The sequence below is a fragment of the Mobula birostris genome, chromosome 6 (assembly GCF_030028105.1).
Source record: "Mobula birostris isolate sMobBir1 chromosome 6, sMobBir1.hap1, whole genome shotgun sequence".
Lineage (NCBI taxonomy): Eukaryota > Metazoa > Chordata > Chondrichthyes > Myliobatiformes > Myliobatidae > Mobula > Mobula birostris.
The window spans coordinates 113,662,581-113,806,759 of record NC_092375.1 but is presented as its reverse complement, the minus strand read 5'-3'; the positions used below and the strand labels follow the sequence as shown (position 1 = coordinate 113,806,759).

Below are 144,179 nucleotides of genomic sequence, written 5' to 3'. Positions count from 1 at the left end.
TCCTCCCCGTCCCCCTCCCTCTTTCTGTCTTTCTCGCTCTCTCTCTCTCTCGCGCGCGCGTGTACTCTCCTTCCCCTTCTCTCTAAAAGTGCAGTAACTGCCTCTGTGTGAAGGTACGAATCTGTAATCTGAGCCCCCTGTCTCTGATTTACTCTGCAGAATCCGAAAGACTGGCAGATTCCGGAACAAAAATAACCCGCGGAGTGCGGGGCGAGGGAACGCGTGTGACTGACTTAACAGCTGCAAGGCACGGCTCCCCAGGGCCAGCCAAAGCTTTCGTCAGCTTCCTCCCACCTCTGAGTGGCCTTGGTTGCATCGTGCCAACCCTCCTCCCTCCCACCCTCCCAGAATTTACCACCTCTCTCTCCCTCATCAGCCCTCGCAGCAACAACCAACAGCGTTTCTGAAGACCATTACCACACCTCAGCAATGTTACTAAACAGAATTTGACACCGGGCTACGTAAGGTGACACTGAACTGGTAACCAAAGTTTCAGCCAGAGGGATTTTTGACGGAATGCCTTAAAGAGACAGCAAGACTTGGGGAGGTAATTACAGAGTTCAGAGGCTCAGGTAACTCGAAGTGGGACAATTAAAGTAGGTGACCAAGATCAGAAGAGGGTAGATATATCAGGTCAGCGCGGTGCGGGAGAGACGTGTATCTGAGATGTGACACCTGTCCGCTCTGACGGGAAACAGGACGAGGGCAGTGAGAGGAAGTGGGACAGAGACGAGTCTGAGTCTGAGTCTGCGTGTGTGTGTGTGTGTGTGTGTGAAAGAGAGAGAGAGAGAGAAATGAGGATTATAAAGCCCCAGAAAGGGAGAGTGATGGAAACTGGGGACCAGTTAGGGAAGAGTTGAAGGAGGGCAGTGTGAGTGTCAACATCTCTGAAGATCTACCCTGAGCTCATCACACTGATGCAAGTACGAAGAAGACACACCAGTGACTATACTTCATTAGGAGTTAGAGAAGATTTGCTATGTCACCAAAGACTCTTGCAAGTATCTACAGATGGACCGTGGAGAGCATTCCAGCAGGTTGCATCACTGCCTGAGTTGAGGCAACAATACACAAGATGGCAAGAGGCTGCCGATGATTGTCGACTCAGTCAGCTCCATCACAGGCTCCGGCCTCCCCACTATTGCGGATAGGTGGTCCCTCAAGGATGGTATCCATTATTAAGGTCCCTCATCACCCAAGACATGCCATCCTCTCATTACTGCCCTCGGGGAGGAGGTACAGGAGCCTGAAGACCCACACCCAACAATTCGGAGCAACAGACACAAAATGTTGGAGGAACTCAGCAAACTGGCAGCATCTATGGAGGGGAACAAACAGTCATCGTTTTGGGCCGAGACCCTGACAAAGTGTTTGCTTATACCTCTCCATAGATGTTTTCTGACTTGCTGAGTTCCTCCAACATTTTGTGTCTGTTGCTCAAGATTTCCAGCATCAGTAGAATCCCTTTTGGCAACAATTCAGGAGGAACAGCTTCTTCCCCTCTGCCATCAGATTTCTGAATGGTCCATGAACCCATGAACACTTCCTCACTATTCCCCTTCTGCCCTATTCATTTATTTCTATTGTAACATAAATTAATGTTTAGGTCTTCCACTGTAGTGACTATACAAAAGCTTTTGACACTGTCAGACAGCAAAATTTTCTGGAAATGCTTCAAGATCTCGACATAGATAGGAAATATATATGTTTCTTAAGAAACTTATACTGGGACCAAACAGCATCCATCAGAATAGAAGAGGTGAGTGAGTATGTGAATATCATGAGAGGAGTCAGGCAAGGTTGTGTCTTTTTGCCAGACTTATTCAACCTGTATAGTGAAAATATCTTGAGAAGTATCAAAGACATCAAAGGATTCGCAATTGGAGGCCATAATATAAATAACATCAGATATACTGATGACATCGTACTAATAGCTGACTCAGAAACAAAACTTCTAGAACTACTCACTATCGTGGCAGCAGAAAGTAATCACAGAGGCCTCTCAATCAACATCAAGAAGACAGAAAGCATGGTCATCTCCAGAAAGACAAACATCCTACAATGCGTGATCAAGATCAGAAATACAAACATCAAACAAGTCAACAAATTCAAATATCTTGGCAGCCTAATAACAGGTAATGGCAGGTACGACACACATATCAAATACAGAATAGTAATGGTGAAAAAAGCTTTCCAAAAAATGAAGACCATATTAACAGATAGAAAGATGAGCACATACACTAGAAACAGAATACTGCAGTGCTACATTGATTCTATCCTGACTTACGGAAGTGAATGCTGAACCATTTCCCCAGCAATGGAAAAGAGACTAGAAGCAGCTGAATTATAGTTCTACAGGAGAAGGTTAAAAATATCATGGACCACACACACATCAAATGAAGAAGTTCTCAGAAGAGCCCAAGCAGTTCGATCACTCATACCAACAATAAGAGAAAGACCACTCAGATTCCTAGGACACATCATGCGGAAAGATGAACTAGAAAAACTCATACTCTCTGGAAAGATTGAGGGGAACAAACCTAGAGGAAGACCTCGGCTTATGTACATCAAAAGCCTAGCCAGGTGGCTACACATCGAGGAAGTGGAAATCATCCAAAGAACGAGGGATAGATCTATATGGAAAACCATGGTCATCAACGTCCGTATCGGATATGGTACCTAGACAGACAGACTGTACTGCTGCCACAAAACTAATTTCATGACGTGTCAATGGTAATAAACCTCATTCTGGTTTCTATGGCTGCAGTGGAAAGAGTCAGGGATCAGGGAGGACGAGTTGTTGTGCTTATTCCTGTGTACGATGAGGTAACATCATGAAGGTTGGTACCCACCCTGCTAGTGGACTGTGTATCCCACTCCCATCAGGGTGGAGGCTACACAGCATCAACAGCAGGACCACCAGACTCAAAAACAGTTACCTTCCCCAAGAAGTGAGGCTGATCAACACCTCCACCCTGTAACCCACCCTTCCACACCCCCAACCACCACTACCTTATCATTTCCTGTCAGGGTCACCTTACGTACAGTGCTTCACTTTATGGATCAATTTATCTTATGTATTTATTTTTAATGTGTTTTTTATTATTATTGTGTTCTTTATCTTATTGTGTTTTATGTGTTGCAACAGATCTGAAGTAACAGTTATTTCGTTCCCCTTTATACTTGTGTACAGGAAATGACATTAAACAATCTTGAATCTTGTACAGATGTTACAGATTAGCACCGTAGGCACATAGGTTCAAAGTACACACAGAACGTACACTCAGTCGCCACTCCCGTGCCTAACAAAATGGCCACTGAGTGTGTGTCGTGGCCTTTGACGTTCATGGTGCTGTAGCCCATCCGCTTTAAGGTTCAATGTGTTGTGTGCTCAGAGATGCACTTCTGCATACTGCTTTTCGAGCGTGTGGTTTAATTGTCTTCCTGTCAGCTTGAACCAGTCTGGCCATTCTCCTCTAACCTCTCCCATTAACAGTGGAAAAGAGTTAAACAGTCAACAGTCCTAATGAAGGGTCTTGGCCTGAAACGTCGTCTATTTAACTCTTTTCCGTAGGTACTGCCTGGCCCACTGAGTTCCTCCAGCATTTTGTGTGTGTTGCTCAGGTTTCCAGCATCTGCAGATTTTCTCTTGTTTGTGACTCTCTCATTAACAAGGCGTTTTTGCCCTCAGAACTGTTGCTAACTGGATGTCCTTTTTTTTTTTTGGTTTTTGCACCATCCCCTGTGAATTCTAGAGACTGTTGTGTATGAAAATCCCAGGAGATCCCAGACTCTGAGATACCCAAACCACCCCATCTGGCACATGTACAGTGAAAAGTCACATAGATCCCACTTCTTCCCCAGTCTGGTGTTTGGCCTGAACAACTTGAACCTCTTGACCATGTTGGCATGAGTTGCTGCCACGATTGACTGATTAGATGTTTGTATTAATGAGATGTACTTAATAAAGTGGCCACTGAGTGTAGTAACTGATGAGGGGTTCAGGCAGGGTTAAAACACATAGTGTTTTACCCAGGGGAGGGAAGCTAAAACCAAGAAGGCATGGGATTTAAGATCTGAGGTGAGAGATTTAAAAGGGACATTAGGGGCATCTTCTTCACACAAAGCACATTCGGAACAAGCTGCCAGAAACAGTGATTGAGACGGGTGCACTAGCAACATTTAAAGGCCATCTAGATATGTACATGGAGAGGAGAGACTATGGGCTGGATGTGGGCAGATGGGACTAGCTTGCTGGGCAACACAGTCAGCATGGCCTAGATGTGCCAAAGAGCCTGTTTCCGTACTGTATGACTCTGCGATCCAGATTGAAAGGGGTGGACACAGGGAGCAGGGAACATAGCTTTAGGTGGCATAGTGGTTAGCACATTGCTGTGCGGCAGCCGGCTATAAGACTGGTGTTCAATTCCTGCTTCTGTCTGTCAGGAGTTTGTACAGTCTCTCTACGACTGTGCGGCTTTCCTCCGGGTGCTCCGGTTTCCTCTCACGGTCCAAAAGATGTACCGGTCAGGGTTAGTAAGTTGCAGACACGCGATATGTTTTTTTGTAGTCATCTGTTAGTCTCGTGAGACCATGGTTTTGCGCCTTGGAAGGTTTCCAGGGCGCAGGCCTGGGCAAGGTTTATGGAAGACCAGCAGCTGCCCAAGCTGCAAGTCTCCCCTCTCCACGACACCGATGTTGTCCAAGGGAAGGGCATTAGGACCCATAGAGCTTGGCATCGGTGTCATCGCAAAGCAATGTGTGGTTAAGTGCCTTGCTCAAGGACACAACACGCTGCCTCTGCCAAGGCTCGAACTAGCAACCTTCAGATCACTAGATGAACACCTTAACCACTTGGCCACGCGCCAACACATAACAATGCGCGATGTTATGCTGGCGTCAAAAGCATGGCGACACTTGCGGGCATCCCCCAGCACATCCTCGAATTCTGTTGGCCTTTGACACAAACAACGCATTTCACTGTATGTTTCAATGTATGTACACGTCACATAAAGCTAATCTAATCTTCAGATTCCAAGCCATCTGGTATTGATATTAATATTGGAATTGGTTTATTATTGTCACGTGTAGTGAGATACAGTGAAAAACTTACCTTGCATACTGTCCATACAGATCAGATTATTACACAGTGCATTGAGGTAGAGCGAGGTAAAACAATAAGAGTCCATCTAATCGTTCAAGAGATCCGTTCAGTGACTTGGTCCACACTTCATATGGCCTCAGCAAAGCAGCCAACATAATCAAAGACCCTTCCCACCCCAGGCATTCTCTCTTCTCCCCCCTCCCACCAGACAGAAGATATAAAAGCTTGAAGGCACGTACCACTGGGGTCATGTCTCTAACCTGCTGTTTCCAGACTAACAGCTATCCACAGGCTAGGCGAGCTGAAGGGTTTGTTCCCGATAGAGCAATAGGTACAGCTACTTCCCCGCAGCGCCAGAGACCTCTGCCGCTGTCTGGGGAGAGTTTGCACGTTCTCCCATTGGTTTCCTCTGGGTTCCTGATTAATCTGCTGTGGACCTCCTCTGGATGTGTGGGGGATTGTGGAGGGAGCTGGTAGGAAAGTGAGGAGAAGAGGTTACAGGGAAAAAAGGAGTTCCCTATGAACCAGCATTGCCTCATCAGCAAAATATCCTCCTTGATGGTTGCGCAGAAATATTAAACTTAGATACAGTATGCATGTGTATGACCCTGCCCACAGGGTTAAAATATTTTACAGTATCTGATAGTATTCTGTTGAAACTGATAACATTTTGTGCTGTGGAGCACATGACTGTGGTTAAGTTACTGGGTTCAAATCTCACTCCATCAGCAGTGCGGGGGGAGAGGAATCGGATGGTTCCTTGTCAGAATCACTGGACTTCCTCACCCTGGGTGAGAAAATGTTGCTGTTGTCGTCGTCATCGTCCTTAGCACATTGGCACCAGAATGTGTGTCCACATTTGCAGGCTATCTCCAGCACATCATTAGCTTGTGTTGGTTGATAAAGCAAACACTGTACATTTTGATGTACATGTTAAATAAATCTGAATCTACCAGCCTTAAGGCTGATTTATACTTGTGCGTACCAGCTTACGCTGTAGCCTACGCAAGTGGGCTACTCTGTTGTGAACGTTTATACCTGTGCGTTGGTGTGTCTGCGTCGCTCTTCAATTCGGGCACGTACACGCATGTGCACATCACATATTCACACGTCATGCATGCACACACACCTGCCCGTGCAAGGCATCATGGTCATTGTAGTCTTTCTCGGGGTAAACAAGTTTAAAGCAAGCGTCTTTTCTTGTAAAAGCGAAATGTGTCCTCCATAATTTTGGAGGACTGTAAAGCTTTATGGAAAGCATTGCAGCCAGAGTTCCTTCCCTGCCCTTCAGTCGTCCAATGGGAAGCTATTGTAGCGGAGGAGGAAGTGCGATGCTACCAAGTGGACCAATCATAGCTGTTGGGGTCTGCATTGCCGCGACGCGTAGTTACATTTTGGGAGAGGTGCACGTCAGGCTACGGTGTAGGGATCCACATAGGCACTGTGTAGCGTTCGCTTCTACGCCGTACCTATGGCATCGATTTGACATACAAGTATAAATCAGCCTTTACCCTCATCACGGGAAAAGCCCTCCCCACACTGTGCACATCTACATGGAGCACTGTCGTAGGAAAGCAGCATCCACCATCAGGGACCCCCACCACCCAGATCATTCCCCCTTCTCACTGCTGCCATCAGCAAGAAGGTACAGGAGCCTCAGGCAACACGCACAAAATGCTGGAGGAACTCGGCAGGCCAGGCAGCATCTGCGGAAAAAAGTACAGTTGACGTTTCAGGTAGATACACTTCAGCAGCACTGGAAAAAAAAAGATGAGGAGTGGATTTAAAAGGTGAGGGAGGGAGAGAAACACAAGGTGATAGGTGAAACTGGGAGGGAGAGGGATGAAGTAAGGAGCTGGGAAGTCGATTGGTGAAAGAGATACAGGGTTGGAGAAGGGGGAGTCTAATAGGAGAGAACAGAAGGCCATGGAAAAAAAGAAAAGGGGGGAGGAGCACCAGAGGGAGGCGATGGGCAGGCAAGGAGATAAGGTGAGAGAGGGAAAGGGGGATGGGGAATGGTGAAGGAAAGGGAGGGGGGCTGTTTCTTTAGCCAAAGGATGGTGAATTTGTGGAATTTGTTGCCACACGCAGCCCTGGAGGTCAGGTCATTGGGCGTATTTAAAGCAGAGATTGATAGGTTCTTGATTGGACATGGCATCAAAGGTTATGGGGAGAAGGCCGGAAACTGGGGTTGAGGAGATAGTAAAAAGGATCAGCCATGATCGTATGGCAGAGCAGACTTGATGGGCCAGGTGGCCTAATTCTGCTCCTAAGACTTATGGTCTTATTACAGGAAGTTCCAGAAATCAATGTTCATGCCATCAGGTTGGAGGATACCCAGATGGAATACAAGGTGTTGTTCCTCGAACCTGAGTGTGGCCTCATTGCGAAAGTAGAGGAGGCCATGGATTGACATATCGGAATGGGAATGGGTAGTGGAATTAAAATGGTTGGCCAGCTTGTTCCTGCTTTCCACAAGGACCACTCTCTCGCAGATTTATAAGGCATTGGTCAGACCACATTTGGAGTGTTGTGCACAGTTTTGGTCTGCATATCTAAGAAAGGATGTGTTGGCATTAGAGAGGGTCAAGAGGAGGTCTCCAAGAATGATCCTGGGAATGAAAAATTTAATGTATGAAGAGTGTTTGATGGCTCTGGGCCTGTACGCCATGAAATTTAGTAGAATAGGGCAGGTGGGGGGGATCTCATTGTAATCTATCAAATATTGAAAGGCCTAGATAAAGTGGATGTGGAGAAGATGTTTCCAGTAGTGGGAGAACAGAAGGTGCAGCCTCAGAATAGAAGAATATCCCTTTCAAATAGAGAGGAGGAGAGCAGGAGGTACCGCGTGGATTACTTCACTCACCACAACACTGAACTGATTCCACAACCTACAAAGACTCTACAACTCATGCTCTTGATATTTTTTTGCAGAATTTGTTTTCTTTTGCACATTGGTTGCTTGTCAGTCTTTGTTATGTGTAGTATTTCATAAAAACTGTGGTATTTCTTTATTTTCCTGTAAATGCCTGCAAGAAAATGAATCTCAAGGTAGTATAATATACGTACTTTTATAATAAATTTACTTTGACTTTCCTGTAGCCAGAACATGGTGAACCTGTGGAATTCATTGCCACAGAAGGCTGTGGAGGCCAGGTCATTGGGTATATTTAAAGGAGAGGTTGATAGGTTCTTGATTAGTAAGGGTGTCAAAAGTTATGGGGAGAAGACAGAAGAATGGGGTTGAGAGTGAAAAATAGTTCAGCCATAATTGAATACCCACGAAGACTCAATGGGCTGAATGGCCAAATTCTGTTCCACATCTTATGTATGGTCTTATTTCCCAGTCTGCTCATCCCATCTGTCCAGGGAATAGTGGAGTTGCTCAATACTTCATGGGGACACCCTCCCTGCCATCGGTAGTATCTACAGGAGGCACTGCCTCAAATAGACAACATCCATCGGTCAAGATCCTCACCATCCAGGCCATGCCATCTTCTCACAGATACCATCGCCTCACCATCCAGTCCATGCCATCTTCTCACAGATACCATCGCCTCACCATCCAGGCCATGCCATCTTCTCACAGATACCATCGCCTCACCATTCAATCCATGCCATCTTCTCACAGATACCATCGCCTCACCATCCAGGCCATGCCATCTTCTCACAGATACCATCGGGCAGGAGGTACAGAAGCCTGAAGTCCCACACCACCAGATTCAGAAACAGCTACTTCCCTTCAACCATTCGGTTTTTGAACCAACTTGCATAACCCTAACGCTACCTCACCAACGAAACACTATGGAACACCTTGAATACTGCAATGGACTTGTCTTTTATTGTGTTTTCTTTACTGATGTCCTGTCTTTACAGTCCTTTTCTTCAAGCTTCAAGATTGTTCAATGTCATTTCCAGTGCTCAAGTGTAAAGGAGAATGAAAAAAAAATACACAATAAGATAAAGAACACAATAGTGAAAAAACACGATAAATGTAAATACATAAGATAGACTATGTACATGCATTGACTGTATGTCCATAAAGTGACACTAAACACAGGAGTGTCTGTACATAGGGTGACTGACAGGAAATAATAAAGTAGTGCTGACAGGAAATGGTAAAATAGTGGTGAAGGGTGTGGAGGGGTAGGTTTCTTCAGACTCTTCAGATAGCAGAGACCTTGGTAAGCTTTCCTGATTGTGTAGAATATGGTCTGGGACCCGAGAGTTTGCAGCTACTTGCAGTTTACTCTACCGTGCCTCTGATGTAAAGAGATTGGGAGTAGTACTAGTTCTCCTGAAGTCGATAACCATCTCCTTTGTCTTGTTGACGTTGATGAAGGGGTTATTTCCCTGGCACCAGGCCTCGAGCTCTTCCACATCCTCTCTGCAGGCTGTTTCATCGTTGTTGACGGTGGGCCCCACCACTGTTACGTTATCGGTGAACAGTTCCAAACACCTGGGAGTGTACCTCCCGCACAAACTCTCATGGTCCCAGAACACATTCAACACAATCAGGAAAGTTTACCGACACCTCTACTTTCTGAGGAGGCTGAAAATAGATGGACTATTCACATCATTCTACAGAAGTGCAGTGGACAGCATGCTAACAAGTTGCATCACTGCTTAGTACAGAAATTGCACTGCGGCAGACAGGAAGACTGTACGACGGGGTAGTCAAAGCTGCCCGACACATCACCAGCACCAGCCTACCTGCCATCAAGAACATATATTTAGAAAGATGCTGGAAAAGGGCCAGTTACATCATGAAGGATGCCACCCACCCTGCTCCTGGACTGTTTGTCTCACTCTCCTCAGGGAGGAGGTTACGTAGCATCCATGCCAGGACCTCAAGACTCAAAAACAGTTATTCTCCCCAAGCAATTCCACCCTCCACACCCTCTAACCCACACCTCCACACCCTCTAACCCACACCTCCACACCCTCTAACCCACACCCCCACACCCACTAACCCACACCTCCATACCCACTAACCCACACCTCCACACCCCCGACCACCACTACTTTATCATTTTCTGTCAGTCACCCTATTTACCGACACACCTGTACCAGGTCTCACTTTATGGAGACACAGACTCCTACATATTTCTGAATAGACAATGAACCAGTGAACACTACTTCACTACTGCAGAGGACCGAAAGAAGCTGCAGAGGATTGTAGATTTAGTTGGCTCCATCTTGGGTACTAGGCTACAAAGTACCCAGGACACCTTCAAGGAGCGGTGTCTCAGAAAGGCAGCGTCCATTATTAAGGACCTCCAGCACCCAGGGCATGCCCTTTTCTCACTGTTACCATCAGGTGGGAGATACAGAAGCCTGAAGGCACACACTCAGCGATTCAGGAACAGTCCTAAATGGACATTGAACCCTTGCACACTACCTCACTTTTTTAATAAATATTATTTCTATTTTTGCATGATTTTTAATCTATTCAATATACATATACTGTAATTGACTTACTTATTATTATTATTTTATTTATTATATATATACACCTACGAGGGGTGATTGATAAGTTCGTGGCCTAAGGTAGAAGGGGCCAATTTTAGAAAACCTAGCACATTTATTTTTCAACATAGTCCCCTCCTACATTTACACATTTGTTCTGTCTGAACAGGATGGAAGACAAGATCTTCACCGCATCTCGGAATATGTGACAATAATAAACCAATTCCAATTCCATTTGCAACGAAGGCCAGTCTGCCAAAGTCCTTCTTCACCACTCTCTCGACCTGTGATACAACATTCAGTGAACTAGGTCCCACTGTTCCAGCTTTTACTCCCTTCCTTTCCAGTCCAGATGAAGATGCCATCCTGAAGTGTCAACTGCTTATTCTCCTTCATAGATGCTACCTATGTAGTTTGGGAGCACTGCAGCATAGGAATAGGGCCTTTGACTCATCTAGTCCATGTTAATCTGTTAGTCTGTCTACTCCCATCAACCCACAACTGGACTACAGCCCACCATACCCCACCCATCCATGTACTTATCCAAACTTCCCTTAAATGTTGCAATCCGCCACTTCTGCTGGTAGCTCGTTCCACACTCTCACCAACCGCTGGTTAAAGAAGTTTCCCCCTCAGATTTCCCTATTTCACCTTTCACCCTTAACCCATGACCTTTAATTCTAGTTTCACTCAACCACAATGGAAAAAGCCTGTTTGCATTTATCCTATCATTATTTTGTATAACTCTATCAAATCTCCCCTCATTCTCCTGCACTCCAGGGAGTAAAGCCCTAACCTATTCGACCTTTCCCTATAACTCAGAACCTTAAGTTCTGGTAACACCCTTGTAAATTTTTGCTGTAGTCTTTCAATTTTATTGATATCTTTTATGCAGGAACATAGGTGACCAGAACTGCACACAATACTCCAAATTTGGTCTCACTTCAACATGACATCCCAACACCTGCACTCAATATTTTGATTTCTGAAGGCCAAAGTTCCAGAATCTATGTTTACGACCCTCTCTATCTGTGACACCACTTTCAAGGAATTGTGAATCTGTTTTCCCAGATTTTTCTGTTCTACCATACTGCTCAGTATCCTACCATTCACTATGTAAGACCTACACTGGTTTGTCCTTTCAAAGTACAACACTTCACACTTGTCTGCATTAAATTCCATCTGCCATTTTTCAGCCCATTTTTCCAGCTGGTCCAGATCCTGCTGCAAGCTTTAATAGTCTTCCTCGCTGTCCACCACACCCCCAATCTCGGTGTCATCTACAAATGTGCTGATCCAGTTTACCATATTATCATCCAGATCAATGATATAGATGACAAACAACAACGTACCTAACACCAATCCCTGCAGCACCTCATGGGTCAAAGTTCAAAGTTCAAAGTAAATTTTATTATCCAAGTACATATATGTCACCATGTACAACCATAAGATTCACTTTCTTGTGGGAGTACTCAACAAATCTGGAGAATAGTAACTAAAACAGAATCAATGAAAGGCCACCTAACTAGGGCATTCCACAAACTCTGCAAATGCAAGTATAAATAAAGCATCAGGAAACGAGAACGTGAGATGAAGGGCCCTCGAAAGTGAGTCCATTGGTTGTGGGAACATTTCAATGATGGGGCAAGTGAAGTTGAGTGAAGTTATCCCCTTTGGTTCAAGAGCCTGATGGTTGAGAGGTAGTAACTGTTCCTGAACTTGGTGGTGCGAGTTGTAAGGATCCTGTACCTTCTACCTGATGGCAGCAGCGAGAAGAGAGCATGTCCTGGGTAGTGGGGATCCCAGATGATGGATGCTGTTTTCCTATGACAGCATTTCATGCAGATGTGCTCAGTGGTTAGGAGAGTTTTACCTGTGATGGAGTGGGCCGAATCCACCACTTTGTGTAGGATTTTCTATACAAGGATGGAAAATCCTACAGAAAGTCCATACTTCTATAGAAGTTTGTCAAAGTTTTAGATGGCATGCCAAATCTGTGCAAACTCCTCAGGAAGTAGAGGTGCTGCTGTGCTTTCTTCATAATTGCAATTATGTGCTGGGTCCAGGACAAGTCCTCTGAAATAGCAACACCAAGGAATTTAAAGCTGCTAACCCTCTCCAACTCTGATCAACCAGTGAGAACTGGCTTAGGACTTCTGTTTTCCCTCTCCTGAAGTTCCTTGGTCTTGCTGATATTGAGTGAGAAGTTGTTGTTATGACACCACTCAGCCAGATTTTCAATTTCCCTCTTATATACTGATTCATCACCACCTTTGATTCGGCCAACGACAGTGGTGTCATCAGCAAACTTGAATATGGTATTAGACTGTGCTTAGTCTCACGGTCATAAGTGTAAAGTGAGTTGAGCAGGGGCTAATCACATCTTGTCCTTGTAGTGTATCTTGCTGATGGAGATTGTGGAGGAGATGTTCTTGCCAATCCAAACTAACTGGGGTTTGCAAGTGAGGAAATCCAAGATCCAATTGCACAAAGAGGTATTGAAGCCAAGGTCTTGAAGTTTATCGATTAGTTTTGAAGGGATGATGGTATTGAATGCAGATCCTGATGTATGTACCTTTGATATCTAGACGTTCCAGGATTGAGTGAAGGGCCAATGAGATGGCATCTCCTGTGGACCTGTGCTCCAGGAGGCAAATTAGAGTGGATCTAGGTTACCTCTCAGGCAGGAGCTGATATGTTTCATCACCAACCTCTCAAAACACTTCATCACAGTGGATGTAAGTGCTACTGGACGATAGTAATTGAGGCAGGTCACCGTGCTCTTCTAGGGCACCAGAAGAATTGAAGCCTGCTTGAAGCAGGTGGGTACCACACACTGCCAAAGTGAGAGTAACAGGCCTCCAGTCAGAGAGGCAACCATCTACTACCACTAACACGAGAGAACCTGCAGATGCTGGAAATACAAAGCAACACACACAAAATGCTGGAGGAACTCAGCAGCCCAGGCAGCATCTAGAGAAATGAATAAACAGTCAACATTTTGGGTCAAGATCCTTCATCTACTACCACTAACTGACTTGCTGAGTTCTGTCAGCATTTTGTGAGTCCCCTTCTGTTCCATAATACTCTTGTTACCTCTAGCGTGTTTGAATTTTACCTCTTATTCATCAGTTTCAAAGGCTTCCCGAATTTCAATGCCTCCATGAAAATAGTAAAAATGGGTGAGATGATCACTAGGGTCTATCCCCCCCACTTATTTGTGAGATCTACTGGTGGGGGGGCCATTGTAGATGAAGAGCATTGTTAGGTTCCCTACCACCCATCTAACAATCTCTTTGATCCACTACCATCAGGAATGAGGTACAGGGGCATCTGGACTGGGACAGCTTCTTCCCTCAGGCTGTGAGATGAATGAATACCCTTCTCACACTGATGTCTCACCACTAAGACAGTGAGCTGTTTACTGTTTATTGTCTACCTGTGCTGCTCACTACATACACTTTGAATTATATATTATTATTTGCGGTAACATATCCGTCATGTGTGATATACGTTGTGTGTGATATACGTTGTGTGTGATGTATGTCGTGTGTGATATACGTCGTGTGTGATATATGGTGTGTGTGATATACATTTTGTGGATGTGTCATGGTCCAGAGGAATGTTGTTTCATTTGGTTGTACAGTCAAGTGATGAAAGATGAACTTGAACTTCAAGCAGGGTAGTCCATTTTGCCCTTCCTACTCTATTATTCAGTGAAGTGGTGGGGTCATAGCAAGTGTAACAGCTTCCACATAGAGAAGCTTGGATTTTGAGGATCCCCATGGACCTTGGTCCTCAGAAGGGCAGGGTTGGTGTGGCCAGTGGGGGCCATCCTGACCCTCCGGGAGATGTTCAGTGCACGACACTTGGTGCCCTTGTTACCTGGTGTCCCAGGGAGAATAATACTGGCCCTTCAGCCCATCAAGTCTGTTCTGACTATCTTTTACACAAAATCCCTTCCCCATCAACTTAGCCTCTCCACACACACACAGATTTTACTCCTCCACTTAACACACACACACATTTCTGGGATGGTGGTGGTTCCCAGCAAACATGCGAACCCCACACAGACAGCAACTGAGGTCAGGATTGAACCCAAGTTTCCAAAACTGTGAGGCAGTGGCTCTCTACTCAATTGGCCCCTGAGTGAAGTTTGTCAGGTTGCTTGCTGGAATCCCCATGTCTCACCCTCCGCTGGGAATAACCAATCATGGCCCCAGATTCCCTCTCCACTCTGTGTCTGTGCAGGGAGCGACACACACTTACACTCTCACACACACAATCTCTCATAATCACTCACACACACACACACAACCGGTTTTTCACACTACACACGTTCACACACACACACACACACACACACACACACACACACACACACACACACACACACACACACACACACACACACACACCAAACCCACCGGGGAACCTTCAATGGTCGATATTCCTACCTTCCACTTCCAGAACAGCGAGCACGGCCGAGGTGCGAGCTTCCCCGTGCGCGTTGCGAGCGATGCAGGTGTAGACTCCGGCGTCAGTAGACTTGCAGTCCCGGATCGAGAGCGCCCCGTAGTCGTTGGCGTCGGGGGGCAGCGGGGTATTGTTCCTGAACCAGTTCAGTGTCGGCAGGGGGTTGCCGGCCACCGACACCTTCAGCCTGATGTCGCAGCCCGTACCCACTGCCGCGTTCCTCAGTTTCCTGACGAAGACGGGTTGCTGGCCGTACTCTCGCCCGCGGATCTCGGGGACCACTTGGTCCCCGTGGATCTTCGGCCTCTTGGCGGAGATGGCGGGGCCGTAGGGGGCCAGTCTGACCCGCCCCGCGATATGCAGGGCGCTGCGCTTGGTGTCCTCCTTGAGGGCGATTTCGGCTCGGCTGGCGTGCATGCTGGGGGTTAGCCCACGATTAGTACAAGGACGCGTGAGAAACCGGGAAGAGGAGGAATCCTGGAGAAACTCTGTTCATCCTCGCAAGTTCAAAGGCTTGGGAAAACTTTGATCGAATTAAATCCAAAAAAAAATCAATGCAAGAGAGAGGGAAGAACTCAAGTCAACAAGATGTTTGTTGGGGGCTTAAATTTCTCCAAGAAAAGTAACGATCTTAAACTCCTAAACTTTTTTATTGTACTAAGTAAAAGTTTGCAATGAGTAAGAAGTTTTACCATACCTCTAACTTTTCTCCCTTGAAAGAAACTTTTTTCGTCGCGACCCTCCCCAGACTGAAATGTTTCTTTTAGGGGTGGGCGAGTTGAGGCCCCTCCAGCAGTCAGCGGTTGACTTTTCTGTTCAAGGCTGTAGATAGATTCTCGTCCGCTGGAGAGAGACCCTTAGGAGACCACCGGTCAATCTCCCCTCGACAGCTGCAGTCCCTCCTCCCGGCGGAATTTTTGGGAAATGTTTTTACTTTGTTTCGTGGGTTGGGAATTGTGGAGGGTGAAGGAGACCCTGAATCAGAGCCCAGCCCGTGGTGTTTCGGCTTGGACCCAGGGGTAGGTGAATTCCCACTGGTTACATCCCCACCCCCACCCCCCACCAACCTCCTGTCACTCACACTCCGCCAGCTGCTTCTTGTCAGTCACACGGCTCTCCGTCTCACATTGATCCTGACAGACAGACTCCCCCCCCCCACACACACACACACACTCACACTTTCACACATACTCTCACACTCACACTCTCTCACAAACATTTAGCGGTGGGGGAGAGATTGTTGCGTGAGGATTGACCGTGTTATTTATGTCCGGACAGAATGAAGGAAAGAAGTGAGATGGCGCAGGGGGCGGAGAACACGGGTTCGATCCCGACCTCCGGCATTGTCCGTCTGGAGTTTGCACATTCTACCTGTGACCGTACGTCACGGAGCGATCCAACACCGACACAGGCCCCTCGACCCAACTGGTCCATGCCAGCCACGTGCCCACCAAACTGGCCCCAATTTCCTGTGTTCAGCCTGCACTTCTTCAATCCATTTCCCTGCATATACTTATCCAATTGCTTCTTAAAATACGCTATTGTACCTGTCTCAACCACTTCCTCTGTCAGCTTGTTCCGTACACTCGCCACCTTCCGTCTGCCTGATTGTCCATCTGTCTGTCTGCCTGTCTCTTATCTCTCCTTGTTGGTCTCCCTTTCTTTACCTGTTCCTTTGGTCTCCCTCTCCCCCTCCCTCTCCCCCTCTCCCTCTGCCCCGCCCCCCCCCCACCTCCCCACTGTCTCACTGTGTCCAACATTTCGGTCCCAATAAGATTTCCCCCACAAACTAACTCTGCCCTCTGCTGTCCACACTTCAGTACAGCACCCTCGTCCCCTTCAAGTTCATCTAAGACTGGACCATCCATTCGCCTTCCTTAAATTATTTGCGATTCTAGGAATGTAAGATCCACACAGAACAATTTTGCCTCTCAGGACAGGACCATTTCAGTACAGGCTCTTGCAACATGGCAGTACTGAGGAAGATTCACTGTCAGTGACATTGCAACACCTTTCAGGCGAGTCTTTAAACCAGGGATTCACAAACTTTTTTATACCATAGACCAAAACCATTAACCAAAAGGGACCGTGGTCTCCAAGAGGGAACCACTGCTTTAGGAATCAGAGTCAGGTTTATTAACACCAACGTATGTTGTGAAATCTGTTTATTGTGGCAGCAATTCAGAGCAAAGACAAGAAATTAACATGGAACATCGAACAGTAGCATCGCGGTTAGCAGTGCTATACCAGCTTGGAGTTCGGAATTCAATTCCAGCAACATCCGTAAGAAGTTTGTGCTTCTTCCTGTGAGTGCATGGGTTTCCTCCGGGTGCTCCAGTTTCCTCCCAGAGTCCACAGATGGACCAGTTAGTAGGCTCATTGGTCATTGTAAATGTTTCTGTGATTAAGCTAGGCTTGTTCCACGCTGTAACTTAGAAAACAATAAAAAAACTACAGCTACGGAACAGGGCCTTGGGCTCAGGATGTTGTGTCAACTCTAAGGTCAATCTAATAGTGGAAGGGAAGAAGCTGTTCCTGAATGGCTGAGTGTGTGTCTTCAGGCTTCTGTCCCTCCCCTTTGATAGTAAAGAGAAGAAGGCATGCCCCAGATGTTAAGAGTCCTTAGCGATGGATGCCGCCCTCCCGAGGCACTGCTTTTTGAAGATGTCCTTGATGGAACTAGCTGAATCTGCTAATTGCCATCTGAGATTCTACTAACAACAGAGATGCCACTGCTGAATTTACAAACGGTGTCTGAGCTGTGCCTAGCCACATGGTCATGTGTAGAGAGAGAGTAGAACAGTGGGCTAAGCACGCATCCTTGAGGGTGTGCCAGTGCTTATTGTCAGCGAGTGTTGTGTTTGTTATTGAGGGGAGAGTGCAGAGCACACCAGGATGCCAGCATGCAGGATATTGAACTGAACTGTATTGATAACCCTGCTTGTACAGTGTGTGAACTCCTCCCGTGTGGGGTGGCTAACTGAGTGACACAGGAATAATACTATTTAATACCACTACATCTCCTGTCTTAAAAAAACTAAGTATGTACTTCCTGTCTATAGAACTGCACTGAAGTTATAGTCGCTGAAATTGAGTGAATTAGTTCACTTTAATCATGGCACATAATTTATGCTCCTTACATAAATATACAAAAGAATTGTCAACAATATAACTGTCTTTCTCTTTGTTTTTAATGATTGCTCTCTCCATTTTACTCTTTTTTCCACCGAGTCCTTTTGTTTTTTAAAACAGTCTCATTTTGTGATATGTTTTCAACATTAAAAACTCTTTAGAAAACACTGAATCTGATGGAGGTCATGGTGGACAATCTGAACACTCCAGCACACTGAGAGGATTATTCTGCCTCTTTAGTGACTTGCCCTAAGCGATTAGGTGATGGAGTATATCTCTGTGGTGGGACAGATAAACCACCCGATCTGGTGTAGGCTCCTGGAAGTGTTGGAGTGGATGGAGATTCTTGAAGAGGTGTGTCCACCTTAGGTAATTGGTCCTCGTTATAAAGATCAGACCACTCTATTTCTTTCTCTTTATTTTCACTCTATTTTCTTTCATGGACTTTGAAGGCACACGAGCGCACGCCTCTTCTGCCTGATTTCACCTTGTGATGTTCTGATCACAAACGATAGTGGTGCATGCTGCCAGACCATTGTTCCTTTGGTGACACACACAAAATGCTGGAGGAACTCAGCAGCCCAGGCGGTATCTATGGAGAAGACTACAGTCAACGTCCCACCTGCACCTACTCCTTGCAAGTGGAACAAGTGCCACACCTGCCCCTACTCCTCCTCCCTCACTACCATTCAGGGCCACAAACAGTCCTTCTAGGTGAGGCAACACTTCACCTGTGAGTCTGTTGGTGTTATCTACTGTATCTGGTGCTTCTAGTGTGTCCTCCTGTATATTTTTGTCAATATATGTAGATTGAGAGACCACTTCGCCGAGCACCTTTGCTCTACTCACCAGAAAAAGTGACATCTCCCGGTAACCACCCATTTCAAATCTACTTCCCGTTCCCATTCCAACATGCCAGTCCTTAGTCTTCTCTACTGCTTCAATGAGGCCACACTCAGGTTGGAGGAGCAACACTTTATATTCCATCTGGGTAACCTCTAACCTGATGGTATAAATATCGGTTTCTCAAACTCCCAGTTATTGCCCCTCCCTTCACAGTCCCCATTCCTGTTTCCCTCTCTCACCTTATCTCCTTACCTCCCTCTGGTGCTCCTTCCCCTCCTCCTGTTTTCTGTCCTCTCCGATCAGATACCCCTTCCCCAGTAAGTGAGGTTGGAGAAGGGAAGGAAGAATGGGCAGGCTTGCTCTCAGTCTACGGCCCGTTGACAGCTCTGACGGACTGTAGCCATTCACAAGAGGTGTGGAGTGATAAGCTAGCTGTGCTTTGTTAGGGCTCTTTTGCCTTTGGTAGGAGACACTTGGCAGTTGGCACTGCTCTTTCCACTTCTCCATTAGCCTGTGGGTACTGTGTATGGCTTGTCGGGTGTTTGAACTGAGAGTCCAGCAAAGGCTTTGAATTCTGAGCAGCTGAGTTGTGGACCATTGTCTGACACACATGTCTCTGCTACTCCATGGTGAGCCAATACAGCTCCCAGGTGCTGTGTAACTGCTGCTGAGGACGTAGAGGGCAGCTCAATATTCCATGAGTAGATATTTGCCTCTTGTCAGCTCGTAAATGTCTGTGCCTGCAATTTCCCATGGAAAGTCTGGGAATTCTGTGGGACAGAGTGGTTCAGAATGATTTTTGTGCAGTTTATGTGATCTCCCAGCTGTGTGCTCACACCAGGCCAGCAGATGGATTCATTACTCTTAGGTGACATTTTTTTGATGCCTTGATGTCGTTGGTGGATTTGACTGAAGATTTTGGTGTGCATAGGAGCAGGAATGATGAGTCTGGAGCCCTCTAGCAGCAAACTATTAAGAATGGTGAGTGTGTCTCTTTCAAGCCAGTAGGGTCGGCGTTGGTGAGCTCTTTTTGGTACAGTTGGCCATCCATGGTCTCAGAACTGCGAGACCCTGCTGCAGATTTGGTCCTTTTTCAACTCAGAGTGAACTCTGGTTGCACTCTGTCTGAGGACAGTTGGTGGCATAAGAACTTCAACTTCTACTTTACAAATTAACATTTATTTTTGTTCAGGGTGATTCCAGTTTGTTTCAGTTTCTCCAGTGCAGCTTCCATTCCTCTCTTGAGCCTTCGAAGGTGAGAATATCATCCATGTGGCAGAATACTCCTTCCAATCCCTCCATAATTTGGTTCATCATCTGAAAGAGTTCAAGGGCTGATAAAATGCCAAATGGGAGTCTCTTGAAGGCATAGCGTCCATACAGTGTGATAAAGGTTGTGAGCTTCTGTGACCCAGGAGCTAAACAGAGCTGTCAGACCCCTGAGTTTGCATCTAGTTTGGTGAAGAACTTTGCTCCACACCTCAACAGAGGGCAGAATAAACTTCTTCCACCTCACTGCATTATTCACTTTTATTTGGATCAACACAGATTCTCACTTTGCCATCTGAATTGGGAACAGGAACAATGCTCTCACACCAGTCAGGAAGTCCTTTCTCTCTAGTTATGATGTCAAGCGCCTCCATCCTCTCAAGTTCAGCTTTGACTTTGTTCATCAATGGGACTGGAATATACCTCGTCATGGTCAGAGAGGAGGGCGTCACTCCTGGCCTCAGTTGGATAGGGTACTCTTCCTTCAGTACCCCCAGGCCTGTGAACAACTCCGGGAACTTCTCCTGCCACTGAGCATTGTTTAGTGAATCCAACCTTACAATGAGGCTCAGCTTCTCCGTGGTAAGTCATCCCTGTAGTGGTGAGAAGAGATTCTGAACTACATAGACATCCTCTTCTAACTGTTCCTTACTTTTACGGATGGAAGTCGTAAACATTCCTTTCACACTGAGCTGATGTTTCCCTGGCCCAATGAGCACTTTCTTTATTGGGTTTAGTGTATTGTCTGTTTCCTTTGCCAGTTTTGTGAACAGGCGTTCGGGGATGGCTGTGACATTTGTCCCCAGTGTCCATTTTCAATGTCACTGCCTCATTTTGCCACTGAACCTTCGTACACCAGCCTTGTCTATTTGAATCTAGAGCCCCCAGGAAAACCCTCTCTGTGCCTAGATCGTGGTCCTCTTTGACTCCTGAAGAACCGTTTTTGAGTGACACTGGCTTTTATAATGGCCTACTCTATTGCATTGGTGGCACATCACTTCTTTTGCTGGACAGAGCTCTTTGACGTGGAATGGAGTCTTTCTGCATCTCCTGCAGTTGGACATTTTCCCTGCTCCTTATTTCACTTGTCTGTTTTGTTTGAGCTGAGCTCTACTTTCCTCTCTTTCTGTAGTCTTTCTGACTGCACCTTGCTTGTACTTTCTTTCTGTACAGCTTCTAGCTTTACCTCAGTATTGTTTTCGTGCCTGATTTCTGCCTGTTGCTGAAAAACATTCTCACTCTGCCTGACCATAGTAACAGCTTTCTCTAGTGTGAGATTTGCTTGCAATTGAAGTCTCACTGACAATTTAGTGTCTAGTAGCCCGACAATAATCCTGTTTCCATATGCACAGTTGTCTGACAGGGCATACAATACTGTGATGAAGTCATTTACACTTTCATCTGGCTCCTGTTTCCTGGGGTTGAACTTTGCTCTTTCATTTCTGTGAAATATTCTTTGAATTTGTCCTGCACTGTTTCGTACTCCTTTTTCTGAGCATCAGTCAGTCCTAATCCACCCATGATGTCATCTGCTTTGACCCCCATGCAGTGTATCAGTGTGCTTACTTGATGCTCCTCTGAAGCCTGAGTGAGATTCCTTACAACCCTAAATCTCTCAAAGCAGCTGAGCTATCTCTCGAAGTTCTCTAGTTTAGAGAAATTGAATTTCTCAGGGAGCTTTATTAAGTAAGTAGATGTAGGTAGTGCAGGTTATTTGCTCCATGTTCCTCTTTGTTTGTTTGTTTATTTATTATTTTATTTATTTGAATTACAGAAGTCTTCTTTTCTCTCCTTGACTGACTGACTTCTTTGCTGCGTCTGTGTTTCTGTGTACTTCCCCAGACTAGTAGCCCACATATAATTACAATGTATCCACTTTGGGGTGTAGCTTGAAGATATTGCCTAGCAACCCTGTCCTTCTCAGCTTGTGCCTCATGGTGCATACAGTTAGTAGAGTAGGACAAGCAGTTTAGATTGATAAATCTTTGGATATTTTTCATAAATATTTGCCACGAATGATCAACCACTTCTGACACCATATTGTGTTCATTTTTGAGGGGTAGTGCAGTATACCAGGATGCCAGCATGCAGGATGCTCAACAGAACTTTATTAATAACCCTGCTTGTACAGTATGTGAACTCCTCCCATGAGGGAGTGGCATAAGAATAACACTATTAACTACCACTACAATGAGGAGGAGATGTTATTTCCAATCCGCACTGGCTGTGGTCTCCGGGTGAGGAAGGCCCTGTTGCAGAAGGAAGTACAGAGGTCCAGGTTTAGAAGCTGTTTCTGAATCAGTGAGGGTGGGTCATCAAGCTCCCGTACCTCCTTCACAATGGTAGTAATGAGAACAGGACATGTACTGGATGGTGAGGTACAGAGGCAAGTTTTGAAGCTTGTTGATTAGTACTGAGTGGATGATGATGGTAAACATTGAGCTGTAATTGAGGCCCTACCTACTCTCAAAAAATTACCTCAGCCAGCATCTCTGAAATGATTGTAAACACAAGAGACTGCATGTGCTAGAATCTGGAACAAAAAAAACCCCTCACAAATCTGCGAGAGGAACTCAGCAGGTCAATCAGCATCTGTGCAGGCAGCGGGGTGGTCAATGAAGCAGGGTCACGATCCAAAATGTCAACCATCCCTCTGCCCAGATCACTGAGTTCCTCCAGCAGAACAGTACAGGCTCTTTGGTGTGTCATCCTTTTAACCTACTCTAAAATCAATTGAATTCTTCCCTCCTACATAGCCCTCCATTTTTCTACCATCCACGTGCTTATCTAAGAGTTTCTTCAATGACCGTAATGTTTTGTGCTCGGTGAAATGAAATAAGGGTCCAGAAGAAGTTCACGAGGATGATCCCATGGACTAGATGGGCCAAAGGGCCTGTTTTCGAGCTGCAGTACTCTGTGACTCTGGCTTAGACATAAAATTTGATATCAATTATCCTGCAGCAACAGTAGAGTGTAAGACAAAAATATATGTATTTACAAAAATAGATAGTACAAGATAGTGTTGATGGGTTCATGGACCATTCAGAAATGTGATAGCAGAGGAAAAGAAACTGTTGCTAAAATATTGAGAGTGGGTCTGATGGTGGTAATGAGAAGAGGGCATGCCCTGAGGCACCGCCTCTTGCAGATGTCATTGATAGTGGGGTGGGTTGCGCCCATGACAAGGCAGGTTGAGTCTACAATCCTCTGCGGCCTCTTGTGATCCTGTGCATTGGAACTTCCGTGCCAGGCAGTGAAGTCTTTTGAAATCTGCAAGAGTCTTCGGTGACGGGCAAACTCACCCCGCCATCGAGGACATCTTAGTGATAATAAACCTGATTCTGCTTCTTCTCTGCTACCAAATATCTGAACAGTCCATGGACCTTGTACGATCTTACATCGTATAGTCTATCTGCAGAGACTTTCTCTGTGACACTTTACTCTGCACTCTATTATTGGTTTAGCTTGTAGGACTGTAGGAGCAGTTTTTCACCGTACCTTTACAAACGTAAAAATGATAAACTAATCTACCAATTTACCAGGCCCATGAACACTACCTTGTTATTCCTTTTTTGGTACAAATTATTTCTTTTGTAATTTATAGTAATTTTATGTCTTTGCACTGTACTATTGCTGCAAAACAAATTTCACATCATAAATCTGTGATTCTGGTTCTGAAATATAAGATTTGGGTCAATTCTTCTTTCTCAGAATCAGAATCAGGTTTAAGGTCACTGGCATATGTTGTGATTTTGTTGTTTGCAGCAACAAAATCATTTTTCAAACTATAAATTACAATAAGAAATACCTTTAAAAATAATTAAATAAGTGATGTAGAAAGAAAGCAAAAAAAGAGAAAAAAATGAGGTTCATTGTCCATTCATACATCTGACAGTGGAGGGGAAGAAGTTGTTCCTAAAACGTTGTGTGTGTCTTCAGGTGTCTGTACTGTGGCAATGAGAAGAAGGCATGTCCTGGATAATGGGGGTCCTTACTGGTGGGTGCCGCCTTTTTGGGGCATTGCCTTTTGAAGATGTCCTCTGTGCCAGGGAGGCCGGTGCCCATGATGGAGCCAGCTGAGTTCACAACTCTCTGGATCTTTTTCTGATCCCGTACAGTGGCCCCTCCATACCAGATGGCATTGTCACCACTTAGACTGCTCTCCACTGTACATCTGTAGACACTTACGAGAGTCTTTGGTGTCATACCAAGTTTCCTCTCACTCCCAGTGAAATATTGCCGCTGCTCTGCCTTTTTAGTAACTGCACCAGTATGTTGGGCCCAGGACAGATCTCCAGAGATGTTGACACCCAGGAACTTAAAACGGCTCACCCCTTTCTACTACCGACCCCTTGTTGAGGACTCTCAAGCTGAATGAAAAATTGCCTAAGGCTGCCTTCATAGTGAGATCAGTTATTAATTAATTGTGTCCCATTGCATAATGCCAGGTTAGAATATCTTTCTCTCTGGCTCCAGAACGTGGTGTTCTAAGAAATTATTCCAATAACTCTGTGATCTCCTCACCTGAACTTTCAAAGCCAATCTGATGTTTCTAGTCTATATTTAGCTGAAACTACCACAACCCCCCCCAACCCCGGCTATTGTGACGCCTTTCTGTTATTCCCCCACTATCCCTCTCTGTTTTCAATCTACTCAGGATGCAGAGCTGGGCTGAGAAGTGATAGATGGAATCAGTCTGGGGAACTGTGAAATGATTCAATTTGAAGGCAAGGTTAATTTCAGGATTCCTGACAGTGTGGAGGAACAAAAGGATTTTGGGGTCCGGGTCCAAAGGTCCCTCATAATTGCAGGGCAAGTTGATAGGGTTGTTGAGAAGGTGTATGGTGTTGTTGACCTTCACTTGTCAGGGTTTGAGTTCAAGATTTAGGAGGTAATATAAAACCCCAGTTGGACCACACTTGGAGCATTGTGTTCTTTCCTGGTTGTCTCATTACAGGAAGGATGGGGAAGCTTTAGAGAGGGTGCAAAGGAGGTTTACCAGGATGCTGTCTGGATTGGAGAGCATGTCTTATGAAGATAGGTTGAGCAAGCTAGGGCTTTTTCTCTTTGAAACAAACGAGGATAAGAGGCAGCTTGATGGAGGTGTATAATATAAGAGATGTAGACTGACTGGACAGCTGGAGACTTTTTTTTTCCTAGGGTGACAATGGCTAGTACCAGAGGACATCCTTTTAAAGTGATTGGAGGGAAGTTTTGATGGGGGGGGGGGAGATGTCAGAGGTAGAATGAACTGCCAGGGGTGGAGGTAGAGGCTGATTCATTAGGGACATTTAAGAGACTCTTATGTACACATGGATGATAGAAAAATGGTTATTTGAGAGGGAAGAATTAGATCAATCTTCTAGTAGGTTAAAGGTCCCATACTGTGCTGTACCATTCTATATTCTATGTCCATTTCTGGTTGCCCAGATATAGGAAGAATATCATTGAGCTGGAAATACTGCAGAAAGGATTCAAAAGACAATTTCTCTCCTGGATGTGGAATGTAAGATTTTCTTTCCTGTGCTCACAAGAAGGCTGACTTCTTACATGACGCAGAACCACTATATCAACACATCCATCCAGAAAGGCGGTATTCCAGGCTTTTCAGGGTGTCTGGAGCACACCTCAATGATTAACCATTTGATCCGTGAGGCCAAGCAGAAAAAAGGCGACCTAACAGTTGTCTGGTTAGACCTCGCGAACGCCTACGGGTCTATTCCACATGACCTCATCCTAGAAGGACTCGATCACTACTACATCCCAGTGGCTATTCGAGACATGATCACCAGCTGCCTAGGAGGATACAAACTCAGATTTACATCAGCCCATTTCACAACTAGTTGGCAGGACCTACAGAAGGGGATTCCAATGGGGTGCACCATCTCCCCTATCCTAGTTATTATGGGAATGAACCTCCTATTATCAGCAGCAGAAGATGTAACCCACGGCCCGATACTGGAGTCAGGCATTGTTCAGCCGGCTCTGCGAGGGTTCATGGACGACATCACTATAACAACTGTGTCACATGTCCAAGCAAGATGGGTATTGGAAACCCTGGGTAATGAAGCCACTTGGGCGAGGATGTCCTTCAAGGCCAAGAAGTCCAGGTGCATGGTGATCAGAAAGGGCAAAGTTACTGGCAAGTTTAGCCTCCAGGTTCAGGGTGAGGTCATCCCTTCCATTGAAGATAACCCCATAAAATGCTTGGGGAAGTGGTTTAATGTGTCACTGACAGATGGGGCCAATGTCACCAATACTGTGATGCAGACAGACAAATGGCTGAAAAAGATTGACAAATCCGGACTTCCGGGTAAGTTCAAGACCTGGCTGTACCAATACGGCATTCTGCCCAGGCTTCTCTGGCTCTTCACACTTTATGAGTTCCCCATGACTGTCGTAGAGGGCATCGAGAGGAAAACCAACAAGCACCTGTGGAGATGGTTGGGAGTTCCCCCAAGCTTCTCTTCAGCGGGCCTCTACATTCATTCTGGGCAACTGCAGCTTCCCCTGTCATCTGTTGTGGAGGAACTCAAGGTGGCAAAATGCAGAACTTTATTAAGCTTGAGAGATACTAATGACGTCTTGGTAAAGCAAGCAGGTGTTACAACCAGATCTGGGCGCAAGTGGGCAGCCAACGCAGCTGTGGAGGAGGCAGTGTGTTCTCTGAAGCTGCGAGATATCATCAGCAACCCCTGCATCGGGTGGCAAGGCCTCAGCTCAGTTCACTTCCAGAAGTGGGGAAACGCAAGCAGAAGGAACAGGCGAGACATGATACAGGCAGAAGTACGGATCCCTGAGGAAGAGAAGCGGATTTCAAAGGCAGTGGAACAAGAGTCCCAGGGTGCCTGGACAAAATGGGATCTACCCAAGCGCAAGATCTCATGGGCAGAGTTATGGAGACTGGAGCCCTTCCGTATTTCCTTCCTCTTGCGATCCGTGTATGACACCCTTCCTTCACCAGTGCATCTGTACACATGGGGGATGAGAGAGGACCCGAACTGTAAGCTTCGTGGTCAAAAGGGGACACTGGCTCATATACTGCCCGGGTGTAAAACAGCTCTAACTCAAGGACGGTATAGGTGGCGCCATGATAAGGTGCTTCTGGCTCTTGCTGACACACTAGAGCGGGACAGATGCAAGAAGAGGACAGCTGGCACAGATTTGAGGAAGGCCATCACCTTCATCAAAGAGGGAGCCAGGCCTTTCGTAACCCAACCACCAAAGCCCAGTCTGCTGCTAATGGCCAGGTCCTGGGAGATGAGGGTCGATGTGGGAAGGAGGCTACAGTTCCTGGATGTGATGCACACAACCCCACGCCCGGACATTGTACTGTGGTCAACCGAAGACAAGAAAATACTTCTGTTTGAGCTGACTGTGCCATGGGAGGAGGGATGGGAAGAGGCCCACGAGAGAAAGGCCTTGAAGTACCAGCCCTTAGTGCAGGAGTGTAAAGACAAGGGATGGCAGGCATGGTTGTTCCCTGTGGAGATCGGCTGCAGAGGTTTCCCAGCCAAATCAGCATGGCTGTTGTTGTCAGATCTGGGCCTGGACGAAAGCAGCAAAAAACAAGCAGCTCGTAGGATGGGGGAAGAGGCAGAACGAGCTTCTTGTTGGATTTGGAGTAGGTGAGAGGATGGAAGCTGGAAGCCAGGAGCAGATGGGCATTGATTTGGCCACCACTGCCGGCCTACCAACTGGAGAGTGTCGTGGTTAAGAGCCGAAACACTCGGTGAAGGTTGGGAACCACCTGATGACATCTGCTCCTCGCTGAAGGCTACGGTTACCTAAGGTAACTGGAGAATGCACCCTAACAGGTGTATGTAACAAGCAAGTAAGGATGTCACCAGGACTCAAGTTACAAGGAGAGATTGGGTAGGCTGGGACTGAGATATCTGGAGTGCAGAAGACTGAGGTGTGACTTTATAGATCATGAGGAGCATGGTAGGGGAACCCAAAACTAGAGGATGTAGATTAGGTTGTTTGTTCTGGAGCAGCAGAGACTGAGGGAATCTGATAGAGTTTTATAAGATTACAAGGGGCACAGATAGAGTAGACAGCTTTTCCCAAGAATGAAATGTCTCATACCAGAGGGCATGCATTTATTAAGGTGAGATGGGGTAATTTCAAAGGAGATGTGTGCAGGCAAGTTTTTTTTCACACAGAGAATGGAGGGTGCCTGGAGTGAGCTGTCAGATGAGGTGGTGGAGGCAGATGTGATCGGAGTGTTCGGGACGCTCTTGGAGAAGTGCATGAATATGTAGGAAATTAGGAGGATAGGACATCGTGTAGAGAGATCAATTCAGTTTAGTTGGGCAATTGATTACTAATTAACTAGCTTGGCACAACATTGTGGGCTGAAGGAGATGGCCCTGTGCTGTGCTGTTCTGTGTCTATTTACGGTAGGAAGGGAAAGGTTTATGGGGGAACTAAGGGGCAAGTTTTTCACATAGTGGGTGTTTGATATGTGTGATGAGCTGCCAGATGAATTGGTAGAGGAAAGTACAATTATGTTCAGAAGGCATTTGGACAACTCCATTGACAGAATTAAATGGATATGGGCCAAACATGAGCAAATGGGACCAGTTCCAGCTCAGGTCGGTAACTTGGTCAGTATGGACAAGTTGGGCTGAAGGGCCTGTTTCCCTGCTGTATGATTCTAAGGAAAGGAAAGGTATGTCACATCTGGAGTTTCTCCGGTTAGCGGACGATTTCCCTCCACGCCTCTCTGACGTAGTGGGGAACTGTGTACGAGGCAAGTTACAGTAGTGGTTTGCCATTGGCTTCTGAGTTTCCAAAGAGATCACCAGCTCGTAACCCAGCATGGATGGAAAGCGTGCAGGGGAGCCGGCTGGAGCTAGATTTGAACTAGTGACCTTTCGTCCTGACGCTGATGCCACTACGCCACCAGCCGGGTCATATGATTCTAAACTAGGCTTAAGAAAGTAATGTTAAATTTCCTCAGTCACTGTTAACTAGCAACATATTGTTATGCATTAACATTATTTTATTAGGTTGCCATATATCTGGTAAACAATTTAAGATTTATCAATTAACCTATCAGCAATGAAATTACTAGTTACTCCTTTTCTGGTGATCAAAGTCAAAGTAAATTTATTTTCTGCAAGACCCTTAACAGTGCTGATGAGCAGAGGGATCTTGGGGTCCAAGTTCAAAGCTCTCTGAAAGTGACTACACTGGTTGATAGGGTGGTTAAGAAGGCATATGGAATGCTTACCTTTATTAGTCAAGGCACTAAGTTCAAAAGTCAGGAAGTTCTGTTACAGCTTTATTGAACTCTAGTTAAGCTGCATCTGGAGCATTGCATACAGTTCTGGTCACTGCATGAGAGGAAGAATGTTGAAGCATTGGAGAAGGTGTGGAAGTGGTTTATTATGAAGCTGCCTGGATGAGAGGGCACATGCTATTTTGAGAGGTTGGACGACTCTAGAGCAGAGGAGGCTAAGGGGAGATCTGATAGAGATTTATAAGGTTATGCGAGGCAGAGATAGAGTAGAGAGGCAGTATCTTTTTCCTATGGTTGAAATGTCTAACATCACAGGGGATGCATTTTAAGTGAGAGTGGGTAAGTTCAAAGGAGATATGAGGGGAAAGTTTATTACACAGAGAGTGGTGGGTGCCTGGGTTGGTGGTGGAGGCAGATACATTAGGGACTTTTAAGAGACTTTTCAATAGGCACATGAATGTGAGGGAAATTGAGAGGTAGGGACATTGTGTAGGCAGAGGGGATTAATTTAGTTTACTAATTTAATTGGTTCGGCACAACATTGTGGGCTGAAGGGCCAGTCCCTGTACTGTACTCTTCTATGTTCTGTGTTCTATTACAAAATATGTATGCCATATGTTACCATATACTACAGGGAGATTCATTATTTCAGGCATTTACAGGAAAATAGTGAAATGCAATAGAATTTATGAAAAACTAGGGTTTAATTCCTTGAAAATAGCATCACAGGCAGATAGGGTAATCGAGTGTTTGGCTGAAATAAATCGAATTATTGAGTATAAGAGTTGGGATGTTATGTTGAAGTTGTATAGATGTTGGTGAGGCCTAATTTGGAGTATTGTGTGCAGTTTTGGTTGCTTACCTATAGGAAGGCTATCAATAAGATTGAAAGAGTGAGGAGAATATCTGCAAGGATGTTGCCGGTATCTGAGGACCTGAGTTATAGGGAAGGACTGAATAGGTTAGGAAATTATTCCCTGGAGTGTAGGAGAATGAGGGGAGATTTGATAGAGATATACAAAACTATGAGGGGTGTAGATAGGGTAAATGCAAGCAGGCTTTTTCAACAGAAGTGGGGCGAGACTAGAACTAGAGGTCATAGACAAAGGCTAAAATGTTTCGGGGAACTTCTTCATTCAGAGGGTGGTGCGAGTGTGGAATGAGCTGCCAGATAAAGTGATAGATATGGGTTTAATTTCAATATTTAAGAAGGTTCCGATAAGTACACGGATGAGAGGGTTATGGAGGGCTATTGTCTACGTGCAGGTCAAAGGGACGAGGCAGAGTGACAATTTCGCACAGACTAGAGGTTGACAGGTTCTTAATCAGTGAGGGTTTCAAAGTTTACAGGGAGCAGGCAGGACAATGACGTTGAGGGTGAAATTAAATCGTCCATGATTGAAAGGCTTGATGGGCCGAATAACCTAATTCTCCCCATGTATCTTGTTGTTTTATGGTCTAAAATGTGCAATTAAAGTAAGTAATACTGAGAACATGAGTTGTGGAGTCCTTGAAAGTGAGTCTGTAGGTTGTGGAATCAGTTCAATGTTGATGTGAGTGATGTTATCAATGCCGTTTCAGAATGGGGTTACTAGTTTTAATGTGTTAACTAGCAAGGTTCTGGCTAAGTACTCTGCCTTGGCTGGTGTTTAAATGACTGGGTTCATTTTATTTATCTATCTATCTATCTATTTCTTTAGATAGCGCAGAACAGGTACTTTCAGCCCAACAAGTTGCACCAGCCAGCAACCCTAGCCTAATCACGGATAATTAATGCTGACCAATTAACTTACTAACCAGCTACCTTTGGACCGTGTGAGGAAATGGGAGCACCCAGAGGAATCCTGCAGGGTCCATCAGGAGAATGTACAAACTCTTTACAGACAGTGCAGGAACAGAACTTCACACTCCAGACCCCCTCAAGTTGTAATAGCATCATGCTAACTCCTATGCAACCATTTATACTAGCTGGGCTGCCCTGTTGATTAGCCTTGTTTACTGCTCGGGATTCTGCACACTCCCCCTGCTTTCCCCCATCTGTGGCTCAGGCACTGTGCTCACTGGGTTGGAATGCACTGACGGTGGGGCATCAAAAGAAAACAAGCAGAAAATATCAGGGGCCTCCAATGGGAAAACTCTCTGACGGGAACAGATTGGCAACAGCACTGGTCTAGCCGCCTCCGATAGCTCTCCTTCTCTTTCAGCACCCGTCTCCTTCTCTTGTCCTCAGGCTTTTCAACTTATTTTTCTCTCTTCCTCAACTCCTCCTTAACTCTCTCACACCCAGAAACCAGGTCAGCATTCCTCGCAGCTCACATCCCTCCTCTTCCTCTATCCGTTCGTGGAGTGACATTTGCAATTTTCCAGTCCTCCGGAACCATTCCAGAATCCAGTGGTTCTTGAAAGATCATTACTAATGCCTACACAATCTCTTCAGCTACCTCTTTCAAAACCCTGGGGTGTAGCCAACAGTCCCAGATAACCGGCCTACCTTCATAACTTTCAGTTTCCCAATCACCTCTCCTTAGTAATAGCAACTACACTCACTTCCATTTGTACCTCAATACGCTCACATTTCTGGCATTCTGCTAGTGTCTTCCACAGTGAACTGATGCAAAATACTTACTAAGTTTGTCCCCCATTACTACCTCTGCTGCATCATTTTCCAGTGGCCTGATATCTACTCTCGTCTCTCTTTTATTCTTTATATATCTGAAAAAAACCTTTTTTATCTCTTTTGATATTTTTGGCTGGCTTATCTTCATATTTACAAGGAAAAACATAAGCCAAACAAGAGTAACACACACAAATTGCTGGAAGAACTCAGCAGGTCAGGCAGCATCCGTGGAAGGGAACTAACAGTCGATGTTCCTGGCTGAGATCCTTCATCAGGACTGGAAAGGGAGGGGCAGAAGTCAGAACAAGATGATGAGGGATGAAGAGTACAAGCTGGCAGGTGACAGATGAGGCCAGGTGATGGAGAAGATGGTTGGGAGGGGGAGTGGGGATAAAGTCAGAAGCTGGGAAATGATAAGAAGAAGGAATCTCATCAGTTTCTCGAGGGTTTTGTGTGTATTTCTTTTAAACATTGCTATTGCATCCACCTCAGTCACTACTTCTGGCTGGTCATTCCAAATCCGTACCTCTCTGTGTCAAGAGGCTGCTCCCATGTCCCTTTCAGTTTCTTTAGCCAGAGGGTGGAATTCATTGCCACAAACGGCTGTGGATGCCAGGTCATTGGGCATATTTAAAGGGGAAGCTGATAGGTTCTTGATTAGTCAGAGTTTATGGGGAGAAGGCAGAGGAATGGGATTGAAAAGGATAATAAATCAGCCATGATGGAATGGATGGAACAGACTCGATGGGCCAAATGGCCTAATTCTGCTTCTGTCTTATGGTCTTATGCACTGTGTAATGATTTGATCTTTATGAACAGTATGCAAGACAAGCTTTTCACTGTATTTCAGTACATGTGACAACAATAATCCAATTCCACTTTCTCTCTCTGACTCCCTCTCCCTCTGTCCTTTCTGCCTCTCTCCTCCCCTGCACGAAGTCGTTCTCCCACTATTTATTTACCCATTTCCTCTCAACACCAAGAGCATGAAAGGGGCAGTAGAGCACCTACTGTCACCCAGTCCTTACCCAGACCTGCAGCAGTCCAGTGCATCAGCAATTGCTGTGGACTTCAGAAAGGTGAAGTTGGGAGAACCCACACCAGTCCTTGTCGAGGGGTGAGCCGCTTCAAGTTTCTGAGAGCTGACGTCTCGGAGGCGTTGTCCTGGCTCCAGCATACTGATGCAATCACAAGGAAGGCATGCCAGTGGCTATACTTGGTATGTCACCAAAGACTAGCTGATTTTCACAGGCGAAGAAATTTGGAGAGCATTCTGACTGGTTGCATCACTGCCTGGAGTATCAATGCACAGGAGCAGGAAAAGCTGCAATGGGTCGTCAACCGAGCCGGCTCCTTCAAACCACCCAGATCACATTCACGAGGTGGTGCCTCGACAAGGTGGATCCACCGTGAATGACCCTCACTGTCCAGGACATGCCCCCCTCTCATTGCTGTCATCGGGGGGGGGGGGATGAAGAGACACACTCAGTGTGTTGGGAACAGCTTCTTCCCCTCCGCCATCGGATTTTTGAACTGTCTGTGAACCCATGAAGACCAGCTCATGATTCACAGGACACATCAGCAGGGTAACGGGCCCTTCGATCCATCTAGTCTGTACTGGACCATTAATCCGCCTCGTCCCATTGACCTGCATCCGGACTCTAGCCCTGCACACCGCTCCCATCCGTGCGCCTATTCAAACTTCTCTTAAGTGTTGAAATCAACGCTCGTTCCACACTCTCACCACCCTGTGAGTGAAGAACTTACGTCTTCTGTTCCCCTTAAATATTTCACCCTTCACCCTTAAATTTGAACCTCTAGTTCAAGTCTCACCCAACCTCAGTGGAAAAATAGCCTGTTAGCTTTTACCCTATCTATGATTCTGTATGCCTCTATCAAATCTCCCCTCACTCGCCTATGCTCCAGGAAATAAAGTCTGAAGTCCATTCATCTTTCCCCTATAGTTCAGGTCCTCAGGTCCCAGCAACATCCTCGTAAATTTTCTCTGCGCTCTTTCAATCTTATTGATGTCTTTCCTTGGGTATCTGAACAGGTTCTCTGTTGAGACCCATCTATCTGCACCTGGACCAGAGCCCTCCAAATCCCTCCTGTCCATGTACTTATCCAAACTTCTCTTAAATATTGCCTTTGAACCTGCATCCAGCACTTCAGCCAGCAGCTCTTTCCAACACACTCAATCCTCTGAGTGAAGAAGACCCCCGAGTTCTGGTTAAAAACTGCACCTTCGCTCTGAACCTCTGATCTCTAGTTCTCGTGTCACCGAACCTCAGTGGAATTCTACTCCTCAGCCTTTTTTTCTCCAGTCCCGCCAGAAGGGTTTCGGCCCGAAATGTTGACTGTGCTTTTTTCCATAGACGCGGCCTGGCCTGCTGAGTTCTTCCAGCATTTTGTGTGTGTTGTCCAGTGCAGGAAGCCTGCTTGTATTTAACCTTTCCACAGCCCTCAAAAATCTTGTTTTCATTTTGCCTATCTATACCCATACCAGTGGGAACAACTTTCCTCCTTGTATTTTATCTAACCATTTCATAACTTTACATATTTTATCAGATCTTCTCTCATTCTTCTCTGTTCCAGGTGTCTCAATCTCTCTTCATAGGGTAACCTCCTGTAATGAGAATATTTTAATGCACGGGGTGAACTCTGCAATGTGACACCTGTCGGTTCTGATGTGAAACAGGATGAGGGCAGTGATAGGAAGTGAGATGGAGACAGAACAGGAAGGGTGAGAGTGTGAGTGTGTTTGTGTGTGTGTGTGACGGATAGAAATGGTGAGGATTATAAAGCCCCAGAAAGGGAGAGTGATGGAAACTGGGGACCAGTTAGGGAAGAGTTGAAGGAGGGCAGTGTGAGTGTCAACATCTCTGAAGATCTACCCTGAGCTCATCACACTGATGCAAGTACGAAGAAGGCACACCAAGTGGCTAGACTTCGCTTGGAGTTTGAGGAGGTTTAGTTTGTCACCAAAGGCTCTAACACAGGGGTTCCCAACATTCTTCATGCCATGGATTCCTACCACTAACCGAGTAGATTACTACAGGTGTACCGTGGAGGGCATTCTACTGGTTACATCACCGTCTGGTGTGGCGGGGCCACTGCACGGGATCATGAATAAGCTTCAGAGGGTTGTAAGAACAAGAGATTCCCCAGATGGTGGAAATCCAGAATAAGACACACAAAATGCTGGAGTTAGATAGAGCTCTTAAAGATAGCGGAGTGAATGGATATGGGGAGAAGGCAGGAAAAGGGTACTGATTGTGGATGATCAGCCATGATCACAGTGAATGGTGGTGCTGGCTTGAAGGGCTGAATGGCCTACTCCTGCACCTATTGTCTATTGAACTCAGCAGGTCAGGCAGCATCAAGGCAGAGGAAAGTACCATTGACTTTTCAGGCTGAGAGTTTTATCGGGACTAGAAAGGAAGGGGGGGAAGAAGCCTAAGTAAATGGTAGGGGAGAGGGGAATGGTTGTAAACTCAGCCAGCTCCATCATGGGCACTAGCCTCCCCAGCATAAAGGACATCTTCAAAAGGTGGTGGCTCAAGAAGGTTGCATCCATCATTAAGAACACTCACTATCCAGAACAAATATGTAGAATATATATTTGTAATTTATAGTATATTTTATGTCTTGCACTGTGCTACTGCCACAAAACAACACATTTGACAACATATGTCAGTAATAATAAATTTGATGATTATCATGATAATAGACCTGGAGTTCGAGTTTATTGTGTTTATGGGCACATGTATCCAGAGCATTAATGCCATAAAATTAGCTCTTTGCTGCAGCAGTACAGTAGAACAAAGAACACAGCACAGTACAGGCCTTTCAGCCCATGATACAGCACCCTCTGTATAAAGAACTTACCTCTGATATACCCCTCTACTTTCCCCCAAACACCTTAAAATTATGCCCCTCCTATTAGCCATCTCTGAGTTGTGAGAAAGTCTCTGGCTGCCCACTTGATTTATGCCTCTTATTGTCTTATAAATGTCAATCAAGTCACCTCTTATATGCCTCTACAAACTCATTAAAAACTCAACAACGATAGGTTAACATAAAATAGAATTTAAATAATGTCTGTCTTGCACATATGCAAAATAAACAACAATTCTAGTACAAACTGAGGGAGAGAAAAGAAGAAATTCTTCCTGATGAAGGGTTTTGGCCTGAAATGTCAACTGTTCTTTCCATAGATGCTGCCCGAGCTTCTGAGTTCCTCCGGCATTTTGTGTGCTGTTAATATAGGCTGATATGTGTTAGGGTTTTTCAGGGTGGTTCAAGAACTTGATGGCAGTGGGGAAGAAGGCATTGAAGGTGAGGGTCTTCGGACTCTTGTACCTCCTGCCTGGTGGCAGCATTGAGAAGAGGGCGTGGCCCAGATGGTGGGAGGTCCCTGATAATGGACATCACTTTCCTGAGACATCACCTCTTGTAGATGTTCTTGATGGTGGGGGCAGGAAGGGCATGGAATGGTCATAAAGATACATGCATGGAGTGAGAGGAGAGAGTGGGGGGAGAGAGGAGAGAAAGACAGAGAGAGAAAGGTGTGTGTGTGAGAGAGAGAGAGAGAGAGAATGAGAGAAAGGACAGAGGGAGAGGAGGAGAGAAAGACATGCCTCTGACTTCCTGGACACTGAGCTCAGAATTCCCTCCCTAAAGCTCTCCACCTCTCTCCATTACTGTAAGGTCCACCTTAAACCTCCTGCTTCACCAATATTTAATTCCTTATCCCAATATCTTTGGCATCTTCAATGGCCCTCATCTGTTTCTACAGATGCATCACAGCTTTGTGTGGTAACTTCTTCACCCTGCAAAGGGTTGTGGACTCAGCATATCACAGAAAACCAACCTCCCCTCCATTGACTCTGTCTACACTTCCCACTACCTTGGTAAAGCATCCTTAGATCCCATATCACCAGGTTCAGAAACAGTTATTACCCTTCAACCACCAGGCTGCTGAACCAGTGTGGATAACTTCACTCACCTTATCACTGAATTGGCACCTTCAAAGGCTCTACAACTCGCATTCTCAGTGTTATTTATCTGCTTATTTATTTTTATCATTATTATTTGTTTTTGTATTTGCACGGGTTGTCTTATTTTGTACATTGGTTGTGTGTGGCGTTTCATTGATTCTATTGTAGTTCTTTGTTCTATTTGTGAATGCCCACAAAAAATAAATCTCAGGTGACATATATATCCTTGGATAATAAATTTACTTCTGAACATAATCAAAGGCTCCCCATCCCCCTTGGACATTCTCCCCCTCCCATCAGGCAGAAGATACAGAAGTCTGAAAGCATGTACCACCAGACTTTAATGCCACTGTTAATACCCTATTGAATGGACCTCCTTTACAATATGATGATGACTTGGATTTACAATCTACCTCATCGTGACCCTTGTGTCTAATTATCTGCCTGCACTGTAACTGTAGCACTCTGCTCTGTACTCTGCTTTTAGTTTCTCTTGTACTACGTCAATGCACTGTCGTAATGAAATGACATGCAAACAAGGTTTTTCACTGTCCCTCAGTATACATGATAATAATAAATTAATCTCCATTTTGTTTGATAACTCTCTTGTCAAGTGATCGGGAAATGTCCTGTCGTATTTACAAGTCTGTGTAAATTGAGTTGTTGGGTTTCAAATGCCACCAGGATGCTGCCTGGATTAGAGAGCATATTTTATGAGGAAAGATTGAGTGAGCTCAGGCTTTTCTCTTTGGAATGAAGGAAGAAGAGAGGTGACTTGATAGAAGCATATAAGATGATAAGAGTCACAGATCAAGTAGATATGAGGGACTTTTTTCCCAAAGCAGTAATAGCTAATAGAAGGGGCATAATTTTAAGATTATTGGTGGAATGTTTTTTTTTGGGGGGGAGGGATGCCAGAGGTAGTTTTTTTATATGGAGGCTGTTGAGTGCATAGAACACACTGCCAGGGATGGTGGTAAAGGCAGATACATTATAGACAACTGAGAGACTGTTAGGCATATAGATGAAAGAAAATGGGGATCTATGTAAAAGGTAATGGTTAGATTGACCTTAGGAGTAAGTGAAAAAGTCAGCATACCATCACAGGCCAAAGAGTCTGTACAGTGCTGTACGGTTCTATGTTAATGCGTAGGTCTCGGGGTTTCGGCCTGAAACGTTGACTCTTTATTCCTCTCCATAGATGCTGCCTGTCCTCCTCCTGCTGAGTTCCTCCAGCATTTTGTGTGATGCTCTGTTGGTGCTGGCTGGTGGCGCAGCGGCATCAGTGCCGGACTTCAGAGCAAAGGCTCCCGAGTTTGAATCCAGCCAGCTCCCTGGCATGCTTTCTATCCGTGCTGGGTTGAGCGTTGAGCTAGCAACTCGACCTCGTAAAAATAAGAAAGCCTGCTAAAAAAAACACTGTCACGACGACGTCCCGATGTCTGCACTCGGAGTTAAGGGCTTTCTTCTTCTTCTTCTTCTGTTGGTGCTAGAACATGTGGCGACACTTGCAGGCGGCCCCCGGCACGTCCTTGTAGACGTGTTGGTTGTTAGATACAACAACACGTTTCACTGTACGTTTCAATGTACATGTGGTAAGTTCAGATTCCGATATGTAATAAATAAATCTGCATCTGAATCTAAAATCCTGGTCTGAGCTGCTCTGCAATTATTTCTTAAATCTAAATCTTCCCTCCACCATCTTCAAAACAAATGCCTGCAATTCTGTCCTTCCCTTCAATGCTGGCCTGTAGGTAACCACCTCTGTTTCACAATTAATTGGTGTATATTTATTTGTTTGATTGGTGGGGCTTTAAGAGATCATGTGCCAGCCAATCAACATTCCACAAAATGGAAGTTAGGGAGCGTGGCTAAATGTATGGAGAAGCAACATTTAGGAGAAGAGTGGAATGGAAGCACACTCAGTACTAGAGAGGGAACATTGCATCCACAAAATCTTTCTAATCTATTGGTGGGATCGGCAAATGAGGGTTTGCATCACCCTCAGGCCAACATTCCCGCTCCCCATGTTCAACTCTTTACGTGAAATCCCCGCCCCATCTTGATCCCTGACGACTGTAACTCTGGTCTCACCCAATCAGAGACTGTTCCATCCATCAAGTCGTCCCCTACCTTCCCCTCAACTTCAGCCCAATAGTCCCCATCATTCCCAAATCTAATGAAAATAACTTGGCATGAAACGTTCGCTTTCTTTCTCTCTGCACAGAATCAAAATTGGGTTTGTTGTCATATGCACAAATACATTGGAATCAGAGTCAGATTTAATATCACTGACACAAGTCATGAAATTTGTTGTTTTATGGCAGCAGTACAGTGCAGTACATAAAATTACTATGCTACAAAAATCAATAAATAGTGAACATAGAACATTATAGCAGAGCGCAGGCCCTTTGGCCTACGGTGTTGTGAACCTACTGTAAGATCAATATAACCGTTCCCTCCTACATGGCCCTCCATTTTCCATGTGCCTTCCTTAAGCATCCCTAATTTAACTGCCTCTACCACCACCCCCGGCAGCCCGCCCCTCCAGGCTCAACGACAGTTTCTACCTCGCTGTAACAGGCTGTTAAATGTTAGGATAGAACAGACTCAATGGGCCAAATGGCCTGATACTGTTTCTGTGTCGCATGGACTCTTGACATCATAATCTACCTCATTATAATCTTGCACAGCTTTGTCTACCTGCACTGCATTTTCTCTGCAACTATTACACTTCATTCTGCATTGCCATTGTTTTCCCTTGTTCATCAGGGATAGATACAACCCTCCCAAGCGTCGAGGGTATCTTCAAAAGGTGATCTGATGCCTCCAGAAGGCAGCATCTGTCAATAAGGACCCTCACCATCTGGGACATGCCCTCTTCTTGTTACTACCACCAGAGAGGAGGTACAAAAGCCTGAAGCCAGAACTCAACGGTTTAGGAATGACTTCTTCAAGATTGTTTAATATCATTTCCTGTACACAGATGTAAAGGAGAACAAAATAATTGTTACTCCAGATCCAATGCAGCACGGAAAAACTACAATAGGAAAATAACACAATAATAAAAAAACACAATAAATATAAACATGTAAGATATTGTATATACATAGATTGATAAAGTGTCTGTAAAGTGATGCTAGGTCCAAGAGTATCCGTACATAAAGTGACCGACAGGAAATGATAAGGTAGTGGTTGTTGAGGGGGTGGGTTAGTGAGTGGAGGTGTTGATCAGCCTGACTGCTTGGGGAGAGTAACTGTTTTTGAGTCTGGTGGTCCTGGCGTGACTGCCGCGTGGCCTCCTCCCTGATGGCAGTGGGATTAACAATCCATGGGCAGGAGGGGTGAGATCCTTCATGATGTTACAGGCCCCGTCGTATATGTGTCCTTGATGGGGGGCGTATCCAGAGAGCGGTGCCTGTCACAGCTCAGCACTGCCCTCTACCTGGTCGGAAGGCACACCACACGCCAGTCAACATTTCATCCCTCCCAGCTAATCAATGCACACTTAACCATTGGCCACCTTAATTGGATTAACCCGTCTAGAACCAAGCCGTTGGCCCCCCGGTGAATCACCTGGGGACCCTCCAGCCCCCTGACCTATAAAGGGTGCTACATGTGCTTGGCTCAATCTTCTTTTTGCCATCCTCAAGGGACCACCCTGCTTCACTCCAGGCTGAAGACTGCAGAACAGCGCTGGAGACACGTGGCGAGCTGTGCATTGAATAGGGTTTTGGGAGCGTTTATTGTTGTCCCTGTGGCAGAGAGCTGCTCCTGCCCATAGTCAAGGGGGGTAGGTATCGTAGTTACTTTTCCCTTGCTTGTATATGTACCTGTACTCTGTCCCCACACTGTTTTCTCGTGCATTGTACTGCCGACCCGACTGTTCCCACGCTCGTCTATGCTAAGCGCGTTTGTGCGAATATTGTAGCCGCTTGTGTTGTCCCCAAGCTCTTCTCCCCTTGTAAGTAAACTCCTTATTGTTAAAACTGTGTCCAGAATCCTTGCCTTGAGACCCAAAGAATCTGTCTCATTTCCATCACATCAGGGGGGTAGGTTGGTGCCGGTCTTGACTACCCATTGTAGAGCCTTCCGGTGATGCAGCATGTTAGGACGCTCTGTACTGCGCATCTGTAGAAGGATGTGTATTGAGGGATGTTCTTCCCCTCCGCTGAATGGTCCAAGAACACTATCTCACCATTCCTCATTCGCATTATTTATTTATTTCCATTGCCATTTGCACCACAAGTTATAAAAATATTTAGTCCTGCTGCTACGAGTCAATTAGCATGACATTTATCAGTGACAATAAACTTGGTTTTGATTCTGATCTATATGTACAGTGTGCAAGAGGAACTTTTAAACATATCGGTACATGAGAAAATTAATCCAACTTTCAATAAACATAAATTATGCAAGAAAGAACACAATTAGAATTACTTCACCAAAGACCTGCAAATTTTTGCATATGTACAGTGGAGAGTTCCCTTACTAGTGGTGTGGAGACTGCAATGTACGAGATCACAAGAGGTCGCAGAGATTGTGGACTCAACCATCTCCATTATGGGGCACAAACCTCCCCACCATCGAGGGCATCTTCAAAAGTCGGTGCCTGAGGAAGGTAAAATCCACTGTGAAGGACCATCACCATCCAGGACATGCCCACTTATCGTTACTACCATTGGGAGGAGTTACAGGAAACTGAAGTCCCTCACTCAATGTTTTAGGACCAGCTTCTTCCCCTCCGACACCAGATTTCTGAATGGCCCATGAGCACAATCTCCTGTTTCCTCTTTTGCCCTAATTATTTATTTTGTAACTTGTAGTAGTTTTTCTGTCATGCACTGTGATGTTGCCACAAAACAACAAATTTTATGACATATGTCAGTGATAAACCCGATTCTGATTCCGGCGCTGCATCTTTGAGATGTTGAGAACCCTCCAAGCATCTTCTCCATGCCCCAAGAAGTAAAAAGGCCAACATAAACGGGCATGGAAGCTGGTCTTTGATTCAAAGGATGCAGCATCAGAATCAGTCCCTCCACTGACTTTGTCTCCTCTCCCCACTGCCAACATAATCAGGGCCCTGGTCATTGTCTCCGCTCTCCCATCAGGTAGAAGATATGAAATCTCGACAGCGCGTACCGACAGGCTCAAGGACAGCTTCTGACCCCGCTGCTAACAGACCATTTGTACGATAAAAATTAACTCTTGGTCTCTCATTGTGACCCTTGCTCTCTCTCTCTATAACTGGGACACTATATTCTGTACTCTGTTATTGTTTATATTTTCTTCCATACTACCTTGATTAATTATGTATGGAATGATCTTCTAGATGGCACGCAGACACCAGCTCTTCGTTGTATGGAATAGTACACCACACAAGATGGGGGTCGGTGTAGAGTGCTTGCTTTAGGACAGTAGAGTTGTGAACAACATGGCCACACGGCAGGATTGGCTGAGTATGAATTAGGGAATGGCAACACAGGTTGAGGCACTGTCTCACAATCTTCAGGTTCTGTCCTGACCTCCAACGCCGTCCAGTTATGCTATCCATAATTTCATAACTCCAGAATGACCTGTACTAGGTAGTAGGTTAGCTCCCGTAACTTGCCCTTAAAGGAGGGGATTCGGTGGGTGTGGTTGAGCAAGCAGGAGTGTAGGGAAATCAGGAGAGGAAATGGATTGTGCACAGTTCTGGTCACCCCATTACAGGGCGGGTGTGGAGGCTTTGAAAAGAGTGCGGTGGAGGTTCACCAGGATGCTGTCTGGATTAGAGAGTATGAGCTGTAGGGAGAGATTGGACACAGGTGGGTTGTTCGCAGACTGAGAGGAGACCCATAGAAGTTTGTAGAATTATGAGTGGTACAGATAGTGTAGACAGCCAGGGTATATGTCTTGCAGCTTTGGCATCTTCTAATGAGTCTGTCTGTGTTCAGAAGTTTATAAAGGTTCAGGGCACAGCCTCAGAATTCAAAAAATGTGCTTTTAGAACCGAATTTCTTTTGTCAGAGGATGGTGAATCTGTGGAATTCATTACCACAGATGGTTGTGGAGGCCATATCTTTGTATATTTAAAGCGGGGGTTGACAGGTTCTTGATTCGAGATATTTATGGAGTGCTGCATACACAGGGCCCTTAGCATTGTCAAGGATCCCTCCCTGTCATCCGACCAACAATCTCTTTGACCCCCCTACCATCAGACAGGAGGTACAATAACATTAGGACAAGGACTGTTAGGATGTGAAACAGCTTCTTCCCACAGGCCATGAGACTACTGAACTCCCTGTCACTACCCAGGTCTCATCACATATGAAGCACCAGTACCGTTATATCGTTTACTTTTTAGCTTGAGTTGTAAATGTATCTTATGCTAAATGTCAATCTTCTGGAATTATAGTTTATTACTTCTTAATTTATTTGCAGTAATATTACTTTATGTGTTGACTGTGAAGTGTGTGTACCGTGTTGTGCACCTCGTTCTGGAGGAACATTGTTTTGGTTGAATGACAATAAACTTGAACTTGTAGTTGAGTAGTAAGGACATGAACTATTACTGGGAGAAGGCAGAAGAAAGGAGTTGAGAGAGAAAATAAATCAGCCATGGTTGAATGGGGAACAGACTTGATGGGCTGAATGGCCTAATTCTGCTCCTATGTGTTACTCTTCACAGGATAGAAATGTCAAGTCTTAGAGGACACAGGTCGAAGATGAGAGAGCAGAAAATGTAAAGGTGATGTGCAGGGCAAGTGTAGTAGTCGCTGCCTGGAACGGGTAGGCGGGTGAGGTGGTAGAAACAGATATGATAGAGGGATTTAAATAGGCACAAGAAGTGGCGGGGATTGGAGTGATATGGAACACATTCCAAAAGATAGGATTAATTTAACTTGGCATCATGTTTGGCCTGTTCAGGTGCTGTACTATCCTAAGTTCCCCTGGAAGCTGGTTTTGACCTCATGAGCCAAAAGTCCTCATACTTGCATAGTGTTCAGGATAGGTCTGTCCCATCAAGGCAGGGAGAGGATGCTAGGGTGAAGCAACCATGGTTGATGAGGGATGTGGGACATCTAGTCAAGAGCAAGAGAGAGGTTTACTTAAGGTTCAGGAAGCAAGGATTCGACAGGACTCTAGAGAGCCACAAGGCAGCCAGAAAGAAGCTTAACAGTGGAGTCAGCATAGAAGGGGCCACGAGAAGGCCTTGGTGAGTAGGATTATGGAAAACTACAGGGCAATTTATATGCATGTGAAGAACAGGAGGATGACTAGAGTGAGGGAAGGACTGATCAGAGATGAAAGAAGAAACATGTGCCTGGAATCAGAGGAGGTAGGGGAGGTCCTTAACCTTGACGATTGTGAAGACACCATGAAACAGGCTGATATACTAGAAAATGTCAATGTTAAGAAGAAGATGTGCTGAAACTTTTGAAAAATATTAGGATAGTTAAGTCCCCAGGGCTGGGCAAGATACATATACCCTAGGTTACTACAGGAAGCAAGGAAGGAGATTTAGTGATGAACTTTGCATCCTCACTAGCCACAGGAGTATACCAGATGATTGGAGGGTGGTAAATGTTATTCCTTTATTCAGCAACGGGAGTAAGGATAACCCTGGGAATTATATACCAGTGAATCATACTTCAGTGGTGGGCAAATTATTGGAGAAGATTCTTAGAGACAGAATTTATGAGCATTTGAAGAAGCATAATCTGATTAGAGATTGTCAACATGGCTTTGTGAGGTGCAGGTTGTGACTCGCGAGCCTGATTGAATTTTTTGAGTAAGTGACAAAACACTTTGATAAAGACAGAGCAGTGGATGTGGTGTATATGGATTTTAGCAAAGTGTTTGAAAATGTTTCCCATGGTAAGATCATTCAGAAAATCAGGAGGTATATGATCCAAGAAAAGTTGGTTGCTTGGATTTGGAATTGATTTGCCCATAGAAGGCAAAGAATGGTCGTAGAGGGACATATTTTGCTTGGAGGTCAGTGACCAGTGATGTTCCACAGGGATCTGTTTGGGAATCTCTTTGAGATTTTTATAAATAACTTAGATGAAGCGGAAGGGTGCATTAGTAAGTTTTCCGATGACACAAAGGATGGTGGAATTGTGGACAGTGCAGAAGGTTATTGTAGGTCACAACAGAACATTGAAAAGAAGCAGAGCTGGGCGGAGAACTGGCAGATGGAGTTCAATCTGGAAAAGTGTGAAGTGATTCACTTTGGAAAGTCAAATTTGAAGGCAGGATGCAAGGTTAATGGCAGGATTCTTATGGTGTGGAGGAACAGAGGATCTTGGTCCATGTTCAAAGATCCTTCAAAGTTTCCATATAAGTTGATAGGGCAGTTAGGAAAGGGGATGAGAGGTGACCTGTTAGAGGTGTAGATGGAGTGGACAGCCAAAGACTTTATCCCAGGGTGGAAATTACTAATATAAGGAGAGCATAATTTTAAGAAGATTGGAGGAAAGTATAGGGGGGATGTTGGAGGTAACTTTTTTACACCGAGAGGGGTGGATGCATGGAACACCTGCCTGGGGTGGTGGGAGAGGCAGATACATTAGAGACATTTAAGAGACTCATAGACAGGCACATGGATGATAGAAAAGTGGAGGGCTATGTGGGAGGGAGGAGTTAGATTGATCTTAGAGTAGACTAGTTGTGCTCTTTGATCTACTCCATGATCAATCTGTCCCACAAAGCCTTCCGTAGGGGTATGTGTCAAATGCAGTCAACTAGAACTATGTCAGTAAGGCACCTTGGTTAGCATGGATGAGTTAGGCAAAGGGATCATTCGCATGCAGTATAACTATGGCTCGATAACCCCCTGTTTGGAATATTAATTATAAATAGTTGAGGTCTGATCACTGATTCCTGTGGCAACTCATTAATTACTGACAGTCAGAGTTAAAATGATTCCTTTATCCGAAGTGTAGGGGGAATTGAATACAAAATTATGCTTTGTGAGACCACACCTGGATTAGTGTGTACAGCACAGGGCTCTGATGCGCAGCGTTCCAAAAAACTGCAGATGGACGTGGACTCAGTCATCCCCATCACAGGCACAGCCCTCCCTGCCTTCGAGGACACCTTCAAAAGGCGATGATGCCTCAAGAAAGCGGTGTCCATCCTGAAGGATCCAACCCCCCCCCCCCCCCCCCCCCAGGGAGTCAGCAAGACACTGGGAGTCTGGGAGCAAAAGCCGGGCAGTGGAAAGTTCAGGGTGAGGAGAAGTTGCAGGAGACCCTGGAAATGAGGGAGACCACCAAGGTGGTGGGTGGGGGGGGGCACAGTGAATAATTCCAGAAGACAAGGCCCCCCACCACCCAAGACATGTTCTTATCTCATTGGAGAGGAGAAGACTCACACTCAACATCCTAGGAACAGCTTCTTCCCGGCCACCATCAGATCTCCGAACGGTCCATGAACTTATGAACATCACCTCACTATTTTTGCTCTCTTTGCACTTCTTATTTATTTTATTAATATTTCTTGTAATTTATAGAACTTTTTTACATATTGCACTGTACTGCTGCTGCAAAACCACACATTTCATGGCACATGTTGGTGATAGTAAACCGGAATCTGATCCTGGTTATCCTTAGGGTAGCAGTCCCCAGACTGGAGCATACAGTATGGATCTCATTATTGAAGGAAGGATATACGGTAGGTGCATTGCACACAGACCAGAGAAACTTTACAAGACTGAAACCTGGAATGGGTGGGGGGGGGGGGGCACAGTCAAATGAAAAAAGATGGGACAGAAAATCATAGACACACGAGATTCTGCAGATGCTGGAAATCCAGAGCAACACATGAAAATGCTGGAAGAACTCAGCAGGACAGGCAGGGTCTATGGAGGGGAATAAGCAGTCAATGTTTCGGACTGAGACCTTTCATCAGAGCTGGAAAGGAAGGGGGCTGAAGCCAGAATAAGAAGATGGGGTGAGGGGAAGGAGTTCAAGCCGATGGGTGATAGGTGAGTCCAGATGAGGGGGAAGGTGGGCGGGTGATAAGTGAGTCCAGGTGAGGGGGAAGGTGGGCGGGTGATAAGTGAGTCCAGGTGAGGGGGAAGGTGGGTGGGTGATAGGTGAGTCCAGGTGAGGGGGAAGGTGGGCGGGTGAAAAGTGAGTCCAGGTGAGGGGGAAGGTGGGCAGGTGAAAAGTGAGTCCAGGTGAGGGGGAAGGTGGACGGGTGATAGGTGAGTCCAGGTGAGGGGGAAGGTGGGCAGGTGATAGGTGAGTCCAGGTGAGGGGGAAGGTGGGTGGGTGATAGGTGAGTCCAGGTGAGGGGGAAGGTGGGCGGGTGATAGGTGAGTCCAGGTGGGGGGGAAGGTGGGTGGGAAGGTGGGCGGGTGGGAGAGGGGAGATGAAGTGAGAGGCTGGGAGGTGATAGATGGAAGAGATGAAGAGCTGATAGGAGAGGACAGTGGACCATGGGAGAAATGGGAGGAAAGGGGCACTGGAGGGAAGTGATATGTTGATGAGAAGAAGAGGAGTGAGAGGGGAAGGAGCTGAAATTCACAAGATCTTGAGGGGTCTACCATAGATGTAGAGGGGATATTTCGTCGTGTGGGAGAATCTCAGAATCAGATTTATTATCACTGGCAAATGGCTTGAAATTTGTTGTTTTGCATTAGCAGTACGGAACAAACTGTACTTCTCCAGGAATTGTCATCTTGTCATGGTGGAGAGGTTTGTGAGTTCCTGGGATACCGAGGGCAATGCCGCCTGGAGCTTAGCTCCTGTTCCTGGTGGGGTCATTCATGGTGGTAAGATTCCAGAGAAAGAGCGATCTAACCAAGACCTCAACGGTGGAGCTGGCAGAAGATGATGACACATCACAATGGCAGCAAAGGTTGAGGAAGGTCCGTAGCAGTGACGGGCTCCCTGTCGCCTTGCACTCTATGCTTTGGATCCTGACCCCGATCTGCCAAGGACCGTGTGGTGGCTGCCTGTGAATCCACCTCCCCACGTTAAACAAAGTCACGCACAGGCATTCTCCATGAGGTGAATCAGCCCTAACACCCTGTATCCCAGATTGGCCCCCTACAGCCACCCGAGGAACCACCAATAGATACCCCTTTCGAGAACATCATACTCAACTTAGTGCTACGGTGCACACATAAAAAATACAGTAAATTGCAAAATGAATCAATAGTGCAAAAAAAAAAGAAATAATAAATTGGCGTTGAGAGAGCTAGGGCTTTCCTCTTTGAAGCGAAGGAGGATGAGAGGCAACTTGATAGAGGTATACAGAACAACAAGAGGCATATGTAGAATGGACAGCTAGTGACCTTTCCCCAGGGCAGAAATGGTTAATGCCAGGGGGCATAATTGTAAGGTAATTGGAGGAAAGTATAGTGGGGATATCCGAAGGTTAGTTTATTTATATAGAAAGTTGTGGGTACATGGAACGTGCTGCTGGGGGGGGGGGGGGGTAGAGGCAGGTACATTAGGGACATTTAAGAAATTCTTAGATAAACAAATGAAGGGCTATGTAGGAGGGAAGTGTTAGATTGATCTTAGAGCAGGTTAAAGGGTTGGCATAACATCAAGGGCCAAAGGGCCTGTATCGCTCTATGTTATGTTTTTATTTTCCCAGGGGGTTGGAATTCTCTTCCTCAAGGGGCAGTGGAATCCAAGTCTTTCGCTATTTAAGGCAATGCTAGAAAGATTGTAGAAGGGTGGCAGAGGATGGGAGGTTAATGGTTGGCAGGACTAGACAAGATGACATTAGAGACAGAACTGAAGTGATATAATACACAATTAACAGCATGGCCCTGAGAGATATTGATTTACAGAGGGATCTTGTGGTCCACGTTCCCCGAAAGTGGCTGCATGGGTTGGTAGGGTGGTTAAGAAAGCACATGGCAAGCCTGCATTTACTAGTTGAGGCACTGAGTTCAGAAGTAGAAGAAAGATTAGCTTTATTTGTCACATGTACACTGAGACATACAGTGAGATGTGTCACTTTGCGTCAACGACCAACACAGTCCAAGGATGTGCTGGCGGCAGCCTGAAAGTGTTGCCATATTTCCAGCGTCAACATAGCGTGACCTCAAGTTACTACTCCGTGTGTCATTGGAATGCAGGAGGAAACTGAAGCATCTGGAGGGAGAACATAAAAACTCCTTACAGACAGAGGTGGGAATTGAACCCAGTTTCTGTGCTGTAAAGCACTACACTAGCCACTAGACTATTGTATCATGTCTGAGTACTGGTTGCCTATTATAGGAAGGGTGTGGAGGCTTTGGAGAGGATGCAGAAGAGGTTCACCAGGATGCTGCCTGGATTAGAGAGCATGAGCTATAAGGACAGGCTGAACAAACTTGGGTTTCTCTGGAGCAGCAGAGGCTGACGGAAGACCTGATGGAAGTCAATAAGATTATGAGAGGCATAGAGTAAACAAAATGTCTAATGTCTAATGCACTTAAGATATGAGAGGGAAAGTTCAAAGGAGGTATCTGGGGCAAATATTTTACACGGAGACTGGTGGAGGCAAAGTCAACAGAGGTGTTTGAGAGGCACATGAATGTGTAGAGAATGAATGGGTATAGACTATGTGACTAGGACTTGAGGACCTGAGCTCTAGAGAAAGTTGAATTTTATTTGGATTTTATTTCCTGAAGTGTAAGAGAATGAGGGAAGATTTGATAGAAGTATGTACAATTCTGAGGGGTATAGTTAGGGTAAATGCAAGCAAGCTTTTTCGACGGAGGTTGGATGAGACATGAACTAGAGGTCATAGGTTAAAAGTGAAAGGTGAAATGTTAAAGGGGGAACTTCCTCACAGAGGGTGGTGAGAGTGTGGCATGAGCTGCCTGTGGATGTGGTGGGTGATGCAAAGTCGATTTCAATATTTAGAAGTTTGGATAGGTACGTGGATGGGAGTGGTATGGAGGGCTATGGTCCAGGTGCAGATCGATGGGAATGGGCAGACTTTAGCGTGGATTAGATGGGCTGAAGGGCCTGTTTCTGTGCTGTAGTGTTCTATGACTCTATGTGCATGCAGAAGGAATTAGTTTAGTTGCGTGTCATTCAATTAATTATTTGGGGACATTGTGAACCTAAGGAGCTGGGCTTGTGCTGTAGTGTTCAATGACATTGCTAAGTGGGATGGCAGGACAAGGGACATGTACACCAATACTGCAAGCATGTAGAGTGTCCAGCCTTGCGTCACCCTGCTGAAACAGACCATCATGTCAAACATCTCTGATACTGCACATCTCAAGATCCTTAACACTGGTACACATGCTATGTTACATTGCAAATGTGGCCTTAATTGCAAGTCCAAGTCTCACATAGCATTGAAGTAGAGACGTTTACATGGAAGATCACTGAACTACAATTGCAAGTTAGCTTCATTTCTGGAGGACCAGAATATAAAAGCAAGGATGTAATGCTGAGGCTTCTTAAAGCTTTGGTCAGATGCCCTTGGAGTATTGTGAACAGCTTTGAGCTCCTTACCTAAGAAAGGATGTGCTGGCATTGGAGAGGGTCCAGAGGAGGTTCACGAGAATGATCCCAGGAATTTAAGGGTTAATGTACATGGAGCAATTGATGGCTCTGGGCCTGTACTTGGTGGAGTTTCGAAGAATACCGGGAGATCTCATTGAAATCCATCAAATATTGAAAGGCCTAGATGGAGTGGATGTGGAGAGAATGTTTCCGATAGTGGGGGAGCTTAGGACTGCAGGGCTCAGCCTCAGAATAGAAGAATCTCGTTTATTATCACTGACATATGTCATGAAATCTATTGTTTTGTGGCAACTGTTCATTGCAATATATAGTACTGAAAATTATTAAATTAAATTCAATAATAGGAGCAAAAAGAGAGGGGAAAGAAGTGAAGTGCTGTTCATGAGTTTACTGTCCATTCAGAAATCTGATGGTGGATGGGACGAAGCTGTCCCTGAAGCTGTGGGTGTGCCCTCAGGTTCCTGTGCCTCCTCCTTGATGGTAGCAATGAGAAGCGGTCATGTCCTGGGTGATGGGGATCCTTAACAATAGATGCCGTCTTCTTGAGGCATCATCTTTTGAGGGTGACACGGATGCTGCGAGGCCAGTGCCCATGATGGAGACGGATGAGTTCACAACTCTCTGAAGCTTTTTCGATCCTGTGCAGTGGCCCCTCCAGCCCAGATGGTGATTTGATCAGTTCAGATGCTCTCCACAGTACCCCTGTAGAAATTTGCGACTGCCTTTAGTGACATATCAGTAACCCCAGGTAATTTCTCAGGTAGGGACATGTTCGCACAGCTTTGTGGGCCTGTACTGTGCTGTAGGTTTTCTATGTTTCTACTTTCTATATCAGTCCTCAAACTCCTAATGAAATATCGCCATTTCCGTGCCTTCTTTGTAACTGCATCAATATGTTGGGCCCAGGTTAGATCCTCAGAGATGTCAACACTCAGGAAATTGAAACTGCTCACCCTCTCCACTTCTGATCCCTCAATGAGGACTGGTTTGTCTTCTCTCAGCTTCCCTTTCCTGAAGTCCACAATCAATTCCTTGGTCTTACTGTCGCTGAGTGCGTGGTTGTTGTTGTGACATCACTCACCCAGCTGATCTATCTCATCCCTGTATGCTTCCTCATCACCATCCGAAATTCTGCCAATGATCGTTGTGTCATCAGGAAACTTATAGATGCATTTGAGCTGTGCCCATCCACACAGTCGTGAGTGTAGAGAGTAGAGCACATTCTTGAGGTGCATCAGTGTTGATTGTCGGTGAGGAGGAGATGTTGTTTCTGATCTGCACGGGCTATGATCTCCCATTGAGGAAGTCAAGGATCCAGTTGCAGAGAGAGGTACAAGAGGCCAATGTTTTGAAGCGTTTTGATTAGACCTGAGGGTATGACTGTGTTGAATGCTGAGCTACTGTTAATAAACAGTAGCCTGATGTAGGTATTACTATTGGCCAGGGGATCCAAGGTTGAAAGGGGAGCCTGTGAGATTGCATTCGCTGCAAGTTGCCGCAAGTCCAGGGTCCTTGCTTAGCCATTACCAACTTCTCAAAGCACTTCATCACAGCAAATAGGAGTGCCTCTGGATGATGGCTGCAGAGGCAGCTCACCATGGTCTTCTAGGCCACCAGTATGATCGTCAGCCTTTCGAAGCAGGTGAGAACCTCTGACTGCAGCAGTGAGAGATGGAAGATGTCCTTGACCACTCCCACAGGTTGGTTGGCACAGGTTTGCAGAGCCCTACAAAGGTATACCATCAGGGCCTGACGCCCTGCGAGAGTTCACCCTCTTGAAAGGTTTTCTGATGTTGGCCTTCTGAGGCAGAGGTCACAGGGGTCACCGGATGCTGCTGCAGGGATCCCCATAGGTGTAGTTTTATTCTCCCTTTCATAACATGATTGAAGTGTCCCTTTAGAACAGAGATGACAAGGAATTTCTTGGTGGCAAATCTGTGGAATTTAATGCCAACAGATGACTGTGGAGGCCAAGTCATTGGATATATAAGTTCTTGATTAGTGAGAGCATCAAAGATTACAGGGAGAGGGCAGGAGAATGGGGCTGATTGGGATACCATATCAGCCACGATGGAATTGTGCAGCAGGCTCGAAGGGGAATAGCCTAATTCTGTCCCTATGTCTTATGGTCAAGTACTAATTTTCATCTTTATAGTACTTATGTTGGTGTGGAAGGGGTGAGTTATCTGAATTATAACGAATTAAATTAATTAACCCAGTTCTGAAGCAAAGTTTCAAGCCAATATGTTGACAACTCCTTCCTCCCCACAGACGCTGCTCGACCTCTTCGCTAGGTTTGTTCGGTGGGTTGAATTCCCTTGCGCTGCCTTCACGTTGTGTTCCTTTCATAAATCAACAGCGACAGGAAAAAATATGGCGCGACGTTCTCTTTGAAACGGCACGCAGTTATCACGACTCTAAAACAAGAAAAGAATGTTGCCGTTTGCAGTGAGCGCTTTGGAGACGCTCCCTAACCCTGGGGGCTCCGCTGTCGCTGTTTCTAGGCTCCCCGTGCACTCCCCCTCAGCAAAACAACCGGGCTGCCGAACTTTGTTTTCGTTTTATTCTTACTGGGTGTGTGTGTGTTTAAAAAAAACCGAAGCCCGGGGTTCGCGAATTGCGATCGGGTTGCTGAGGAGGAAGGAAGGAAGGAAGGAGGGGGAGAGGAAGGGGGGGATAGGAGTTGAGAAGGGGTACAGGAACCAGGAGGAGGGGTGGGGAAGTAAGGGAGGAAGGAAGGAAGGAAGAACGAACGCCTCCGCTGTTTCGGAGCGCTCGCCAGCCGAGCAGGGAGCTTGGAATCGCGGCCGCATCGTCTCCGGAGAAGGGCCGCCTTGAAACCGACTAGCACGATCCATGTTAGTTTGGTCGCTTCGCTTTGAAACTGACGAGAGGTTTCCATGTTGTGAGCGAGCTCCCGAACCGCGCTTTTCCCCTCTCGTCCCCCCTCCCCTCCTCTCCTCTCCTCCCTGCTCACTCCTGATTTAATCACATATATGTACCTGGAGGAGGGTGGGAGGGGGGATTTTTTTTACCCAAAAGAAAAGATCTAGCTCATGGACAGCCCGTCCATAATCACCCAAGTCAGCAAAGAGGAGGCGAACAGCCCGCTGCGAGAGAAAGGTAACAATTTAGTAACATTCTAACTAACGCGGCAACATTGTTGTGGTTTTAAATGTCGAAACTTTGTAGTAAACTCGACCGCAACATTGTTGCGATTCTTCCCCTTCTCTAGCCGAGTGCTATTTCTGCTCTGGTTTACTGTGTGTGTTTACCCCTCCTCCGCCTGTTTGTTTATGTTCCATTCCTGTTTGAATCTTAGTACATATGATTTCGTGGGTTTTTTTCATATTTCTTAAGATTTCGGCTTTTCGCGAATACGACGGCTCGTTTTAAAAAAGATCAAGTATTTTTTTTAAACACACTGAAGCGGGTGTTAGCTTGTCTTCGGGGGTTTGTACCTCTTTCGCTTTCTCTCTCCACCCCCCTTCCCCGAGCAGCGAGAGAGCGAGAGCGCAGCACCTCTCTAAACAAGTTGTTGTTCTTCTGGGCGGGAGCGTTGCTCAACTCGAAGCGGGCAGGCGGGGAGGGAGGTTTGTCCAAGAGGAATCGTTTGTTTTTAAATGTCAGCGTTTGAAAACCGTCTCTCCTGCCACCCTCGGTGATGTTGCATCAGTTAGTAATTTGGCTGGATGGTTATTTTTCTGGCGTGAAGCGATCGGATGCCATTTTTTTCATGGAACTCCCGCGGTGGGTGTGTCTGTGTGTGTTTTTCAGTTTTGTGTTGGGGGGAGAGAGAGAGAAAGAGAGGCACGCCAGACTGTATTGCGAGCGTCGCCTCCCTTACCCAATCTCTTTTGCCTGATTGTTTCAAAATAGGGAGTCTCCCGAAGGTTTTCGGTTAAATTTAGCAGCATTCCCGTCCCTTATGACTAAAGGGTGTTGTTATTTCGGCTGCGAGGGACGCTGAGCTGCTGGGTGTGGGGTCGGAGAGGGGGCCGGGTGAAAGCTGTCGCCGCATCGTCTGGATCGGACCGCTGACCGAAGTTAACCGCGCTGCGCCACAGGTCCGATCTGGCAAACTTCCTGATCTCGGGATAGGTTCTGACATACGGCCACTTCGATACAGGCCGAGAGCGGGGACGATACGAAGACAGGCGGAGGGGCAGGTAGTTTTGAGGAAGCAGGGAGCCTGCAGAAGGACTTGGATTGGGAGAATGGGCAAAAAAAATGTGGCAGATGGAATACAGTGTGTGGTGTTGCACTTTGAGAGGAGGAATAAAGGCACAGGCTATTTTCTAAATGTGAAGCAAATTCAGAAATCAGAGTTGCAAAGTGACTTGGGAGCCCTAGTGCAGGATTCCCGAAAGGCTAAATTGCAGGTTGAGTCGGTGATAAGAACGGCAAATGCGATATTGGCATTCATTTCTGGAGGACTAGAATATAAAAGCAAGGATGTAATGCTGAGGCTTGAAAAGGCATTGGTCAGACTGCACTTGGAGTGTTGTGAGCAGTTTGGGTCCTTATCTAAGAAAAGAATTAGGCGGGATCTCATTGAAACCTATGGAATATTGGAAGACCGAGATAGTGGATATAGGGATGATGTTTCCTGTACTCAGGGAGTCTAGGGCCAGAGGGTGTAGTCTCTGAATAAAAAGATGTCCACTTACAACAGAGAATAGAGGAATTTATTTAGCCAGAGAATGGTGAGCCACAGATGCTGATACCAGATTATTGAGTATATTTAAAGTGGAGGTTGATAGGTTCTTGATTAGTAAGGGTGTAAAGGTTACAGGGAGAAGGTTGGAGAATGGGGTTGAAAGGGAAAGTGAATCAGCCATGATGGACTGATGGAACTATCTTGATGGGCTGAATGGCCTAATTCTGCTCCTATGGCTTGTGGTTTTTAACTACTGCCTTATGGCCCAGCTCCTCAATTCAAGTGTCAATTCAACTCTCTCCTCCATTCAACTCTACTCATCCTCAATCTGAGTTGGTGGGTTCTGGTCCCATCCTGGAGATTTGAGGATCATAAACTCAGCCAACACACCGTCGTAACGTGCGCGACCATGTTTAGGAAATTCCGCCTGCTTTCCCATCTGAGAGCTGGCACAACATCACTAGTTTCTGTTGGCAATATTCATAGCCGATTAGACCATAAGCATAGGCGCAGGGTTGGGCTGTGCAGCCTATGGAATGTGCTCCACCATTCCATCATGACTGGTTTATTTTCCCTCTCAACCCCACTCTCCTGCCTCCTCCTTGTAACCTTTGATAACCTTGCTAACCAGAACCCATCAACCTCTGACTTGGCTTCCACAGCCATCTGTGGTCATGAATTCCACAGATTTATCACCCTTTGGTTAAAGAAATTCCCCCTCATCTCCGTTCCAAAGGAACATCCTTCTATTCTGAGGCTGTGCTCTCTGGTGCTAGACACCCCTACATCGGAAACGGCCTTTCCACGTCCACTCTAGGCCTTTAATATTGACAGGTTTCAATAAAATCCCCCTCATTCTTCCAATTTAGCTTCTATTTAGAATCAATAAACCAGATGAGTACAGCATGGAACAGGCTATTCAGCCTGTTATTTCCATAACAACCAGTTCAACTTCAAGTTTATTGTCATCTGACTACAGTACGTATATACATCCAAAGGAAACAATATTCCTCCAGTCTACAGTGCACTCACAATACAGGCATCATGCACAGCACATAAAACAAAATATTACCACAAGTAAGTTAATAAAATATAATTCAGAATGGATGTGAAGTGTGCAACATGGGTAGACAGTAATGCAGCTCACTGTCCTAGTGACGAGGCCTTTGTTTTGACTGGGTGTTTGTTAGTCTCACAGCCTGGGGAAGAAGCTGTTACCCAGTCTGGCAGGACTAGTTCTGATGCTCCTGTACCTCCACCCTCCTTCAAAGAGGTTGTGGAGGTACAGGTTCAAAGGGATCCTCCCCTTTCTTACAATCCCAATTCCCATTCCTGGTCTGAAGTCCTCCCAGTCAGGGTGACTTAAAAGTTCATCTGGACATTTCTGAAATGCCATCTGTGTTCTCTGAGGCAGTGTGTTCCAGGTGCTTCCCACTCTCTGGATGGGGGAGAAAAGTTCTCCTCTTCTGAAATCTATGCCCACCAGTCTGATCTACCTCTGGTATCAATAAACTGGGATGTGTCTCAAGATTCAGGGGAGTAGGTTTGAGGTGGAGATGAGGGGGAACTTTTTTTTCTCCCAGATAGGCGGAATCATATTTTGACATGGACTGATTGGCCCGGGGACTTGTTTCTGTGTTGTCATGCACTGTGACCCTATGTGAAACTCGATCTAGGGGACACGGCCTCAAGATTTGGGGGAATAGATTTAGGACAGAGATGAAGGGAGTAGTAAATCTGTGCAATTCTCTGCCCAAGGAAGCAGAGGCTGTCTTATTAAATATATTTAAGACACAGTTGGGTAGACCTTTGCATAGCTGGGGAATTAAGCGTTATGGGGAAAAAACAGTTGGTGAACCTGGGTCTATGGTCAGATCAGCCATGTTCTTACTGAATGACAGAACCATTAAATATTAAAAATGTTAAATATACTTTTAAATATTTAACATTTCACCCAAAAAGTTCTTGTCTCGCTGAACCTCAGTGGGAAAAGCCTCTTGCATTTACCCTACCTATACCCTCATAATTTTGTATAACTCTATCAAATCTCTCCTCATTCCCCTGTGCTCCAGGGAATAAAATCTTACTCTATCTGGCCTTTCCCTATAATGCATGTCTTCAAGTTCCAACAACATCTTTTTAAACTTTCTCTGCACTTTTTCAATCTAATAGATATCTTTCCTGTAAATAGGTATCTGGAACTGCACACAATATTCCAAATTAGTCCTCATCAATGTCTTGTACAACAATCAACATAACATCCCAATTCCTGTAGAGTCATAGAGTTCTACAGCACAGAAACAGACCCTTTGGCCCATCTAGTCTGTCCTAAACTCCTAATATGCTCTCTTCCATTCAATTGTAATCTCTGGATTAAATGTAGATTAGGTGCTTTAGAATTTTGCATATAGTGCAAAAGTTAACAGATGAGGAACAGATACAGATAATAGGAAGTCATCAACAAACTGGGCAGAGAAAGGGCAAATGCAGTTCAATATAGGAATGCAAATGTTCCTGGAGTTTAATAGTCAAAAGTAAATTTATTATCCAAGTACATATATGTCACCATATATATTGAGGTTCATTTTCTTGTAGGCATTTGCTGGAAAGTAAAGAAATACAATAGAATTTATGAAAAGTTGTTTATAAACACTGACAAACTAATGTGTAAAAGAAGACAAACTCTGCAATTAAAAAAAATGTAATAAATAAGTAAATAACTGAATACTGAGTTGTTGGGTCATTGAAGGTGTGTCTATAGCCTGTGGAATCAGTTTAGTGTTGGGGTGAGTGAAGTTATCCATGGAGGTTCAGTAGCCTGATGGTTGAGGGGTAATAACTGTTCCTGAACCTAATGGTGCCACCATATACTACCTTAAGATTCATTTTCTTGCAGGAATTTACAGGAAAATAAATCAATACAATGAAGTTTATGAATAACTGTACATAAGCAAAGCTTAATGTACAAAAGGAGACAACTTGTGCAAACAATAAAAATATGTAAATAAATAATACTGAGAACATGCATTAGAGTCTGTAGGTTGTAGAATCAGTTTGGAGCTGAGGGGAGTGAATTTATCCACGCTGGCTCGGGAGCCTGATGGTTCAAGATTAGTTATTGTCAGTTCATTGGCTATATATAAGAGAGAGTTAGATATGGCCCTTGTGGCTAAAGGGATTGGGGGGTATGGAGGGAAGGCAGGTACAGGGTTCTGAGTTGGATGATCAGCCATGATCATACTGAATGGTGGTGCAGGCTCGAAGGGCCGAATGGCCTACTCCTGCACCTATTTTCTATGTTTCTATGTTTCTTCAGTACGCAAGTGTAGAGGAGAATTAAATAATGGTTACTTTGGATCCGCTGAAGCATATAAGAAACTCAAGCAGCATAAAAACCACAATAAATATAGAGCAATCCTATAAAACAAATGTACAAGTAACTGTTATATAATTAGACTGGTTGTGTGCCCATGAAGTGATAGTAGCTACACCAGGATCTCTACATAACTTGACTCTTAACAGAAAATGATGACATGGTGGTGGTTGAGGAATTGATTCGCCTGCTGGCTGCAGGGGAGTAACTGTTTTTGAGTCTGGTGGTCCTGGCATGGATGCTGCCTAGCCTCCTTCCTGATGGTTGTGGGACAAACTGCCCATTAGCAGGGTGGGTTGGATCCTTCATGATTTTGCTTGTAGGGTAATAACTATTCCTGAACCTGCTGGTAATTAATTGTAAATACTTTGCTGTAACTCCACCATGTGTTTCCTGTTGGTCTTCCATTTTATCCACAACTGGCACTTGTGGCTTTAGTTCTGTGACTCTGGGCATCACCTGAGACGAAGTTCAGGGTTCAAACCCCACTCCAGGGCCTTGAACTCCAAGTCAAAGCGGACCTGCCAGTCATACACAAAAGATTCTGCAGATGCTGGTCATCCAGAATAACACACACAAAATCCTGGAGGAACTCAGCAGGTCAGGCAGCACCAATGGAGGGGAATAATAAGTTGATGTTTCGGGATGAGACCGTATATCAGGATTGGCAAGAAAGGGCCTTGACCCGCAACGTGGACTGTTTATTCCTCTCCGTAGATGCTACCTGACATGCCGAGTCCCTCCAGCACTTTGTGTGTGTTAAACTGGCAGTCAAAATTGAGTTTATTGTTGTATTCACAAGTCCACGTATGCACAGGTACAATGAAAAACTTGCTTGCAGTAGCATCACAGCAAGAGCTTCAGATACACATCATTCACCAGAAAAACACAAATGATATACATTTCAAATAAAGAAAACACAATTAGAACAATAAAATAACATGAACCATTTTAGTGCAAAGTGGTCATTGTGTTGTTATACTGAGGCAGTGATACCGGTTATGCTAGGTTGATTCAAGAACTGACTGGCTGAAGGAATAGTGGCTGTTCTTGAAACTGTCACTGTGAGATTGCTCCACCATCTGAGACACCACCTTTTCCCAGCAATGTTACGTTAAAAAGGCCCTTCCTGCTCTCTGAAAGACATGTTAAGGTTTGTTGGGGGGTGCAGGATGTGGAGGCGTTGGAGAGGGTGCAGAGGAGATTTACCAGGATGCTACCTGGAATGGAGAGCATGTCTAATGAGGAAGTAGGGCTTTTCTCCTTGTAGGAAGGAGGATGAGAGGCAACTTGATAGAGGTGTACGAGATGATGAAGCACAGACTGAATGGACAGCCAGAGACTTTTCCCAGGAATTGGCCAATCCAGGGTTGCATAATTTTAAGGTGATTGGAGGAAAGTACAGGGGAATGTCAGTTAGGTGTTTTTCCACAGGGAGTGCTGGGTATGTGGGTTGCTTGGCCAGGGGTGGTGATAGAGGCAGATAATTTACAGACATTTAAGAGACTTTTTGATAGGTACACAGATGAAAGAAAGATGGAGGGTTATGTGGGAAAGAAGGGTTAGATTGATTAAAAGGTCAGCACAACATTATGGGCCAAAGGGCCTGTACTGTTCCATGTTCAATGAATCCCACAGCTGTTGTTTTACAGGACCGTTCTCCCTGGAGTGAGAGTGCTGGGGATGGTGGGGAATGGTTAGAGCATTCCTGTGGTTGAGTCTTTGCTCAGGACCTCCCACTTGGTGAATCTTCGTTGTCTGGAGAGTAGGAAAATGAGGGGTGACTTCTTAAAAGATTGTAAATTCCTGAGGGGTACAGAGAAAAATAAACTACCTCTGACACCTTCTCCCCATCGCCCCATAGTTTCCTCCTTCAAAATGTTGCCCCTCGGACACATAGAAGTTTATATGTGAGGGGTATGGATAAAGACTTTTCCCCAGGGTCGGGGAGTCAAAAACTAGGGTGTACAGCTACAAGATAAGAGGGGAGAGATTTAAGAGAAAAAGTGAGTACCTGGAATAAGCTGCCAGAGGAAGTGGTCGAGGCGGGGCACAATTACAACACTAAAGGGGCACTTGGATAGGTGCCTGGAGGGGAGGGGCTTGGAGGGTTATGGGCTGATGGGACTAGCAGGGAGGTTGCTACAACCATTATGGACCACTTGGTCTGTTTCTGTGCTGTGTTACTCTACAACACTATCCTGTGAAAGGCACAGTGGTGTGTTGAGATGGTCACCTACCTACAGGGAAGGTATCCATAGGATTGAAAGAGTACAGAGGAAATTTACAAGGACTTGAGGAGCTGAGATAGTGAAAGGTTGAGTAGGTTAGGACTTTTTCCCGCAGTTTAGGAGAGTGAGGAGGGATTTGTTTGAGATATACCAAATTATAAGGGATATAGAATGGATGAATGCAAGCAGGCTCCTTTCACTGAGATTGAGCATGACTAGAACTAGAGGTCATGGGTTAAGGGTGAAAGATGAAATATTTAAGGGGCGCATGAGTGGAAACTTTGTGAGCTGCCAGTGGTAGTGATGGATGCGGGTTCATTTGCAACACTTAATACAGGTTTGGATAGGTTTATGGATGGGAGGGGTATGGAAAGCTATGGTCCAGATATGGGGTGATTGTACTAGCTAGAATAATAGTTTGCCATGGACTAATGCTAAAAAAAAACATTTCTGGAAACTTTCACCAGTTTGACAAAGGGTCTGTAGAAAGAAAAACAGTTAACATTTCTGGTGTGAGATGGAGAAGTTGGAAATCAAATTAGTTTTGAGTTGCAGAGAAGGTGGGATGGATGGATAGGATGAAGGGAATATCTGTGATGGGGTGAGACCAGCTGGCTGAGAGGCTTCTTTGTCATCCCATGGGTTGTGGTGTAATCAAGCACCAGTCAGAGCCCGGAGACTGAGATGTAGCAGGATCTATATTGGCCTTCATTAGTCAAGGGATTGAGCTCAGACCTTGCAGCTCTAGAAAACCCTGATTAGAGGTGTTCGGTTCTGGTCTCCTCATTATAGGAAGGATGTGGAAGCTTTAGGGAGGGTGCAGAGGAGATGTACCAGGATGCTGCCTGGATTGGAGAGCATGTTTGATGAGGAGGATAAGTTGAGTGAGCTAGGGCTCTCTTCTCTTTGGAGTGAAGGAGGATGAGAGTTGACTTGATAGAGATGTACAAGATGATAAGAAGCGTAGTTTGAGTGGACAGCCAGAGACTTTTTCCCAGGGTGGAAATGGCTAATATGAAGGGGCATCATTTTAAGGTGATAGGGGGGAAGTGAGAGGTGGAATACACTGCCGGGGTGATGGTAGAAGTAGATACATTAGGGACACTAAAGAGACTGTTAGCCATATGGATTAAAAAAAATGGAGGGCTATGTGGGAAGGAAGGGTTAGATTGATTTTGGAGTACATTAAAAGGGTTGGCACAGCATTGCAGGTCGAAGAGCCTGTAACTGTGCTGAAATGTTCTATGTAAGGATTAATGTATGAGGAGTGTTTGGCTGTGAGCCTGTATTTAATACGTTTGAGAAGAATTGGGGGGGGGCAGGGGTCTCATTAAAACCTTTTGAATATTTAAAGGCCTAAACAGAATGGATGTGGAGAGGATGTCTCTTATAGTGGGGGAGTCTAGGACCAGAGAACTCAACCTCAGAATAGAAGGATGTTCTTTTAGAACTGAGATGAGGAATTTCTTTAGCCGGAGGAAGGTGAATCTGTGGAATTCATGACCACAGGTGGCTGTAGAGGCCAAGTCGTTGAGAGTATTTAAAGCAGAGCTTGATAGGTTCTTTACTAGTAAGGGTGTCAAAGGTTATGGGGAGAAGACAGGAAAACGAGGTTGAGAGGGATAATAAATTAGTCATGATGGGCTGAACAGCCTAATTATGTTCCTATGTCTTATGGTCTTGTAGTCTCCTCACTTGATGTACGGCAGACCAGCCTTTTGTCACAGAAGAAAGACAGATTGAATTCCCCTGTTAGCTCCCACACCCTGTGACCTCCATCCCTTCTGGACTCTTCCCGACCAGTAACGAACCCCGGTGTTTTACAATGAATCATTGTATGTTGTTTGACTATTACATGGTCTGGTCTGACCCTCTCCTACTCTTTGTACATGCTTTGTTGGCGTGGTATTGTGAGTAATGGCCATTTCCAACCCTGCTGTGCACAGACTGTGTTTGGAACGATGGACGTCTCAATCACACACTGTGTGCTGATCATTGTAACGTTGAGTGTACCATGTGCAAACACCAGCAGGTAGCAGTGTCTTGTGTGTGGTCACACGCCCAGCTGGGTGTGTGATGGGTTGGTGTAGAGGAAGCCTTATTCTGTGTCTGAACCTGGGAGTATCTGATGGGACAGTGTAGAGGGAACTTCACTCTGTGTCTGACCCCGGGAGTGTGTGATGGGCCAGTGTAGAGGAAGCCTCATTCTGTGTCTGAACCTGGGAGTATGTGATGGGACAGTGTAGAGGGAGCTTCACTCTGTGTCTGACCCCGGGAGTGTGTGATGGGACAGTGTAGAGGGAGCTTCACTCTGTGTCTGACCCTGGGAGTGTGTGATGGGACAGTGTAGAGGGAACTTCACCCTGTATCTGACCCTGGGAGTGTGTGATGGGACAGTGTAGAGGGGGCTTCAGATTTAAAGTCAAGGTTATTATCATCTGCAAAAGTACATTAATGTACAGATGCAATGAATAACTTGCCTGCAGCAGCATCACAGACACAGAGCATCGGATAAGCAACATTCAGAACAAACAGTAGGGTCTCAGCCCGAAATGTGTACTCTTTCCATAGATGCTGCCTGGCCTGCTGAGTTCCTCCAGCATTTTGTGTGTGTTGCTTGGATCTCCAGCACCTGCCAATTTTCTTGTTTGTGTATAATGTATGTTTGTATTTTACGAGAAAGAACACAATTAAAACAAAAATACATACAAAGTCCAGTTTAGTGCAAACTAGCCATAATGTTGCCAAGCTATAGTGATTGGGTTGAAGACCCGGATGGTTGCAGGGAGTGTAGCTGCTCTTGAGCGTGGTGTTGTGGGACTTCAGGCTTCTGTACCCCCTGCCCGAGGGTAACTGTGAGAAGATGGCCTGGCCGGGATGATGGAGATATTTGATGACGTAAGTTGCCTCCATGAGGCAGTGCCTCATGTAGGTACCGTCAATGGTGGGGAGAGATGTGCCTGTATTGTATTGGACTGAGTCCACTACTCTGCTCTGTCTTTATCCCTGGGCGTGTGTGGTGGGACAGTGTATTGAGAGCTTCAGAAAAATTCCACTAAATCTGCTTCCACCAGCGCTCTGGGTAGTTTATTTCAAGTGACATCACAATTACATCAGTCTGCAGAATGCACCTTTTTTCCTCTCTTATTTATTAGTCTTTATTGCTGTTTTCCCAATCCTCTATCAATCAAGGATGAGAGGTGACTTGATGGAGGTGTACAAAATGATTGAGTGGACAGCCAAAGACTTTTTCCCAGAGCAGAAATGGCTAATGCGAGGGGCATAATGTTATATGATTAGGGGAAAGTATTGGGGGGACGTCGGAAGTAGGATTGTTTTACACAGAGGGAGGTGGGTGCATGGGAACGCACTGCCAGGGGTGGTGGTAGAGGCAGGTACGTGAGGGACATTAAAGAGACTCTTAGGTAGGCACATGGGTGATAGAAAAACAGAGGGCTATGTGGAAGGGAAGGGTTACTTTGTTATTGGAGTAGGTTTAAGGGTTAGCAGAACATTGTGGGCTGAAAGGCATGTATTCTATGTCTATGCACAACTGCAAAAATTATTGAACATAGCCTGTGAGCAGGAGGCTGGGAATTGTGACCTCCCTGTGTCCCACCCCACCCCTGACCGCAGGATACTGAGTCTAATTACAACAACAATTACCAAAACTTATGAAGTACCTTTGTTGCTAAAATCCCACTGGTATTTCAAAGAATGAAAATCCACTTTGAACAAGATCTTTGAATTAGGACGTGGGTTTTGATTGTCCTTCAGATGAATGGTGTAGATAGATAGGATGAATTCACACAGTCGTTTTCCTAGAGATAGTGAATCAAGATCCAAAGGGCACAGGTTATGGCAAAAGGGGAAAGAATTAACAGAACAGACGTGGAAGTGGAAGAGGCAGTGGCTTCCTGAGGCAGGGAGAAGCTCGGCTGCGCTGCCAACATCTCTCCTTCAGGATGTTGCCTGGATTAGAGGGCACGTGCTATAACGAGAGGCTGGGCAAATTCGAGTTGTTTTCTCTGGAGCAGCGGAAGCTAGAGAGAGATCTGATAGAGGTTTATGAGATCATGAAGGACACAGATAGTTGAAAGGAAGTATGTTTTTCCCAGGGTTAAAAAATATCTCATACCAGAGGGCATGCATTTAAGGTGTGTGTGGGGGGGGTAATTTCAAAGGAGATGTGAGGGGAAGTTTTTTTTACACAGTGGTGGGTGCCTGGGGTGGTGGTAGAGGCAGAAACATCAGAGATTTTAAGAGACTTTTAGGTAGGTACATGAATGTGAGGAAAATGGAAGGATATGGACATTGTGAAGACAGAAGAGATTAGTTGTCCATTTGATTACTAATATAATTGGTTCGGAACTACATTGTGTACATTCCTGTGTTGTACTGTGGTATGTTCTATGTTTTCCTCACACCCCCTCCCCATGACTGCCAGCATCCCTCCCTCAACAACAATCCCCCCACCACCAATCTCCTCTCAACATGATTGCTGTAACCTCCCCTTCAAACTCTCCTCACTGTGCGGTTGTTTCAGATACAGTTTGACCTGTAGCACAGGGTCCCCATGATCCCTCTGTTAATGCCAAGAATCCTTCATGATATCTGCTGTTTATCTTCTCTACATTCTCCTTGTGCCCTTCGCCCTGACTTTGGCTTGCCCTGCTAAGTCTCTCCTGTGAGGGCTGTCCCTCTGATAAGCCCCTGTAGGAACCTCTGCCAGAATCGGCTTTATTATCACTAACATATGTAGTGAAATTTGTTGTTTTGTGGCAGCAGTACAGTGTAAGATGCAAAAGCTTCTATAAATTACCTTAAGACCAATGTTCCCTCTAATACTCCGTGGACCAACCATTGCCCTGAGCAGAAGAGTTTTACATATCCTGCAAACTGTACTGGACTTTAAATGTTTTTTTGGTAATGTGCATACTATGAATATTTAGAATGAAAATTGAAAAATCACATACTTTTGATTTTATTAATGAAGGGTGTACTGAAAGACAAAGAAAACCTTTCACATTTCATAAACTTTTTCTCATCTGTCTTAATTCCAGCTGCACAGCAACAAAGGCTACGTGCACGGGGGCATTTCAGTCACTGCGAGGCCGTGCGCCTACACAGCTTAGGGGAAATAATGTGATAAGTCATATGGGCAGAATTAGGCCATTTGGCCCATCATGTCTTCACCACTCAATCACGGTTGATTTACTTTACCTCTCAACCCCATTCTCCTGCCATCTCGCTGTAAGCTTTGATGCTCTTACTAATCATGAACCTATCAACCTCCGCTTTAAATATAGCCAATGACTTATTATCCACAACTGTCCGTGGCAATAAATTCCACATATTCACTGCCCTCTGACTAAAGAAATTCCTCCTTGTCTCTATTCTGGGGCTGTGCCCTCTGCCCTCAGAAGGCAGTGGAGGCCAATTCTCTGGATTCTTTCAAAAAACAGTTAGATAGAGCTCTTAATGATAGTGGAGTGAAGGGATATGGGGAGAAGGCAAGAACGGGGTACTGATTGTGGATGATCAGCCATGATCACAGTGAATAGTGGTGTTGGCTTGAAGGGCTGAATGGCCTACTCCTGCACCTATTGTCTATTGTCTTGGTCCTAAACTCTCTCACTATTGGAAGCATTCTTTCCATGCCAGCCTGTCTAGGCCTTTCAGTATTCAATGGTTTCCATAAAACCAAATACAATAAGGAATATACACTCAGTTGCCACTTTATTAGATACACCTGTACACCTCGTCAGTGAAAATGTCTCATCAGCCAATCACGTAGCAGCAACTCAATGCATAAAAGCATGCAGACATGGTCAAGAGGTTCATTTGTTGTTCAGACCAAACATCAGAATGGGGAAGAAATGTGATGTACTTTGACCATGGAACAGCTGATCTATCGGGATTTTCTCACACAACAGTCTCTAGTTTATAGAGAATGGTGCGAAAAACAAGAAAAGATCCAGTGAGCGGCAGTTCTGGGGGTGAAAGAGGTCAGAGGAGAATGGCTAGACTGGCTGAAATTGTCAGGAAGGTGACAGTAACTCCAATAACCACATGTTACAACAGTGGTGTGCAGAAAAGCATCTCTGAACACACAACACACGTCAAACCTTGAAGTGGATGGGCTACAGCAGCAGAAAGCAATGAACACACACTCAGTGGCCACTACATTAGGTATTTGATAAAGTGGCCATCGAGCGTACGTTGTGAAATTTGTTGCTTTTCCGCATCAGTGCAATGTAATACTGAAAATTACCTTGCAACAAGAAATATGTATTAATAAATTAGCAGTGTACAAAGAAAGCGAAACAGTGGGGCAGTGTAAGCTATTCTGAAATGTGATGGCAGAGAGGATGATGCTGTTCCTAAAACGTTGAACCAAGTTAAACCAAGCAGTGAATGTAATCTGTGTCATAATGACAAAGAGTGAATCCTCTCCTTGCTTTTTATTGGCTTGATGTTGTCGGGGCTAATGTTGATATTGCTGTGTTGTGAAATTTTGCTAATCCATGTCAGCCAGCTCAGGATGATATCCCTTTAACATCATGGCTGGTTTTCCAGCCAAGTCTATCACTAAACATTTATCACTGGATGGGCCAAAGGCCATGTTCCTCTGCTGTGCTGCTCTGTGACCCTATGAATATGCAGTCATACTGTGTCTGACTCTGTACTGTGTACTAAATACAAAGAGTAACAGGGATCTCATTGAAATCTACTGAATATTGAAAGTCTAGACATGGAGAGGATATTTCCAATGGTGGGAGAGTCTAGGACCAGAGGGCACAGCCTCAGAATAGAATCTCCATCTACTACCACTCTCTGCCTTCTGTGGGGCAGCTAATTCAGAACCCACACAGCTAAGTTTCTATGATTGCCATGCCTCCTGACTTTTTGGAAACACTGTGAGCTGTTTTGGGCCCCTTGTCTAAGAAAAGATGCGTTGGCACTTAGAGAAGGCCCAGAGCAGCTTCACGAGAATCATCCCGAGAATGAAAGGGTTAAGGTATGAGGAGTTTTTGATGAGTCTGAGCCTGCATTTACTGGAGTTTAGAAGAATGAGTACGAATCTCATTGAAACCCCTTGAACATTGAAGGCCCTAGGTAGAGAGGATACAGAGAGGAAACTTCCAATAGCGGGAGAGTCTAGGACCAGAGAGCAAAGCCTCAGAATGCCATGGCGCCCCTTTAGAACAGGTGGTGTAGCAGTTAGCATGACATTATTACAGCTTGGGGCATTGGCGATGGAATTCTGAAGTCATCTGTGACGTATCTGTACGTTCTCCCTGTGACCGCAGGACTATCTGCTTGTTACTCTGGTTTCCTCCCACAGTTGTATGTGTTAGTAGGCTAGCTGGTCACTGTAAATTTTCCTGTGAATGGACAAGGGTTAAATAGGTGGGTTTCTGGGCAGTGTGGCTCATTGGGACAGCAGGGCCTGTTCCACATGATCTCTCTAAATAAATAAACAAACAGATGAGGAACAACCTCTAGCCAGAGGGTGTGAATCTATGTAATTTGATGTGGGGACCAACTCATTGGGTATACTTAAAGCAGAGGTTGCTAAAAGTAGAAAGAGAAAATAAACCCACCATGATTGAATGGTAGAGCAGACTTGATGGGCCAAATGGCCTAATTCTGCTCCTAATGTACAGCAGAGAAGCAGGCCCTTCTGTCCATTGAGCTGTACTAAATATGAATCACTTGTTTTACTCTCCCCACATTCCCATGGACACTCTCAGGTTTTACCCCTTGTCTGCATCCCAGGGGCAATCTACCTCCTAAAGTATACGCCTTTGGAATGTGGGAGGAAACCGGATCAGCTGGGGGAAACCCACTCTGTCACAGACTCCACACCACACCGCCAGAGGTCGGGATCGAACTGGGTTCTCCGGAGCTGTGAGTGGGTGACTACCCGCTGCGCCGCTGAAACTACCCCTACGTTGCCTTGTGGACTCTTGTTTCTTGTCCCACATCCACCTCGCTTTGTTCCACTAACCGCCAAATTTCATGTGACTTTGTCGGGCGGCATGGGAGCGTCGTGCTTTGTACAACGCAACCCAGATTCAGTTCCAGTCTCCGCCTTCAAGGATCCCACATTCCAAAGACGTACAGGTGGGGGTCAGGGATAGTGAGGTGCGGGCTTGCCACTTGGTGTGGGGGCATGACACGGCCACTTGCAAGCCGCCCCCAGCATATTTCTCGGATTGTGATGGCTGTTTATGCAAAGGATGCATTTCACTGTATGTCTTGATGTACGTGTTGTCAAATAAAGCTAATCTATCTTTAACCAACCCTCCCCAGCCCAAAGGTCCCTGAACACTCATTAAATAGATTAGTTAGTGCCAAACTACGGTAAATGACCGATGGGGGAGGCGCCCCACCCGGTGTAATAGCAGGATACACACAGCAGAGGGTCCAAGGTCTGTGCGAGGATTTGTACAGAGTCCATTGAACCTTGAGATAACCAGGGAGACTGTCTCCTCTCCAATCCCATCCCCTACCTCTTCCAAAGTGGGGCAGTAAGCAGGAGGATGCCTAGGTTATTGTGACTTCCTAGGAAGTGCTCTTGTCAAGTAGAATATGGATTCATTTCTTACACAAAGGTGTGTATCTATGTGGAACGAGCTGCCAGAGGAAGTGGTTGAGTACAATAACAACTTTTAAAAGACAGTAGGGCAGGTGAATGGATAGGAAAGACTTTGAGGGGTATGGGCCAAATGCAGGCAAATGGGACCATCTTGGATGGGAAACCCCAGCTGACGTCCCCACCCGCACCTCCACTTCCCCCAGGTGGAGTTGGAAACACAGGTGCGGAGGAGGCTTACCAGGATGCTGCCTGGATTCGAGAGCATGTCTTATGAGGATAGGTTGTGGAAGTTAAGGTTTTTCTCTTTGAAGTGGAGGAGGATGGGAGGCAGCTTGATAGAGGGGTACAAGATGATAAGAGGCATTGGTTGAATGGCTAGCCAGAGACTTTCTCCCAGGATGGAAATCGCTAATACAAGAGGCATACTTTTAAGGTAACTAGAGGGAAGTATAGGGGAGGGGGGAGAAATGTCTGGTGTTTTTATTTTTGCATGGTGGTGGGTGCATGAAACTTGCAGCCAGCATTGGTGGTAGGCACTTGGATGATAGAACTATGTGGATGGGAAGGATTAGATTGATCTTAGAATGGGCTAAAAATTTGGCACAGCATTGTAGGCTGAAGGGCCTGTAGTGTGCTGTAGTGTTCTGTGTACTAAGTGGAGCATGGATTGATTAACAGGGGACTTTTTTTTTTTACTTGGGGACCTTGTTTGGCACTGCGGAAAAGTTGGACTAACACCCCTACTGGATCGAGTTGTGAGCAAGGAAGATCAACATGTTGGCTGTTTTCAGCTCTCCAATAAAATGTCACATCTCACAGGAACAGACACAAAATGGACCCCTCGGGGTGGGCAGGAGGAGCAATGCTCTGTCACCAAATACCTGAGGTCATTACCGCTTCTGTGCCTTGGGACGTTTGTGGGTTTGGTGCACATATTGAGGAATGTCCCGGTGAATCAAGGGGCTTAATTATCTTCCTCTAGCTCACCAGTCCTGCATTTCACCCCAAGGTGTCATGTTTTGCCACCTGCAGTGCATTCTGGCTGAATTGGGGGTTGGCCACCAAGGGACATTACAAGTGTTGACCTCAGTCCAGCCACCTGCAGTTCCACGGTTGGCCAGTGGGGGGTGAGAGTGGCCGAAGCCAATGCATGCTGGGAGCACTCGGTAGGCCGCTTTCCATCGTCCTGGCCCAACGCCAATGGGTGGTGTGCGTGGCGCGGTGTGGCGCAAGCTGAGAGCACTCGGTAGGCTGGTTTCTATCAGCCTGGCCCAACGCCAATGGGTGGTGTGCGTGGCACAGTGTGGTGCATGCTGGGAGCACTCAATGGATGAAGAGGTTCCCTGTGATGCCCATGTGGTTTGGGATGTTTGATCTGCCCCTAACTGTGCTGGCATTGCCCTTGGTTCCAGGCCCCCTGCCTGTCTCCGGCAAGAAGTCACACCGGCACGGCCTCCTACGCGCCCTCTTCTGCTGCATCTCCAAGGCTGAGGACGATGGCGGCCAGACCCTGGGCGGCAGTGATAACAACACTCCTCTGTTGGTCGACGGCAAGAACAACGGCAGTAAGGTAGGACGCACGCTGCTGAATCCCTCCCACAACTCCACCCCCCACCCCGCATCTGGGCAGGGCATGGGAACCACAGGGAAGGGGTTTGAATGTGGAACACACAACCAGACACCACTGTAACAGGCGATTTGGCCCACAATGTCTGTGCTGAAATTAATCCCAAATTAAACTACGTCTCTTCTGCCTGTCCATCTCCATGGAGCAGAATGAGACTACTCAGTCTATCGAGTCTTCTGTATTATTCCATCACGGCTGATTTCTTTTCCCTCTCAACTCGATTCTCCTACTTTCTCCTTGTAACCTTTGATGCCCTTACTATCAGCCTTAGCTTTAAATATACTCAATGACTTGTCCTCCCCAGCCATCTCTGGCAATAAATTCCACAGTTTCACCACCCTTCTCATCTCTGTTCTAAAGGGTTGTCCTCCTACTCTGAGGCTGTGCCCTCTGGTCCTAGACTCACCCATTATAGGAGCCATCTGCTCCATTCCCTGCAAATTCATGTGTCTATTTAACAGCCTCTTAAACACCACAATTGTATCTGTTTCTACCACCAGTCTCTGTGTAAAAATAAACAAACATTTGTCCCACACATGCCCTTTAAGCTTTCCCCTCCCACCTTTTGTACTCTAATACTTGACATTCCTTGAACCTCATTCCCCGGGAGTACAATTCTGAATGTTCCCCCTTTACCCCTCTCAGCTTAACCCCAGGTTCTGTTTTATTTTGTATTTCTACCCTGGAGAAAACACTGTCTACTCTATCTACGCCTTTCATAATTTTATAAGCTTCCGCCAGGTGTCCCCTCAGCCTCTTCTGTTCCAGAGAAAACACCCCTGGCTTAGGCCTTTCCTTGTAGCCCTTGCCCTCTAGTCTAGGCAGCATCCTGGTGAAACACTTCTGCACCCTCTCCAAAGCTCCCACATCCAGTGACGCGGTGATCAGAACTGCGCCCAATAGTTCCAGTGCAGCTTAACTTTATATACACTGTAACGTGGCTTCTTCACTCTTGTACTCGATGTCCTGACCAGTGAAGTCTGAATGCCATATACCTTCTCCACTCTATCTACTTTCAGGGAACTGTTGACTTGGACCCCAAGATCCCTCTGTAAATTAACACCGTTAAGGGTCCTGCCATTAACCGTGTACTTTCCCCTAACATTAGCGCTCCAAAAGTGCAACATCTCACATTTGCCTGGATTAAACTCCATTTGCCACTTCTCTGCCCATACTGCAACTGATCTATATCCCACTGATTTCTTTGTTAGCTCTCTATGCTGTCCATGCTGTTATGCATAGAAAGAGCTCCTGGGGGATTTGGGGCATGGAGATGGGGAGGTGTTGGTGGGGACCTTGCACCTTATTGTCTATCTGCACTGCACCTTCTCTGTAACTGCAACACTGTTATAGTTTTTTTCCTTGTACTACCTCAAAGCACTATGTAATGAATTGATCTGTTCGAAAGGTATGCAATACAAAGCTTCACTGTACCTTAGTACAGGTGACAATAGTAATCCAATTTACCACATTTTAGAGAGACAGAGACAGGGTACACAGCCTGGAAACTGACCCTTTGGCTCAACCTGCCCATGCTGACCAGCCAAGTCATTGGGTGTATTTAAAGCAGAGGTTTAATTGTTCTTGATTAGTCAGGGCATCAAAGGTTATGGGGAGGAGGCAGGGGAATGAAGTTGAGAAGGAAAATAAATCAGCATGAACACATGGCGGAACATACTTGATGGACTGAATAGCCTATGTCTTGTGGTCATGTGGTCTTATGGTCTTAAGACTGCCAAAGCTAGTCTCATTTAAATCTTTCCCCTTTCACCATAAACCTGTGCCCTCTGATTTTAGATTCCCATGTCCTGGGGCAAAGACTGTGACTAACCATTTTATCCATGGCCCCCATGGTTTTATAAACCTCCATGAGGTCACCTCTCGGTCTCCTACACTCCACAGAAAGCAGTCACTATCTAATCTCTCCTTGCGGTTCAAGCTCTCATGTCATGATAATATCCTCGTGAATTTTTTTCTACACCCATTCCAGGTTAACTACTTCCTTCCTATAGCTGGGTAAATGGAACGAGAATGAAACTGAAAGACACAGGAGCAGAATTAGGCTATTTGGCCCATCGAATCTGCTCTGCAATTCCATCATGGCTGATTTATTATCCCTCTCAACTCCATTCCCCTGCCTTCTTCCTGTAACCTTTGACACCTTTAGATTAGATTAGATTAGATTCAACTTTATTGTCATTGTGCTGAGTACAGATAAAAAGCCAATGAAATGCAGTTAGTATCTGACCAGAAATGCAAAGATAGTGTTATTTACAAAATAACTGTGAATAAAAAGTAAGTGCTACAGCACATAAATATAGCAGTACTGAGACAATACAATATGGGTGCAATACTGCTTAGCACTGTGATGTGAGGTTCAGCAGGGTCACAGCCTCAAGGAAGAAGCTCTTCCTGTGCCTGCTGGTGTGGGAGTGGAGGCTCCTGTAGCGCCTACCAGATGGGAGGAGAGTAAAAAGTCCATGGGTTAGGGTGAGATGCATCCTTGATAATGCTTTTCGCCCTGCCCAGGCAGCATTTATGGTAGATGTTTCCAATGGTGGGCAATTGGGTGCCGATAATCCGCTGGGCAGTTTTCACCATACACTGGAGTGCTTTGCAGTCCGATACAGGACAATTGCCATACCACACTGAGATGCAGTTAGTGAGTATGCTCTCAATAGTACAGTGGTAAAAGTCCGTCAGTATCCTGGGACAGAGGTGAGCTTTCTTGATGCTCCGCAGGAAATAAAGGCGCTGTTGCGCTTTTTTGATCAGGATGGAGGAGTTCAGGGACCAGGTGAGATCCTTGGAAAAGTGGACACCAAGGAATTTGAAGCTTGATACATGCTCCACTACAGCTCCGTTGATGTAGATGGGGATGTGAGTGTGGCTCCTAGCATGCCTGAAGTCCACAATGATCTCCTTGGTCTTCCGGGTGTTAAGGGCCAGGTTGTTGTCGGCACACCACGCGGCCAGGTACTGGACTTCGTCCCTGTAGGCCGTCTCGTCATCCCCTCTGATCAGGCCAACCACCGTGGTGTCATCTGCAAACTTGATTATGGAGTTAGAACTGTGTACAGGAACACAGTCATATGTAAAAAGGGAGTACAGAAGAGGGCTCAGCACACAGCCTTGAGGCATGCTGGTGTTCAGGGTGAGAGGTTGTCTAACTTAACTGATCGGGGTCTGTTAGTCAGAAAGTGCAAGGTCCAATTGCAGAGGGATGAGCTGATACCAAGCTGGCGAAGTTTGGTGATCAGCTTGGAGGGGATCACAATAAAGTCTTTAAAATCAAGAACCTATCAACCACTGCCTTCGATATATCCAATAACTTGGTCTCCATGGCCATCTGTGGCAATGAATTTCATAAATTCACCACCCTCTGGCTAAAAAATTCCTCCTCATCTCTGTTGTATTCTGAAGCCCTCTGATCCTAGACTCTCCCATTATAGGAAACATCGTCTCCACGTCCACTCTGTCTAGGCCTTTCAATATTCGATAGGTTTCAGTGAGATCATTCTTCTAAACTCCAGCGAGTACAGGCCTAGAGCCATCAAATGCTCCTCATACATTAACCCTTTCATTCCTGACATTTTTCTTACGAATATCCTCTCGGCCCTCTCCAATGCCAGCACAAATTGTAGTTTATGGAACCAAGTGGGAGAGAAGGGGTTAATAAACAGATGGAAACGTAGACCTGATGGGCTGAAGGGACTGTTCCCGTTGTGTGTGGTGATGATTGATTTGAGGAACAGGGAGGGCAGGGTGAGAAAGATTCAGGATCAGATTTGTAATCACTGACTTGTAGGTTGTGAAGTTTGTTTTGTGGCAGCTGAATATACTAAATAACAGCACAGTACAGGACCTTTGGCCCACAATGTTGTGCCAACCCTTTAACCTACTCCAAGATCAATCTAACCCCTTCCTCCCACATAGCCCTCCATTTTTCTATCATCCATGTATCTATCTAAGAGTTTCTTAAATGTCGCTAATGTATCTGCCTCATCACCCCTGGCAGGGCGTTCCACACACTCACAACTTGCCCTGAACGTTCTCCCTATTCTCCCAGACAGTCACCTTAAAATTATGCCTTCTCATATTTGCCATTTCCACCCTGGAAAAAGGCACTGGCTGTCCGCTCCATACACGCCTCTCATCATGTTTTATTACTTTACACTGCAAAGACATAAAATTAAATTATGAAATAAATAGTGTAAAAATAAAGAATAACGAAGTGGTGTTTATTGGCCCCTCTCCTGAACAAAAATACAAACAGGACACAACAGAACATCAACCTCCCCCCCCCCACCCCAAACACCCTTCCCTCACACAACAAAACAGGAAAGGAACAGGTGATTTAAAAAGAAGATTTTAAAAACCTCAAGTCTGAAAAGATCCGCAGTCCTTAAACGCAGAACCACGATATCTTCTTACGATATCATGGAAGTTCATGGAAGGAGAGGGACACCACATGAGGCAGAGAGGTCTACCCGTCTGCCACAGCGAGCCGCACAGCAATAGGCTGCTCGCAGAATTCCCCAGCAGCGATCAAAATGCAGGCAGTCCGCACTGAGCTCCCGCTCACCTTCGCCTTGATGTCTCTGTCTTCCTCAACACTTTAGTCGTCAACAAAGAGTCCAGCTAATTTTATGTCAACGAAGAGTCCAGCTAACTTTTACAGATGCACCATAGAGAGTGTTCTAACTAGTTGCATCACAGTCTGTTATGGAGGGGCCACTGCACAGGATTGGAAAATGGTTGTAAACTTAGCCAACTCCACCACGGGTACTAGCTGTCCCAGCATTGAGGACGCCTTCAAGTGCTTCAAAAAGGCAACAGCCATCATTAAGGACTCCATGACTCACAATATTCCCTCTTCTCATTGCTACCATCAGAGAGGAGACCCAGGAGCCTGAGAACACCCACTCAGTGTTTTAGGAACGGCTTCTTCCCCTCCACCATCAGATTTCTGAACGGTCCATGAACGTGACCTCACTATTTTTGCTCTCCTGTACAGTATCTATTGATTGTAACTTATAGTTTGTTTTTTCCTATTGCATTGTTCTGCAGCTGCAAAACAGCAAGCTTTATGAGATATGTCTATGGTAATAAGCCTGATTTTGATCCAGACTTCACTTGTGTGTTCCTATGGACCCACATTATGGCTGCATTTCTCATATGGGTGTATTTAATGAAATGGTATAGAATTTCAATGGCAGAGAGGTTACGGGACGGACCGAGTGGGAAGTGTACTGCAGGGGTTTTCCCACTTCCCCACCCCGCAAGCGGTTTTGCTCCTACAGTGCGTTAGACAGCCTTTCCCGAAGAGCATTACCCTGTTGCAGTGGAGGGGCTTGTGAGTTCTTGAGATCCCCAGAGTGATGCTGCTCAGAGCTCGGCTCCTGGTAGGGTCACCCGTGGCCATATGGGCAAGTGGGAGATTCCAGACAGAGAGCGATCTGACCAAGACCTCAGCGGTGGAGCTGACAGAAGATGATGACACATCACAATAACAGCGAATACAGAGGAAGGGTCCCCCATTGCCTTGCGTTTCATGCCACTGGACCCTGACCCCTGACCCCGATCTATATGATGGCTGCCCTTGTGTCTCTCACATTAAACAGAGTCAGGCACAAGTGATCTCCTCTGAGGGAAAATAACCCTCGACTGAAGTGATTGCGTCAATGTCAAGTGGCCAGTAGGTGGCAGCGCTGTTCCATTTGACTCAATGGCCCAGCTCTCTGGTACAAAACAAAATAGCAAGGCAAATGGAATTCAAGGAATGTCAAAGCTGGCAGGGAGTTAACAGGGCCCCAGGAGAGGAAGGGGTGCTGATTGAAAACAGCAATAGCCAAAAAATGTAGTGGGATATAAGTTTTTCAGACACATTCTCTGCCCTTTGTGATTTTTTTTTTTTTTGAAGAGGTTTGAATTCGACCATCTGAAAAAATCTCCTTCATTGGTCTAAGAATCCAGAACTTTCCTAGATTGCAACATACCAAGGGGGTGGAGTAAAAATCTGGCACCCAGCCTGCTTGGAAGGGAGTGACAAAGATTCAGAGGGGCACCGGCAGAGGGGGAAATGCTGAACTGCTTGGAGAAAGATGGAGTAGGTTAAAGATTGTTTTCATTTCCAGTACATAATCGTTACTCTGGATCTGATGTAGCACAAAAAAACACAGTAAGATAAAGAACACAATAAAAAAAGACAATAAATATAAGTACATAAGATAGCTTATAGACATTGTATGTCCATAAAGTGATGCTAGGAGTGTCTCTACACAAGGTGACTGACAGGAAACGATAAAGTAGTGGTGGTTGTGGGTGTGGTAAGATGGGTGAGTGAGTGGAGGTGTTGATCAGCCTTATTGTTTGGGGAAAGTAACTGTTTTTTGAGTTTGGTGGTCCAGGCGTGGATGCTATGTAGTTTCCTTCCTGATGAGACTGGGATATGAGCAAGGTGGGTGGGATCCTTCAAGATGTTTCTGGCCCTTTACACACTTGATGCAGTCAATACAGTTGAAAGTAGTATCAGAAACACAAGAGATTCTGCAGATGCTGGCGATCCAGAGAAACACATACAAAATGGTGGAAGAACTCAGCAGGTCAGGCAGCATCCAGGACGTACCTAATAAAGTGGCCACTGAGCGTTGTGAAATTTGTTGATATTGTGAATGGTGATGAGGGTTGTCTAAGGACACAGCAGGATATAGACGAGATGGAAATTTGGGGAGAACATTGACTGATAGAATTTAATCCCATTAAGTGCAAGATGATGCATTTGGGAGGCAGGACATGTGCAGTAAATAGTAACACACAAAATACTGGAGGAACTCAGCAGGTCAGGGAGCATCTATGGAGGGGAATAGAACAGTCAACTTTTTGGTCTGAGTCTCTTCATCAGGACTGGAAAGGAAGGGGCAAGAAGCTAGAATAAGAAAGTGAGGGGAGGGGAAGGAGTACAAGCTGGCAGGTGAGGGGTGGGACCAGGTGAGGGGGAAGAGGGGGGGTGGGAGAGGGGGGATGAAGTAAGAAGCTGAGAGGTGATAGGTGGAAGAGGTAAAAGAAGAATGAATCTGATAGGATAGGACGCAAACAAGGAACTCTGCAGATGCTGGAAATTTAAGCAACACACATCAAAGTTGCTGGTGAATGCAGCAGGCCAGGCAGCATCTCTAGGGAGAGGTACAGTCGACGTTTCAGGCCGAGACCCTTCATCAGAACTAACTGAAGGAAGAGCTAGTAAGAGATTACTCACTCTTCCTTCAGTTAGTCCTGACGAAGGGTCTCGGTCTGAAACGTCGACTGTACCTCCTCCTAGAGATGCTGCCTGGCCTGATAGGATAGGAGACTGGTCCATGGAAGAAAGGAGGAGGGGAACCAGGGGGAGGTGATTAGGGAGAAGGGAAGGGGTGAGAGGGGAACCAGGATGGGAAATGGATAAAGAGAAAAGGGCGAGGGGGAGAACAAGGAGGCATACAGGAGCAAGATTGATCAGCTGGTTGAGTGGGGCTACAACAAACTTGCGCTCAACGCCAGCTGGACCAAGGAGTTGATTGTGGGCTTTAGGTAGGGAAGTTGAGGGAACCAGTATTCATCGACAGATCAGAAGTGGAAAAGGTGAGCAGTTTCAACTTCCTGGGTGTGAACATCTCTGAAGATCTATCTTGGGCACAACATATTGATACAGTTACAAAAAAGACACAACAGCAGCTGGAGTTTGAGGAGACCTGGTATGTCACCAAAGACACTCGCAAATATCTACAGAGCATTCTGAGTGACTGCATCAGTGTCTGGCACAGACAAACCATTGCGCAGGATCGGAAAAAGCTGCAAAGGCTTATAAACTTGGCCAGCTTCAACATGGACAATAGCCTCCTCAGCAGCGAGGTCTCCTTTAAAAGGTGATACCTCAAGAAGAGGGATCCATCATTAAGGACCCCCATCACCCAAGACATGCCCTCTTCTCATTGCTATCATCAAGGAGGTGGTACAGGAACATGAAGAAACACACTCAACGTTTCAGGAATGGTTTCTTCCCCTTCGATTTCTGAATGGGCAATGAACCCATGTACACTATCTCACTCTATTTGTTCCTTTTTTTTGCTCTTTTTGCACTACTTAATTAAATTTTATATGTGTGTGTGTATATATAAAATTGTGTGTATGTATATGAATTAAATATATTTTTTACCGTAATTTGTAGCTATTATGTATTGCAATGTACTACTGCAAAAGAACACATTTCACAACATATGCCAGTGATATTAAACCTGATTCTGATTGCCGGACGTTGGAGTAATCGATGTTCATGTCATCAGGTTGGAGGCTACACAGACAGAATACGAGGTGTTGCTCCTCCAACATGAGAGTGGTCTCGTGGCAGTGGAAAGGGCATCTTTCTGAATGCAGAGGATATGGAATTGGTTTCGCATTGTCATATGAATCAAAGTACTATGAAAAATTTGTTTTTACGTACCACCCACACAGACAATTTTGTTACATTAGTGCATTGATGTAGAACAGGGTAAAACAATAACAGAGTACAGAACAGAGTAACCGTTACAGAGAACGTGCAGTGCAGGTAAACAATAAGGTATGAGGTAGATTGTAAGGTCAAGAGCTTTTCTTATTGTACTAGGGGACTGTTGGAGATAGAAGGGAAACAGTTTGGTTTAGCTGGAAAAGATACTGCCGTACAGCTCCAGAAACCCAGGTTCAATCCTGTCCTAGGGCAGCTGTGTAAGTTTGTGTGTTCTTCCTCTGACCACGCATGTTTCCTCAGGGTGCTCTCGTTTCCTCCCACTTCCCAACAACATGCGGTTGATGGGTTAATTTGTGCGTAGGTGTCTTGGGGAGTTGCGGGGAGGGTGTGGAGAGTAGATTACAAGGAGAATCGGGCGGGATAGTGTTGTCTTCTGAGCTGATGTAATGGGCAGAAATAGTCTCCTATGTTATAACGATGTTGTCTCTGCTGGGTTCAAATCCGGCCGGCTCCTCACACCCTTTCCATCCGTGCTGGGCTGAGCGTCGAGCTAACAACTCGGCCTCGTATGAAAAACAGGCAAAACTTCTAAAGAAATGACAAAGTTGCTACCCGATGTGCCACAGGGTTCAGAGAGGAACAACAATGTCATAAAGAAACATAGAGGCTGAAGTGGCTTTTGACACACTAAATATTATGGGAGACACTTGTTCTCACAACAAAGGAAGTGAAACCTCATTCTGGGTAAATATAGGGCAGGACTCTGCTATCTGTGAGTGGGAGGGTGGGGTGGGGTGGGGTGAGAAAGCATTCTCTGCAAGAGAAAGGCCAAAGGGTACAGTGGAAAGAAAACTAGAACGGAGAGAGGGGATGGGGTAGAGATGGAGAGAGAAGAGGGGAAGAGATAGAAGGGTGATAGGGGAGGGGGAGAGATGGGAGTTGAGGAAGGGATGTGGGGAGGAGATGTAGCTGGAAATCTGACCTTTTACTTGAGCAAAGTACCAGCAACTCTGCTCACTTTCCTGTTGTGCTTCTACAGTCTTCTGAACGCACTGCCCTCTAATCTCTGCACCAATCCCAATGTTATCATCAAACCCGCAGGCAGAGGGGGTGCTGTTGTAGTGTGGTGGACTGACCTCTACCTGGTGGTAAATCTCAGACACCTCCTATTACTTACCTCTTGAAAAGGGCCTCACTCCGAACCATCGGATGGTGTCTCCTGCACCATCACTAACCTCATCAAATCTGGAGATCTCCCATCCACTGTCACCAAACTCATAGTTCCCTTACCCACTCCCCACACACCCCCTCCCTCTGTTCATTTCTGTCTCCCTCCCAAGATCCACTAACTTGGTGTCCTGTTCAGCCCAATGTCTCTGCCTGCTCCTACCCACTGCATACCTTAACTCCATTCAATCCCCCCTTAGTTCAGTCCCCTCCTACCAACATCTACACACTTCTCATGCTCTTGATCTTTTCAATAGCTTTCAGTTCCTTGGCCCTGACCACCTCATTTTCACCATGGATATCCAGTCCCTGTACACTTCTATCCCCCATCAAGAATGCCTTAAAGCTCTTTGCTTCTTTCTCGACAAAAGATGCAACCATTGCCCTGTACCACCACCACCCTCTGTCTGGCTGAACTCGTCTTCACCATCAACTATTGTTCCTTTGACTACTCCCACTTTCTCCAAACTGGGCTAGCCATGGACACCCCGCAAGGGCCCCAGCTATGTTATCATTGGCTAGGTAGAACAGTCCATGTTCCAAGCCTTTCCCGGTAATGCTCCCCAATTTTTTCTGCACTACATCGATGACTACATTGGTGCTGCTTCATTCACCCATGCTGAGCTCGTTAATTTCATCAACTTTGTCTCCATTTTCCACCCTGCCCTTAGGTTCACTTCGTCCATTTCTGACACCTCCCTCCCCTTTCTCAATCCCTCTGTCTCCATCTCTGGAGGCAAACTGTCCACTGACATCTTTTATGAACCTGATGATTCCCATGGCTATCTTGATTATATCTCTTTCTATCCTGTCCCCTGTGAAAATGCTATTCCAATTTCTCGATTCCTTCTTCTCCGCTGCATCTGTTTCCAGGATGAGGCTTTCCTTTCCGGGTCGTCAGAGATGGCCTCCTCCTTGAAAAACTGCGGTTCCTTTCCTTTCCTTTCCACCATTGATGCTGCTCTCACCCGCATCTCCTCCATTTCTCAGACATCCACACTCACCACATCTTCCTGCCACTTTAATAGAGTTCCTCTTATTCTCACCCACCCTTGAGCCTTGGTATCCACAGTGTTTGCTATCTTCAATGGAATCCTGTCACCAAGCACATCTTTACACCCCCCCCACCCCCCGGCACGTAATTCTCTGCTTTCCTCAGGGGAAGCTCGCTCTGTGATTCCCTTGTCCATTTGTCCCTCCCCACTGACCTCCCTCCTGGCACTTATCCTTGCAAGCAGAACAAGTGCTACACCTATATAACCATATAACAATTACAGCACGGAAACAGGCCAGCTTGGCCCTTCTAGTCCGTGCCGAACTCTTACTCTCACCTAGTCCCACCAACCTGTACTCAGGCCATAACCCTCCATTCCTTTCCTGTCCATATACCTATCCAATTTAACTTTAAATGACATCATCGAACTTGCCTCAACCACTTCTGCTGGAAGCTCGTTCCACACTACCACTCTCTGAGTAAAGAAGTTCCCCCTCACGTTACTTCCTGACCCATATGCAAGTTGATTGAATACTTTATCCCCGTGAGTGCCGATCTCAACTTCCTTTCATGTGTTATTACTTTTCCCGTATCACACACAGAAAAAAAACAAATTTTAACCCCATTAACCTATCCGTCAGCAAGCTGCCTCCTCCTGACTTGTATCCTCTCCACCGATGCACTTTCTTGCCAGATTTCCCACTGATAATAAGGAGAGAGCTAATTATAGCCGGCGCGAAATAGTTTCCCATCACCTTCGTGTTGAATTTCCATCTCCACCTTTGCTTGCCTTAGTTTGATCCTGTACGTCTCCTCCCTCACCTCCATCCAGGGCCCCAAATGGTCCTTCCAGGTGAGGCCACACTTCCCCTTACGAATCTGTTGCGGGTCATCTGGTGCTCCCAATGTGGCCTCTACATTGATGAGACCCGACGTAGACTGGAGGACCGCTTTGTGGGTTACCTTCGCTCCATCCGCAAAAAATGGAATTCCCCGGTGGCCAATCATTTTAATTACAATCCCTGTTCTCATTCTGACATATCGGTCCAGGGCGTCGTCTCCTGCCATGACGAGGCCACTCTCAGGGTGGAGGAGCAACAACTCATATTCTGTCTATGTAGCCTCCAACCTGATGGCATGAACATCAATTTCTCTTTCAGGTATTTTTTTTTTCCTTCTGTTTTTCTTTTCTCCTCCCCTTCATCCTTCTACTCACCACTCTGGACTCTTACCTCTTTCCTCACCTGCCTATCGTCTCTACCTGGTGCCCTCCTCCTTCCCTTTCCCCCATGGTCCACTCTCCTCTCCTATCAGATTCCTCCTCTCCTATCAGATTCCTCCTTCTCCAGTCCTTTACCTGTCCCACCCACCTGGCTTCACCTTTCACCTTCCAGCTTGTCCTCCTTCCCCTTCCCCCACCTTTTTGTTCTGGCATCTCCCCCCTTCCTTTCCAGTCCCGGTGAAGGGTCTCAGCCTGAAACGTGGACTGTTTATTCATTTTCATGGGTGCTGCCAGACCTGCTGAGTTCCTCCAGCATTTTGTGTGTGTTGCTGTGGAGTCCCAGCATCTGCAGGATCTCTTGTGTTTATGCTCTACAACCTCAGAATTGGCTGAAAGGAGTGAAGCTGGCACCAGGAGGGCTAGAAGGGGGGAAATCACCGGGACTTTAGCTAGGAGGGGTGGATTTGAAGACTCTCACTGGGTGTGTGGAGTAGTGGGAGAGGGGTGGAGGTGGGGATGGAGGAGGACAGTGGGAATAAGGAGGGGAAGGTGCAGAGACAGGGACGAGAAGAGAGGAAATGGTACCCAAAGCTTAGGGTTGCTGCTGATCAAGTTGGGGATGATTGGGAGGCTAGAGCAATGAAGCAGATGCAGAAGAGTGCAGCAGGGAAGGGTTAGGTGGTGGGAGGGTTTGGAGAAAATGGTAAATTGGTTTATTATTGTCACATGTACTGGGGTCCAGTGAACAATTTTGCATGCCATCCATGCAGATCATTTCATCGTGTCTGTGCCTTGGGGTAGTACAAGGATAAACAATAACAACGCAGATTAAAGTGTTAATTGTTACAGAGAAAGTGAAGTGCAGGCAGACGATAAGGTGCAAGGTCATAATGAGGTTGAGGGACTGTTAATTAGTCTTATAACAGTGGGGTAGAGACTCTCCGTGAGCCTGGTGCTTCGTGCTTTCAGGTTTTTGTATCTTCTATCCGGAGAGGAGAGAGATTGTGTGGTGGGTGGAATCTTTGATTATGATGGCTGGTTTACTGAGGCAGCAAGAGGTATAGATGGAGTCTGTGGATGGGAGACTGGTTCCTGTGATGTGCTGAGCTGTCGCCAAAACTCTGCAGTTTCTTATGGTCACGGGTAGAGCAGGTGCTGTACCAAGAGGTGATGCATCCAAATCGAATGTGTTGTTGCCTACCTTCTATGGTTTGAATCACTGTTGTGTCTCTGTCTCTCTCTCTCTCTCGTCCTTGAATGTACAGTCTGCGGCGAAACATCTCCTCCCCGAGGTGAAAGTTCAGGACAGTGGGAAGAAGTGCGTGGTGATCGACTTGGATGAAACATTAGTTCACAGCTCGTTCAAGGTATGTGAAAGTGATTCATTTTTGAAAGTCGAACTTGAAAGCAGAGTACAGGGTTAATGGCAGGGTTCTCACCAGTGTGGAGGAACAGAGAGGTCTTGGGGTCCACATCTGTGGACCCCAGAAAGGTGGCGTGCAAGTTGATAAGGTGGTTCAGAAGGTACAAGGTGTGTTGGCTTTCATTAGTTGAGAGATTAAGTTCAAGTGCTGTGAGGTAATGTTGCAACTCTACAAAACTCTGGTTTAGACCACCTTTAGAATATCGTGTTCAGTTCCGGCTGCCTCACTATAGAAAGGATGTGGAAGCTTTAGAGAAAATGTGCCAGGATGCTGCCTAGATCAGAGAGCATGTCTTATAGAAACATAGAAAATAGGTGCAGGAGTCGGCCATTTGGCATTTCGAGCCTGCACCGCCATTCAGTATGATCATGGCTGATCATCCAACTCAGAACCCTGTACCAGCCTTCCCTCCATACCCCCTGATCCCTTTAGCCACAAGGGCCATATCTAACTCCCTCTTAAATATAGCCAATGAACTGGCCTCAACTGTTTCCTGTGGCAGAGAATTCTACAGATTCATCACTCTCTGTGTGAAGAAGTTTTTCCTAATCTCAGTCCTAAAAGGCTTCCCTTTTATCCTCAAACTGTGACCCCTCGTTCTGGAGCTTAGGTTGAGCAGGCTAGGGCCTTTTTATTTCTAAGGAGTGAAGGAGGACGAGAGATTATTTGATAGCGGTGTATGAGATGATAATAGGCCGAGATCAAACGGACAACCAGAAACATTCTGGCAAAAATAGCTTAATTAAGGGGGCATAATTTAGAGTTGATTGGAGGAAAGTATAGGGAATAAGTTTTTTGGACTGAGAATGGTAGGTGTGTGGAATGTCCTGCCAGGGATGGTGGTAGAAACAGATACATTAGGAATGTTTAAGAAACTCTTAAGCACATGCAGAAAATAAAGGTCTCTGTAGGAGAGAAGGGTTAAATTGATCTTAGAGTAGATTAAAAGATTGGCACAACATTGATCATCCAAGATCAATCTAACCCTTCCCTCCCACATGACCCTCTATTTTTCTCTAGGGAGCTGGGGATCTGTGGATTTAGCAATGGGTTATGAAGAAGATTTGAGGTGTGGGATTGGCATCCATCATGCTGTGAGGTAGAGCGAGCTTGAGGGGGCAAAGGTAGCACAGCGATTCCCAGTACTGTCTGTAAGGAGTTTGTATGTTCTCCCCGTGACTGTCTGAGTTTCCTCCCCAATTCCAAGGATGTATGGGTTAGGGTTGGTTAGTTGTGGGCATGCTGTGTGGGTGCTGGAAGTGTGGTGACAAATTCCCCCAGCACATTTTACTGATATGCTTGCTGAGAACGATGCATTTCACTGTATGTTTTGTTGTACATGTGACAAATAAAGCTAAACTTTATCTTATCCTCGCCTGGTTTCTGCAGTCAGCTGTAGGATGGTGCTAGACAGGTTGGGTAGTGGGGGCTGTGTGGTCAAGGCCAACACTCTGGGGTGGTGGGTAGAGGGGGCTGTGTGGTCAAGGCCAACACTCTGGGGTGGTGGGTAGGGGAGGTGCTGTGTGGACAAGACCAACACTCTGGGGTGGTGGGTAGGGGAGGTGCTGTGTGGACAAGACCAACACTCTGGGGTGGTGGGTAGAGGGGCTGTGTGGTCAAGGCCAACACTCTGGGGTGGTGGGTAGGGGAGGTGATGTGTGGTCAAGGCCAACACTCTGGGGTGGTGGGTAGAGGGGGCTGTGTGGTCAAGGCCAACACTCTGGGGTAGTGGGTAGTGGAGGGCTGTTCACTGGAATCTGACTGGACGATACTTCTCCTGCAGCCGGTGAACAATGCGGACTTCATTATCCCGGTGGAGATTGATGGAACCACGCATCAGGTGAGAGAGTGTGATGTGACGAGAGAGGCAGTGGAGTGAGTGTCCACTCCCCACTCTGCTACGGGCGGTTGGATCGGACACAGCCAGGTGTCAGTTGTGGTTAGTAGGCTGGAGTAACCCAGTAGTAAACAGCACCTGTTCAGTCCCAATACAGGCAGCATGGTAGTGTCGCGGTTAGTGCGAATTCCTTCCAGTGCCCGCAAGGAGCATGTATGTTCTCCCCGTGACCGCGTGGGATCCTCCGGGTTCCTCCCACTTCCCAAAGACGTGCGGGTCAGGGGTAGTACATTGTGGGCATGCTATATTGGCACCGGAAGCATGGCGACGCTTGTGGGCTGCCCCCAGCACATCCTCAGACTATGCTGGTAATTGATACAAACAACACATTTCACTATGTTTTGATGTATGTACATATGACATAAAGCTAAGCTTTTAATTAATTGATCCAGTCCCTTCCCAATCACTCTCTGAGCACAGAATCCCAATGGATCCAAACCTTTCCCGCTCCCTGTGCACAGAATCCCAATGGATCCAGCCCCTTCCCACTCACTCCCATTGCACAGAATCTCCATGGATATGGTCTCTTCCAATTCATTCTCATTGAAGAGAATTTCAGAGATTCAATTCCCTTCCCACTCACTGCGATTTGTGGAATCCCATTGGATCCAGCCTCTTCCCACCGCGCTGCATCCTAGTCAGTCATCTCTGAGTGTTGCTGCTGTTCTGGGGTCTGCGATACCAGCCCCCTTCACCCATGTGTTTTCACACCCTGCCGCACCGTCTCCCGTGTTTGGTGTGAGCTTTGGTCGTAGCCGAGGACCAAGTGATACAGTTGAGAAGCAGAGAAGCAGGCCTTATGCTAACCAGGATTCCTGTCTAAGCCAGCCGCATTTGCCCATATCCAGTGGAAGTGGTGGATGCGGGCTCAAATACAACACTTAAGAGAAGTTTGGATAAGTACGTGGATGGGAGGGGAATGGAGGGCTATGGTCCGGGTGTAGTAGATGGGACTGGGCAGTATAACAATTCAGCACTGACTAGATGGGCCAAAAGGCCTGATTCTATGCTGGGGTGCCCTATGACTATGTCCCTCCAAACCTTTCCTGTCCATGGACCTTCTAAATGTTAATGGATCTGCCCCATCTGCTTCCTTTGTCAGCTCGTTCCGTACTGACCATCCTCTGTGTGAAGAAATTACCCCTTGGAGTCCCTATTAAATCACTCCCTTTTCTCTTTAAACCTCTGCCCTCTGGTTCCTGATTCCCCAACCCTGGGAAAAAAGACTCACTGTGCCTGTGCTCCTTATGATTTCATATTCATCTGTAAGATCACCCCTGAGTCTCCAACGCTCTGAGGAATAACGTGGCTTGCTTAAGCTCCGTGTCAAGGGTGGGGCAGTGACAGTATCTCTCTCCAAGCCGTGGTCTGGGTGAACAAACGTGCCTTGGCTTTTAGTGTACTTGCTGTTCACTGTTTGTCTCTGGGGGTGGGGAGTTGGGGGTATGTGGCAAGTGCTGCTCACCTCACCTCCCTTGCCACGCTGTAATGGGGTGGAGGGTGGGAGTCATCAAGTCGCGTGATCCTGGAACCTGGAACGCTCGACGGCGGAGGAAGCAAATGGGCGGACAACACACACCCAATGTCTCTACCGAATACTGAAAGGCCGGGAGAGGATGTTTCCCGTAGTGGGGGAGTCTACAACCAGAAGGCACAGCAGAAGGATGACCCTTTAGGACAGCAATGAGGAATTTCTTTAGCTGGAGGATAGTGAATCTGGAGTTCATTGCCACAGATGGCTGTGGAGGCCAAGTCATTGAGGGTATTGAAAGGAGAGATTGATAGGTCCTTGATTAGTAAGGATGTCAAAGGTTACGGGGACAAGGCAGTGAATGGGGTTGAGAAGGAAAATAAATCCGCCATGATGGAATGGTGGCGAAGGCTGAATGGGCCGAATGGCCTAATTCTGTTTGTATGGCATATAGTCTTACATGTGGAGGAACTCTGCAGGTCAGGCAGCATCAATGGAGGGAAATAAACCATTGACGTTTCCGGTTGAGGCCCTTCATGGGGCATGGAAGGGAGAGGGGGAGATGCCAGAATAAGACGGTGGGGGGAGGGGAGGGAGTACAATAGACGGTGATAGCTGGGACCTGGTGGGTGGGGGAGGGAGGAAGGAGGAAGAAGCTGGGAGGTGATGTGTGGAAAAGTCAAAGGGCTGGAAAAGAAGGAATCTGTTGGAGAGGAGAGTGGACCATGGGGGAAAGGGAAGGAGGAGGGGCACCAGGGGAGTTAATAGACTGCTGAGCAGAAGAGGTAAGAGGCCAGAATGGGGAATAGGGGGAGGGAGGAAAACGGAAAAAATACCAGGAGGAGAAATCGATGTTCATGCCATCAGGTTGGAGGCTACTCAGACGGAACACAAGGTGTTGCTCCTCCAGCCTGAGAGTGGCCTCATCGTGGCAGTAGAGGATCAGCAAGCTGGCAGGGGATAGGAGAGGCCAGGTGGGTGGGGGAGGGGTAATGGAATAAGAAGCTGGGAGGTGATAGGTGGAAAAGGGCAAGGGCTGAAGAATAAGGAATTTGATAGGAGAGTAGACCATGGATGAAGAGAAAGGAGGCGGGCACGAAAGGGAGGTGAAGGGGCGAGAGGGGAACCAAAATGGGAAATAGAAAAAGAGGAGGAGGAGTGGCGGGGGAGGGGGAGAGATTACTCTAGTTTGGTGAAATCGATATCCCTGCCATCAGGTTGGAGGGGGCTGGTGTTTGTCTTGGTTACTGGGGTGCCTCCCCTCAAGAAAGCACAGCATCGAGGGTGAGGGGAGGGGCTCCTCACCCACAGGCGTGGAGCTGCTGGCAAGACAAGGCCGTGGGCCTGGTTCAAGTAATCCAGGATAGGCTGTTGGTATAACTTAGGCCTGTCCTTGACTACTTGGCTCGGGAGCCGGTCCAGATTCCAACAGGAGCAGCCCCTCGCCTTCCGGTAACTGCAGGAAAGTTCCCTCCTCAAGCTTCCTCACCGTTTGGGTAGAGCAGGGAGGGGTGAGGATTGGAATGGACGTCCCAGCTGCAGAAGGTTGGCAGGTGCCAGGAAATTGTAAGGATGTGTCGCGGCGGGGGGCCGTGGGCTGGATGGTGCCGGGAGTTATGTTTGTCACTCCAGAAACTAATTGAAAGAAAACCACTGAAATTCCGGGAGATGCGCATCTACTCGTTTATACCTTAGTGAGGCGCGCACTGTGACATGGTGTAGTAATGACGTATGCCATTCACGTACTTTTAGGTATAGCCTATAATGAAATAGGTAAACATCAAAGAATGCTTAATCAAACAATATATTTACAGTATTACTCAAATATTACTGAAACATTGAATACACAACACTGGGTGGTGCTTTTTTCTTTTGACAATGATCCTAATGCAGCTCCCTTCCATTACTCATGGAACAGTCACTCTCAGTCACCTTGTGATCCTGAATCTCCTTCCTCCCCTCACAGCCCTTTCTTTCTTCTCCTTTTCTTCCTCACTTTGCCCTCCCTCCCTCAGCTCCCTCCTCTCCCCGTTCTCAATCCCCTCCCTCCACCCTCCTTCCCCTCCCTCCTTTCCACACCTCTCCCCCTCCATTTTGGGGAGGGTGTGACACAGTGGAGAAGGAGACTTCCTGAAATGCTCCCAGGGCAGACTGGGACAGAGGAGGTTGTGAGGGATCTGATGGAGGGGCGACACAGCGGGACGTGAGATATCAGACCGTGTGGGGAGTGCCAGAACATTGGGCTGGGTCCGTATGCGACAGGAAAGAACTTTCAGCGGGGTGGCAGCAGCTGGAGTGATCTTGGAGACTGCTAGCATGGACCCGATGGGACAAATGGCCCCTGGGCATTGTATGATAAGCCTCTGCTCTCCCTCACCCAGTGCATTCTCTGTTCCAGGTCTACGTGTTGAAACGGCCTCATGTGGATGAGTTTCTGAGGCGAATGGGTGAACTCTTTGAGTGTGTCCTGTTCACAGCGAGTTTGTCCAAGGTGAGATCTTGTCTCAACCCTGACTGTGTCCCTCACTTTTCCCATATCTCTCTGTCTCCTGGGGTGCTGTATCTGAGAATTCGGACTTGTTCCATTGCCATCAGATGTAGGAGTAGAATTAGGCCATTCAGGCCATTGAATACCCACTGCCATTCGCTTATGATTGAATTTTGTTTATAAACCCCATTCTCCCTGTTACCCTTAACCCCCTGACCAATAAAGAACATATCAACCAGTGCCTTAAGTACATCAAACAACGTGCCCTCCACAGCTGTCTGTGGCAATGAATTCCACGAGTTCACCTCCCTCTGGTTAAAATAAATTCCTCCTCCTCTCTGTTCTAATGGGACGTCTCTCCATTGTGATGATCTTGACTCTGCATGTCCGCTCTATCCAGGCCTTTCAGTATCTGGTGGGTTTCATTGAGACCCTCCCCCCTGACCCCCTCATTCCTCTAAACTTCACCATTGAGGAGATCACCAAGAGGCAGTGACTCAAGAAGGCGACATCCGTCATTTAGAAACCTCACCATCCAGGACATGCCCTCTTGTTCTTACCATCAGAGAGAGTTGAATGAGCCCAAAGGCCCTCACTCAATGAGTCAAGAACAACTCCTTTCCTCCGCCATCAGATTCTGAACCGTGGGTCCGTGAACATTACCTCACAGATCTCCTTTGCACTATTACTTATATATTTAATAGTAACCTTCTGTCTTGCACAAAACAACAAATTTCACAATAAATGTTGATGATAATAAACCTGATTCTGGCCTCAATGAGGACACAATCAAGAGATATCAGAATCAAGTTTGTTATCAGTGATCTATGTCATGAAATTCATTGTTTTGTGGCAGCAGTACAGTGCAGTACATAGAAAATTTCTGTAGGTTACAATAAGAAGTATATTTTTTCAAAAGTGCAAAAGGGGAGCAAAATAGTGGAGTAGTGTCTGTACTCGCTGGAATTCAGAAGGATGAGGGGGGATCTGGTTGAAAGACCTAGACAGAGTAGATAAGACCATAAAATATAGGAGCAGAAGTAGGCCATTGAGTCTGCTCCACCATTCAATCATGGGCTGATCCAGTTCTTCCAGTCATCCCCACTCCCCTGCTTTCACCCCATACCCTTTGATGCCCTGGCTAATCAAGAACCTATCTATCTCTGCCTTAAATACACTCAATGACTTGACCTCCACAGCCACTTGTGGCAATAAATTCCACAGATTTACCACCCTCTGACTAAAGTAATTTCTCCGCATCTCAGTTCTAAATGAGTGTCCTTTAATCCTGAAGTCATGCCCTCGTGATGTGGAAAGGGTGTTTCCCATTGAGGGGGGTCTAGGACAAGAGGGCACAGCCCCATGTTGAGGGTCCTTAATGACGAATGCCACCTTCTTGAGGCATTGTTTTTATAAGATGACATCCATGGTGGGGAAGGTTGTGTCTGTGCGAGGGCTGGCTGACTTTCCAACCCTCTAGCTTCTTCCGGCCCTGTGAACAGGAGTCTCCATACTAGCCGGAGTTGCAACCAGTCCGAATGCTCTCCATGTACATCCTTAGAAATTTGCTAGTTTTTAGTGACATACCAAATCTGCTCAAAGTCCAAATGAAATATAGCTGTGGGCATGCTGCCTCCATAATTCCATCAATGTGTTCGACCCAAGTTACATTCTCCTATGTTAAACTGCTCTTGTGTGTGTTCGGCTGCTGATGTCTCTCTCTGTGTTTCTCCTCTTCCACCCTTGGCCCTGTTTTTTTTTTCCCTCCATCCCTCCCACAGTACGCGGACCCCGTGGCTGACCTGCTGGACAAGTGGGGCGCCTTCCGCTGTCGCCTCTTCCGGGAGTCCTGCGTCTTCCACCGAGGCAACTACGTCAAGGACCTCAGCCGGCTGGGGCGCGACATCAACAAGCTGATCATCGTCGACAACTCGCCAGCGTCGTACATCTTCCACCCGAATAATGCGGTGTGTGGCTCGCCCTTTCTTGTTTGACACTTCCCTTTCCCTCTCCAGGGGCAGGGTACCTTGCCCGTTCCAGTGACACAGTGCCGCAGAGTACCCCATCCTCCCCCACCCCCACCCACCTGTTTCTGCGGGACTACCGCACTAGTCAGGGTTCCAGCAGGTTCTGAGGATGATTTGGAATTGAAGAGCGTGGAAGCAGGCTGTTGGCCCACTGTGTCCTGTTGGATTCCGATGTTTTCATCCGAGGTTCTTTTGGAAGTCGGGAGGAGGCACAGGTCCTGTTGCTTCACTAGGTGTAAATAGAACAAAGAGAGTTGGAAATGAACAGGTCTACTAGTGAAGGGAGGTAGAAGCAAAACAAAAAAGCCAGACAAAAGATGGTGTCCAACGTGGAGCAGCTCTGTTTATACTACATAGGTAAGGAAAATCCCATTTGAATTTGCAGGTAAGAGTCGGTGAATTGGAAAACTTCTATTCAAATAAGCAATTCCAAGTGAAGCTTCCAGAACTTCCCAGAATCATACAAATTTAACCTTTAGGGGATACACTAAACTGTTGCATGTGTTTAAGAGCTACTTAAAATAAAAGCAGACAATTAGTTGTTCAACTTCAAAGAAAATCACAATAAACCAGTCAGATCCAACAGTCAGGTCCGTACTGAACAGTGATTTGTTTTATTGTCACATGTACTGAGTGTGTACCAGTGCAAGCTGGGCTCCCGGCACTCAGAACTCATAGAACATAGAAGAGTACAGCACAGGAACTGGCCCTTCAGCCCACAGTGTTGTGCTGAATCAATTAAATTAGTAATCAAATGGCCAACTAAACTAATCCCTTTTGCCTACACAATTTCCATATCTTTTCATTTTCCTCACCATCATGTGCTCATTTAGATGTTTCTTAAAAATCCTAAACGTAACGCTGCCCCAGGCAGTGCACTTCAGTCTTTGTTTAAGAAAAAAACCTGCCCCTCACATCTCACATCTCCTTTGAACTTACCTCCTCATCCACTAGAACTCGTCTGCATTAATCCCATCCCTCCGCACTTGGCCTGGGAGTTTTCCATATCAGGGTGATGGAAGTGATATAACAGTTTCTACCCCCACTGTTTTCGGACTTAAATGGTTCCCTAGTATGACTCTTGACCTCACAACCTACCTTGTTATGGCCATGCACCTCATTGTCTGTCGGCACTTCACCTTGTAGGGGTAACAATTTATTCTGCATTCTGTTATATCTTTTAGTGTCATAGAAAAGTATAGCACAGAATCAGCCCATCTAGTCCATGCTGAAACCAATTACTCCCATCAGCCTGCACCAGGACCATAGTCCTCCACATCTCTGCCATCTATGTCCCTATCCAAACTTTGCTTAAGTGTTGAAATCAAGCTCGCGTGCACCACTAATGCTGGCAGCTCTTTCCACACTCTCGCAACCCTCTGAGTGAAGAAGAATCCCCTCATGTTCCCCTTAAACACTTCACCGCTCACCCTAACCCATGACCCCTGGCTGTAGTGTCATGCAATCTCAGTGGAAAAAGCCTGCTTGCATTTACCCTGTCTATACCCCTCATAATTTTGTATACCTATCAAATCTCCCATCAATCTTCTACATTCTAAGGAATAAGGTGCTAGCCTATTCAATCTTTCCTTATAATTCAGATCCTCCAGTCCTAGCAACATCCTTGTAAATTTTCTCTGTACACTTTCACCTTATTGATAACTTTCCTTTAGGTAAGTGACCAGAACTGCACAATATACTCCAAATTAGGCCTCACCAGCTTCAACATTACATCCCATCTCCCCTACTCAGTTCTTTGATCTATGAAAGCCAATGTGCCAAAAGCTTTCTTTACAACGCTATCTACCTGTGAAACGACTTTCAATGACTTAAGGACCTTTTTTCCCAAGTTCTTTTGTTTTACCACGCTCCACAGCACCCCCACCATTCACTATGTAAGGCGTACCCTGGTTGGTCCTACTGAAGTGTAACACCTTGCACTTGTCTGCATGAAATTCCATCTGTCATTTTTCAGCCCATTTTTCCATCTGATCCAGGTCCCTCTGCAAGCAATGATAACTTTCCTCGCTGTCCACTACACCCCACAATCTGAGTGTCATCTGCAAATTTGCTAATCCAATTAACCACGTTATCATCCAGATCATTGATGAAATACGACAACAGACCCAGCACCGATCTCTGTGGCACTCCATTAGTAACAGGCCTCCAGTCAGAGAGGCAACCACCTACCACCCTTCTCTGGTTGTCCCACAAAGCCAATATCTAATCCAATTTACTATCTCATTTTGAATGCTGAGGGACTGAACCTTCTTGGCCAACCTCCTGTGTGGGATCTTGTCAAATGTCTTATTAAGTTCTATGTAGACAATATTCATCACCTTGTCTTCATCCACTTTCCTGGTAACTTGCTCGAAAAACTCTATGAGATTGGTTAGATGTGACCTACTACACATAAAACCATGCTGACAATCCTTAATCAATCCATGTCTATCCAAATACTCATATATCTGGTCTCTTATAATACCTTTCAATAACTTTCCCACAACTGATGTCAGGCTCACCAGCCTATAATTTCCTAGTTTATGTTCAGAGCCTTGCTTAAACAGCAGAACAACATTAGCTATCCACCAATCCTCCAGTACCTCACCTCTCGCTAAGGATGTTACAAGTATCCCTGCTAGGGCCCCGGCAATTACTGCACTTGCCTTCTGTAGGGTTGGAGGCAACAACTTGTCAGGCCCTGGGGATTTATCCACCCTGATTTACCTCAGGACAGCAAACACCTTCTCCTCTGTAATCTGAACAGGGTCCATGAAGTTGATGCCACTTTGCCTCACTTCTGTAGGCTCTGTGTTAGACTCCTGAGTAAATACAGATGCAAAACACTCATTTGAGATCTTCCCCCATCACTTTTGGCTCCACGCATGGATTACCGTTCACTTTTCCTTGTATTAATTCAATGCACAGTCATAATGTGCATTTCTCTGTACCTTGGTGCATGTGATAATAGTCACATTTTTGTATTTATCACAAGTACATGAAAACATCCAGCGAATTGAGTTGTTTGTGTTAATAAGCAACACAACTATGCACCAACAGAGCATGGCCACAATTTACTAACCCTTACTACCCCGTACATCTTTGGAAAGTGGGAGGAAACTCATGCCATCATGGCTCCACCTCCTGAGGGACAGTGGTGGGGACTGAACTCCAATCTTCTGGTTGTTGGTGCTCCACAGTCAGGCCTTCGACCCCAGGACAGGCTGCCTCCAGGGTTCCAACTCCAGTTGCTGGCCTGGGCTCACAGACAACAGGCCTCCAACTTCCAGGCACCCAGCGCTGTCTGTGAGGAGTTTGTATGTCCACCCCGTGACTGCGTGGGCTTCCTCCCACGTTTCCAAGGACATACTGGTTAGTGGGCTCATTGGTCATTGTAAATAGCCCTGTTAATAGGCAAGTGTTACATAGGTGGGTTGCTGGACGCTGTGGCTCGTTGGGTCTGAAGGGTCTGTTCTGTACTGTACCTAAATAAAAATGTCAGCCCAGGGGCTTCAACCATTTGCTCTTGACTTATAGATGGGCAATGTTGGAAGAACTGAATTGGGATAGCAAAGTGGCTGGCACTTGGTTACTGGATGGTTGACGTGTCATTAGTTACGTGGTCCCGAGTGTGAATAGTTAGAGGACTTCCTTTCCCCTGCCAGTTTCTAACACACTGTCTCCCTCCGTCCTCTGGTAGGTTCCCATTGCTTCCTGGTTCGATGACATGTCTGACACGGAACTTTTGGATCTCATCCCATTCTTTGAGAGGCTATCGAAGGAGGAGGACATCTATGCATTGCTGCAAGAACACAAATCGAGCTAGCGCTGAGCCAAGCAGAGGCCGAGGGGTGGCAGGGCTGGACCCGCCCTCGATTACCTCCTCACCCTCCATGCCACCTTCCTCGAGGTGTGTCCACCCCTCGTTCCACACACCAGCCCACTGCCTCTTCTACTTGGGGAAGGAGTGGCAGTTTTCTAATGACTGCACTTCCCAATGGGAGTAAACCGGGCACAATGGACTATCAAACCCTCACAGCACTTAATTAGGGTATCAAATGCCTGCCTCAGCCTTGGAGAAGATCCATGTTTCTGCTGAATTTGGGGGTTAAAGGAGGGGGACGGTTTCTGAAACTGTTGAAGGGACTCTTTCCTTGCTTTGAACTCCACCCCCAAGTTGCCGGCCACTGGAAAGGGCCTTGTTTTGGGGTAATGAGATAATGCAGGAGGATGTACCCACACATAGACTTTAAGGTCTCCTCTCCTCCCCCTACCCTCTTCCCTAAGTCATCCTCACCACCCCACCCCTCCCATGAGGGAGAACAAGGTGGTGATGACTCCCACTGTGGCACGACTGATGATCTCGTAATGAACAGGCGGAGATTGTGAAGGAAACAGTTTCTGAATGAACATGGTTGAATTTATTGGACCCAGTTATAGGGGTGTGGGGGAATAGGGGGCCAGGTGAAACTAGAGGGAGAGGAAATTGTCTTTCTTCCCCCGCCCCCCACGCAGATGTGTTCTGTGACCTCTCCTCTCCCTACTGCACGCACTTGGGCACTGTGCTGGGGGTATGGAACCTACTGTGACTTCAGGCTACCTCGCTCACCATCGTGGATAGTCTGTCACCGTGGAGGGGCCATGGCGAGTCTGAGACGCCCAGGTGGTGGGAGGTGTGAACGAAGGTCAAAGGTGTGTGTGTGGTCCTGGAGGATGCTCTTTATGACAGACTCCGCCCCCGTCAACCTTGGTAAGACTTTGTCTCGAGTGGGGTCCAGGGGCTCCCCTTCCACTCCAGGGTGACTGATGTCTTCCAAGAGGAATCCAGCGATTTTTTTGCCCACCCTCTCCCATGCCTTGCTGTCCTGGTCAGCCTATTGGACTATGAAAGGTGGGGTCTGGGTTCGTAGTCCAACCCTGTTCCTTCCACCACACCCCATCAGTTCCTCCCATTGGAGGCAAGTTTGTCCCCCTGCCCACCCTGGGGAGAGGGTGAGGTTTATAGTGCCAGATACACGAGGGGGTAGGGGGAATGGCTTGACTAGCCTGATTCCACTATGTTTGATTGGCCATTTTCCTAGTCCCATTCTTGTTTCACCTCCAACTCTTTTCCCCCGTATCCCACTCTCCCTCTTACACTTCCAGTGGGGGTGAGCAGCCTCCGTGTATTGGCAGTGGAGGGAGGGCAGTATTTGTCACCGGGACAAGCTTTTTCCACCGCCACCCCCTACCACCACCTGGAACAGAGTTAGCTATGAGGTAAGTGAGTGACACAACTATGGGGGCAAAGTGTGTGCCTCGTGGTGAGAGGATGCTTTGCTTCAGCTAAGATTGTGGTCTCTGGTGCTGAGCGAGTTGATGGATTACTTTTCAAAGATTGAATGTCGATTGCAGTTTTGCTTGCACCATGTTGGGGATCTGCATTTGCTGTGGGTTGGGGTAAAGGGGAGGGGACTGCCAATGTCAGTGACCTGTCACAGAAAGACCCCAAATTCTGGGGCGAAGGTTCTGGACCGGTGCTGCCTTGCGTGGTTGAATGGGCGCCATGACTTGTGTGTGATGAGAGGCTGTTAACATAAACAAGCAACCTGAGGACCAAGAGGTGGGAGTGGGGGTGTGATTGGAGACTGGAGGCTAGGCCCCAGTGCCCAGGGCTGGGACAGCCGGGCAGGGTAAACTGGAGCTGGAACCCCCAGATTCGATCAGGGCGGTGCTTCCAGAGGGGGAGAGAGAGAGAAAAGACTTGAGACTCTCTACCTCCATTATACGCTGCAGGTCTAGTGGAGGTGAGCAGGAGATCCCATCTCAATTCTTGAACCCTGCAGAGAGATGGACCACTCCCCTTGCCCCTTCGATATTGCTGCATCTGAAGCAAAAGGGTCCCTCCTCCAACTCCCCCCACCCCGTTAACCACTGGAACCTGGCTTTTCCAGGGAATATTTCTTCCGGTATAGGAGTTACCTTGGTGGGCATCAAACCTTTGCTATAATTCTTGAAGCACAACTCTCTGGAAACTGTTCAAGTGCCTTCTCTATATTTATAGAGCTATATACTGTATAAGAAATGTAATTAAAGATTTGAATACAATGGCAGATTGGAGTTAGAATAATATTTTTCTTAGTATTTTTGTACTGCGCCAACATGTTCACTGTGACCAGCATACCTGGAGGTGTCTTATACTTGGGTGTCTGACTTGATGTGGGTGGGATTACATTTGATCGAATGACCTTTTTCTCTTGTGTTTTGAAAATAAAGAGGCTTCTTTAAAGCAATAATGAGTGTCTGCTGATTTGTTTCTGGTAATTCTGTGATGTACAAGTAAGGTGGGTGGAAGGGGGTGGAGGGAGAATGAGGGCCCCCTACACACGTAAGCAAATTTAAAGAGTATTTATTGTCATACATGAGTGTAAAGGAGAATGAAATGATCATTGCTCTGAATCTGATGCAGCATAAAGAACAGAATGGAAAACAATAAAAGCTATCCTAGAAAACACAATTGTTACACTGATTGTATGTACATAATGTGACACTAGGTGATGGATGGGTATGTATTTGTGGGGTGGGGCTGATTAACGGGTGGTGGGGTTGATCTGGAGGTAGTAATTGTTGTTAAGTTCAGTGGTGGGTGTGGATGCTGTAAAGCCTCTTTGTTGAAAGGAGTAGGACAAACAATCCATGAGCAGGGTGGGTGGGATCCTTCATGATACTTTTGGCCCCTTCAGTATATGTGTCCTTGATGGCAACTCAAACAAACCCAAACTGAATTACCCAGCATGGAAACTTGCCTTTTGGCCAAATCAGTCCATCCTAGCCAAGATGCCATCTAAGTCAGTCCCACTTGCCTGCATTTGGTCTTATTTCTTTTCCCATCCAATACCTCTTCAATGTTAATTTATCTGTCTCAACCATATCCTCTGACAGCTGGTTCCATATACAGAACACCCTCTGGGTGGAAAAACTTGTTCCTCAGGTTCTGTCCAGGCAGGCTGTCACTACTACAATCAGACAGGAGGTCCCACACCACCAGGTTCAGGAACAGTTATTACCCTTCAACCATCAGACTCCTCAACTTCTGCCGATAACTTCACTCACCTCATCGCTGAACTGACTCCACAACATAATAGGCTCACTTTCAAGGACTCTAGGACTCACATTTATATATTTATTGAAAGAGAAACTATGGAACAGACCCTTCCAATGTTCTCAGTGTTATTTGTTTACTTATCGTTTTTCTATTTGCACAGTTTGTCTTCAGCACGTTGTTTGTCAGTCTTTGTGTGCAGTTTTTCATTGATTCTGTTGTATTTTCATGTTCTACTGTGAATGCCTGCACAAAGATGAATCTCGGTGTTATATATGGTGACAGACGTACTTTGATAAATTTATTTTGAAATTTTTTTGAGCTTTGAAGAAATAGACGACTCAACTCATTCAAACAATTATTCCACTTTTGTGGAGTCCTTGGCTGACTGGTGTGTGCCTTGTGAAGTCATTTTAGTTCCACACAGCAATCTGGGAAAACACCTTGCAAGTAAATAGATTTCGCGTGTTTATCTATCTATTGTCATAGTAACCCTGGCAGAAACCTACCTCAGTGACTGAAAAATCAAGCCAAAGTATTGGTAATGGGATTGTTTTAATGTCCCTTCAATGTTAAACATTGTTTAATGTTGAACAGTTTTTTAGGAAGGAGTGGAGGTGGGGGGTTGTTTTGCAACACACAACAAAGTTGCTGGTGAACGCAGCAGGCCAGACAGCATCTCTAGGAAAAGGTACAGTTGACGTTTCGGGCCGAGACCCTTCGTCAGGACTAACTGAAGGAAGAGATAGTAAGAGATTTGAAAATGGGAGGGGGAGGGGGAGATCCAAAATGATAGGAGAAGACAGGAGGAGGAGGGATGGAGCCAAGAGCTGGACAGGTGATTGGCAAAAGGGATATGAGAGGATCATGGGACAGGAGGCCTAGGGAGAAGGAAAAGGGGGAGGGGGGAAACCCAGAGGATGGGCAAGGGGTATAGTGAGAGGGACAGAGGGAGAAAAAGGAGAGTGAGAGAAACAATGTGTGTATATAAATAAATAAATAACCGATGGGGTAAATAAATAACGGATGGGGTATGAGGGGGAGGTGGGGCATTAGTGGAAGTTTGAGAAGTCCATGTTCATGCCATCAGGTTGGAGGCTACCCAGATGGAATATAAGGTGTTGTTCCTCCAACCTGAGTGTGGCTTCATCTTTATAGTAAAGGAGGCCGTGGATAGACATATCAGAATGGGAATGGGACGTGGAATTAAAATGTGTGGCCACTGGGAGATCCTGTTTTCTCTGGCGGACAGAGCTTAGGTGTTCAGTGAAACGGTCTCCCAGTCTGCGTCGGGTCTTGCCAATATATAGAAGGCCACATCGGGAGCACCGGACGCAGTATATCACCCCAGCTGACTCACAGGTGAAGTGTTGCCTCACCTGGAAGGACTGTCTGGGGCCCTGAATGGTGGTAAGGGAGGAAGTGTAAGGGCATGTGTAGCACTTGTTCCGCTTACAAGGATAAGTGCCAGGAGGGATGGGGGGAACGAATGGACAAGGGGGTCGTGTAGGGAGCGATCCCTGTGGAAAGCAGAGGGGGGGGAGAGAAAGATGTGCTTAGTGGTGGGATCCCGTTGGAGGTGGCGGAAGTTACGGAGAATTATATGTTGGATCCGGAGGCTGGTGGGGTGGTAGGTGAGGACAAGGGGAACCCTATTCCTAGTGGGGCGGTGGGAGGATGGAGTGAGAGCAGATGTGCGTGAAATGGGGGAGATGCGTTTGAGAGCAGAGTTGATGGTGGAGGAAGGGACACCTCTAGAAAGGGGAGGGAGGTGTCAGAAATGGACCGGTAAACTTGAGGGCAGGGTGAAAGTTGGAGGCAAAGTTACTGAAGTCAACGAGCTCAGCATAGGTAGGGGTTGTTGTTGCTGTTGTGGCTTTGTTGCTGGCTCTGTTCTGTTTCATTGTGCTCTGTGCTGTTCTACTGAGCGTTGTGGCAGTGTTATGCTGCTGCTGGAATGTGTGGTGACACTTCCGGGCTGCCCCCAGCATCTCAGGTTGTGTTGGTTGTTAATACACTTCACTGTATGTTTTGATGTACACGTGATAAATAAATGAACCTGGATCTAGATGTTGCTATTATATCGGCCTCTGCCATCTCCCCTGGCAGCCCGTTCCAGACACCCACCACTCTCTGTGTAAAATACTTGCCCCACACATCTCCTTTAAACTTACCTCCTCTCACCTTAAATCTATTCAAAGTCAAAGGAAATCCATTATCAACGTATGTATATGTTACCTTAGACACCCATGAGATTCATTTTCTTGCAGGCATTCACAGGAAAATAACAATAAATACAATAGATGGAAAACACGAGATTCTGCAGGTGCTGGAAATCCAAAGCAACGCACGCAAGATGCTGGAGGTCAGGCAACATCTATGGAAATGAATAAAGGGTGGATGTTTCGGGCCGAGACCCTTCATCAAGACTGGAATGGAAGGGGGCAGAAGCCAGAATAAGACAGTGGGATGAGGGGAAGGAATAAAAGCTGGCAGGTGCTAGGTGAAGCCAGGCCAGGGGCTTGGCCTGAAATGTTGACTCTATTCCTTTCCATAGATGCTGCCTGACCTGCTGTGTTCCTCCAGCACTTTGAGTGAGAATTTAGGAATTTATGGAATGCTATACGTAAGCAAAAACGGACAAACAACCAAGATGCAAAAGAGGACAAACTGCGAATAATAAAAATAAATAGTACTCAGAACACGGGTTATAGGATCCGTGAAGGATGGCAACTTTTTGAAAGCAACTCACAAATGTATTCTTGCTGGTATTTAACATCTTCACCCTGGGGAAAAGAGAGTTATGGATACAGTAAAGCACATCACTGACATCAACCTCTCCTCCATGGACTTTGTCTGCACTTCTTGCTGCCTCAGTTAAACAGCCAACGTAATCAAAGGCCTCATCCACCCACCCCAGCTATCCTCTCTTGTCCTGTCCGTGTGGCTGGTAAAATGCGTAACACTCTACCAGGTTAAATGACCATAGAAATACAAATTCCTATCAGTTCACAACTTCTGTTTGCCTGATGCTTGGATTGGATTGGTTGATTATGGTGAAAAATTTTGTCTGTGTACTATCCAGACAGATTATTCTCTCTCTAAGTATACTGAGGTAGTAAAAGGAAAACAAAATTCAGAATGTAGTATTGCAGTCACACAGAAAGTGCAGTAGAGGCAGACAGATAGGTAAATTGCAAGGGTCACAATGAGGTAGGTTGGGAGATCAAAATTTCATCTTTAGTGTATGTGAGATCCATTCAGGAGTCTGATCACAGTGCAATAGAAACTGTCCTTGAGCCCAATTGTGTTGTGTTTTTATTGTCACATGTATCAAGGTACAGTGAAAAGCCTGTCTTGCATACTGTTGGTACAGATCAGATCATTACACGGTGCATTGAGGTAGAACAAGGTAAAACACTGCAGAATAAAGTCTATAACAGCTACAGAGAAAGTGCAGTGCAGGCAAATGATAAAGTGCAAAATCATGACGAGGTAGACCATCTCATCATACCAGAGGTCCACTCACGAGTCTGCTAACAATAGAAGCGGAAAGAAGCTGGCCTTGAGCTAGGCAGGATGTGCTTTCAGGCTTTTGTATCTTCTGCCTGATGGGAAGGACCATAAAATATAGGAGCAGAATTAGGCCATTTGGCCCATCAAGTCTGTTCCACGGAGAAGAGAGAATGTCCAGGATGGATAGGGTCTTTGATTCTGCTGGCTGCATTACTGAGGCTGCGAGAAATGCGGAGTCCATGGAGGGGAGGCTGGTTTCTGTGATGGGCTGAGCTGCGCCCACAACTCCCTGCAGTTTCTCGCAGTCACATGCAGAGCAGTTGCTGTACCAAGCTGCGATGCATCCAGCCAGAATGCTCCACATGGTGCTTTTGTATGGGACATGCCAATTATTTTCCAGCCTCCTGAGGAAGTAGAAGTGCTGGCAAGCTTCCTTGGCCGTGACGTCAGTGTGGTTGGACCAGGACAGGATGTTGGTGATGTCCTAGGAACTTGGAGCTCTCAACCCTCTCAGCTTCAACACCATTCTCAGGGTTCTGAATCTTCCGCTCAATGGGAAGGGAAGAGGACAGAATGAGAGGTCCTTGATTACACTGGGTGCTTTACTGCGGCAGCAGGAGGTGTAGGCAGAGCTAATGGAGGGTAGGCAGGTTTGCATGATGGCCTGGGCTGTGTTCACAACTCTCTGTAGTTCCTTATCCTTCAACCATCAGACTCCTGAACGAGCGCAGATAACCACTCACCCCAGCTTCGAACAGATTCCACAACCTGTGGAATCACTTTCAAGGGCCCTACAACTCACGTTCTCAGTTACCTTTAATTAATTAATTAATTAATTGTTTCATTCGTTTATATTCGCACAAATTGTCTTCCTTTGCATGTTGGTTATTTTATCAGTCGTAGTGTGTAGTTTTTCATTGATTCTATTGTATTTCTTTGTTCTACTATGAATGTCTGCAAGAAAATAGTGACATGTACATAGTTTTATATAAATTTACTTTAAACTTTGGGATTTATAGTTGAAAGAGATGCTCTGAGACTGTGGATAAGGGTTAATTTCTTTTGGTGGATTCCAGCTTGTTCAATGCCTGGCAGTATGAGCATAAAACAAAACACACAGAGACTGTTCACAGTTTCCTCCCTGGCTGTGGGGCTGAGGGAGAGCTCTGCTTCATGGGCCATGAATCTCCCCGTCGGTGGGCCTCTGGAGGAATGCGTTCCCAGAACTGGCTGCACATTGGAAGCCACAACCAGCTTCTGCTGCCAACTCATGTCACCCTTGCACATCTCCTTTAAACTTTACCCCTCTCGCACGGAAGGTAAGGAAACGAAAACTGGACGGAGCACTCCAGCCGTGGAACATCGATGTTAGAGCAGTCCAGCGCAGTACAGGCCCTTTGGTCCACAGTGTTGTGCTGACATTTTAAGCTACTCCAAGTTCAATGTAACACTTCCCTCCAACATAGCTTTCAGTTTTCAATCATCCATGCGCCTATCCAAGAGTCTCTAAAGTATCTGCCTCTACCACCACCTCTGGCAGGGCCTTCTGCACACCCACCACTTTCTGTGTAAAGAATCTACCTCTGACATCCCCCTGTTGCTCTAATTGTTGCAGCAATCCATCCAACATTAGCTTCACGATTTTTAAAATTATTAGCTTTATTTGTTCAAGTTCAAGTTTAATTGTCATTTAACCAAACATATGAACACAGCCAAATAAAACTTGACTGGGGCCAAGGTGTAAAACACAGAACCAATAGTCTCACACAGCACATATAATTATAACAGCAGAAAAACATGCAGTTACAAAACAAAAAATAGCCCAAGTTCCTGTGCGTCATAGCCCATACCGATGCTCCATGGAAGTTGTGCTGGAGCCATGTTTCCGCAGAACAAACCCGTAGCAGTTCCTCATCTTGTGCAAGTGCATCTGCAGATGAATACAATCCAGCTTGCCTTCCTCCGAGCGAACTCTGGAGAGCAGCACTGATGGGAGGGGTCAGTCCCAACCCAGTACGGAATCCAACAACGTACATCCGGCTCTGCTGCCTCCTTTTCCGGCAGCCGCAACAGGTGACCGCGAGGCATGAGGACATTGTCCGCAAACAGCTGAGACAACGTAGCTCCCCCGCTGCCAGTCTCTCTCCAATGAACCAGTGAATTGGAGTCACAGCATTTTACATTACTGATGTCCAACAGGATCTTGCAATCACAGCAAACATGTCTAAGACAATCACCAGCACCGTCACTGGATCCATGCACCACCCCTGACTCTTTCTTCCTCTTCCTTCCCTGGGTGGCTGCAACACGGTGTACAACAAGTCCAGCTCCACTGCTACACTGTAGACGTGTTTATTGAAACATCAAAACGCACAGTGAAATGCATCCATGACCAGCACAATCTGAGGGTGTGCTGGGGGCAGCCCACAAGTGTCGCCGTGCTTCCGGCACCAACGTAGCGTACTCACAACTTACTGTACATCTTTGGAAAGTGGGAGGAAACCGGAGCACCTGGAAGTCATGGGGAGAATGTACAAACTCCTTCTAGGCAGTGGTGGGAACTGAACCCCGATTTTACAGCCGGCTCTGTAAAGCGTTACGCTAATGTGCGGCCCTCACGTGGGGCTCAGCAAAGGAGGGGAGGTCTCATCATGTGGTTTGCATTTTGTTTATTGCGAGGAACAGCACGGTAACTGGCCCTTCCAACCCACCAAGTCTGTGTCACCCAATGACACCCCGTGACCAACTAACCCATAATCCATACGCCTTCTGAATGTGGGAGAAAACAGGAGCACCCTGAGAAATATCCACACTGTCACAGGAAACACACTATTTCTACGCAGACAGTGGTGGGAATCGAATCCTGGTTCCTGGCACAGTAAAGCATTATGCTAACTGATAACCTCCTGTTTTTATTAAGCTGAGCTGCCTTCTTAAATTCCAGATTATTATTGGACTATGGTGGCAGGGTCTGAACACAATTCTTGCTTGTCCAGAATTGTTGTTAGAATTCCAGGAACCACTTCCCATCAGCTCGACCGCAATTGAAATGGAAGATGTAACAAAGCTTCTGAGTGGAAAGGCTTGTATTACTACTACTGATATTTGTAAATGATAACACATGTTATAATGAGAGTTTGGACAAAATTGAGTTGTTTTCCCTGGAGCAGTGGAGACTGAGGGGAGATCTGATAGAGGTTTATGAGGTTATGAGAGGCGTGGGCAGAATATGCAGAAAATAACTTTTTCATGGGATTGAAATGTCTAATGCCAGAGGGAATGCATTCAAGGTTAGAGGGGATGATTTCAAAGGAGAAGTGAGGGGCAAGTTTTTTTATACAGAGTGGTGGGCACCTGGAATGTGTGGTGATGGAGGCAGATGCATTAGAGACCTTTAAGGGGCGTTCAGATAGGCATATGAATGTGAGAAAAATTGAAGGATATGGCACTGTGTGAGAAGAGATTAGTTTAGCTGGTCAATTAATTATTAATTTAATTGGTTTGATGCAACATTGCGGGCCAATGGGCCTGTTCCTGTGTTGTACTGTTCTATATTCTATGTCCTGTGGGTGGCAATGAGTATAAGTATCTAAAATTAGCTAGTGGACTTTTGCCAGTGAATTCCTCTGATAAGCTCAGAGCAGATTCCTGTCCTCTGGATCCACACCGTTTTGCTGAATACCAAACAAGCAATTGGCAAATCTTTGGGAATCTCCGAGAATGATCAATGACTCTTCAGACCAGGGACAAAAAAAAATCCTACAGGTAAGTAAAGTCAAAGTAATGGAGTGCTACACACTCCCTGCCCACATAGCCTCCGGCCAATCAAAACAGGTTCTCCTGATTTCCTCTAGAGTAACAGAACACTACGGCTCAGCGACAAGCCCTTCAGCCCATCTAGTCCACGCTGAACCTGGTCTCATCGACCTGCACCGGGAGCATAGCCCTCCATGCCACTCCCATCCATGTACCTATCCGAACTTCTCTTAAATGCTAAAATACAACCCACATCCACCACTTCCACTGGCAGCTTGTTCCGCACTCTCACCACCTCTGAGCGAAGAAGTTCAACCTCACGTTCCTCTTAAACATTTCACCTTTCACCCTTAACCCATGACCTCTAGTTCTAGTCTCATCCAACCTCTGTGGAAATGACATACGAGCATTTACCCTATCTATACCCCTCAAAATGATGCATTCCTCTATCAAAGTTCAAAGTAAATTTTATTATCAAAGTACATATATGTCACCAAATACAACTGCAAAATTCATTTTCTTGTGATTTCTTCTTCATCAAATCTGTTGAATAGTAACTACAACAGAATCAATGAAAGACTGCCCATATGGGGTGTTCAGTCGGAGTGCAGAAGACAACATACTGTGCAAGTACAGAAAGAAGAAACAATAATATAAATAAATAAGAAATAAATATCAAGAACATGAGGTGAAGAGTCCTTGAAAGGGAATGGGAACATTTCAAAAATGGGACAAGTGAAGTTGAGTGAAGGTGTCCACTTTGGTTTAAGAGCCTGATGGTTGAGGGGTAATAACTGTTCCTAAGCCTGGTGGTGTGGGTCCTGAGGCTCTTGGATCTTCTTCTTCCCAATTGCAGCAGTGAGAAGAGAGCACGTCCTGGGTGGCGGGGGTCCCTGATGATGGATGCTACTTTCCTGAGACAGCGTTTCATGTAGATGTGCTCACTGTGGGGAGGGCTTTACCTGTGATGGACTGGGCCACATCCACTATATTTTATAGAATTTCCCGTATGAGGACATTGGTGTTTCTGTACCAGGCTTTGAAGCAGCCAGAAGCTGAGTCAGAATGACGTTTATTATCACCAGCATACAAGGGGCGATTGATAAGTTCATGGCCTAAGGTGGAAGGAGATTTTAGAAAACCTAGCACATTTATTTTTCAACACAGTCCCTTCCTACATGTACACACTTAGTCCAGCGGTCGTGGAGCATACGGATCTTGGACCTCCAGAAAGTGTCCACTGCAGGGGTGATTGATAAGTTCGTGGCTAAGGCAGAAGGAGATGAGTTATACAGCTCTCATTACATGTGCATGAAGTTCAACTCTTTGAGTGATTATGCAGAAAGTTTGAGGTTAATAACTCATCGGGGGTGATCGATAAGATCGTGGCCTAAGGTAGAAGCAGATGAGTTATTAACTTCAAACTTTCTGCATAATCACTCAAAGAGTTGAACTGCATGTGCATGTAACGAGAGCTGTATAACTAATCACCTCCTACCTTAGGCCATGAACTTATCAATCACCCCTGGTATGTTGCTAACTTAGTAACAGCAGTTCAATGCAACACATGATAATATAGAAAGAAAAAATAAATAAGTAAATCAGTTACAGTAATTATATGTATATATGTATATTGAATAAATTAAAAATAGTGCAAAAACAGAAATAATATATATTAAAAATAAATGAGGTAGTGTTCACGGGTTCAATGTCCATTTAAGAATTGGATGGCAGAGGGGAAGAAGCTATTCTTGAATCACTGAGTGTGTGCCTTCAGGCTTCTGTCCCTCCTTCCTGATGGTAACAGTGAGAAGAGGGCATGTCCTGGGTGATGAGATCCTTAATAACGTATGTGACTTTCTGAGGATCCTCCTTGAAGATGTCTTGGATACTATGAAGCTAGTACCCAAGATGAAGCTGACTAATTTTACAACCTTCTGTAGCTTTTTTCAGTCCTGTGCAGTAGCCCCTCACCCCCCATACCAGACTGTAATGTAGCCATTCAGAATGCTCTCCATGGTACATCTATAGAAATTTTTGAGTGTTTTAGGTGACAAACCACACCTCTTCAAACTCCAGATGAAATATAGCCGGAAACAAGAGAAAATCTGCAGATGCTGGAAATCTGAGCAACACACACAAAATGCTGGAGGAGCTCAGCAGACCAGGCAGCATCTCCGGAAAAGAGTACAGTCGACGTCTTGGGCCGAGCACTGCTGAAGGGTCTTGGCCTGAAACATTGACTGTACTCCTTTCTGCAGCTGCTGCCTGATCTGCTGAGTTCCTCCTGCACCTTGTGTGTGATAAAATATAGCCGCTGTCTTGCCTTCTTTTATCAATATGTTGGGACCAGGTTAGATCCTCAGAGATTTCAACACCCAGGAACTTGAAATTACTCGCTCTCTCCATTTCTGATCCCACTATGAAGATTCGTTCGTGTTCCTATGTCTTTCCCTTCCTGAAATCCACAATCAGCTTTTTCGTCTTACTGACGTTGCATGCCAGGTTGTTACTGTGACACCATTCCACTAGTTGGCATATCTCACTCCGGTACGCCCTCTCGTCACCACCTGAGATTCTACCAACAATGGGTGTGTCATCAGCAAATTTATAGATGGCATTTGAGCTTTACCTAGTCAGTCAATACTTTATACTTTATTATCACCGAACAATTGATACTAGAATGTACAATCATCACAGCGATATTTGATTCTGCGTTTCCCACTCCCTGGATTACAAATATTAAACATTAAAAATTAGTAAATATTAAACATTTAAATTATACATCATAAATAGAAAATAGAAATATATATATATATATTCTCCACCACACATCTATAGAAGTTTGTCAAAGTTTTAGACATCATGCAGAATCTCTGTAAACTCCTAAGGAAGTAAAGGTGCTAATGTGCTTTCTTTGTAATTGTTTGCACTTATGTGCTGGGCCAGGACAAGTCCTCTGAATTAATAACACCTAGGAACATGAAGTTGCAGACCCTCTCCACCTCTGATCCCCTGATGAGGACTGGCTCATGGAGTTTAAGTTTCCTTTTCCTGAAGTCAATAATCAGCTCCTTGGCCTTGCTGACATTGAGTAAAGGTTGTTATGACACCACTCAGCCAGATTTTCAATCTCCCTCCTTTCTGCTGATTCATCACCACCTTTGATTTGGCCTACAACAGTGGTGTCATCAGCAAACTTGAATACTGTATGACATTGGAGCTGTTCTTAGCCTCACAGTCATCAGCATAAAGTGAGTAGGACAGGAGGCTAAGCACACAGCCTTATGATGCACCTGTGCTGATGGAAATTGTGGAGAAAATGTTGCGGCCAATCCAAACTGACTGGAGTCTACAAGTGAGGAAATCCAAGATCCAATTGCAGAAGGAAGTATTGAGGCCACGGTCTTGGAGTTTAACGATTGGTTTTGAGGGAACAATACTATTGAATGCCGAACTGTACTTGATAAAGAGCATCCTGATGTTTGCACCTTTGGTGTCTGAATGTTGAGTGAAGAGTCAATGAGATGGCATCTGCTGTGGACCTGCTGCTCCGAGAGACAAACTGGAGAGGATCCAAGTCACTTCTCAGGCAGGAGTTGATACATTTTTTCACCATCCTCTCAAAACACTTCATCACTGTGGATGTAAGTGCTACGGGGCAATAGTCATTGAGACAGATCACCATGCTCTTCTTGGGCACTGGTATTGAAGCAGGTGGGTACCTCGGACTGTCAAAGCGGAAGGTTAAAGATCTCCGTGAACACTCCGACCAGTTGATCACCTCAGGTTTTTAGTACTTGGCCAGGTACCCTGTCTGGGCTGGATGCTTTTGGTGGCTCGCATGTCAGCTTCAGAGACTGAAATCGTAGGATCATCGGGGCACGTGGGAACTTGTGATGGCTCCTCCGTGCTTTGACAGTCCAAGCAAGCTCAACTGGAAGTGAAGCTCTACTGTTTCCCATGTCGCTTGATTTTGGAACAGATTTCTGTAGCCACAGAACATCACCGATGCTCACTTCAGGGAATAAAATTCAAAGTTCAAAGTAAGTGATCAAATTACATATATGCCACCATATACCAACCCTGAGATTAATTTTCTTGCAGGCATACACTGTAAATCCAAGAAGCACAATCGAATCAATGAAGGACTGTACCCAGCAGGACAGTTAATCTATTCACCTCTCCCTATAGCTCAGGTCCTCAAGTTTTGGCAACAGCCTTGTAAATTTTGTCTGTTGGAGGAGGAGAAGATGGCGGCGCGACGCAGCTTGCGCGGCCACTTTGGTGAATGATATCTGTTAACTGTTAAGTAGGGTGCCATGCACAATCCTGATTTGATGGAGACAGACATGAGAGAACGGAGGAACATCTGGAGAAACTTCGGAAATGCCTTTTTCGCTGCCGCCATTGCTATGAGATCCAGAATCTCCGGAGGGGAAGACCCCGAGTCCTCGGCTTTGCTTGTTGCTTGGTGGCCGGGATGGGGGTCGAAGCGCTCGGCAGAGATGGTGCTCGGTGCTCGGTGTCGAGGGGCTGGTCAGAACCTCGAAATTTTCGGACGGACTCAGAGTCGGCTGTGGTCAGGTGCTTCCAATGCATCGACAGTTGTCGGTGCCTGGTGGTTTATGGCAGAGAGAGTTTCTCCCTTCTGCCGCCTGCTATCGGGGACTATCGGGAGTCAATCGGAACTTTGAGACTTCTTTTACTGTTCCCATGGTCTGCTCTTTATCAAATTATGGTACTGCTTTGCACTGCTGTAACTATAAGTTATAATTATGTGGTCTTGTCAGTGCTAGTCTTTTTTTTGTGATATCACTCTGGAGGAACATTGTATCATTTCTTAATGCATGCATGCATTTCTAAATGACAATAAACAAGGACTGAGTGTTCTCATAATCTAAGCTATTCTTACAGTTTTATTGACATCATTCCTGTAGATAGGTGACGGGAACTGCAAACAAAACTCCAAATTAGGCCTCAACAACATCATAGCATCCCAACTCCTGTACTCAATACTTTGATGTTGACTGCTGGTTGATCATTTCAAATATAAACCACTGCCTGCGGAGAAGCTGTACTTGATATCCCCTTTAAATCTCCTGCCTCTGATCTTAAAACCATGCCCTCTTATTTTTAGCAGCCCCTCCCAGGGAAAAAGACAGTTCAGCCAAGACCCCCCACCCAAACCTATCCTGTCTGCCTGTGTTTGAACCATCCCCCTCTCTTCTTGCTACAACTATTGGGTGGCAAGTGCAGGAGGCTTGGGTCCCAAGCCACCAAGTTCATGAACAGTTGTTGACTTATTACCAGGACCAGTGTGGATAACTTCACTCGCCTCAGTGTCAAACCGACTCCACAGCCTGTAGACTCACTTTCACGGACTCGACCTTTGTTATGTGTGGTTTTTCATGGATTCTTCTGCATTCTTTATGTTCCTGTGGCTGCCTGCAAGAAAATGAATCTCAGGGTTGTATATGGTATACGTACTTTGATAATAAATTTACTTTGAACTTTGAACCTTCTATGCCCCTCATGGTCTCATATAGCTCAATGAGGTATATACCTCAGCAGACTGAGGCATGCAAGCTCGCTGTCCCCATTCTAACAACTTTCTACAGGAGCAACTTTGAGATTGTCCTGCCTGGCTGCATCACTGTGCAATATGGAAGCTGCAAGGTATCAGACCGCAAGACCCTACAGAGGACAGTAAAAACCACAGGGAGGATCTCCAGGGTCTCCCTCCTCCCTTATTTGTAACAGTTACCAGGACTGTTGTATATGAATACCCTCCCTCCACCAAGGTCTTGTCACTGGGACAGCAGCGAGTGGTTTACTGTCGACCTGTGCTGTGCACTGCTTGCATTTTGAATTACATTTTATTAATGTAATTATGGTAATGTTTTGGTTTATGTGCTGAGTGTGATATATGTTTTGTGGGCACACCTTGGTCCACAGGAGCATTGTTTAATTTGGCAGTATATATATTTGGTTGTACAGGTAACAATAAACTTGAACTTATCCCCTCAATATCCTAGCAAAGTATGAAGGGAAATCCAGCACTTATGTTCAACTTGAACTTTCAAAAGCCATTTGATAAGATACCACACCTAATATTTACAATTATGGCTCAAAGGATTAGTAGATTGGAATCAGCGGGGATGGAGAATTAGTTAAAGATAAACAAATGGGTCTTTTCTGATTGGCAGGCTGATGTTACTTACAGCAGCAATAAGAATTAGTGCAGCACACATGCCAATTTACTACCTATGTTAATGATGGATATGTCCTACTGAGAAAGCCCAGTGGAAAGGTAAACTGTGAGGATATTCTGCCTGGGTAGCCTCCAAATTGATAGCATGAACATTCATATCTCTAAGACCTCAGCACTGAAATGACTCCATAGCCTCTAGACTCACTTCAAGTTCAAGTTTATTGCCATCTGACTCTACCTATATACCCCCAAACAAAACAACGTTCCTCTGGACCATGGTGCACCCATAGAATATATAAAGTGGATTCCAGTTAATTGGGCCAGTTGCTTATCTGGGTCAACTCTTAAAGAACAAAAACAAATCTAGAAAATTGCGTGGATTCTCCTTGTTTATCTGGGACACTATTCCATTTAATTGGGGCAGGAGACTGTTGCTGAACAGTTTCCAACTAGCGTCAGTCGTGTGCACTTGTGTGGCCGTTAGACACTACACTGTGCTTAGAGCAAACAGTTTTTAAATAGCATCAGTTGTGTGTGTTTGTGTTCAAAAAGCAGTGATTTTTGTCACTGATAGTTACCGGAAATAAGTAGTAAGACAATTCAGAACCGTTTTGCTCACAGTGGTTTCAAGCATACAGGCTTGGAGATGTCAAAAAGTGGCCGTAAGTGTAACTGAAATAATTTCACTACTCCAGCAAGTTAGAAATTACGAAGAATTTGAAGCTATGGACAATCATCATGAATGTTGCAATGAGAGTGAAGATTTGGAAGAAGCAATCATCAGTTGCATTGAATGAAGGCAGTCCATCGTCTACATTAGGTTCTTTGCTGATTTTGTTCATTACGTACACTGGATGAATTCCACTGTCAATAACTATTAGATTATGAAGACACGCAGTCCTCTTTTATTGTCATTTAGTATTAGGAAGTAGTACACAGTTTTAGAATACTGTAGTACTATTGATGGTGTTCTAATTTGTTCTGTATTTCATTTAAATACATAATTTGTTACTTAGTTTGTCTTTTTTATACTTTTTAACTATTTCCATGAAACTTTGGCCAACTGGGGCAGCCACTTAATTGGGCCAAAATGTATTGGTCCCAATGTGTCCCAATTAACTGGAACCCACTGTATCACACTCAACACATAAAACAAAATATTACCACAAATAAGTCAATAAAACATAATTCAAAATGCATGTTGTGCACAGCACAGGTAACCAGTAAGCAGTACACAGTAAAGAGCTCTCTGTCCTAGTGACCAGACATTCGTGGTGGCAGGATATTGATTAGTCTCACAACTTGAGGAAACAAGCTGTTACTTTCAGAAACTGCCTTAGTTATAAATACAGTATTTTTTCATAGATTCTATTGTATTTATTTTCCTGTGGGTGCCTGCATAATAAATTTAATTTTAACTTTGAGTTTCTCCTCATCTCCCTTCTTTCTTTTTCATCCCCATTCTGGCTCCCCTCTTATCACCTCTCTTTTCCTCCCATCTAGTTCCCATCCACTATCCTATAGTCCCATAGTACACTTTCCTTTTCTATCAGATTCCTTCTACTTCAGCCTTTTACTTCTTCCACCTGTCACTTCCCAGCTTCTAACTTCATCTCCACCACCTACCTACTCATCTTCCCCAGTTTGTGTTCCTCCCCCCACCCACACCTCTTATTCTGTCCTGATGAAGGGTCCCGGCCCAAAATATTGACTGTTTATTCCTCTCCCAAGATGTTGCCTGACCCGCTGAGTTCCTCTGGCATTTTGTGTGTTGCTGAGGAGGAGGCACGAAACATGGAAAGGCATTTGGAAGGGTCAAATAAACAGGAAAGGGGCAGGGAATATGGACAGCAGAAAGGAAGGATTACGGAGACTAACTCTATGTGTCATATGTACATCTGGATTTCTAACTAACGTCTCCCCAAACAGATCCTTTACTAGCCAGTCCAAGATTCAAGATTGTTTAATGTCATTTTCAGTATACAAAGTTAAAGGAAAATAAAATAATTGTTACTCCAGATCTGATGCACAATAAAGTATACTCATGGGTTCTTTTACCTTAAGCTCCCTAATCACCTCTGGTTTAATACATAACACCAGTCCAGGATAGCTGATCCCCTAGAAGGCTCAATGACAAACTGCTCTAAAAAGTTATTTTGTAGGTACTTAACAAACTCACTCCCTTGAGATCCATTACCAACCTGATTTTCCCAATCGACATGCATGTTAAAATCTCCCATGACTATCATAGCATTGCCCTTTTGACGCGCCCTTTCTATTTCCCATTAAAATCTGTGGTCCACATCCCAGCCACTGTTGGGAGGCCTGTATATAACTGCCATCAATGTCTTTTTACCCTTGCAGTTTCTTAGCTCAACCAACAAGGATTCAACATCTTCCGATCCTATGTCACATCTTTCTACTGATTTGATGCCATTCTTTACCAGCAGAGCCATGGTACCCCATCTGCCTACCTTCCTATCCCTCCGATACAATGTGTAACCTTGGACATTTAGCTCTCAACTACAACCATCCTTCAGCCACGATTCAGTGATGGCCACAACGTCATACCTGACAATCTGTAAAAGTGCAACAAAACCTTATTTCTTATACTCCGTGCATTGAGATGTAACACTTTGAGTACTGTATTTGCTACCCTTTTTAATTCTGCATCCCTAATGCACTGATACTCACCCTGTTGGCTGCAATAATGTCCTATCATCTACCTGCCTTTCCTGACAGTTTGACTGCACGCTCTCTTTGCTTTTTTACCATCCGCCCTATCCTGACTCCTTTCACTCTGGTTCCCATTCCCAAGTCAAATTAGTTGAAACCCTCCCCAACAGCTCTAACAATCCTGCCTGTGAGAATATTGGTCCCCCTCGGGTTCAAGTGTAACACGTCACTTTGAACCGGTCGTACCTCCTCCAGAAGAGATCCCAATGATCCAAGAACCTGAGGCCCTGCCCCCAGCACCAGCTTCCCAGCCCCGCCGGACGATGAGAGGCAACTTCATAGACGTGTACGAGATGATAAGGGGCATAGACTGTGTGGACAGCCAATGCCTTTTCCCAGGGCAGAACTGACTAATGTAAGAAGGCATAATTTTAAGGTGATTGCAGGAAAGTATAGGGGGTATTTTTTTTTTACACAGAGAGTGGTCAGTGTATGGAACACACTGCCTGGGTGGTGGTAGAGACAGATACATTAGGGGCATTTAAGAGACTCCTTTATAAGATGCTGCAGATGGTGGTAAACCCAGCCTGAGACATCACAGACGCAACCCTCCCCACCATCGAGGGCATCTGCAAGAGGCGTCGCTTTAAGAAGGCAGCATGCATCATTAAGGACCATCACTATCTGGCACGTGTCCTCTTCTTATTACTACTATCAGGGACGAGGTACAGGAGACCCACGCCCAATGCTTTCGGAATAGCTTCTTCCCCTCTGTCATCAGAGCTCTGAATAGTCCATAAACCCATTATCACTTCCTCACTATTCCTTTATCTGGCCATCTATTCATCTATTTATTCAGTTATCTACATATCGTACTTTCTGTCTCAAAGTTCAAAGTCCAAAGTGAATTTCTTATCAAAGTAAGTATATGTCACCATACAAGGGGTGATTGATAAGTTTGTGGCCTAAGGTAAAAGGAGTCAACCTTAGAAAACCTAGCACATTTATTTTTCCTACATTTACACACTTAGATTAGATTAGATTAGATTAGATTATGAGGACACACAGTCGTGTTCTATTGTCATTTAGTAATGCATGCATTAAGAAATGATATAATGTTACTCCGGTGTGACATCATAGAAACACAAGACAGACCAAGACTGAAAAGCTGACAAATAGTGGTGCTGGCATCCGTTAGTCTGGCGAGACCATGGATCTGCGCCTGGGAAATCTGGCTTCAGTCTGTGTTAGAGCAGTGTCTGTTGTGGCTGTAGAGGCCCACACGGGAGTGACAGTCTCGGCTGCAGCGACTGCACTCGAAGGCGCTGTCCCCCAGTGTTGTCTTGGTGCTGTTTTTCTGATAAGTGCGCTTTTCTTCAGCAGCAAGCATCAGCTTCTCTTCTCCTCTTTTTAGACCTCTGCGTAGTTCCAGCCTCCAGTGAGAGCGATTGCTTGTGATATCCTCCCACCTCTTGACTTTCGTTTTCAGTGACTTCATGTCTCTCTTGCAAACGTCTTTGAAACGAAGATGGGGCCGCCCATGTGCTCTCTTGCCGGAGGCCAGTTCCCCATACAGCAGGTCTTTCGGGATCCTCCTGTCTGACATGCGGTGTACGTGGCCCAGCCAGCGGAGACGGTGTTGTTGAAGCAGAGTGAAGAGGCTGGGTATCTGGGGTATCATTGGTGACTCGGTCAGTCCACATGATGTCCAGGATGCGTCTCAGGCTGCGAAGGTTGAAGGTGTTGAGACGCCGCTCTTGACTGTAGTAGAGGCTCCAGGTCTCGCTGCCGTAAAGCAGTATGCTGAGAACGCAGACCCTGTAGACTGCAACTTTGGTGTGCGTCATCAGCTTTCTGTTCTCCCAGACTCTCTTTGTCAGCCTGGTGAATGTTGAGGCTGGTCATAAGTATAACATATAGTTACAACAGTGCAAGCAATACCATAATTTGATAGAAGAACAGACCATGGGCACGGTAAAAAAAGTCTCAAAGTCTCTCGAAAGTCCCAACATCTCACGCAGACGGTAGAAGGAAGAAAACTCTCCCTGCCGTGAGCTTCCAGCGCCGCAAACTTGCCGATGCAGCATCCTGGAAGCATCCGACCACAGTTTGACTCTCAGTCCGTCTGAAAACTTCGAGCCTCTGACCAGCCCTCTGACACCGAGCGCCAAGCATCATCTCTGCCGAGCGCTTCGACCCCAGCCCCTGCCGCCAGCAACAGGCAAAGCCGAGGATCTGGGGCCTTCTCCTCTGGAGATTCTCAATTGCACAGTAGCAGCAGCAGCGAATCGGGCATTTCAGAAGTTTCTCCAGATGTTCCTCCGTGCTTCTCACGTCCATCTCCATCAAATCAGGATTGTGCACATATTTTAACAAATATGATATCATTTTGTCGCCATCTTCTCCTCCTTCCTACAGTCCAGCAGTCGTGGAGCATACGGATCCCTTCTTTGTAGAAGTCGGCGTCTTGGACCTCCAGAAAGTGGTCCACAGCAGGGGTGATTGATAAGTTCGTGGCCTAAGGTAGAGGGAGATGAGTTATTAACTTCAAACCTTCCGCATTTTCACCCAAAGAGTTGAACTGCACGTGCATGTAATGAGAGCGGTATAACTCATCTCCTTCTACCTTATCAATCACCCCTGCTGTGGACCACCTGGAGGTCCAAGACGCTCTCGTTACATGCACGTGCAGTTCAACTCTTTGAGTGAAAATGCAGAAAGTTTGAAGTTAATAACTCAGCTTCTTCTACCTTAGGCCACGAACTTATCAATCACCCCTGCTGTGGACCACTTCTACAAAGAAGGGATCCGTATGCTCCACGACCGCTGGACTAAGTGTGTACATGTAGGAGGGGACTATGTTGAAAAATAAATGTGCTAGGTTTTCTAAAATTGACTCCTTCTACCTTAGGCCACAAACTTATCAATCACCCCTCGTCTACTACCTTAAGATTCATTTTCTTGCAGGCATTCACAATAGAAGGGAGAAATACAATAGAATCAATGAAAAACTACACACAACTGACAAACAACCAATGTCCAAAATGAGACAAATTCTGCAAATAAAACCCACAAATAATAATAATTATAGCAAAATAAGTAAGTAAATAAATAATTCTGAGATCATGATTTGTAGAGTCCACAGGCTGTGAAATCAGTTCAGTATTTGGGTGAGTGAAGTTATCCAGTCTGGTTCAAGAGCCTGATGGTTGTAGAGTAATAATTGCTCCTGATCCTGGTACCATTGGCCCCAGGGCTCTGTACCTCTTGCCTGATGGTCGTGGTGAGAAGAGAGCATGGCCCGGATGGTGGGGTTCTGGATGATGGACGTTGCTTTCCTGCGACGGCGGTCATTGTAGGTGTGCTCAATGGTAGGTGGGGCTTTTCCTGTGATGCACTGGGCTGCATCTACTAGTCTCTGTCGGCTTTTCCATTCCTGGACACTGGTGCTCCCATACCAGGCTGAGATGTAACCTGTCAGGATACTCCCCACTGTCCACCTATGGAAGTTTGTCACATTTTTAGATGACATGCATAAACTTCTAAGAAAGCAGAGGAACTGTTGTGCCTCATTTGTAATGACATATATTATTTATATATCTATCTATCTAGTTACTTGTATGTTTGTAACTCATGGTAATTTTAATGTCTTGCTGCTGCAAACCAACAAATTTCATGACAGATCAGTGATAATAAACCTTTTCTAAGGGTAAATTTCACAACTTCCCCTGTATTAACGGCCACAGCCGCCAGAATCCCTGGTGGTCATTCCTTTCCAGAATATTTGTGGTGCCTGTTCCCTTGGACACTAACAAACTGATTTGAGGTCAAATCAGGATTTTAGCGATTCAGGGAAACAATGAGCAAGTGTCTGTGTGTAATTGGAGAGGAGCATAGTTGTTAATCTGCTGATTAAAGACCATTTTACTCCGCGAGGGGCCATTAACAGGGTTGGGAGTCTCTCTACCAGACAGAGTGCAGCTCTGTAGAAGAAGGGAGACTGTAAAGGACCTTCCCACTGCACTCGAGGATCAGCGGAGTCCCAGTAGATCTGAAGGAGTTCTGCTGGATTAACAAGGTCTGTGATCGGAGGATGGCACTTCAGGTGCAGATTTGGGTTTATTTATCACACGTACATGGATACACACAAGGAAATGCACGGTTTTGCGTTGACAACCTACACAAGCTAAGGGTGTGCTGGGAGCAGGCCTCAAGTGCTGTCTCACATTCCGGTGCCAACACAGCTTGACTGTAGTGTTCAGCAGAACAACAAAACAGCAGCAGTGGAGCAGAGGTGCGAGATGACTGTTTCTCATTGTTCTGAGTTTGATGCAGCCGGGGGTAAGATTCAAATGCAACTATGAGAAGGGAATTAGATCAGCAATTGCCCAAGTAAAACGCTGTAGATATAGGAGCAGAGAGTCTGATTTAAGGAGTGCTCTTTGAAGAAGTTAGCACAGGTGTGTTTGCCTGCATGTCTCACTCCTCTACCCCTGGCATTGATTAAAACCCCCTCACGGGGAGTCTAGGACAGGAGGGAACCGATGAGGAGGAAATTATTAAGCCAGAGGGTGGTGAATCTGTGGAATTCATTGCCACAGATGGCAGTGGACACTAAGTCATTGGGTATATTTAAAGTGGAGGTTGACAGTTTCTTGATTAGTCAGGGCATCAAAGGTTTTGGGCAGAAGGCAAGAGCATGTGGTTGAGAGGGATCATAAATCAACCATGATGGAATGGCAGACCAGGGTCGATGGGCTGAATGGACTAATTGGGCTCATATGTCATGGTCTTAATGGGGGAGAGCTGGTGAGTTATGGCAGGATATGAGTACACTGATGTGTGGGTAAAATGGTACATTAAATTGATAAACTGGTGGAGGAGGAGAAGATGGCAATGCGACACAGCGCGCACGGCCTCTCCGGTGATGAATATCTGTAATCTGTCAAGTAGGATGCCGTGCACAATTCTGATTTGATGGAGACAGACGTGAGAAGCACAGAGGAACACCTGGTGAAACTTCTGAAATGCCTGATTCGCTGCCGCTGCTACTGTGTGATCCGAAATCTCCGGAGGAGAAGGCCCCAAATCCTTGGCTTTGCCTGTTGCTTGGCGGCCGGGGCCGGGGCCGAAGCGCTTGGCAGAGATGGTGTTCGGTGTCGGAGGGCTGGTCGGAGGCTCGAAGTTTTCGGATGGACTCAGAGTCGGACTGTGGTCGGGTGCTTCCAGGGTGCTGCATCGGCAAGTTTGCGGCACTGGAAGCTCATGGCAGGGAGAGTTTCTTCCTTCTACTGTCTGCATGAGATGTTGGGGCTATCGGGACTTTAAGACTTTTTTTTACCGTGCCCATGGTCTACTCTTATCAAATTACGGTATTGTTTTGCACTGTTGTAGCTATATGTTATAATTATGTGGTTTTTGTCAGTTTTAGTCTTGGTCTGTCTTGTGTTTCTGTGATATCATTCTGGAAGAACATTGTATCATTTTTTAATGTATGCATTTCTAAATGACAATAAACGAGGACTGAATGTCCTCATAATCTAATCTAATTCCGAAACGCTTGGTGAAAGATGTAAGGAGCAGCTGGGGAGGATCTCCTTACTCAGAGGATGCTGAGAGTGTGGAATGAGCTGCCAGCAGAAGTGGTGGATGTGGGTTCCATTTCAACATTTAAGAGAAGTTTGGATAAAACATGGATGGCTGGGTTATGGTCTGGGTTCACGTAGATGGGACTAGGCAGGAAAACAGAGCAACGTCGGCAGAAAATAAAGTGCAAGGTCACAGCGAGGTAGATTGTGAGGTCAAGTGTCCATCTTATCATACTAGGGGACCATTCAATAGTCTTGTAGCAGCAGGGTAGAAAGTGCCCTCGAGCCTGCTGGTGCCCCATGGGAGGAGGGAGAAGAGAAAACTTCTGAGGTAGGTGAGGTCACCCTCTCTTCCTTCCTGGTTTCACCTATCTCCTACCACCTTGTACTTCTTCCTCCCCTCTCCCCACCTTCTTATTCTGACTTCCTCCCCTTTCCTTTCCAGGTCTGGTGAAAGGTTTCAGCCTGAAATGTTGAGTGTTTATTCCCATCCACAGATACTGCCTGACCTGCTGAGCTCTTCCAGCACATTGTGTATATTGCGCTCTCATTAACAAGGTGTTTTCGCCCGCAAAACTGCCACTCACTGAATTTTTTTTTTTTTGTTTTTTGCACCATTCTCTGTAAACTCTAGAGACTGGTGTGCGTGAAAATCCCAGGAGCTCAGCAGTTTCTGAGATACTCAAACCACCCCATCTGGCACCAACAATCGTTGCACGATCAGGTCACCTTTCTCCCCTATTTCTTCCCCACTTTGATTTTTGGTCCAAACAACAACTGAACCTCTTGACCATGCCTGCATGCTTTAATGCATTGAGATACTGCCACATGATTGGTTGACTAGTTATTCAGGTCAATGAGCAGGTGTATAAGTGTACCTAATAAAGTGGCTACTGAGTGTAAACCTCTATAAGATCACCCCTCAGCCTCCTACTCGCCAGGGAAAAAAATTCCTAACCTATCCAGCCACTCCTTATAACTCAAGCCCTCCGTTCTGGGTAACATCCTTATGAATCTTTTTTGCTCCCTTTCCAGTTTAATTACATCCTTCCTAAGTCTTGGTGACCACAAGTGTGCATAATCGCACGTCCGTTTTGTTTTATTCTTATTTTCAGTTCAGAGCTAGCAGCACGGGAACAGGCCCTTCTAGGCTAACAAGCCCACAATGACCAATTAACCTACTAACCCATATGTCTTTGGAATGTGGGAAGAAACCAGAGCACCCGGAGGAAACCCTCACTATCACACGAAAAACATACAGACTCCATGCAGACAGTGGTAGGAATTGAACACGGGTCACTGGTGCTGTTAATAGTCCCATGTTAACCGTTACGCTACCAAAGAGGCTTATTGGACAGGATGAATCAAATCTTTCTTTAATTTGATTGATGCTGTCCAATAAATCACCAAACTTTGAATTAGCCAGGCACCCACTCTCCACCCCCAACATGGGACCTTTCGACATATGAGAATGAGAGTTTGAGGAGATTTGGTATGCTACCAAAGACTTTTGAAAATTTCTCTAGATGTATGGTGAAGAGCATTCTGACTGGTTGCACCTGTTAACATGCTCTTCACTGTCCTGATATGAAGGCTCCAACCCACAGGATTGCAAGTTGACTCAGTCAGCTCCCTCATAGGCACAACCATCCCCACCATTAAGGACATCCTGAAGAGGCAGTGTCTCAACAAGACAGCATCCAGCACTAAGGATCCTCGCAATCTGGAACAAGCCCTTTTCTCATTATTACTGTCGTGAGAAAGTAGAGGAGCCTGAAGATCCAACTCACTGTTTTAAGGATAGCTTCTTCTCCTTGGTCATCAGATCTGTGAATGGTCCATGGACCCATGAACACCACCTCATAACTCTACTTCTTCACCATTTAGTTACTCTTAGATACTACCTTAGTAGGTACCACTTGTACGTAATAGAGTGGCCACTGAGTGCATGTTCATGGTCTTCTGCTGCTGTAGCCCATCCGCTTCAAGCTTCAACATATTATGCGTTCAGAGATGCTCTTCTGCACACCACTGTTGTAACATAAGGTTATTTGAGTTACTGTCACCTTCCTGTCAGCTTGAACCGGTCTGGCCATTCTCTTCTGACCTCTCTCATTAACAAGGCATTTTCTCCCGCAGAACTGCCACTCACTGGATGTTTTTTTTTTTCATTTTTTGCACCATTTTGTGTGTGAAAAAAACAGGAGATCTGCAGTCTCGAGATAGTCAAACCACCCCATCTGGGACCAACACTCATTCCACAGTCAAAGTCGCTTAGATCACGTTTCTTCCCCATTCTGTTGTTTGGTCTGAACAACAACTGAACCTCTTGACCATGTCTGCATGCTTTTATGCATTGAGCTGCTGCCACATGATTGGCTGATTGCAGTAATGGGCAGGTGTACCTAATGAAATGCTACTGAGTGTACGTTACCTTCCTGGCTCATTGCCTCTAGCAGATGTTGCAAAGAGCTCTACCCGTGACGGAAATGGTTGATTCAATCTCTCTCTGGTGCTGGGTACATGGGTCTCCATACCAGGCTGTGAAGCAGTCAGAATGCTCTCCACTGAATACCTGTAGACATTTGTCAGAGTCTTTGATGACATGCTCGTTTGGTGTGGCTCGTTCATGTTGCACCAAACTTCTAACCAACTCTAAGATCCATCTAATACTTCCCTCCCATGTTCCCCTCCATTTTTCTATCATCTATGTCCCTGTCTAAGAGTCTCTTAAATGTCCCTAATGTATCTGACTCCACTGTTACCCTTGACAGTGCATTCCATGCACTCTCTGTGTAAAAATTTATCTGTGACATTCCCCCAATACCTTTCTCCATTCAGCATAAAATTATGCACCTCATATTAACCATTTCTGCCCTGGGGAAAAGTCTCTGGCTATCCATTCTATCTATGCCTCTTATCATCATTTTTACCCATATCAAGTCACCTCTCATCCTCCTTCAATACCAAGAGAGAAGCCATATAGCTCACTCAACCCATTTCTCATAGGACATATTCTCTAATCCAGATATCATCCTCGTAAGCCACCTTTTGGCTCTCGAACTCAATCTTCCTACTAATGGTCTTTAGATGATAGTTTAATGGGAACTCACTCAAATGAGTTGGGCGATTCGTTCAACTGAACACAGAGTCCATTCATACTCACTGGAATAAAGCTATTAGAGTCCTTGAAAAGACTGCAGGCTACAATCACAAATACAAGAGATTCTGCAGATGCTGGAAATCCAGTACAACACGCATAAAATGCTGGAGGAACTCAGCAGGCCAGACGGCATCTGTGGAGAGATATTAACTGCCGACATTTTGGGCTGAGACTTAATGAAGTCCTGATGAAAGGTTTCGGCCTGAAATGTTGACTGTTTATTACCTTTCATAGATGCTGCCTAACCTATTGAGTTCCTCCCGCACTTTGTGTGTGAGTCTACAACCAATTCATGAACTGATCTTTATCAATTGATCAGCAATGACCAATCACGCCCAGCCGACAAATATTTAACCTAGTTTGGTCATGTCCCACGCCCTGTTCCTTTGATTTGGTCGTGGTGAGTAGTTTTAAGTTTGGTTCATCACTCTCTCGCTGTCTGTCTCCTAATTAAACCACAACAGGCTGCCAGTGCTGATTAGCTGTGCAGGTAATTTGTGGGGCGTTCACAGAATCTGTGAGAGCGAAGTCCACCTTGGTCCCAGACAGAATTCTCAGTTTTTCCACCCTGACAAGCTGCACGTTTGAAGGTAAGCCTCTCTCAGGACTGCGTTTCCCCACTGAGTATTGAAGATCATGTCACTTCATGAATTTCTAAAGACTGCTGGAAGTGAACAGCCAGATTCTGCACGAGAGGATAACCAGAATTAACAGCTGATTATCAGGTTTAAAACTTCCTCTCTGGCTGATGTCATAATTTAATTTGTGGTATTACTGTCTCTGATACGTGTATTAAATCTGAGGTTTTATAAAGCATTGATCAGAATGTATTTGGAGTACTGTGAGCGATTTTGGTTCCCTTATCTAAGGAAAGATGTGCTGGCATTGGGGTGAGTCCCCAGGAGGTTCATAAGATCTGTCCGTAATCCTCGGAATGAGGTCTGTTCAAGAGCCTGGTGACAGTGGAATAGAAGCTATCCTTCAGCCTGGTGGTACGTGCTGTCAGGTTTTTATATCTTCTGCCTGAGGGGAGGGGGAGAAGAGAGAATGTCTGAGGTGGAGTATTGTGCGCCGTTTCAGCCATCATGGATGTGGTTGCACTGAGGAGAGTGCAGAGGAGATTCACCAGGATGTTGCCTGGGCTGGAGGACTTTATTTATCAGGCTGGGATTGTGAATTAGGCTAAAAGGTGACATAATGGATATATTAAAATTATGGGGTGCATAGATAAGGTAGATGGTCAAATCATTTTCTCATAGTTATAGGTATCCAAAACAAGAGGAAATACGTTTGAGGTGAGGGCTAGGAGGTTTAAAGGGATCTGAGTTTTTAACAGAGAGAGTTGCTGATACCTGGAACTCGCTGTCAGTGGAGATGGAATCATACGTGATAACTACTTTAAAAAGTATTTTGGCACGAGACCGATCAGCTTCATTATGGGCACAACACTCCCCACCATTGAGGACATCTTCAAAATGCAATGCCTCAGGAAGGCGGCATCCATCATTAAGGACCCTCCCCATTTAGGACATGCCCTCTTCTCATTGCTACCATCAGGGAGGAGGTACGGGAGCCTGAAGACACACCCTCAACATTTCAGTCCTGATGAAGGGTCTTGGCCCGAAATATTGACTGTTCATTCCCTTCAGAGGTGTTGCCCAACCTGCTGAGTTCCTCCAGCATTTTGTGTGTGTTGCTCTGGATTTCCACTGTCTTCAGAACTTCCTGCGGCTGGATAGTGAAAAATACTTGTTTTGCCTGCCATCTAGACAGGTCATTCCATACATAAGAACAGTGAGGCGGTACAAGGAATACAGATTGCCCAATATGACACTGCAGTTACAGAGAAGGGGCAGTGCAGGTAGACAAAATGCAAGGATTACAGTAAGGGAAATCAGATTTCATCTTTGAGTGTAAAAGAGATCCGTCTGATAGCTTTACAACAGTGGGATAGAAGCTGTCCTTGAGCCAGCCGGCAAATGCTGCCATATTTTTGTATCTTCTGCCTGATGGGAGAGAGGAGAAGAGAGGATGTGTGGGGTTGGAGGGGTCTCTGATTATGCTGGCTGCCTTACAGAGGTAGAGAGAAGTTTAGACGGAGTCCATTGGGGAGGGGCAGGGCGGGGGTGGTTTCTATGATATGCTGAGTTGTGTCGGCAACTCTCTGCGGTTTCTTGGACAGCGCAGTTGTCATAGCACATCATGATGCAACCGGATTGGATGCTTTTTATGTTGCATCTGTAAATATTGGTAAGGGTCATCGTGGACATGCCAAATTTCCTTAGCCTTTTGAAGAAGTAACAGGTGTCGGTGTGTTTTCTTGGCTGTAGTGTGCACACAGCTGGACAGGACAAACACAGAACACACAGCGTGGAACATGGAGCTTGGAACAGTACATTGTAGTACAATACAGCCCTTCAGCCCACCATGTTGTGCTAACCCTTTAAACTACTGCACAATTAACCTAATCCTTCCCTCGCACACAGCCCATAACCCTGTATTTTTCTTAGGTTCCTATGCCTATCTGAGTCTTTTAAATGTGCCTAATGTATCACCTCTACCACCACCCCTAACAGAATGCCCCAGGCACCCACTACTCTCTGTGTCAAAGCTGACTTCTAACATTCCGCTAAACTTCCCTCTAATGAACATTGAAAACCTGAACCTAATAATGGGATTGAACTCTTGACCCAGTCTGCATTAACAGAGGACTGATATTGTAACTTTATTTCACCAAAGCCTCTCCACAAACTAACAAAATCATGTAGAGAGTTGAAATTTTGGGTGGTGGCAGGGAATATGGTGGTGTGGGATCTGAAAGATTGGGCAAGGACAACACAAAGTTCATGAACCAGACAGGTTTTTAATGGCAACCATTTTCAAGGACTCCACAAATTATATTCTCAGTTTTATTTACCTATCCATCTGTCTATCTATCCATATGTCGGCACAGTTCGTCTTTTGTACATTGGTGGTTTATCAGTCTTTGTGTGTAGTTTTTCATTGTATTTGTATTTCTTTGTTCTATTATGAAAATGAATCTCGGGGTAGTATATGGTGACATATACAAACTTTGATAATACATTTACTTTGAACTTCACAAGGCCAGATTTTGTGTAAATAACGGTGGGCGTGCTATGTTGCTGTCAGAATGGGCGGTGATGCTTGCGGGCTGCTCCCAGCACATTCTTTGTTCATGTTGGTTGTTTATGCAAATGATACATTTCATAGTATGATTCAATATAAATGTTGATACATAAACCTGAATCTGAATTTTAATTAATTCCCACAATGGAGATACAAGGGACTTGGTTTATGTATAGTTTTTCATAAATTCTATTGTATTTCTTTATTTTCCTGTAAGCGTCTGCAAGAAAATGAGTCTCAGGATAGTAAATGGTGACACTTACCTACTTTGAGAATAAATGTACTTTGACATTGACTTTGCAATTGCTGGAATCTGGAGCAATAAACTGCTGGGAGAACTCAACGGTTGAGCAGCATTTGTGGTGGGAAGGTATTGTTGACACCTAGGAGTGAACTGATCACAATACTTCGCCTATCCCCACACACACTTACAGACGCATCTCGACGCATTGAGTTCCTCCAGCTGATTGTTTGTTGATCTAAATTCTGCCATGACCATCACTTAACCCTGTAACTCTGGGCTGACCCTGACCAGTTTTTATCAATGTACCATCGAAAACATCCTATCCAGAGGCATCACGGCTTGGTCTAGCAACTGTTGTGCCCATTATTGCCAGAAACTGCAGAGAATTATGGACGCTGTTCAGCGCGTCATGGGAACCAGTCTCCCCTCCACGGACACCATCTCAGCTTCTTGCTGCCTTGGGAAAGGAGTTAGCGTAATCAAGAACCCCATCCACCCCCAAATGTTCTCCGTTCTCCCCCTCCCAATGGGCTGGAGATACAAAAGCCTGAAAGCACGTATCACTAGGCTCAAGCTTTTGACCCATGTTATCAGATTATTGAACAGCCTCTAGTGCCATAAGATAGATCCCTGACCTCACAGTCTACCTTGTTATGACCTTGCACCTTATTGTCTACCTGCACTGCACCTTCTCTGTAACTGTAACACTTTATGGCTATTGTTTCCGGAGTGGTACCTCAGTGCACTGTTGTATTGAAACGATCTGTATGGATGGTATGCAAAACAAAGTTTTCCACTGTACTTTGGTACTTTGACAATATCAAACCAATTCGCCAATTTACTCCAGGGATTAGCAGCTCAGTGGCTGTGACTCTAACCATTCCTCCATCCTGTACGTGAGGATGTGGATGGCAGAGAATGATGGGTCAGTAAGTCAGTGATCTGAATCTTCTCAAATGACAGCAATCTTCTCGGACAGTCATTAATTGTGCTTGCTCAGTATTAGGCCTGGTTGTTTCACAGTCCACATGGCCTGAATTCAGTAAATGGAGGGAGATGACCCCACCCATATGGACATTCTTTCTCCCCCCCTAACCCCGCCCTTCCATCAGGCAGAAGATAGAAGTCTTGGAAGGAAGGGCAGTAGAGCAGTGTCGTTGTCAGCGTAATGCTTTGCACCACCAGCAATCCAGGTTCCATTCCCGCTGCTGTCTGTACGTTCTCCCCGTGACTGTGTGGGTTTCCTCCGGGTCCTCCGGTTTCCTCCCACAGTCCAAAGATGTACCGGCTAGGGTTAGTGAGATGTGGGCATGCTCTGTTGGTGCCCGAAGTAAGGCAACACTTGCGAGCTGCCCACAGCTCACCCTTGGACTATGTTGGTCGTTGATGCAAACAATGCATTTCACCGTATGTTTCGATGTACATATGACAAATAAAGCTATTCTTCTAGTCTTCTTCTTCACCAGGCTCAAGAATAGCTTCTACCTTGCTGTTAAAAGACTATTAAATAGTTCCCTTGTATGATAAGATGGCATCTCAAAACCTTGACCTCTCAATCTACCTTGTTTTGCCCCTTACTCCTTATTGTCCACCTGCACCGCACTCTCTCTATAACTGCTACACTTTATCCTGCGTTCTGTCATTGTTTTACCTGTACTACCTCAGTGTTCTGTGTAATGATCTGATCTGTATGAACAGATAAGCTCTTCACTGTATCTTGGTACATGTGACAATAATAATCCAATTCCAATTCCAATTCATGACTGGTGAGAAGGAAGGGAAGGGACAAGTTAATTCCAGAACAAGTCAGAACCTACCTGGAGGCAGAAGAGATGACAGTGTGCACTTGACACAAACAGGGTCGTGACACGACCCTTTGGCCGAGCTCGTCCATACTGGCCAGGGTGTCTTCCTCAGCCAGTCCCAGTTACTAGCATTTGGCCCATATCCCTCTAAACCTTTCCTCTGCATACTGAGCTTATCATCATGTGCACAAGTAGCGTGAGGGACAGGTACAATGAAAAACTTGTTTCAGGAATCACAGGTACGTAGGAGCAGACAACACTCAGAGTACAGAATATAAATTAAACAGGACTTAAATTGTACCTGTAAAATGTCATATTTCTAAACTGCAACTAAAAATGTGAAAATCAGGAATTCTCCTGTAATACTAGACAGGTATATGGAGGAATTTAAGGTGGGGGGTTGAGGGTCGGCACAACATTGTGGGCCGGAGGGCCTGTAATGTGCTGTACTATTCTACGTTGTATATAATTTCCCCAACACCTTCCCTAAACCTGTTGAACACTTCAGTGTCAGAATTAGGTTGTTTTTCTGGCCAGAGGGTGCTGAATCCATGGAATTCACTGCCACGGACATCTGTGGAGTCCAAGTCACTGGGTAGATCTAAAGCAGAGGTTGAGAGGTTCTTGATTAGTAAGGGCAACTAGGTTACGAGGAGAAGACAGGGGAATGGGGTTAAGAGGGAGGACAAATCAACTATGATGGAATGGTGGAGCAGACTTGATGGATCACATGGTCTAATTCTGCTCCTGTATCTTATAGTTTTATACACTCAGTGACCAGTTTATTATGTACAGGAGTGGAATATGGTCTGGTCTTTGGCTGCTGTAACCTGTCCACTTCAAGGCTTGATGTGATGTGCATTCAGAGATGCCCTTCTAAACGCCACTATTGTGACGCTGAAGTTACACTTTGATTTCGGCTCTTTGCAGGAATGGGACCTGCTCTCAGAGCCTCATGACCGGCTGCTTTTTGATATCCCAAGGACACGGCCTGGAGGGTGAGTGCGCCTTCAGGGTTCTGGATTTTTGTGGCTAGGGGGATGTGCTGAATCTAGGCTGATGCCCCTGACTGAAGCATCGCGGAAGAACACGGAACATCGGGAGCAGCGGGTTAGCTGCCGGGGGTTGTGTGCCCGGAGAGCTGTGCCTTCTTGCTGCCGACTCTCTGGGCACAGAGCTCAGTAAAAGCAGTACAACAGACTTTTCACACTATAAGTCGGCGAGTTGTTTTGTTATGTCTCCCCTCTCCCTGTGAAACAGGGGCACCTCTTTTTCCCTTATTTGGGAGAGAGAAAGACTGTGGTATGTCGAATTATTGGGTGAACAAGTAATTTTCAGGGTACTGCAAATCTGTATCTTTACTGATGCTTTGCTGCATGCTTGAGTGCTCAGTGGAGGGCGCGGATGGTTTTTTTGCTGGTGGGGGTGAGGGTGGGATTGTTGTTTCGCTGCTGCTTGTGTGTGGGAGGGGGAGTTGGGGGGAGGTTTTGGGGTTCTAACATTTTAACTGTCACTCATTCTTTGGGGCACTTCTCAGGTTTCGTGGATGGTTGCAAAGAAAAAGAATTTCAGGATGTATATTGTATACATTTCTCTGACCTTGAACTGTGAAAAAGATATCAAAGATAGAAATAGAGCTGTTTCTGAAGATGCAAGCAGAGGAGTTGCTATTTAGCATCATTTTAACTTTGCTCTACCTTCACTTCCTGTCAGCTTGAACCAGTCTGGACATTCTCACCTGACCTATCTCATTAAGAAGGTTTTTTTAACACAAAGATTCTGCTTACCAGGTGTTTTTTTTTCGCACTTTCTTTGTAAACTCTAGAGACTGTTGTGTGTGAAAACCCCAGGAGATCAGCAGTTTCTGAGTTACTCAAACCACCCCATCTGGCACCAACAATCATTCCACAGTCAAAGTCACTTAGATCACATTTCTTCCCCATTCTGATGTTTTGTCTGAACAACCACTGAATCTCTTGATCATGTCTGCATGCTTTAATGCATTGAGTTGCTGCCACATGATTGGCTGATTAGATACTTGCATTAACAAGCCGATGTATAGGAGTGGCACCTGAGCGTATGTGGTGAATTATGTTGTTTTTGTCAACTGAAACTTTGGCAAGAGGCAATGACGTGTTACTGAGCAACAGTATTGAATGAGATGGAGCTGAAACACATGTTACCCTTGGTGATACTGAGTGGTGAAGGGGATTGAGGGGTTGGACAAACGTGAATAGGGTTTTGCATAAGTCAGGAGTACAAGGGTGTGTGAGTCAATGCTAAGGGTACTGTGCGATGAGATGAGTCAGGAGCAGGGTCAAAGATTTCTCTCTTACTGATGGTAGTTGATAAAATCCTGCACTTTCCTAATTCAAAACCTTTTTATGACTCTTGTCTGTTCGAGTACGGTTGTAAACTATTGGCTCCTATTCCTACATTTATAGCCCTCTTTCCCATAACCTGTGATAAACGGCACCCTGCACATTTCTCCCATTTGACCTTTGAACCCCTGCTGTAACCAGGGATCAGAGAGGATGGTGGCTGTCCTGATGCAGAGCAGAAACCCAGCTGGGAAAAGTGTCGGGTCCAGGACGACATGGATCTTGAACTGGGGCAAGAGGGCTGCCTCGTCCTTGCTGATGTGTCCACATCTGTTCTGGGTTCCTCACGGAAGGTGGATGATGCCCTTGGAGGGAATGAGTACATTTACCAGAAAGTTTACTTCTGACATCTCCCCCAAACTTTCCTCCAATCACCTTAAAATTATGGCCCTTGATTTTGCCATTTCCACCCTGGGAAGAAGTCTCTGGCTGTCCATTTGGTCCACCCCTTTTATCATCTTGTACACCTCTATTAAGTTAACTCTCATCCTCCTTCGCTCCAAAGAGAAAAGACGTAGCCTGCTCAACCCATCTTCATCAGACTGTTAAGGCAGGAAAGGCTACTGGTTCAATGGGAGTAGTACAGATTAGTAGATGTTCATGGTGGGACAAAGAGCCTGTTGCTGTGCTGAATGGCTTAATGACTTTTTGACTCTGCTGAGAGCTATAGGGTATTCATACTCATTAATCATAGAGCAATGCTAGCACATACTGGGGTGGCAGTAAAGATACGCACTTCTAAGAGTCGCTTAGATAGCCACATTGAGTGTGAGGAAAATGGAAGGATATGGACAATGTATAGGCATAAGGGATTAGTTTAGTTAGCCATTTGATAACTGGTTTAATTGGTTCAGCACAACATTGTGGGCCGAAGGGCTTGTTCCATGTCCTCTGTCCTAATACAACATGGGAGCATGCCCTTCGGCCCAACTCAGCCCTGCTGACCATGGTGCACGCCAAGCTAGTCCCAGTTGCCCATGATTGGTTCAGATCTCTCTTACCACCACCGCCCCCCCGTCCATATTCCTATCGAAACGTCTTTTAAACATTATTATTGTATCTGCCTCAATCACACTACACTTTGCATGAAGGTGCCCTCAATTCAAGTTAATGGGGCTGTTATGAAGGCTTATGGTGTGCTGACCTCAGGAGAAGGAAATCGGAGATCCATGAGGTCAGTGCTCATTGGTAAATCAGAGTTGGGAAGGTTCAGCAACTGTAAGTTCCTCGGTGTTATCATTTCAGAGAATGCACCCAGCACATTCAGTAAGTGCAATTACGAAGCAAGCACGGCACACCTCTACTTAGGAGTTTGCTAAGGAACTTTGACAAACCTCTATAGATGTGTGGTGAAGAGTGTATTGATTGGTTGCTTCATGGTCTGGTATGGAAACATCAATGCCCTTGAATGGAAATTCCTGCAAAAAGTAGTGGATTTGGCCCTGCCTATCACAGGTAAAGCCCTCCCCACCACTGAGCACATCTACATGAGTGCTGTCACAGGAAAACAGCACCCATCATCAAGAAACCCCCACTGTCCAGGTTCTCTTCTTGCTGCTGCCAACAGTGTGAAGATACAGGTGCCTCAGGACCCACACTTCCAGGTTCAGGAACAGTTCTTGCCCCTCAACCATCAGGCCCTTGAATCAGAGGAGATAACTTCACTCAACTTCTCTTACCCCATCACTGAACTGTTCCCACAAACTATGAGCTCACTTTCAAGGGCTCTTCATCTCATGTTCTTAATATTTGTTACTTATTTATTCATTGTTATTATTACTATTATTTCTCTTTTTTCTCTTTCTTTCTGTATTTTCACATTCGTTGCTTGCTCGTCATGTTTAGGTATGGTCATTCACTGATTCTATTGTGTTTTTTGTATTTACTATGAGTGCCTGCAAGAATATAAATCCGAGGATTGTATATGATGACATATCTATACTTTGATACCAAATGTACTTTGGACTCTAATTACTCAGGGGAATTAAGTTGCAGCTCCATAATACTTTAGTTCGACCTCATTAGACTGCAAAGTGATTTAAGTGGTCATAGTGTTGGTAAACTGTACTGTATAGTGTCTGTTTTAAAATCTCTCCCCTCTCAGATTTAACATGTGCATTTTGATGTTCGCCATCCTCAGGGAAAAATACAGTACACATTCCCCTATCTATGCCCCTCATGATTTCTGCCCTTCCTTTTGGGGTAGTGAACTGAGAGGTCCCTATCACAGGCGGGTATGGTGATTCAGGGGTTTAATGAGGTGGATTCGAGGGTGACATGGTAGTGTAGTGGTTGGTGTAATGCTTTACAGCAGCCAGCTCTAAGGTCGGGGTTCCATTCCCGCCACTGCCTGTAAGGAGTTTGTACATTATCCCAACGACCACGTGGGTTTCCTCCGGGTGCTCCAGTTTCCTCCCACATTTCAAAGATGTATGGGTTGGAGTTCATACGTTGTGGGCATGCTATGTTGGCACCTGAAGTGTGGCGATATAATCGCGGGCTGCCTCCAGCACATCCATGGACTGTGTTGGTCATTGATGCAAATTGACGTGTCTCACTGTACGTGTGACAAATAAATACAGCTAAAAGGCAAAAAAGCTAATAAAATGGATGACGACAATCTTTCTCCCAGGATAGGGGAATAAAGTTTTAAAGTGCAAAGTTTTAAGTTGAGTAGAGATAGATTTAAATAGCACCTGAGGGGCAACTTCTTCCCCCCGAGGGTGGTGGGTAACCACATATAAACGTCATGATACCTGCAGGCTTCCCAGCACAATCCTCACTGATTTGATTTGATGCAAACGATACATTTCACTGTATGTTTCGATGTACATGTGACCAGTGAAGTTATCTATAGATGAATGGGTGTGAAGAGAGGTACTGATCTCCTGCACTCTCTTGAGTTTTATAAGACATCGATCAAATTGAACTTGGAGTACTGTGAGCAGTTTTGGGGCCCTTATCTAAGAAATCCAGAAGAAGTTTACAGAATGGTCTTGGGAATGAAAGAATTAACATGAGGACCATTTGATGGCTCTAGGCCTGTACTCACAGGAGTTTAGAAGAATGAGGGAAATCTTACTGAAACTTGTTGAATATTGAAAAGCCAAGGCAGAGTGGATGTGGAGAGAATGTTTCCAATAGGAGGAGAGTCTAGGACCAGAGGACACTGGCTCAGAATAGAAGGACGTCCCTTTAGAAAGAGATGAGGTGGGATTCCTTTAGCCAGAGCGTGATGAATATGTGGAATTCATTGCCACAGACGGCTATGAAGGCCAAATCCATTTAAAGTGGGGGATGATAGGTTCTTGATTAGTAAGGGTGTCAAAGGTTTTGGGGAGAAGGCAAGAGAGTAGAGTTGAAAAGGATAATAAATCAGCCATGATGGAATGGTGAAGCAGACTCGATGGGCTGAATGGCCTAATTGTGCTCCTATGTCTTATGGTCTTCTGGTTGCCTGTTCTGTCGTCTGATCACAGCAGGGTTTGACTCTGATAGGGAGCCCCATTCCATGCACCAGCACAGAGCTTCACAGAGCAAACACTTTTGTGACAGCTTTATGCAGGAAGAACTCCCAGCTTGGAGGTATCAAGACTGGGGGGAGGGGGGAGCGGTGAACAGAGGGGAAGGCTATCAGATCTGTCCTTGCAGTGGGATCTGGACCAGCTGGAAAAATTAGCTGAATAGGCAAAATCTTTTGGTTCTATTGCACTCCTCAAAGACCTACCTACCCTGGTTTGTCCTCCCAAAGTACAAAGCCTCACATTTCTCTGCATTAAATTCCATCTGCCATTTTCCATCTAGTCCAGATCCCGCTGTGTGCTTTGTAACCTTCCTTGCTGTCCACTACTGGTGTCATTTGCAAAACTCAATGCACTGCGTAACGATTAGATTGGTATAATCAGTATGCAAGACAAGATTTTCACTGTACCTTGGTACATCTGACAGTAATACACCAATTCCAATACTGTAAATTAACCCGAGTGTTAACGTGAGGGGTGGAATCGGGGGAACGATGATGGGAAAGTCGTGCGGAACAAAATGGGATTACTGTAAATGCTGGTGTGGACTTGAAGGGCCTGGTCCTGTCCCAGATGGCTCTCTGACTCCCTGTTTATCTTGAGCAACTTCATCACTTTGATCCTTCTCTGGCCGTGCCTCTGTTAGTGAGCTACTCAAACTCCTGTTGATCACTATCTTTACACCTTTGTTTTTGAAGGTGATCCACACAGAACACCATGCCGGACCTGGCCTCGGACATCTCCAGGAGCTTGAAGAAGACCACGCCTGGCATTCAGATATGGCGAATCGAGGCAAGTGGAGAAGGGACTCATATTTATCTTGAGGGAGTGGGCAGAGCAGCCAGGGGAAGCCACAAACACAAGAGATCCAGCAGATGCTGGAAATCCACACACAAAATGCTGGAGAAACTCAGTATGTCAGGCAGCATCTACAGAGAGGAATGAACAGTCAAAGTTTCAGGCTGAGACCCTTCTTCATCATAAATTCTACAGCATTTTGCCATGAGAGCATTCCTCAGCCTTATGTGAGGGGAAGTCACGTTAGGTTTCACTGAGCTGCTGTTGTGTGTATGAACACAATGACACTATAGATTCATAACATGCTCAGTTTTTTGCAGATGTGACCTTAATGATGGCCCCTCAATTTGGCAGAAGAAAGCCAAGACTTCCTACCTTTCTCAGAGGGTATGAAAAGCAAAGCTTCAGTGCTATACAGTATATAAAAAACAGTGGCTACCACAATTACTTCACTACAAATAGACAATACACATTAAACCAAAACGTTCCCATCTCTATCAATGATGACAAATGCACCCCGCGGAGCCCAACGGTCCCGGAACGCCTCTAAGGTCTCCGTGGACTGCGTGTGTTCCTTTTCAATATTTACCCGAGCACGAACATACTCCTTAAACATTGCTAGGCAGTCTACCCAGGCAGATCCTTCCGCCACCCGTTTCCAAGACCCACAGATGGCTGTTTTCGCCAGCCTCAGGAGCAAATTGATAAGGACATCCTCATCTCTCCATGCCACCCTCCTTACTGTATGACTGTATATAAATAGGGTGGGGCTAAAATGCAACCAGAAGGCGCGAAGCAGCCCATGTAAATACGCAAAAAGGGGCTGCAGCCTCACATACCCCATGTACATGTGGTATACGGTCTCCTCCAGCCCGCAGAAGTGACATGCGACTGGGAGAACCATGTACAAACTAAAGAATTTATTACAAGGCACTGCTCTATGCAGCAGCCTCCATCCCAGATCCCCAAGGTGCATGGGAAGAACTCCCTCGTAAAGGGACTTCCATTGGGGACCCCCCCACCTCACCCCCAGGTGGAAAGACCCACTGCCATTGCGTGTCGGGATGGTGGACAAGGGCAAAGAAGTGGAGGGTGTGTAGCAGCAGCCCATACAGGTACCTCCTACTTGCATCCCTGAATGGGATTGTGGGTGTTGAGGAGACACGGCTCAAGCTGATCCTGGGAGTGTGTGATAGGACAATGTGGAGGGACCTTAACTCTGTGTCTGACCCCGGGAGTGTGTGATGGGATGGTGTAGAGGGAGCTTCACTCTGTGTCTGACCCTGGGAGTGTGTGATGGGACAGTACAGAGGGAGCTTCACTCTGCGTCTGACCCTGGGAGTGTGTGATGGGACAGTGTAGAGGGAGATTCATTCTGTGTCTGACCCCGGGAGTGTGTGATGGGATGGTGTAGAGGGAGCTTCACTCTGTGTCTGACCCTGGGAGTGTGTGATGGGACAGTACAGAGGGAGCTTCACTCTGCGTCTGACCCTGGGAGTGTGTGATGGGACAGTGTAGAGGGAGATTCACTCTGTGTCTGACCCTGGGAATGTGTGATGGGACAGTACAGAGGGAGCTTCACTCTGTGTCTGACCCCAGGAGTGTGTGATGGGACAGTACAGAGGGAGCTTCACGCTGTGTCTGACCCTGGGAGTGTATGATGGGATGGTGTAGAGAGAGCTTCACTCTGTGTCTGACCCTGGGAGTGTATGATGGGACAGTACAGAGGGAGCTTCACTCTGTGTCTGACCCTGGGAGTGTGTGATGGGATGGTGTAGAGGGAGCTTCACTCTGTGTCTGACCCTGGGAGTGTGTGATGGGACAGTACAGAGGGAGCTTCACTCTGCGTCTGACCCTGGGAGTGTGTGATGGGACAGTGTAGAGGGAGATTCACTCTGTGTCTGACCCTGGGAATGTGTGATAGGACAGTACAGAGGGAGCTTCACTCTGTGTCTGACCCCGGGAGTGTGTGATGGGACAGTACAGAGGAAGCTTCACTCTGTGTCTGACCCTGGGAGTGTGTGATGGGATGGTGTAGAGGGAGCTTCACTCTGTGTCTGACCCTGGGAGTGTATGATGGGACAGTACAGAGGGAGCTTCACTCTGTGTCTGACCCTGGGAGTGTGTGATGGGACAGTACAGAGGGAGCTTCACTCTGTGTCTGACCCTGGGAGTGTGTGATGGGACAGTAGAGGGAGCTTCACTCTGTGTCTGACCCTGGGAGTGTGTGATGGGACAGTACAGAGGGAGCTTCACTCTGTGTCTGACCCTGGGAGTGTGTGATGGGACAGTACAGAGGGAGCTTCACTCTGTGTCTGACCCTGGGAGTGTGTGATGGGATGGTGTAGAGAGAGCTTCACTCTGTGTCTGACCCTGGGAGTGTGTGATGGGACAGTAGAGGGAGCTTCACTCTGTGTCTGACCCTGGGAGTGTGTGATGGGACAGTGTAGAGGGAGCTTCACTCTGTGTCTGACCCTGGGAGTGTATGATGGGACAGTAGAGGGAGCTTCACTCTGTGTCTGACCCTAGGAGTATTTGATGAGACAGTGAAGGGGCAGCTTGAACCTGTTGAAAGCCAGGTAACTGTTGTGAGAGAGTTTTTAAATATAAAATTGCATCACTCCAACCAAAGCCAACAGACCAACTGTGTAACAGACATAAAAGTTGCTGGTGAACGCAGCAGGCCAGGCAGCATCTCTAGGAAGAGGTGCAGTCGACGTTTCAGGCCGAGATCCTTTGTCAGGACTAACTGAACAAGAGAAAATCTGCAGATGCTGGAAATGCAGGTCCTGCCGAAGGGTTTCATCCTGAAACGTCGACTGTACTTGTTTTCCATAGATGCTGCCTGTCCTGCTGAGTTTCTCCCGCATTTTGTGTGAACTACATGCTCAGTTAGGTGGGCGCTGTGGTCGGTGAGGACGATGTGGGCTGAAGGCCTGTATCTATGCTGTATTGCTCTAAGGCTCTATGAGCTAGTGTTTCCAAAGCAAGTTTCTATTTTCACTTGTGGTTTTATTCCTTTTAGAAAATGCTGATGGTTCCTGTTCCTCAGCGGTCCTATGGAAACTTTTACGATGGGGATTGTTACATCCTGTTTGCAGTAAGTAGGTTCTGTAACACCCTGGACTCCCCGTCTCCCCCACCCCTCTTTGGCTCCCAGCTCAATGAACGACTCATTTTTAACCCTCTCAACCTTGTTCTTTCACCTCCCTTGTTTGTGTTAAACCTCTTGAACATGAAGCCTTCAACGTATTTGTCAAATCCTTCCTTCCTAGATGTTCTTAGGTTCATAGGGATGGTTCGGAGACAGTGGGGTGTTAGGGGTCAGGTTAGGGTTTAGGGACAGGGATGTGGGGAATTAGAGGTCAGGCTGTAGTCTAGGCCTCCGCTCTGCATTCCGATTTTGAAGGCCAGCAACGTGGATGGGGGACAAAGGACATATGTGGTCAGATGTTGGGCTGGCAGACTGGCGAGGACAAGGGCTGCTGGAGCACCAGGCACATGTTTGGAGGGATATGGCTGAAACACAGGCATAAGAGACTAGCACAGATGGGAGTTCTGGTTGGTATGAGCATTGGGCTGTTTCCATGTTGTGTCAAAGGGAGACAGAGTGGGGCAGTGAACTAAAGTGACAGGATCTCAAGACAATTTTGCCAACCAGATGGGGGTATGCCAAGCTGGAAGCGATGGGTTTTCTCCTGGGAGTGGACGAGGCTGTGAAGCAACATAGTTAATGTGTAGAAAATGGAAGGGGTTGTATTGAGTAACAAGACTAAATGCCCGTAACTGCGTTTCAAAAACTGGGAGTGGGAGTGTAGACAAATAGAGGGGAGATATAGAAGAAAATAAGTCCCATGGTGGTCCAGTGGTTCTAGTACAAGAGATGGAGGGAGTCCTTGTTGCTAAACTGAGGCGTGGCATGCTAGTGCAGTGCTTTACAGCACCAGCAATCAGCAGTTGGGGTTCGATGCCCACCTCCGCCTGTCAGAGCCTTGTGACCACATGAATGATTAGATTAGATTATGAGGACATGCAGTCCTCTTTTATTGTCATTTAGAAATGCATGCATTAAGAAATGATACAATGTTCCTCCAGAATGATATCACAGAAACACAAGACAAATCAAGACTAAAAAAACTGACAAAAAACACATAATTATAACATATAGTTACAACAATGCAAAGCAATACTGTAATTTGATAAAGAGCAGACCATGGGCATGGTAAAAAAAAGTCTCAAAGTCTCTCGAACGCCCTCCAAGTGCCCCGGTTTCCTCCCCCAGTCCAAAGACAATTGGGTTAGCAGGATGATGAGTGGGCATGCTACGTGGCGCTGGAAATGTGGTGACACTTGTGGGCTTTTGGTTGTTGATGCAAATGACACATTCCACTCCCTGGTTCGATGTACATGTAGCAAATAAAGCACACCAAGAGAAGATGTTCTCCCCTCAGGCTCCCTTAAATATTTCCCTATTTCAGTTCCCCTTAAAATAAACCTGCCTTGTAAGTCTCCTTTAAACTTCCCCCTTTGAAAATTATGCTCACTAGTATTTGAATTTTGACTCTGGGGATAAAGTCTCTGGCCTATCTGCAGTATTACCTTTCATGACAGTATATACTTCCATCAGCTCTCTCCTCACCCTCCAACGCTCCGAAGAAAACAACCCAAATATGTCCATCCTCCCTTCATTTTAAGCCCATCACCCCTGCTGGAGAATAGACTGCCGACAACAGCTCGCCGGGGTCTCTGTCCTGGACCAGGCTTTCAAGCTGTCTCCAGGTGTAGCCCATCTTGGAAGATCCTTTCCTTCCAGGGATAAGGTCTTTGGAGCTACTGTTGGCATTCCTACGGAATAGGGTTGCTAGCCCCAGGCTCAATCCTCCTCCTTTTGCGGCTCGGACTGGGACCTTCCAGCTGGAGTTCTCCTTATAGAGGATGCTCTTTAATCCAGGTAGCATCTTGATAAACTTCTTTTGCTCCTTCTCCAAAGTATCCACATCTTCTCGTACACAATACTCCAAAATGCTCTAAGGTTCAGTCACTCTCCACAGTGCACGGTTCCAGACAATAAACCCAGCATCTCATACTCTCCACAGACTCGCAAGATGAGAGGTTCCTTCACCTACGACATTCACTTCTGGGTCGGAGCGAACTCGAGCCAGGATGAGCAGGGAGCATCTGCCATCTACACCATGCAGTTGGACGATTTCCTCGGAGGGGTGGCCGTACAGCACCGCGAGGTCCAGGGGCATGAGTCCCAGATGTTCAAAGGTTATTTCAAGAAGGGCTTTATGTGAGTACAGTCCCCTGTTAACGTTTCAAACATAGAACATTGCGGCATAGTACAGGTACTTTGGCCTGAGATGTTGTAACTTGTAATCTACTGTAAGATCAATCTAGCCCTTCCCTCCTACGTACCCTCCAATTTTCTTTCATCCATGTGCCTAAGAGCTTCTTAAATGTCCATCCTGTATCTGTCTCTACCATCGTCCCCAGCAGGGTGTTTTATGCACCCACCATTCTCTGTGTGCAAAAAACTTGCTTCTGATACCCCCCTCCTATATTTTTCCTCAATCACCTTAAAATTATGCCTCCTGCTATTAGCCATTTCCACCCTGGAGAAAGGTCTCAGGCTGTCCACTCAATCTATGCCACTTATCATCTTGTACACCTTGTCTCCTCCTCCTTCACTCCAAAGAGAAAAACCTTAGCTTACTCAACCTTTCCTCAGACGACATGCTCTCTAATCCAGGCAGAATTCTGGTAAGTCTCCTCTGCCCTCTCTCCAAAGCCTCCACATCCTTCCTATAATGAGGTGACCAGAATTGAACACAATATTTCAAGTGTGGTTTAACTGGAGGTTTGGTAGAGCTACAACATGATCACATAGCTCTTGAATTCAATTCCCTGACCAATGAAGTCCAACCCATCATGCGTAAAACCACTCTATCAACTCTCATTTGCCCAATTTGCTGGGAGCTTGGGCTTATTGACTCAATCTTTCATATTCTAGGCCATCAGACCCCTCAGAGGGACCAGAGAATGCAGATCAATAACTCCTTGAAAGAGACAGCACAGGTAGTTATGGTCATAAGGATAGCTTGTCCTCACATTGGGCTTCATCGGAGTACTGAGTACAGGAGTTGGGATGTTATATTGAATTTGTATAAGATATTGGTGAGGCCACATTTGGAGTATTGTGTGCAGTTCTGGTCACCTACAGGAAAGAGATCATCATCATCATCATCATCATCAGGTGCCGTGCCCAGTTTGAGCTTTGACTGCCATGGCCCACACACTCCTGTTTCGGGTCAAGTGGATCAATTCACTGGTATTCATTTCCAGTTCTCTGGCTGCTGTCTCCATCATCATTTGTCTTTGTCTTCCTCTTGCTTTCTTCCCTTCAATTTTTCCCATAATTACCATGCATTCTAACTCCTCTTTCCTAATCACACGTCCAATGAAGTTACGTTGCCTTTTCATGATCTCATACATTATTTCTCTTTTTGTGTTTGCTCTGTTCATGACATCCTCATTAGATATTTGTTTTGTCCATGATATTCTTTGCACCTTCCTCAAAAATCACATCTCTGCTGCTTCAATTTGTTTCCTCATGTTATTAGATATTGTCCAACATTCTGAGCCATATAACATAACTGGATAAACATAACATTTCAGTACTCTGAGGCGGGTTGTCATGCCTAGTTTAGTATTGGTCAGTATACTCTTCATTCTCGTAAAGGTGTCTTTTGCCATCCCTATTCTTCTTTTGATGTCCATGTCACACCTGCCATCTGATGTTACCCAGCTTCCTAAGCAGCAAAAGTTCTGTACTTGTTTTAAGTCTTCCCCATTTATTCTCAGCCTGCAGATAGGATTCTCCTTCTTTTTGGATATCACCATACATTCTGTCTTTTTGCAATTGATAGACCCATTTTTGCACTTTCTTCAACAACTATATCAATTAAGTTTTGTAGTTCTTCTTCCGTACTTGCAGTTAACACAGTGTCATCTGCATATCTGAAATTATTGATGTTTTCACCACCAACTTTGATTCCCAAGATGTCTCTTATTTTTTGTAATATTGTTTCACTGTACACATTAAGTAAATCAGGGGAGAAAACACACCCTTGTCTAACGCCTCTCTTGATTTTCATAAATGGACTCACTTCTCCATCTATTCTTACAGCAGCAGTTTGTTCCCAGTCCAGGTTTCTGATTAGGTGGAGGTCTTTCGAATCTAGATCTAGAGTTTTTTGTAATATTTCAAATAACTTATTGTGCTTCACCTTATCAAATGCTTTTGTGTAGTCGATAACACAAACAAACAAATCTTTTTTGCACTTGAATAGTTCATTCTGATAGTATCCTTAACATCAATATTGCATTTCTTGTACCTTTATCGCCCTTGAAGATTATGGAATTGAAAAACTTACTGATTTAATCAATGACATTTATGAGACTGGAATAATACCAGAAGAGATGAAAATATCAGTATTTATCACTCTTCCTAAGAAACCTGGAAAGATATCAATAAGATTGAAAGGATACAGAGAAAATTTACAAGGATGTTGCTGGAGCTTGAGAACTGGAGTTAAAGGGAAAGATTGAATGGGTTAGGAGCACTGTTTCCTCTAATTTGTAACGAGCAGTGATTAGAAATAGAAGTTATAGATTACGGGTGAAAGGTGAAATATATAAAGGGAACCTGAGGGGAAATCCTTCACTCCGAGAGTGGTGTGCGTGGAGCAATCTGCCAGCTGACAAGGTGAATGAAGGTTCAATCGCAATATTTAAGTGATGTTTGGATAAGTACAGTACGTGGATGGGAGAAGTATGGAGGGCTATGATCTAGGTGTGGGTGGTGGGACCGGGCAGAATAATAACTCAGCATGGGCTAGACGGGCGAAAGGGCCTGTT

At 45.8% G+C, this 144,179-nt stretch overlaps 3 protein-coding genes across 9 annotated transcripts in view; 2 read left to right on the top strand and 1 right to left on the bottom strand.

Moving 5' to 3' along the window:
* The window catches only part of spega (striated muscle enriched protein kinase a), a 392,740-nt gene extending 376,679 nt beyond the window's left edge, over positions 1-16,061 (bottom strand). For 5 of the 6 annotated variants that reach the window (XM_072261057.1, XM_072261052.1, XM_072261055.1 and 2 more), the window contains exon 1: positions 15,031-16,061. In XM_072261057.1, the coding sequence (XP_072117158.1) occupies positions 15,031-15,466 (436 nt within the window). In that variant the 5' untranslated portion in view covers positions 15,467-16,061. The remainder of the gene's footprint in view (positions 1-15,030) is intronic. The other variant, XM_072261053.1, reaches the window with a different exon arrangement.
* A 37,303-nt stretch (positions 16,062-53,364) lies between these two features.
* Positions 53,365-98,461, top strand: LOC140199274 (carboxy-terminal domain RNA polymerase II polypeptide A small phosphatase 1-like). Its single transcript, XM_072261050.1, has 7 exons — positions 53,365-53,761; positions 70,920-71,077; positions 84,328-84,429; positions 86,270-86,326; positions 90,253-90,345; positions 92,124-92,309; positions 96,070-98,461. Exons 1-7 carry the CDS (start codon positions 53,695-53,697, stop codon positions 96,193-96,195), a joined length of 789 nt encoding a protein of 262 aa, XP_072117151.1. The 5' UTR covers positions 53,365-53,694; the 3' UTR covers positions 96,196-98,461.
* Positions 98,462-119,601: 21,140 nt separating this feature from the next.
* LOC140199273 (villin-1-like) overlaps positions 119,602-144,179 on the top strand; it is a 101,844-nt gene continuing 77,266 nt past the window's right edge. The window contains exons 1-4 of one of the 2 annotated variants that reach the window (XM_072261048.1): positions 119,602-119,690; positions 136,160-136,253; positions 139,285-139,359; positions 141,356-141,552. In XM_072261048.1, coding sequence (XP_072117149.1) covers positions 136,179-136,253; positions 139,285-139,359; positions 141,356-141,552 — 347 coding nt within the window. In that variant the 5' untranslated portion in view covers positions 119,602-119,690; positions 136,160-136,178. Of the gene's footprint in view, positions 119,691-119,883; positions 119,954-136,159; positions 136,254-139,284; positions 139,360-141,355; positions 141,553-144,179 lie in introns of those variants that run through there. The other variant, XM_072261049.1, reaches the window with a different exon arrangement.

What these genes read in the sequence shown, in the direction of transcription:
- LOC140199274 (XM_072261050.1), top strand. Translation starts at nt 53,695, where the DNA reads ATGGACAGCCCGTCCATAATCACCCAAGTCAGCAAAGAGGAGGCGAAC. An exon ending in TTGATGGAACCACGCATCAG is followed by an intron (nt 86,327 to 90,252) that starts GTGAGAGAGTGT and finishes TCTCTGTTCCAG; the next exon opens with GTCTACGTGTTGAAACGGCC. An exon ending in TCTTCCACCCGAATAATGCG is followed by an intron (nt 92,310 to 96,069) that starts GTGTGTGGCTCG and finishes GTCCTCTGGTAG; the next exon opens with GTTCCCATTGCTTCCTGGTT.